Below are 144,179 nucleotides of genomic sequence, written 5' to 3'. Positions count from 1 at the left end.
GGCTAACAACATATTGTAAATGTGCCTATATTTTTGCTTCCGGACAACAAAATAGTAGGGGCAACAAAAGCATTAAAGTATTTTTAAAGATTTTTTATTTTTTATAAAATCTTTCATTGAATATTTTGCCTTGTTCGTCAGTATTCCACCTGGAAACACAAGGGTTAATATATTTAACATGATACATTTTGAAATAAATATACACTTAATCAATGGAGACAGATATAACAACCGAAACATACCTTTATACATAGAAATAGTATAAAAAAGCAAAGTTGTATCGACTTTACATACGCCATTTTGGCACTGAGTCAGGGTCGCTGAACAGACTCAAGATTATCCGTGTACATTCTGTGATGTTGCCTTGTCTTGTTTAAAATATTTACCCATCAAGGAAAAGATATGAATTCGGCTGTTGCACCAGTATTTCATTGCAACGGTGTCTACATATAAAAGTATTGCCTACAGACATTGTAACGCTCCCTTACTGGAGTTGTAAATTTGCCTTGCCGGATTTTATGCCCCTTTTGTTAATGTATCCTACTCGAAATAACCCCTAAAACTGACTCCAATTTTATAAAGTGTTTAAAACCGATTCGGGGTTCTCAAAAAAAAAGCTACAGTGTAAAGATCTAACAGGCATTGGAAATTCTTATGAGTAGCCTGATGAATTTAACTATTCAGTATGAGACTGAATTAGATTTACAAAGTCAGTGGTATGTTCCTGACGCAGGCCGTAGGAAGCATTTTGGGACTGAGGGCACAACCTATGTTATCATAATTATCGAGGGAGACAGCCAAATGTTTTGTAAAATTCCAGTGTTAAATTAAGAAAATGTGTAAAGTTTGGCCAGGATTTGAGGGCACGTGCCCCCTTGCCCCCGCCACCGTTCCTACGTCCCTATGAACCGAAGAGACCCAGGACCGTATGCCCTCTGCAGAAATTGAAACTGAGACTGACAGTAACAAAAATGTTTCATTGTTACCCCTTCTAGTAGGTTTGCAGGTTTGTCGAACAAATTCAAGCCTCAAGAAATTTGCTAATTATCAAAATGTTGAAAATCGGACCTAAAATAGTGGCAAATGAAAAAAAAATGAAAACAAAGAGAAATTTTGGTGAAATTATATGCTTTTTTGCAGTTTGATGGGTCCCATTGATAAAATCCACCCTATGCTTGTTCTAGGTAACTATTTGTATATTTTTTCAAAGTTATTAGAGATCGTCTGAAACTTAAGGTGGTTCGCGGGTTTCCTACAAAAATTTCGAGGTATGAGATATAAGACTGATATTAGGTCTGTATGTACTACATCTCCTGTTTTTCATTTGGAGAAATAATCGTTCCGAGTCCACATTTCCTATGAGAAGCGCCCCCTGGCGCACATGTATTTTTTAAGGGGAATCGCCGCATTTCTGTCATAATAGCATTAAAATGAATGTTATAACATTTTTTCAAACTCAGGCATATAGCTAAATTCCATGTTATTGTTTCCATGTTGATTTTGTAAATTATTTCATTTGGAAAATGTTTAAATAAAGAGATATCCGTAGTAGGGGCGGGGGAAAATAGCGAAAAAAAATCAATGTATTTCATAGCCGTTTAGCCAATATAAAATAAAACAAAACGGTCAAAGTTCTTGATTTTCAAATAAAGTCTTTTTAATCTTTTCTGAACAAGCAAATAAAATAAAAAGGGGGTGGGTGCGGTCTTCAAGGCAGATTTTTTGTAAATTTACTTTTTATTAGTTTGGAAATCTAAATATTGTGACGTTGATACACCAATGACGGCGTTAACGTTGAGTTCATGATGTCTTTCAAACCTAACCTTTAGTCAGTATACAGTACACTCAATACGTGCGTAAATCCAATAGGGGCGATTTAATGTTGGCGCATGTGGTATTGCAAATGGTGACTATGAAATTAAAGTATGAACAAGGAGCTGCGTTCAATAAACGCTTGATGCCCCCGGTGGCATCCTTGACGATACATTTTGCACTTAAGTCCAAAACGAGGTCAAGGTCAAGGTCAAACGTGGGTCAAGTGATGAGGAACGGTCACCTTTTACATCTGTATTAGTATCAATTCATTCTTGTAAGAAGTATTGATGCTAGACGAAACGGACCGATTTGGTTAACCAAGAGATTGCCCATATAAAGCAACTTAAGTCCAAAATGAGGTCAAGGTCAAACTGAGGTCAGGTGATTTCTGAAGATGATGAATGGTCACAGGTTACATCTGCATTAGTATCAAGTCATTCTAGTAAGGGGTATTGATGCTACACGAAACGGTCCCATTTGGTAACCCTCGTACGGACGGACAAACGGACGAACGGACAGGACGATCACTATATGCCTCCCGCATCAGTAGATGCCGGGGGCATAACAAACCAATCTGTGTATATTTTATGCACTTGTACACAAGTCGCGTAATGAGCACTACCTTAATGGAGGGATACATATAAACAGAGGCAAATATTACCCGATACGATATAAGGCAAATCGATGAAGCCGAAACCTCTCCCTATACGCATACATGAGCAGATCAGGAGAGGGGGTCCGAATTCCCTTTCGGGAAGAAAAGGAAGGTTTTAGCATACGCACAGGTGCACGGTGCGTCCACAAATTTTGTCGTTCTTAGAAAGAGACTGAAGGAGAAAAAGAAAAAAACTTCAAGAAGACGAGAGGATATGATGTGTAGGAGTAGAGGGAGAGAGGTGGTACTGCCAACACGGTCCACTTCCACTTCTTTACATCTTAAAAGTTAACATTCTAATCATATAGATTTACTAAAGGTCGGGTTTCACATGATGTACTCCATTATTTAGTTCCTATAAAATAACAAGCTCCTTCCACTGTACCGTAAGGAGATGTAATCGATGCGGGGAGTCTTATAAAGGTTCATTGACATTACGATGACGGTATCTGTGTGCAAACGGGTAGGTATATATCTTCGTTGATTTTCATCAATCGTCAGAGGTATCATCAAAAACGGCGACAGGGTGCATATAATTGAAATTGTATGAACAAAAATAAATTGCATGTATAGGATCCACATGTTTTGTAATTGAGTATTTATAGTTCTACAAGGAAGAGTGGCAAATTCAGTTATCTAAACTTTGAACACAGAAAAATACGCCACGAAACGTCAAAATACATGAATTTCGATAAATTTCTTCAAATTCTATAGTCGTATTAACATGCCATGAATTCCCAGTCCAATACTACAACTTTGTATTTCCCGCAGTAGCATACTATGACAAGTCTATATCTGCATGAAGTTCTCGTGTTGCTATCAGTGTGTAACATTATCGTATTCGCATTAACGGTTAATAAATAGGCTATAGTATTTATTTTAACCATCGGTATTCAAGAAATTACTAGAAGAGTTAAAGACCCAGCACGACCTAGTGACCTACATTTTCCTCCCACATGAACTTTGTGCAAAGTTCTGGTAATACTGCTATAATACAGCTATTCTACAAGATGACAGGTGGACAATTTAGGCCATGTTTTCACAACTTCATCTGCAAACACATTCAGTCATTCTCTTCTCAGTATAGTTTTATAAACGTAGAATAATAACTATCTTACACTGTAGAAACAAAGTGTGGTCTAAACTCACCTTAATACATGAAGTACCATGTATACTACTACATTAATTTAATAATACTTTTAGACATTAAATACATTGGCTTAGCCTTATATATGTCACTGACATATTGTAACTAGACACTTGTTGTTTTCATTTTCTCAATGCAAAAAATGTATAATTACCATCATGGAAATACAAAATATTACAGTTATTTTGTGGTGCGTCTTTAAGGTAACTTGATAAACAGCCACTTCTGACCTTGACGTTCAATAGGGAAAAATACAAGTATATATAACTCTCAAAATATACTAAGTATTTAAAATTGAACCTCAAACCAGAGCTGTCAAACGCCCCCGAAGTTTGCCCAAGAATGCTACAGTTGTCTGCGCAAAATATGCCAGAATAGTTAAGGTATGAATCATTTTGTGACCAGATAAAACAAGTTCTCCAAGGTAACCTCGTCCTAGGCTAGGGGATGGGTCTTGAGCATGACGCACCAACTCATTATAGGGAAGAATTGTGACAAGTAATTTTGACATCCTTTGATGAATGGTAGAGTTATTGACCGGACAAGACACATACAATGTTAATCTTTGACTTCTAAGTGTGACCTAGGCCTTGAAGCTAGGGGTCTTGGTCTTGCGTCTGACAGGTCATCTCAATATAGGGAACGTTTACGCCAAGTAGTTTTGAAATCTCTTCATCGGTGGAAGAGTTATGGAACGAACAAGAAACAGACCATGTTAACCTTTAACCTCTAAATGTGCCCTTGACCTTAGGGTTAGGGGTCTGGTTTTGTGCATGACACGTTATGGGGAATATTTATGCCAAGTAATTTTGAAATCCCTTGATGAATGGCAGAGTTACGAACCGGACATGAAACAGACCCTATTTACCTTTGACCTGACTTCTTAGTGTGACCTTGATCTTCGAGCTAGGGGTCTGGGTCTTGCGCATGACACATTGTCTCATTATGGTAAACATTTATGCCAAGTTGTTTCAAAATCCCTTCATGATGACAGAGTAATATACCGGACACGAAAAAGATCCTATTAACCTTTGACTTCCAAGTATGGCATTGACCTTTGAGCTAGGGATCTGGGTCTTGCGCATGACATATTGTCTGATTATGGTTAACATTTATGTGAATATATTTCAAAATCCCTTCAGAGTTATGGACCGGACACAAAAACAGACCCTGTTAACATCTGAACTCTAAGTGTGACCTTGACCTTGGAGCTAGGGGACTGGGTCTTGCGCATGACACGTTACCTCATTATGATAAACATTTATGGTAAGTAATTTCAAAATTCCTTGATGAATGGCAAAGTTACGAACCGGACACGAAACAGACCCTATTAACGTTTGACTTCTAAGTGTGACCTTGACCTTGTAGCTAGGGGTCTGTGTCTTATGCATGAAACGTCGTCTCATTAAGGTAAATATTTATGCCAAGCTATTTTAAAATCCCTTCATGGATGGCAGAGTTACAGCCCGGACAAGAATTTGCAAAGTTACGGACGGACATTGCGATTTTAATATGCCCACCTTCGGGGTCATAAACACCAAAGCACTTGCTGTAGTGTAAATAAAAAGTTGTTTGCTGAAACATCGTTTAAAGATGCAAGGAAGTTATTAATAAATAAAAAGAAATTTAAAATTATCAAATGTTTTTGTTAGAATTTACGATAGTAGTGAGTACTATAGCGGTTTTGGCATTTTGATCCCAACTTGACCTCTTACCCTTGACCTAAATTGACACATGCTGACCAATTCAAAAAACCTTTAGTTTGATCAATTAAAAGCCCACAGGTTTTGACAAACTACTGCGAAAACCTCTGGTTTTATGGACGTGAGTCTCTGGGAGCTGGAAGCTCACACAAAGTTAAAAAACAACACAGGTTTTCTAACGAAAGCTTTACGTCCGGACTGAAAAACAATTTACAAAATAGTTTTAGCTTCCAGTATTAAGTCAATATTGACTTTAGTCATTAATAATTTAATAATGTTTACCTGTATTCATAGAGTGGTAAAACGTTACTGTTTACTGATCAATATTGGTTTTACAATAAACTACAAGAGATTAAATTTTAACGACATCAGTGTTGTGACACAGGTGTCATTTTATTGCGACACCAGTGCGACACCAATGCGACACCAGTGCGACACCAATGCGACACCAGCGTGACACCAATGCGACACCAGTCCGAAACCAGCGCGACACCAGCGTGACAACAATGCGACACCAGTGCGACACCAATGCGACACCAGTGTGTTAAAAAAACACAGGTTTTGACAAAACCACAACTTTTGTACATTCTTATAAGTTGAAAACTCACCAACTGAAAGAAAAATTAAAGTAAAGTAGAAAACGAATATTAAGAATTAATAACTATAAAATGTACTACTTGTAATATTACTTCCGCATTCTTCATTCATATAATAACTGTCATACCACAGCTAAACAGATCAATACTAAACGTTTAACAGACAAAACGGAGTATTACAAACAAACGAATTAAAAACTATATCGAAAAAAAGAAAAAATGACAAAATGCCCGCTGTGTGACTGCAGGCCGCCGGGTCGGGCAAACGTAACCTTTCACCTCTCCCACTTACCCCGGCGGCCCTTTTAACCAGCTGGCACACTTATTCAAGTGCCTGATACCGGTTCAACTTAGTCACATCTCAGCTACCCCATTTGGCGGACCTTCCCTAGCCACAAACACCATGGAAGGTTTACCTCAAGTAGTGAAATGTATGATTAATAACGTGATCAAGGCTATCACTCACACAGATCCGTACTTCAGTCGGACAAATTTCATAACTTCGGAAGATTAATTTATCTTTAATATTCCAAGTATTAGATTAATTATGTTAATTGTTTATGTTTAAACTTTGAAATTATCGGATAAATTAATTTAAAATAAAAAAACATTGTCAACGTAAGAATATGAAAAAATGTAAATACATCAGAATCAAAGAAACGCTTGAAACGCTTTGCCAGAGGTAAATCGTCTAATTATAAATATCGATATTTACACACGCTTATACACAGGCGTTCATAGCTCGATCGGTAAGACGGATTGAAACAGTTTTTATTGCCGCTGCGGTCCGGGGGTTCGATTCCAGGATCGGGAGGAATTATTTTTAAATGTTTATCATAAACTTTTAAAATAATTTATGATTGTTTTTTTTGTTTTTTTTTTTTCATTTTGTTTTACATTGTTAACTCTCAGTATTTTGTACAATAAATCATACATTGTTATACCATTTTGTAACATTTTAATGAAAAATAAACAATAATAACCACACAATACACTTGTTTTGTCTTGATATTGTATGCTGCTATACTTTACTCCAGGTATATATTTGATTAGTTCTTAAGGCGGAGGAAGTCCAAATGGGTCAAAGGATATTTTATTTACATAACATACCCAGTGTGTTCCGGATTCGACAGAGTTGTCCAAATTTATAATTCCAGACTTCTTCTTTGGTCCTTTTGTTTTTGGTAAATTATTTCTACTAAATACATCCCTAAAGTTTTTAATTTTTATTGTTTTACCAATTGTTCAATTTCAAAGTTAGAAGTAGGTTTGTTTATAAGTTTTATTTCTTTTTACAATAGGAATTCGTCTGTAAGTTCTCCGTTGAGAATCAATCTGTATACCCTGACCCTGTCGGATGCTTGCAGCACCCTTACCACTTAACAAAGATGTAATCAAAGGTATTCCGAGACTCGCAAGAAGACGCAAGAAACCGCCGTCTTGTTTTTGTTTTTGTGTTAATTTAATTACACCAGTTCCCCTTAATTGTTTTCTTTGATTAGGTGTAAGACATGGTGATATCATATTTCTTTTATCATTAGCTACCGAAATCATACCATTTCCAAGTATTTTACTAACACCAGTACTGGCAAGACCGAACAAAGCGCCGACGTCTAACGGTCCTAATATTTTTGGAGCTATTTTTGCAGCTACCGGAAGTACTGTCCGACCAAACAGACCAGCCAAAACTCCTAAAAATCCGCCATTTTGACCTTGACTGGACATCTGTTTTTTGTTGTTGTTTTTTTGTTGTTTTTTTTCTGAAATTGTAATTTCTAATCCCTTCTTATTCCTAATAGAATTTTCAATTTGATTAATCTGTGTTTTTGTTAAAAGTAAAAAAAAGTTTCCACGCAATTGTTCATATTTTAATATAAAAGAATGTGGAATTTTGTTGTTGTAAGCTCTTGCCAAATTTCTTTCTGTCCATCTGTTAAATCTACATTATATTCAATATGATTTGATGCCATTATATATATTATATTTATTTTATTTACACAATAACAAGTTCATTTCTAATAGTATTTATTTCAACTGATTCTTCATACAATACAATTGCGTAAACACGTATATTAGCTGCTGGCGGAATATTTAATTTAGCTGTTAATGTAATATGATTAGGATCTTCTGTAATTTGTTCCTTTTTAAATTCTAAGTTAAAATGAACAAATCCAAACAAATTTTTAAAATTTGACATATATAAAAGACTTCCAGTGGTTTTATTAATTTGTTTAAGAAAATAATTAAGAACATCATCATAAATTCTTGCTATACTTGTATATTCCGTTTCGGGATAAAACAAACACCATTACCAACTTCAAGACGGCAAGATTCCAGCCTGCAATTATCATCTGCTGCATTAATTTTAAATGTATCTAATAAATGTGGATTGTGAATTACTTTTATGAGGTCGTTATAAATAAACAAACACATGTTCGGGTTTTTACACCGGCTGTTATTTTAAAAGTTAAATTATTTTATTGTGTATCTGTTGACTGTGTTGTCATTTCTCGAAGGTATTTTTAACTTGTTGCTTTCGTATATCTTTCAGAAATTAAATTAATTCCATATAAATTAAAAATTAAACGTGGAACCCACAAAATTAATTTAGTTACAATTAACCTATATGCATCAGCAGCATTAGCTCTGTAAATTAATTCATCGTCATTTGTTATTTGTAATGTTATTTGAATTTGGCTTGGGGGTAACATGTTTTGTTCTAAACCCTGAAAAAATGAATAATTATTTAACGGAATTTTAGCATTTACCTCATTACCACCTTGGATTAATGCCTTTCTAGAAGCAAAACCTTTATTATATCCAGCTTGGTCATCCCTACTCTCAGCACTATCGGTATTATCTAAATAAATAAATTCTTTCAGTTGATTCTGCTTAATCCTTAGATAGTTCAACTAATTTTTTTACATTTATTACCTTGTATAAATCATTACAATCATAGACAATTTTCCATTATGTTTAATTATTAGCAGATCAATCATTGAAGCTGCATTATTAATTCAAGCAATTTGATCATCATTACCATAATTATTACCATTAGCAAGTTTATTAACTATAAAACTTACTTCAAAATAACCATTAAACCAATCAAATTATGAACTTCTATCATTAATTGTAAAGTGATATCCACTTTTTTGTTGTTTAACATTATTTCCCAAGACAGAAATTAAAGGTGTATCTAATTGAATAGGAGTCAGTTCGTATCTTTCACAATACTTTTTTGTTCTAAACATATATATATATATCATTTTTTTTATAAATTAATCTGTTAATACGTTTACGTCTTCCAGATCCTGACAATATTTTATTTATTCTTATATCAATATCCTCCTCATTTTTTTTACTACTATTTGTTTTTTGTAATTCCTTAGCAATTAAATTACCAACAGCAGGTTTTTTTAAAGTCATTACGAGCTTGAGCGGGTTTTTTAAAACTTTTAATTTTTTCTGTAATTTTATCAGCAGCTAAATTTCCGACTTCCGTTCCAATCTTTTTTGTTCCACTTTCAAAGGCAGTATTTCCTGCAGTTTCCAGGGCTTTTTTCCAGCACTACCAATTGAAAATGCAACTAAAGATGAAAACAATTTTGTTAAAGTGTCAAAGATACCTGAACCTTGTATAATTTCTTCTCCCGTTTGAGCATCAACATAAATATTCCTTTATTTTTGTTATATACTTTTTTGTACATTATATATTTATATTTCTTTTAAAATCAGTGTAAAACTTGGTTCAACTCCATTAGAATTAATTATTCAATTATTCTACCAAATACATCTGTAATATATATTCTAACTGAATTTATAACATTTCTATTAATTTCAGAGTATACTACTCTGTCTGGCTCTTTTGTTAATGGATAAGCTCTTGTTAAATCTGCAGTACTTAAAGCAAAGATAATATCAGTAAAATTACCATCAACAAGTGAATCACAATAAGATCACAATAAATGTAAATTGTATCCACAGAGTTGGTTCTATTTGGTGTTGTAGTTCCTCATTCAGTTTTGTTTACAAAATGTTTTTCAAATCCAAAGAATGTATGAAAATTTGACATTCTTAAATCTAGCATAAAATTATCTTGAATTGAAATTAAGATTTTAAAACTACTTAAATCAAATTCCAATTTATTTGGGCAATGTCTGATTTATCAAATTCAAAATCACCATTGGTTATTAGTGTTTTCCTGATATAATTATTGATGTCCGTATAACTGTAAGAACCGTTTGTAAATATAATATCTTTCCAATCTTTACCATTATTATAACGAATTATTTTATTATCATATTCATCACTAATATTATGCCAAGAATAAGTCATAGTGTTAATACTATCCAAACCAAAGCATAAGTTTTATTTTAATCTAAAATTAAGGAACGGCTTAATCTGACTGTAAAATCGCTTGGAGTATTTTTATTATCTTTTTTAACAGCTTTAGAACTTAAAATAGAAAAAGTAAAAACTTCATAGGTCGCTCAACACGACAAAAACGAAAATGTTGCAGGCTCGGTTTCATTAAGCCTGTCCATGGACGGTAGTGGAAATGCATGATACCGTCCACGCCCTCTAGCCCCGGGTTGAGCAGAACTTAATACTATTTATGTTCCATTTATATTTAAGAAAAATATTTTTATATAACATTTCATGTTGTTCTGGTAACAATTTATTCATTTTTAATAGTTCATCAATTATGTTAATACCTTCATTTTTTAGTTCTTCATTATTATTTCCAGCATCAATTGAACAACAAATAAGTTCTAAGTCAATAACCAATTCTTTTGGATTGCATGGACAAACGTCATAACCTTGACCCCTAATTACTTTTTTAAATTTCATAGATCTTTTATTGATAGTTAATCCTGATTGATTTTTTTTTGTTACTTCTTTAAATATTTTCCTAGAAAGTATTGAATGTTTTTTATTATTGTTATATCTTTTATTAATCAAATCAATTAAATCATTATCTACCTTAACGTTAATTACTTCTTTTCCATTTCTTTGATCCTTAGCAATCAATTTGTTTTGACCGTAAAATTTATTAAGATCAATCAATAAATTACCATATTGTCCATTTAGTGAAGGTATATGGATTGTGATATCTTATTGCCTTTCCCTTTTTTGATATAATAATTTGTTTGAGCGAATCTTTATAATTCATCAAATTATTTGCTTCACCTCTTAAATCTTTTATTATTATTTTATCAGCTTTTGTAATTGTTTTCTTATTTTCTTTTCCAGTAGCTTTACTGTCTAGTTTTTTTCTATCTTTTTCTGCTTTTGCTATAATGCCTTTTATTTTTTCTTCAGTCTTTTTCCCGTTATGTAATAAATTAGAAACTTCTTGCGGTATGGGATATTTATTTTTATCTAATCTGTCTTCCGTAGACGTCAAATCCCTTGCGGGAACGTAGGCATTTTGCGCGTCAAAATCGGTTTTGAAAGGCATTCAACGAAATTAAACAGCACAACGGATATAAGCACGGCAGGTGGAGCGGCTATCAAAGATGTGTCTAAACGACTTCAAGATATGGATTTGACAAAATACGCTAACGTGTTTATATAAATATATTGGCAGAAATGACGTTGCCCGCGGGAAAAATGCTGCGACATTAGGCGATGAAATGAAGGACATTGCCAATAAACTTGTACGCAAGAACTGTAAAGTGCACCTGTGTACGTTATGTCCTAGAAAAGATGCTGACGTTGCCGCCTTTAATAATGTTCTTCAACAAGTATGCGATGAAACTGGAGCTTACCTTGTACAGTGTTTCACATCTTTCAACTATATGAACCGGAAAACTGTCACCCATTATTATACACCTGACGGAATTAATCTGAACAACCGAGGTTCAAGTACGCTACTTATGTGTTTGAATGAATGGATTTCTGTTATAAAGAGTCGTTCACCGGATCAAGATACTAATAGAAGTCCACCAGCGGAACATTTCTCTGGTCAGTCATTTCGGCAGAATCGGCGAAAGTCTCCAAGGAGCTTACCATTTAATTCGAGAGCAGAATATAATAGAGACAGAAACAACGGACGGTCATATCGAGATATGACACGGTCTTGTCAAAACTGTGGTTTAACAAATCATTTTACCAACAACTGTAGAAAACACCCAATTTCAGACAACTACGGGACAAAATGTACGACAGAAGGGACTTTATGAGAACATGATCAGCGACTCTAATACTCGATCACAGTGGTGGATTGAAACAATATTCCAAACACTATGTTCTGTACTTTTAGATTGGTAGACCGATATCTTTGAACAATATTTTTAAACAGTGTAATCTACAATGACTGACTGAAAAATCATAATAGAAAACTCAAATTTATTTTTACCTTCAAAACATTTACATGAACAAACAATAATTTTAGCAACATACAAGATTGCAATAAGTATGTCAAATCCTTAGACATAACAACCAAGAACTAGAAATAGAATGACATTAACAAGAAAATATATTTTGCTGACACTAAATTATTAGTGACAGGTGAGCTAAAAATCAGACAAACATATGACTCACTTGCACAGTGGTATCTTTAACTAACAAAAACATGAAATATTTTTGCTGACACTAAATTATCCAATATAGGACCATAACTGTAATGTTAATGAATTGGGATAAAGTCATTAACACAGTCCTCTTCACAAATAGAGCCAACTCCACCTCAAAGTCATCAATACAATTGTTTCCTCACTTGACTTCTTGAATCTGAAATTTTAAATAACAGAACCGGTCATTAACATAGCATGCCCACTTTGCCAAAAAGCACATAAATTTGGTAAATCTTAATCAACTGTCCATTAGACTTTTGTTCACACATATGTATTGACCAAAAAGGTACTACTAGCAGACAGACCATATTTTCTATGTCAGAGCTTACTTTGAGCAATATTTATTACTCAAGATCAGTATTCATTTGAACCAAAATAATTATCTTATTTCTTTAAGGCTTCAATTAACTCTCTGAAAACCCGCATTTTTTCTTTATGCGTTCTTTTAGACTCTTCAATTCTTTCTTTTTTCCATTCTTTCACTCTTCTCTATAAACCCCTCCAAGAAATGTATAACTTTGTCCGACCCAGCTGGTTCTCAACTTCTTAGGTTCTCACCCTCAACGTTTCTTCAACTTTCCTCTTACTGCTATTGTCATTTCCTTTACCTGAGCTGAAAGTGAATGCTGGCTGTGTCCGTGTGACTGTCCATTAATATATCATCAAGCTCCTCGAACTCGTAATCTTTCCTGGCTGCCCCAGACTCCTTCTTAGCATCTTTGCATTTACGATATGACGACAATAGGTTTTTCATCTTCCTTCAACTTGAGATGCTTGGAATTCTGTTTCGCAAGTTCATTTATCTCGGCAGTTATCTGTTCCTATACTGTTTTCTTTCTCACCTGGGGATTGTTCATTATGTTAATGTTTTTTTGTACAATTCAATCAGCAGTAATGTTCTTGGACGGTACCATGTATGATCTGAAAATAGGCAGAAATGGAATTTCAGAAATATTTCAGCGAATATCTCAAGCTTGCAAAATTTTAGCTTCAAGTTATAGTAATTACACCTTGAACGTATTGTGTCTTAACACTCAAACTTGGTGTGACAACATAAAACTTTTTCGCTGTATAATCTTTAAAAATGACTGTGCTATGAGGTCAGGTATGAAATCCTGTTTGTGCCACTTTTGTCTGTCGCCCATTTGAAAATGTCATAATCTGATAGCTATATACTTGTATATACTTGTATATGTGTTCAGAGAAGGGCGACAACGTGATAGCTATCACATTGTTACATTTTCAAATATATACATACATACATACATACATACATATACATACATATAACAACCTTGTTTTCAGAAACCTGCAGCATAAAAAATGGTATGATTCAGCATGTTGAACTCAATAAGTTTACCTTGATTACTGTTCTGCACATTGTTGTTATCATCCAACCTTTATATTCTGAAACCAGGCAGATCTGAAGCCTTCGTCTGCAATTGAACAAAATATCTGTTGTTTTTATTAAAATCTTTATCAAAATTCAAATACTACTAAAAAACATAAACATTGACTGCTGTAATTTTAAGCAAGTCTGCAAATGATTCATTCAGAATTTGGTACCTAAAGGCCAGTGCCACGTACTTGCGGCCACAATACATTTTACAAAGTTCAGTTTAAATGATCCAATTTCAACCCATATAGTCAGAGCTGACCTTTATTTACACAGAAACATTGCATTTCCTGTGTCATTTACAAATATGTATTTTGGAATATGTGAATAAGTTCAAGACACATGCTGAATGCTTAGAACTTAATTTTCAGTATGTGTAAAAGATAATTATTTTTTTAAATATGTATTCTGTTTCATGTAGTAATACTGACACCACTCTGCAATTTCATGAAGGTTTCTTCGTCAACATGAACTGTATACCATCCTCCCCCTGTCTGTCCACCTTTACCAAATAACCACTGTCTGAACAACCCTGCAAAAATGTAATAAATATTTAACAAAGATTTTATACATGCTGATCAATAAATAAAATGGCACAGATAAACCTGCAAAATGCCAAACAATTACCAGAATTAAAGAGAACCGAGGGGAGTCAATTGCCGTCACCGGGATCGAACCCGGGACCTTTCGTATTGCAAGCGGACATCAAACCGCGTCGCAAAAGGGTTAACCCAACAGCAAGGCTGTTAGGAATGCCTCTTATAGGCCAGGAATGTATAATCTCTCAAATTTCTACGTTCCTGTATAGGCCAATCACTACAGAATGACAAGTGGAAAGCAGATACTGTAGCAGAGGTATAATACGGCGCTTATACTTCCTTGCCTACAAGCTAGCTTTTGTGGCGACGAGGTAAGTGTCCGCTTAGCATATCAGGATCCTGGTTCGAATCCCGTCAGAGCAAAGGTTTTTTTCACAAAGAGCCCGGTTACAATACAGCCAAGGTCTTTTACGGGACTACATTCTCTTGAATTTAGATTTACAACAGCTAATATATCGTCTTTCAACCCCTTACTGGTATTCTGTAAGAATTAATTACGGATAATTTAGGCAAGGTCTGGCAATCAGAGCGGGGGCGAATTCAATTGTGTACGAATATCTAAGTTTTTCACACGCCTATCAATATCGTACACTTATATTATACTAGATAAAATTAAGGTATTTTATTACATTATCCAGTCAAATTCTAGTGAAATTGTAATTAAACTGTACAAATCGAAATTTCATATTTAGTACAGAACGCTTGCAACTCACCTCAGCCATTTTGTTGAGTTACTCTGCGACACCTTCCATAGCATTCTACTTGGCGAGCAGAATGCTGAGGGTGGGCCAACCGGAGGCCTTCCGGTAATCGTACAGGCTTGGAACAGAGTTAAAGACCCTTCTCTACCAGGAAGTTAAATCGTTTTTGTCAGGTCAAGAACGGTTTGAAAGTCATTCCAAGTTTGACGGCAAGGTTTTCATCTACAAGCTTATGAAGGCAATCAGACCTCTTCTTTTAACAACTAAGAATACTTGTTTCAACCTGACTAGATACTGAAACTTCAGTGGCAAAATTAACCTATTGTCTGTACATCTGTTAAGCCAAATCGGTCAAGTAATGCATGGTCAAACATTTGCAGCATTTTATTTGCTTTTTATCATATCTTACTGTCAGTGTAATGCAGCAAAGTACTGGATTTTTCATTTTTACCAATGCCCTCTGTGATGTATGTGTTAAGAGTACTTGGCTGCCATTGGACTGAGAGAAACCATGTGTTTAAAGCTCCATCTCGGTGGGTAAGGCCGATAATACCACCACTTGTTCTCTGTAACTTCTAGACAATTATTTATCCAGCTGGCTTACGGAAGGTCGGTGGTTCTACCAGGTGCCCGCTCGTGATGAAATAATGCACGGAGGGCACTGGGTCTCCTCCACCTTATTTAAAGCTGGAAAGTCACGTATAGCTTGCGAAGTGTTATGGGGTATATTCATTTTTTATATAAGGGTTAGAAGTTATTTCTATGTAAGGGTAGTTCATTCTATCATTCCGCACCGAATCTAATTGACAATACATTTATTTTTACACATTTAAGGCTACAATAGCGTAAGCTCACATTTGTTTATCTTATAACATCAGTAGATTCCTTTGTGATACATTTGTAAGCTTGCTCTACTCGGTTCTATCACCAACCAGTCACTCGGAAATCTACAGGTGTTGTAACAGGAAAACAAACATGCTTTGCTCCTATATTCACAGTCATAAAGATCATACTAATAACATTCGATTTACTTTCAAATTCACTGACAAATATTAAGCCTTTTTTGAAGTTATGACATCTATAGAACAAACATAAACAAATAGTTACAAAATTGTAGATAGTGGAAACACTTGAAGAGCGGTTACCAGTTCTTATAATAGCCTAATGTTAACGTGCAAAGAAATATTTTTTTGCCTGATTCAAAAATATGAAAAGTACCATTTCCATGTTAATGGAATGAAAAAATATATAAAAAATTAAACACACAAAAAAAACATAACATTTGCGGTTATCTAATATTAATATTTACACTATGATACATAGGTAGTATTTCTAAACGCCCACACATTCAAGAAATTGCTATAGCACAAGCGTAAACCACTGGAACAGAGTTTTGATTGACAGCATAGATCATTTTAGATAAAGCTTGCACATCTCACAAACAGACTTAATCAAACCGAGTTTGCTATTTTTACGTCCTTGAGTTCTATGCTTCCGAAGGAAACTTTAGATCTGTCAACAGTTAGTACAGTCAAAATATGTTTGCTAGAGCTCGACGGGACAAGCAAAATGTGTTCAAGATATTAGTAGTAGAAGCAAACGTGAAATATACATTATATAGACCTGACACTGAGTTTGACCCAAAATTAGTAATTGGATAATCCGAATTCGAGCAAACGAAGTTTGACTGTACTAGTCTTTATAAAATACGCGCCATAGATTTCTTTCTACCTGTACTGTTCATACAGACAATCATACAGGTAACCAACCAGCCTTTATGGAAAATTGTTAGCCTGAAAACGGAAGTTTTAGAAACATGAGAAAGATAACTTCCATAAATGAACAAACTATCAGAACGTACGAAAATTTAAGCTTATTCTATAGAAATAACCTTAGTCGTTTTGAATTTTGCCAGTCTCAAATGCAATAAATCTATTTGAAGTAATTTATTTTACTTCTCAGATTCATGATTATCACCAAAAAATGACAAGTTTGTATTAGAATGTAGCAAAAATGGCGAAAATCTGAAGTTAATAACAAAAATGCACTTATTGACCTTTGACCTTGTGCAGTGACCTTTCTATGACCCTTAGAAGGCGACAGCCCCCCTGAAAAGTTTCCATTTTTTATAAAGTTAACAATGAATGTGGCTGTCGGGCATTAACAAAAAATGCCATCAAAGGCAATTTCTAGGCCTCTTTTTTGGATATATAGGCAGACTAATACAAATTTATCTGAGAAAATGCAATTAGAATCAGAACTCACACTTGAAAAGGCAGTTCAAATGGCTAGACAAAGTGAAATCGTAAAACGACAGGTCAAAGATCAGCACGATAAAGAGCGAGGGTCAGCGGACGAGGTCAGCCGCGGAGCCAGACCAAAACAATCTTTGGGAGAATATCGGGCGCCGAAGCAAAATCCAACAAAAAAGAAACAACGTAGGACTCCGATGCCTAAAGGACAAAATCAATGTACTAGGTGTAACCGGACGCATATTCAGGGAAAATGCCCTGCAAAAGGGAAAAACTGTCTCAAATGTGGAAAGATGGATCATTTCTGTGTGTGCTGCAGAACTAAAACACTAAATGAACTCGCAGAAAAAAGTGATTATCTGGGAACAATAGAAACAGGAGATGGTCAATGGAGAGCCAAACTAAAGGTGAGACATTTGTTAGTCTGTTTTAAGATAGACACTGGGGCTGATGTTACGGTGATACCTGAAACTGTATACTTATCTCTAGGAAGTCCAAAATTAAAGAAAACAAACAAAAACCTATTTGGCCCTGGAAATAAGAAATTGAATGTCTTAGATTCTTTTACCGAAACGTTATCAAGCCAAAACAAGTACTCAGTAGAAGAAATATATGTTGTGCGTGGCATTGATCGTAGTCTATTGGGTAGACCGGCAAATATCGGTTTAAATTTGGTCAAGCTTAACATTGATGAAGTTACTTCTGTAGATTCTGTTAAGCGCACCCATCCTAGATTGTTTAGGGAGCTAAGACAGTTAGATGGAGAATACCGTATTTCCCTTAATGAAGGGGCGAAACCGTTTGCTCTAGCAGTACCGCGGCGTGTACCTATTCCATTGCTTCCAAAAGTAAAAGCTGAACTTGAAAGAATGGAAAAGTCGGGCGTCATTTTCAATGTTTCATGTCTACATTGTTAAGTCTTAGGAAAGAGATGCTTGACTGTTGTCCATCTATTTTAGATTGAAGTTGTTTGATTGATTTGTCATAGATGACATTGCATTGTGGCTTCATTCGCAGTAAAGAGTTAAAAGAAAGTTTTAGGAGATCTTCTACCTCTGTGCTGTGGAATGGAAGGTTCTCAGCATCTTTCCTGTTGATGAAAGCTGTCATTCTCAGGGAGTCCCGTATTTTCTTTCTTTCAAGGGTAGAGGAGATATTTTTCCTGCAGTATATGTCCTTGGAAGTACAGGTCCTGGCAAAATGTCCATACTGGTGACATTTAAAACACGTTGCATTCATGGCCACACACATATGTCTGCGATGAACAAGTCCACATTTATCACATTTTGAATTTGTAACCATTGTCACTTTTTGTGGGGGAATTTCCAGATCTTCTCACTTGGCAAATTAAAGTTCCACACACAGTTCAAAAACTGTAACCTGAGGCACCAGGAAAGTTAGACAAGCTAAAAGTTTGACATTGGAGAATAGGCAAAAACTGCACTGAAACTCAAATGTATGTTGATTTAGTACTTAAAAGTTTGCCAGCCACAGACAAAAGACTGCAGGAAATAAGGTCAAAGCAAATGTCAGACTATGTCTGTCAAAAATTAATTGAATTTACTCAAAATGGGTGGCCGGAATCAGAGTCATGTGAAATTTCAAAATTATATTGGAAATTTCAAGGTGAAATTACTGTAAACAATGGGTTGTTAATGAGAAATGACAGGCTTATTATTCCATCTGAATTGAAAACAGATATTTTGGCTAGGTTACATGAGGCCCACCAAGGGATCAATAAATGTAGATCAAGGGCAAAAGAATCTGTTTGGTGGCTAGGAATAAGCAAAGACATTGAAAATCTTGTTAAAGGGTGTGATACTTGCGCTTAAATGCAAAACGAAAAAAGAGAGCCATTGATTGCTACACCTTTTCCAGACAGGTGTTGGTCTAAGTTAGGTTCAGATTTGTTTCAATGGCGCGGTTGCACATATTTGCTGGTGATAGATTATTATTCTCGCTACATTGAAATAGTTAAACTCAGTTCACTGTCGTCTGCGACTGTTGTTGCGCATCTTAAATCAATCTTGTCACGTCATGGACTATGCGACACTATAGTCACAGACGGAGGTCCGCAATATGCTTCGGATACTTTCAACAAGTTTTGTGCTGATTACGGTATCGAGCACATAACCTCAAGTCCGAGGTACCCTATGGGTAATTCAGAAGCTGAACGTGCTGTACAGACTGTCAAACGTCTGCTGAACGCGTGTGATGATCCGTATCTCGCTTTGTTAACATATCGGGCTACTCCGTTGCAAAATGGGCTTTCGCCAAGTCAATTGTTATTCGGGCGTCAGATTAAAACTACACTCCCTCAAGCGCCACAAAAGCTTGATCCGAAACCGGTAAATTCTAGAGAGATACAGCAGAAAGAAAAGAATTACCGTAATTACTCAAAAGGAAATTAAGACAGGTCTAGACGCGCTCAGTACCTTCCTCCACTGAAGCAAGGGGATGGGGTATTTGTGAAAGACATGAATATTGAGGGTAAAATAATAAAAGAAGATTCACGACCAAGATCATTTGTTGTAAAAACTCCTAAAAGTATTATTTCAAGAAATCGTAGACATTTAGTTAAACTGAACAAAACAGTAAGCTTTGATAAAGAAATTGATATCCCATTCCAGTCACCAGTGTCTAACGAACAATCAGACTCGCAACTGTCTCCTAATCAAAACACATCAAATGCTAAAAGTTCAAACAGTGTTGTTACAAGGTCTGGGAGAATTTCCAAACCGCCAGATCGTTTAAACTTGTAATTGTTTTAGGCAGTTTACAATTATTGATTTAATTTAGCTTAGGTTAGTATTAAGAAGCTGTGTGCGGGAATGAGATGTACAATGGAACACCACTGTGACTTTCCGTATTTTTATTGTTTGCTGAATTTCAGACAACAGTAGCACTGTTTATTCTATTGGAACACCAATAACAATAATAATTTAACTTAGAAATTTCCAACGTGGACAACCACTGATCTGATGGAACACCATCGAGTTTAAAAACAAAACTACTTATTACAGGTGACAAACATTGAATATAAATGCAACATTAACAATGAATATTCACAAGATGTAACATCATTGGATAACAAAAATAGGTAAACTGATTGGTCAGTTTAAGTGACAGTATATTGGCAGCTTGAGCCTATAACTCTTAAGGCTATAGATAAATCAAAACAGCATAATTTATGACAATGTATCTAATTCAAAAGTAATTCTAGGGTAGGTGACAATTTAATGTGTCTCTTTGAAACAATAATGTTTTGTCCAGCTTATACAATATTAGTTGACATAATGGTCTTACCATGTAAGAATAAAAATTAGTTTATTTGTCCAGACAATTTTGTTTGTGATAAATGTCACCTCAAACCTTAGATAGTATCAGTTAAAATAGTAAGCAACAATTAGTTATGTCACAAGGTATGAAAATTGTATAATTCTTGTTAAGGCCTGTATTGTATATGGTAGAGTTGGCATGGAAATGAAAATAAACATAGCAATGAAAATATCTGGAGTATGTACTGCAAAGTCTAAAGCGTTTTAAGCACAAAATGCATTTTAAACATTTACTACAAAATATTATTTTTGGTAACTAAATATGTCTGATTTTCAAAATACTGTTATATACTAAATAATGTTGATTAATATTATTCCTCCTTTGGGGATTCCTTAACCTAAAATATTTAAGAAGGAAGACTGTCAAAATATCAGTTGATAAACAATAATAGCTTGGGTTTACATAGAATATATTCTGAAAGAAAATGTGTAAGTCTAACAATAGAAAATACCTGGTTAATTATATATTATCAGTTAGAAGAAATTGGGTGAAATTTTGCTGCGTAATAACTCTCCCCTGCTAATTTAAGTTTGGACCCCAAACTTGTTACATATTTATTTGAATGTACAGGAAAAAATTGCTTTACTTATTATCTTAAATCACTATTTAAAATTCACTGTTCTAAATTTCCTACACAACAATGTGAAATGTCCTGATTTTTTGCAAATGTGGCACTTAATTCCCTTTGCATTACAATAGTCTCTTGGATGGTAACATGCACTCCCACATTTCTTGCAGTGAAACTTTATGACATCAGCCGGTTTCCCATGCCACATTTCTGAATATTGGGATGATAGCTCTTTCAACTGCTTTGTGGCTGACATAAAAACTGGGTCCAGTTTTTCAATCACATTTTCATAACTTGTTTCATTTGTTTCAGTATCTTCTTTTTCCAGTAATGTGATGTTCTGGGACAGTGTCCTGTTAAAATTTTCAAGTTCATCAATTTTTTGTTTTAAAACCTCAGTTTCTTGCTCCAGATTGGATGTTAAGAATTGTTGTTCACTAAGTTGACTATGAAGAAGGAAAGCTTCATTTCTAGCATATGCAGCAGAATCTCTTTCAGCCCGTAGTTTTTTGTTGGACTTCTCAACTTCTTCAAGCAGGAGGTTTGCATATGTCCGTTTATGACTAAGTTCAGATTTTGTTTGTTTGTTTTCTCTTTTTAAGTTTTCAGTTTGTTTTAATGCTTCTTGAACTGTATGTTTCATGTCTACATTGTTAAGTCTTAGGAAAGAGATGCATGACTGTTGTCCATCTATTTTAGATTGAAGTTGTTTGATTGATTTGTCATAGATGACATTGCATTATGGCTTCATTCGCAGTAAAGAGTTAAAAGAAAGTTTTAGGAGATCTTCTACCTCTGTGCTGTGGAATGGAAGGTTCTCAGCATCTTTCCTGTTGATGAAAGCTGTCATTCTCAGGGAGTCCCGTATTTTCTTTCTTTCAAGGGTAGAGGAGATATTTTTCCTGCAGTATATGTCCTTGGAAGTACAGGTCCTGGCAAAATGTCCATACTGGTGACATTTAAAACACGTTGCATTCATGGCCACACACATATGTCTGCGATGAACAAGTCCACATTTATCAAATTTTGAATTTGTAACCATTGTCACTTTTTGTGGGGGAATTTCCAGATCTCTCACTTGGCAAATTAAAGTTCCACACACAGTTCAAAAACTGTAACCTGAGGCACCAGGAAAGTTAGACAAGGTAAAAAAGTGGTCTACCGCGAATTCTTCCACCAATTATTAAGAAGCTGTGTGCGGGAATGAGATGTACAATGGAACACCACTGTGACTTTCCGTATTTTTATTGTTTGCTGAATTTCAGACAACAGTAGCACTGTTTATTCTATTGGAACACCAATAACAATAATAATTTAACTTAGAAATTTCCAACGTGGACAACCACTGATCTGATGGAACACCATCGAGTTTAAAAACAAAACTACTTATTACAGGTGACAAACATTGAATATAAATGCAACATTAACAATGAATATTCACAAGATGTAACATCATTGGATAACAAAAATAGGTAAACTGATTGGTCAGTTTAAGTGACAGTATATTGGCAGCTTGAGCCTATAACTCTTAAGGCTATAGATAAATCAAAACAGCATAATTTATGACAATGTATCTAATTCAAAAGTAATTCTAGGGTAGGTGACAATTTAATGTGTCTCTTTGGAACAATAATGTTTTGTCCAGCTTATACAATATTAGTTGACATAATGGTCTTACCATGTAAGAATAAAAATTAGTTTATTTGTCCAGACAATTTTGTTTGTGATAAATGTCACCTCAAACCTTAGATAGTATCAGTTAAAATAGTAAGCAACAATTAGTTATGTCACAAGGTATGAAAATTGTATAATTCTTGTCAAGGCCTGTATTGTATATGGTAGAGTTGGCATGGAAATGAAAATAAACATAGCAATGAAAATATCTGGAGTATGTACTGCAAAGTCTAAAGCGTTTTAAGCACAAAATGCATTTTAAACATTTACTACAAAATATTATTTTTGGTAACTAAATATGTCTGATTTTCAAAATACTGTTATATACTAAATAATGTTGATTAATATTATTCCTCCTTTGGGGATTCCTTAACCTAAAATATTTAAGAAGGAAGACTGTCAAAATATCAGTTGATAAACAATAATAGCTTGGGTTTACATAGAATATATTCTGAAAGAAAATGTGTAAGTCTGTAACACCACCACTGGTTGCATAGATTGAGAAAGTCAGCAGTTTTTTTTTCACACTCGGTTTTATTTACAAGGTTATACAGACGTCAACTATACTAACAGTCAATTCAGGTATAAATACATCAGCTTTTTAAATAGTATTTTCCCGCGTCAAACTTTTAATTAATTTTTATTCTTAAGTCCAAAAGTTCTATAACATAATAGTCAGTTCTAAAACTTCCACAGTTATTTTTAACCCGCTCTTAAACCCGAGCCCAAAATTCGAACTTAACCGAGCTGATCTGAACCGATCCGAACTGCCAATTATCCGATCCCATTTTTGTAAAACATTTCTAACTTCCTGATTCTTAACTCAGTCCTCTCTTTTCTTGACTCAGTCCTCCTCTCTCCATTCTCCTATCTTCTCTTAATTCTCTGAGTATTTATACCTTTTTCACGAACTACAACGCAATAACATGTTTACAAGTATTTCAAAATGTTCGGAGCAATTTCAAAACATGTCAATCAAAACGTCCATTATGTACTCATATAATAGTAAACAACAGATGTAGAATCAATCACCATTGTGTATTTTGGTAAATAAATGACTGTTACCGAAACAAACAAAATAATTAGGGTCAAATCTAATAGATAAAACATTCAACGGTGATTCATTTTGTATAAATTGTAAACAACAACAATATGCTGAACAGGTAAACAAAGTAATTAACATTTCTGGCTAATTAATGAAAATTCCATCGAAAACAAAAATAAAGTAATTAAGGCTGACCAAATCAATTTCTTTTGAGAATTTCGCAATATCTGATCGGTAATAATAGCAAACAAAGTCATTTAGGCCAAAACGTAATGGATAAAACACTCCGATGTTACGAAATTTGCTTGAGTAGTAAATACCAACAATGACCTACGCATGTAAACAGAATGCGTATCATTTGTAAGAATTATCAGGATTATCTACCAAAATCAATAACAGATAAAATAAACACAATGATTAATTAACTGAAAACTGACCTGCGAGCTATCATTGTGTTACAAGTCTAACAATAGAAAATACCTGGTTAATTACATATTATCAGTTAGAAGAAATTGGGTGAAATTTTGCTGCGTAATATTAGCAATAACAGTGGAATGTACGATGTGACATTTCAATTATGTTTTACCATGATGTTACAGACAAACCTCGAGTTAAAGATCGACAGTAACTTTCAGACTTTGGAAAAGGGGTGTTGTGTAACTGGATTATATACATACCAAGGGACACAACAACGCTGTATCAGCAACACTATTAGGACATTGAGTTATTGTTACTGTGTTATATAATAGGCATGTTTCATTGTCAAGTATTGAGTATTGTAGTTGCACTTGTATCATGCAGATTAAAATGTATTAACCTTTAAGAGTGTTATTGGTTTATCCTGACAAGTAAATGACATAACATGAACAAGTTTTACTTTTTGCCAGGCATTTCAGAAGGACATGGTATTTTAGACAAAATCAACTAAGACCATATCATTCTGCTATTCTGTAAAGCAGCATACTTATACAGCATGATTCAAACCCATTATCTTATGACCAATATATAAATTATTAAACTCACCTCTACAAATTTCCCTCGGATGACTGGTTGCCATCATCTGAGACCGGCCAGGAAAGCCTGTTCTAATTTTGTTGTCAACTCTGTCCCACTTGGGCCTTCGTCCCTGAAAAGTATACAAAATACCGTTCAAATCTATACAATCTTGAGAATGAGGGCATTTACATATATTAAAATCATACCAAAAACTTTATGTCAAAGAATAACAAGAGCTTGTCAAACACGAAATGCCCCCCTTGATGCAATCAGTAATTGCACAAGGAACAGAAATTGTATGCTCACTGTAAACAGAAGTTCTACCATTCTGGTTTAATCTGACCTTGACCTTTAACCTATTAACCTAACAAGAGATTACAGATTGATCTTGGAGCCATCCACTGAGCCATTTTTGAATGTTCCAAATTTCAAGACTAGCTCAAGGTCAAAATCAAGGTAAAATTTCATTTAGGTACAAAACAATGTGTATGTGGTCCAAATTTGAAAGCTGTGGCTTGAGAAATGTGAAAGCAGGTCACTAGATCAATTTCAAGGTAAAGTTAATTTTGGTAGACAGAACTATGCATGTGCTTCAAATTTGGAGGCTGTAGCTTGAGAAATGTGAAAGTAGGTAATAGATAAAAATCAATGTAAAATTTCAATTCAGAACACAAAAATATGCATGCAGTCAAAATTTGAAGCCTGTACCTTCACAAATGTGAAAGTAGGTCACTAGGTCAATCTCAAGATCAAAGTTCATTTCGGTACACAAAACTATGCATGTGGTTCAAATTTGAAGGCTGTAGCTTGAGAAATGTGAAAGTAGGTCACTAGGTCAAAATCAAGGTAAAATTTTATTTCGGAACACAAAACTATGCAAGTGGTCCAAATTTGAAGCCTATACCTTCAGAAATATGAAAGTAGGTCACTAGGTCAATCTCAAGATCAAAGTTCATTTCAGTACACAATACTACGCTTGTGGTTCAAATTTGAAGGCTGTAGCTTGAGAAATGTAAAAGTAGGTCACTAGGTCAAAATCAAGGTCAAATTTTATTTTGGAACAAAAACTATGCATGTGGTCCAAATTTGAAGCCTGTACCTTCAAAAATGTGAAAGTAGGTCACTAGGTCAATAACAAGGTCAAAGTTTTTTTCAGTACACAAAACCTATGCATGTGGTCCAAATTTGAAGGCTGTAGGTACAGAAATGTGAAAGTTAGTAGGTCTCTAGGATTTGATGGCTGTAGGTACAGAAATGTGAAAGTAGGTCACTAGGTCAAGATCAAGTTCAACTCATGTCACGGTTCATCTTGCCACTCAAAACTATACATGTGGTCCAAATTTGAATGATGTAAGTTATGGACATGAAGATTCTAAGTTTTTCCCTATATAAGTCTATATGAACCATTTGACCTCTGAGGCAGGGTCATATTTGACCCAAGAGGGATAACTTGAACAAACTTGGTAGAGAACCTCTAAATGATGCTACATTACAAATGCCAAGCTTAGACTTTGTATGAAATGTGACAAGAAGATATTCAACGTTTTTCCCTATAAGAGTATATGTAAACCATGTGACTCACCCAGGGCGGAGCCATATTGACCAGGGGAAAAATTTCCAAATAATCTTAGTAGAGGAACACTAGATGATGATCCATAGACAAAAATTCAAAGCCTTCAAGGCCCTGTGGTTTGGACAAAGGTTTTTCAAAGTTTTTCTCCTAATATACTTCTATATAAACCATGTGACCCTAGGCCTATGGGCCATATTAGACCCTAAATAAGGGGAAATAATTCCAGAACAAACCCTGGTAGAAACCACAATGATTTTGCTACATACCAAATATCAAAGCCCTAGGCCCTATGGTTTGGACAAGAGATCAAAAACCATTTATTGTTCCTGCCAATGTGACCCTGACCTTTGATGCCAAATGACCTCAAAATCAATAGGTGGTCATCTGCTGGTCAAGGCCAACCTAACTATTCAATTTCGCTGACACTCAGTCAGGGCCCAAGCGTTCTGAGATATGCCTGGAAACCATTTTACTGTTCCTGTCACTTTGCCCTTGAACCTTTGCCATACAGACCTCAAAATCATAGTGGGTCACCTGCTGGACATGACAACCTCCCAATCAACTTTCGTGACCCTAAGGCCAAAGCTTACTTTAGTTATCATCCGGAAACTGTTTTACAGATCAGGGTCACTGTGACCTTGACCTTTAATATACTGACCTCAAAATCAAATAGGGGTCATCAGCTGGTCTTAACAACCTCCCTATCAACTATCAAGATCTAGGCCCAAGAGTTCTTTGATTATCATACCTTAAACCGTTTTAATATTCAGGGTCACTGCGTCCCTGACCTTGACAAACAGACCTCAAAAATCAATAGGGTCATCTGCTGTGTGATGACCCACCCCACCCTATTCAACATTCATGATCCATGCCCAAGCGAACATGATTTAATACCATCCGGAAACGGATAGGTCTACATTCCGACCGTGGCGACCCGACCGACCGACAATTGCAAAACAATATACCCCTCCTTTTTGCAAAGGGGGGCAAAATAGAAAAGTGAACGTATGTACCTCCCACAAATGCTTACAAAAACAACTAAGGCATTTTGATTAAACAATAATAACATGAACTAGAAATCAACATACAATTACATATAACACAAATAAAAATGTAAAGTAAAACGAGATAGCTATATTTAGTCTTTAACAGTATCATAATAAAAACTATTTAAGAAAAATTATAACAGCAAAAGTGTGCTTTAACACTATTTAAGCACGATGCGCAGTTGTACGTCAGCGTAATAATTGCACGAGGGCACAGCCCGAGTGAAATTATTTGTACAATGTAAAAACCCAAGTGATATAAATAGTTTTAAACACTCTTTGCTAAAATTATTTCAAATCTAATATGGGCCATAAATAGGACTGGATGGCTTACTCCGTTACACGGATCATATTCCGATTAGTAAGTGAAATCGGATTCAAATTATGCAACCGGTAATCAGCCCTCAAACCAATAAACATCACGAAACGTATCTTATCTTTATACATTTCATATGACCAGCCATAAAACCTGCATTATATTCCGCTAAAACACATCAATCAACATAAACAAAAGTCCTCTGATTTGCCTGTCATGATAAATTCAGTAAAATGAAATCACACCAAAAAACGACTTATTAATTATCACACTACTTTGCAAACGATAAGTCCGAAAGTTCCTAATGTAGTCGGCTGCTGGAAAATCCCTCTGATACCGACATCAGGAAAGAAAAAGCATTTTCAATATGGGCCGATTAACCGGTTTGAGATCATTTCATACAAATGATTATCCATTTTCAAACTACGAAATCGTACCCAGCCCTACTCCTTAATCTAAAACATTAGATAAAATATAGAAGCGCTCTTTCTGCGTCATAACAAAAACTTGACGTAACTGCATGTTTAACATGACGTCATTTAGCGCAAGAGTGTTTTTAACAGATACCAAGCAGACACAATAAATACTATGTGACTCCATATATTACACATCAGTCAATAGTGTGCGCTACTGACCCATCTTCAGTAAAACACAAAATTCAAGAAGTCAAAACTTAAATAAAAAAAGTTATATAAATTTACTTCTGATGTCATGTTATAAAACAAATATTGACTGACCATAACAGTCAATAGACAAAAGTTAATGCATGACCGGAGGCAATAGCTTTTGACTGTTAAATGGCAAGCCATTCATAAATGCCAAAATACATACAAAGAATACCAAATCCATAACAAAAAAGTCCTCTATGTTAATATATATGTTGTACCGGACTTAGTGCTCTCACACAAACCATTCAAAAACTAGAGTTTGTCACCGCGAATGACAAATCTATACCCCCATCAATATGGCCTTGTCACGGAACAAGCCAGTGTCAAACTGAACCTTGCTTGACCTTTGACCTACAGCCCTCCAAAATCATAAGGTCATCCTGCTGGATCATGATCAACCTCCCTATGAAGTTTTCCATGATCCTCGCCAAGCTTCTCAAGTTATTGTTCTGACAAGGTTTAAATGTTCAGGGTCACACTGACAATTGAGCTATTGGAACTCTAAATCAATACAGGTCATCTGCTGGACATGATCAACCTCCCATTAAGTTTCGTGTCCTATGTCCAAAGCGTTCTGAAGTTATTGTCCAAAAACCGTTTTAAATGTTCCAAGTCACTGTGACCATTAACCTGTGACCTAACAGACCACAAAACATTAGGAGTCATCTGCTGTACCAAAACCAACCTTACTATCAATTTTCAATCCATGATCCTAGGCCCAAGCGTTTCCTCAAAGTTAACATCTAGTGGAACCCATTTAACTGTTTTGTGTTTATTATGACCTGACCTTTGATCTACTACCACAAATTCAAACCTGACCTGTAATTTACCATGTAACACCCAGTGACAAAATTTTATGATCCTAACCAAAGTGCTCTCAAGTTATCATCATGGAAACTGTTTACTATTACGAGTCACTGTTCCATAGAGACCTTTGACCGAGCAAAGTTAAAACTTACCTTATTTCATGATGTTACACCTGTTTACAAAAACTAATGATCCTACCCCAAGCGATTTCAGTTATCAACCGGAAACATTTAACATTTCCGAGTCACTGATGACCTTGACCTTGTGAACCTAAGGACCTCAAGTCCGAACTTGACAATGATTTCATGATTATACACTTGCGTACCAAAAATTTAACCCTAGGCCAAGCATTCTCAAGTTACCAATTCCGAAACCATTCACTGTTCCGAGTCACTATGAACCTTGAACCTTTGCCCTACAGACCCCCAAGACTAACTTGACCCTGTATTTCATGATGGTTTACACCTGTGTACCAAATATATGATCATATGCCCAAGCATTCTCCTCAATATCATCCGGAACGTTCACCTGTTTCAAGTTCACTGTGACCTGACCTTTGACCTGTTGACACACAAAAAGCGAACTTGACCTTATTTTCTGATGTTAACATCTGTGTACCAAAAATTATTCATATCGGGTCAAGCCTTTCAAAAATATCATCCTGGAAACCACAAAAACCTACGAACCGACCCGCCAAGCTCACTCCTACATAACCCCCCAAAACTTCGTTTTGGGGTGGTGGGGAAATAAAAACAAGGCTGAGAGAAAAACAGAACTCATTAGTCCTTTTGTAAACTGAAAAGTGCATGTGAAGGAAAGATGTGTTTCTAAAGAAATATTTATATACCTGTAGAGAAGAATGACACTATTTAGACATTTGAGCAATTATTTCCTGATCATCACTGGGAATCATTTCTCTATATCATCCCCATCAAGTTTTAACCATTAGACTTGTGGCCTTTTTCTCTGACAGATGGCAAACTGATACAAAGCAAAAGAACCCCTATAAACATACCAAAATACATAAAAAAGATAAAAATCACCAGTACTTACCATAGTTTTCTGTTTGTGTTTTAGCACTTCTATTCATAGTAATTCAGTCACATGAATGTGGTCTTAATATCACAGTTTCTCTAACAAGGTTTTAACAAGATTTAAATTTCCCCTAAAAATGGAGGCAGTGGGACAACTTCACCATTCCCTCTTGTACACAAATAATATACCAAATAAGGTAAGCATGAGATACCTTATTTTAGACGCCCATCTTCAACCATTTTTGTTATAGCCATCTGAGTTATCCCCTCAATGTGCTCGCTCACGATCTGACCTAAGAAATTTCTTCCTCATTTCCATTGCATGACAACAACCCCATTCTTCACTAGGTCAAGGCAGAGGTATCAGAAGTTCCTCACAACTTTAAATATACATATCATCTGACTTAAATCGTCGGTTTCTGTTTCAGTTTATATTTTCAATGAAATATGGCTCTTTATATCTGAATAGAACAGTATTTGCTTGAAAATTCTTAATAATTTGGTTAAGTTTTACATATCCAAGGGAGTTCATATCAAAAATTAATCCCATACAACTGAAAAAATGGCTTGTCAAATACTCCTATCAAATCCATACTTTCTGTATAGGTGCATAACCATTAGGTATAACAATGTACGATATGAATACCAAAAACAATATAACTTTCATTAACAATATCTATTTAGCTTTTACATACATTTTTAAATTGTTAAAAGAACAGTAATAAAAAAAATCCCCCCCCTTTCATGAATACCATACATAACATGGAGCAACACAAGGTAATACTAGAAGATGATTTGTAGAATAGCGCATGTCTCCCCTAATGCACAATGGTATAGGCAAGAGGTCAATAATGTCAGGAGCAAAAAGTCAACTAGACAGTGTCTAAGGACACAGGGGTTTAGGCCCCCCCCCCCACCCACAGGTACATTTGTCACAAATAGGGGACATCAATCAAATGTTTGCAGTCTTAATGGGGTATAGCCTCACAAAAAAAAAAACAGTATGATATGGATTCATTATTTCTATAGCCCTAGACTTCAGAGCATCACAAACCAAAAATCCACTATTTTTGCTATTTCATGGGCCAAAATCTGTACAAAACGCTAAAATTCTCAAGAAGAATGCCAAATGTCAAAGTCCACATCATGATAAAGACACAAGCAAGTTTTTCATGAATTTTACAAAAACTAAAACATTTTGAGCTAGGCACATACTAGGTGAAAATGTGCATTTTTTATACATATATTCAGGGCCAAAATAAAAAAATAGATGGTGTTAACCAGCCAAAAAAAAAAAAGAGGTGCCAGTTCATACTTGATAATAACACATGCAAGGTTTCATCAATTTATATGAAATACTTTATTAGGCTAGTTGCGTCACAAGGTGAAAAATTGCATTTTTGACTATTTCAGGGGCCATAACTCTAAAAAAAATAGGTGGGCAGACCCAAATGCAAAATAAGAGGTGTGCAAGTTCGTATAGATAAGAACCTCAATGGCAAGTTTTAATAATCATATCAAATACTTTTTGCGCTAGCGTGTCACAAGTGAAAATTTGCATTTCTGACTATACAGGGCCTAACTCAAAAAATAGGGACGGACACCAGATGTAAAATAAGAGGCTGCGCAAGTTCATATCATGGATAAAGACCTCATGCAAGTTTCAACAATTTATATGAAAATACCTTAGAGCTAGGCTGTCACAAGGTTAAAAAGTGCATTTTTGACTATTTTCCGGGGCCAAACTCCTAAACAAGAGGGCCATGATTGACCTATAACGCTCACGCATTATATCAATGTGCCCTTTAAGACAAGAAGGTCCTCAGAAAAAATATCTAATCCAAATGGAGAGAACAACAAATGGGAAGAAAAATAACCCAAAGCGGAAGAAAAAAAATCTACACGGTATAGAAAAGACAAAATACACCTAAAAAATTGGAGTATTCCCATCCCAAGTAGTCCCACAAAAAGTGGTCTCTCGGTTATTCCCTATGTGCCCATAATAATAAAGTTACTCACAATACTATAAAAAGTATAAAGTAAAATGGAAGTATTAAAAAAAATATAATTTGTAAGTCACAAAAGAAGGATCTACAATTAATAAGTTGGCATAATTGAAATTTCAGAACCGTATCTCATTATTACGGAATCTAACCCATCTTTAAATTGAAATAAAGGGGAGGTAATTTGACATAACATCAGTCCCAAGTTATCACCTCCTGAATTGCTCATTCCAACTATAACAATAATGAAATTACAAAAAAGTCCTATAAATACTTACTGAAATAAATCCATTTTGATTACAATCATTGGGAGTAAAATCAGATATAACAATACACAGGACCATACGACTGGATCCTTGATTTGTCATCGAAATCCAAGAATTATTATTTTGAAGATATTTTGGAAGTTTAGAATCAATAAAACCAAAAATGAAGTCTCTAAAAATGGCTGCAAAAGCCAAAAATAAGCCAATTTAGGACCTTTAAGAGGGCCATAAAACTTGAACCATGATGGAATCTGCCCAGGGGTCAAAGGAAGCAAGATCTTGTGGTGTATAATCACATCAAAATGAAAGCTGCTATTGTAACGATAAGTTCAAATAGCTAATTAATGGTGCCCATTTCAGTGTACAAAACTCTGGACCCCATTATGGGATCGGCCGTTTCAAGAAAGGAACAGAGATCATATGGTGACACAAGTTTTGTGCAGTTAGATTAATTCAAATCATAAATTAAGCTGTTATTGTGTGGTGGCAGACAAGGTTCAAATAGCTAATTCCAGGCCCATTTACGGGGGCCATAAGACTCTGGAACCCATAATGGAATTCGCCGGTTCAAGTAAGGAACCAAGATCATATGGAGAAACACGTTGTGTGCAAGGTTTATTTTTAAATTAAAATCATTAATGAAGCTAGCTATTGTGGCAGCCAAGGACAAAATAGCTAATTCTGGGCCATTTCAGGGCCATAACTCATGGAACCACATAATGGAATCTCGCCAGTTCAAGAAAGGAACAAGATCTTATCTGTAACAAAGTTGTGAGCCAGTTTGGTAAAAACCAAATCATAAATAAAGGCTGCATATGGCAGAGCAATATACACAAAGCAAAGACATATATTACCTTAGACCACCTAGTGTGACCAGACCTTGAAGCGAGTCATCCAAAACAGCGTTCTTCTTCCCTCTGCACGTCATCCTCTTGTGTTGAACATTTGAGCCAAGTTTCTTTTGAAATCAATTATAAGCCGTTCAAGAGTTACAGAGCGGACAGACGAAACACACTCCTATACCTTTCACACCCAAGTGTGGACCTTGACCTTGAAGCAAGTCAACCGAAACAAGCGCTCTGCACGTCGTCTTAGTGTGGTGAACATTTATGCCAAGTTTTACTTTGAAATCCTTTAAGCAGTTTCAAGAATTACAAAGCGGACACGCAAAACACACTCCAATGACCCTTTGACCCATTTTGTATCTAAGTGTGAAACCTTTACCTTGAAATGACACATCCAAAACATGCCGCTCTGCACATCATTTGGTGTAGTGAACATTTTGTGTAAAGATTCTTTGGAAATCCATCAAAGGGTTCAAGAGTTACAGAGCGACGAAACGAAATTGCTAACGACCTACAGACAGAACAGACATTAACCGGCGTCATAACATAATACGACCATCGGGCATTCATAAACTACACTAACAATTCCCATTATTAAAATGTGATATTAATGTTTCATCTAACTTTTCCTTTGATGGCCACAATATGCCTAAACATAAGAGCAAACTTGAGGGAAGTTCAACCAAGGGTGCTAATGATAAAGTTTGGTTCATCAAGTTCATGAGAATCTGGTCATTAATAAAGATCTTCTATTTCAGCTCTGGCAATTGAGAGGAGGGTGCTCCTGCATCAACATTTTTACTAGAACATCTCATGTAACTACTGGGCAAATTATAAAATGGTTTACCCGCTAGTGGTTTTTGCATGACAATTTATTTCTAAAACTTATCGACTTAAGCATATATCTTAAACATGGGTAACTGACAACGGACTAACGTTTCATTCACATGCTTATTTATATGCAAATATATCCAACAAGTGGAAACCAATAGGAGGGCCTTGTTGAAAGCCCATTGAACAATGTGTTTGATATGAATGAGTAAACAACATAACAACAAACAAAATACAGACAAGAAGGACCATGATGGTCCTGAATCGCTCACCCTCTTCCCACAGACCCCATTGATAAACATTCAGGACCAACTGTCCATACAGACCCATGAAAACTATTGCCTCAAGAGAGGTCACAACGTTTATTCAATTATTTGACCTAACTGACCTACTTTTATGAGGCACTGACCCACTTTCGAACTTGACTAGATTCATCAAGATTAACATTCAGACCAACTTCGTAAAGATCCCACAAAAAATGTGACCTCTAGAGATGTCACAAGGAAAAGATTTACGCAAGACGAACGCACTGACGTCGACGACGTTGCGCGCATCACAAAGAAGCTCACCTTGTCACTTCGTGACAGGAGAGCTAAAAACTACATGAAATAAGATATGGTAAAACCACAATAAATAAATGGAATTAAATTATTATAACAGAAAAAAATCATACACAATGTATTTCCCGACTGTGCAGGATATCCCATCAAGAATTGCCAAAAATGTGATAGAAGTATGGAAATAAATACTGAATATGGATTTTGTATGTCCCAGTTCGAGGCATGCTCTTTAAAGTATGAGGTACTTGAATTTTGAGCATGGCCTTTAACATAAGAGGACACAAGAATAAAGCGGACCACAAATTACATTATTTCCCAACCACTGACTAGACATTCAAAACAAAACTGTATTACTGTCAGTATAAAATGAGATATAAATACATAAACAATGGAAGTATGATGTACTGAGTCAGCACTTTCAGCTATTTAATGCGATATATTGGTGGACCAGTGTTTGAGAAAGTAAAATCCTTTTTTATCATCAAAGTAATGATATCTCTTACATTTTAACAGTTTTAAAATACACACAATATTTTCTTGCAAAAATTTCATGAATTTGCAAAATAACAGAAAAGACTAGAAGGTGCTATAACACCACAACATCGATCTTTTATTTTTTCAGTCATATTCATATTTAACACCACAGACAAAACCAGATAATTGAAACCTGATTGTCCAGATTTATTAATTGGACTTTTTTGAAAATTGTCATAGAGGATGGACATAAATACCGGAGACTATACAATAAGTTTGTTTGTTTGTTTATGTGTATTAACGGCCATTTTTAAACAACAGTATTTCAGTCAAAGTACCGGCGGGCAGTTAACCTAACCAGTGTTCCAGGATTTCTGAACCAGGACAAACTCTGTTCTCCCCTGCAAGTAACTGCCAACTTCCCCACATGAATATATCAGAGAGGAGTGACTAATGATATCAGACACAAAGTTCGATATATATCAAATAACACGATAACAAACGCCCCTGCCCGAGGATCGAAACTTGGCGACCTCGGCAGATCCCGAAGACCAACGCACATACCTACAGAGCTAAGCGGTGTGCCGAGACTATACAAAGACTTTACATGGACCTACCTACTAACGTTATAAAATAAAATCTACGTCCATGTCCTTTCACAAAAAGTACTTCAATTCATCATCACGAGTTATACATAAAAGTCAACTGACCCGAAGCTATTTTCCCAGGACAATGATGCCTCGAACCAAAATTTCAGGTGAAACAGTAAAAATCTTTCAAAAATAAATTAATATCAGTTCTCCACGGTACATACTGTAGCTTTATTATTTTCTGATTATTTTTTCGTTCATTTTTCAGGCACCCGTCCAATGTAAAATCGATATAAAAAGAGGAGCCCATGATGTCCTGAATCGCTCACAGCACCTCTATCCCACATGACCCAATTTGAGTATCACGTTGTCTTTTCTATTATTAGACATAGTGGCCCTTAGTTCTTGAGCTCCATGTGACCCAGTTTTGAATGGCCTAGAAAATATCAAGATAAAAAAATTCTGACCAATAATTCAAGAAGATCCAATGTGAAAATATGGTCTCTAGAGAGGTCACAAGTTATACTATTATTTGAACCTATTGACCCTATTTTTTGAAGGTACGTACTCCCTTGAAAGCGAACTTTATCTAGATAACATCAAGGTGAACATACTCACATAATTTTCATGAAGATCCATGAAAAATATGTCCACAAAGTAGGTCACAAAGTTTTTTTCTATTTTATATACCTACGAGCTATTTTGTGTGTACCACAACAGACCCAGTTTCGAACTTGGACCAAGATATCATCAAGAAAACAATCAGACCAACTTTCATAACAGATCCCATGAAAAAATATGGTCTTTAGAGAGGTCACAAGTTATTTCTATTATTTGACCACCTGTACCTAGTTATTGAGGCACGTGACCCATTTCGTGAACTTGACCTCGAAAATCAACAAGTGAACATTCTGATCAATTTTCATGAATATCTTGTGAAATAAAGTGTGCCTCAAGAGAGTGTCCAGGTTTTTACTATTTTAGACCGCTACTGACCTATTTTTTGTCGACCGCACAAGACCCTGTTTACGAACACTGACACAAGATATCATCAAGATTAGAACATTCAGACCAACTTTCATACAGATCCATAACAAATAAGCCTTTAGAGAGGTCACACGGATTTTTCTATTATTTGACTACTGAACCTAAGATATTTGAAGGCACGAGACCCACTTTCAAACTTACCTATGAAAATCATCACGATGAACATTCAGACCAACTTTCAAAACAGATCCCATGAAAAATATAGACCTTTAGATAGGTTCACAAGGTTTTATCTAATATTTGACCTACTTGACCTAGTAAATATAGCTGCATGTTACCCAGTTACAAACTTGACCTAGATAACATCAAGGGACCTTCTGACCAAATTTCACGAAGATCTCATGAACTCAATGCCTCTAGAGAGGTCACAGAGGTTTTTCCATTTTTAGATCCTACTGACCTAGTTTTTGAGGGCACGTGACCCATTTTCCAAAATTTGCCCAAAAAATTCATCAAATAAACTTCAGACCAATTTTAACAGCCCCATTAAAAATAGGGCCTTTTAGTAGGTCCAAGGTTTTTTCTATATTTGACCTACTGACCTATTTTTGACGGAGTCCATTTCAAACTTGCCAGATTCATCAATGAACATTCTGACCAATTTTCAGAAGATTTTGTGAAATTTAGGCCTTAGAGAGGTCAAAAGGGTTTTTTCTATTTTTGACCTTTGACATTTTTTATGGCCGTGGCCCGTTGAACAGCCTAGAAAAAAAGTGAACATTTGACCAATTTTCTAAAACCAACAAAAAAGACCTCTAGAGTGTCACAAGGAAAAGTTTACGCATGGACGACGGATGACGGACCCTGCGTTATCACAAAAGCTCACCTTGTCACTATGTGACAGGTGAGCTAAAAAGAGATCTGCCAAATAAAAACAAGAGCACTGCAATGCAGAGCAATATACACAAAGCAAAGTCATATATGACCTCTGACCCTTAAGTGTGACCTTGACCTTGAAGCGAGTCATCCGAAACATGGCGCTCTGCACATCGTCTCAGTGTGGTGAACATTTCTGCCAAGTTTCTTTGAAATACTTCCAGCAGTTCAAGAGTTTCAGAGCGGACACAAAACAAACTGATATGACTTTTGACCCCTAAGTGTGACCTTGACCTTGAAGCAAGTCGTCTGGAACATGCGCTCTGCACGTCATCTTGGTGTGGTGGACATTTGTGAATCCTTCAAGGGGTTCAAGAGTTACAGAGCGGACACTAAACAAACTGATATGACCTTTGACTCCTAAGTGTGACCTTGACCTTGAAGCGAGACATCCAAAACATGCGCTCTGCACAACGTCTCGGTGTGGTGAACATTTGTGTCAAGTTTCCTTGAAATCCTTCAGAGCGGACACGAAACTGCTAACGGACAGACGGACATCAGCGTCATAACATAACACGTCCCTTCGGGCGTATAAAAACAAAGGTTGCCTAAAAAGAAAAAGAAAGGTCACGCCAACGCCAGGGCGAGTAGAATATGCCCCCTATTCTCCGAATAGTGGAGCTAAAAATCACAAACATTAGGAAAATCAGGCATTATTTTAACCGAGATCAAACTGTGAACAACAAAACTGACACGAGGTGACAAGCTAATTGCCGATAATTACTGGCTATTTGACCGTAACAAATAAGCTGTCACAACTTTTGTTATCGATTTGAATTGAGAAGCTCATGACATTTTGAACGATACCATTCTGAAATATTGTAACAGTTGCTTTCTATTTATTCAAAATATTAAATTAAACAAGAGGGCCATGAAGGCCCTGTATCGCTCACCTGACCTACTGATTTAAAGATCATCAAGATTAACATTCTGACGAAGTTTCATTAAGATATGGTCATAAATGTGGCCTCTAGAGTGTTAACTAATTTTTCCTTTGTTTTGACCCGATGACCTAGTTTTTGACCCCACATGACCCAGATTCGAAATGGACCTAAAGATCATCAAGATTAACATTCTGACCAAGTTTCATGAAAATAAAATCATAAATTTGGCCTCTAGAATGTTAAAAAGCTTTTCCCTTGATTTGACCTGGTGACCTAGTTTTAGAATCCACCTGACCCAGATTTAAAATTGACCTACAGATCATCAAGTTTAACATTCTGACCAAGTTTCATTAAGATATGGTCATAAATGTGACCTCTAGAGTGTCAACTAGCTTTTCCTTTGATTTGGCCTGGTGACCTAGATTTTGACCCTACATGACCCAGATTCAAACTGGACCTAAAGATCATCAAGATTAACATTCTGACAAAGTTTCATGAAGATACACTCATAAATGTGGCCTCTAAAGTGTTAAAAAGCTTTTCCTTTGATTTGACCTGGTGACTTAGTTTTTGACCCAAGATGACCCAATGTCAAACTCGTCCAAGATTTTATTGAGGGTAACATTCTGACCAAGTTTCATTAAGATTGGGCCAAAACTGTGACCTCTAGTGTTAACAAGCTTTTACTTTGATTTGACCTGGTGACCTGTTTTTGAACTTAGATGACCCAATATCGAACTCGTCCAAGATTTTATTGAGGGTAACATTCTGACAAAGTTTCATTAAGATTGGGCCAAAATTGTGACCTCTAGAGTGTTAACAGTTAAAATGTTGACGACGATGACAGACGGATGACTGACGACAGACAACGGACATAGGGCGGTCACAAAAGCTCACCTTGAGCACTTCGTGCTCAGGTGAGCTAAACAAGAGGACCACGATGGCCCTATATCGCTCACCTGAGTTTAATTGCTTTCTTGAAAAAAATTCTTTGCTAAAGCTAAACAAGTAACCCCATGGGGTGGGGCCAATTTGAACCCGGGGGTCATGATTTGAACAAATATTGTAGAAGTCTACTAGGCAATGCTACATGTCAAATATCTAAGATCTAGGCCTTCTGGTTTATTTTTAGAAAATTTTTGAAGATTTTCCTATGTAAAATCAAGTGACCCCTGGGGAGGGGTCAATTTTGACCCCGGGGGTCATGATTTGAACAAAGTTTGTAAAAGTCTACTAGGCAATGCTACATGTGAAATATCTAAGCTCTATGCCTTCTGGTTTATTTCTAGAAATTTTTTGAAGATTTTCCTACATAAAACCAAGTGACCCCTGGGGTGGGGTCAATTTTAACCCCGCGGGTCATGATTTGAACAAATTTTGTAGAGGTCCACTAGGCAATGCTACATATGAAATATCTAAGCTCTAGGCCTTCTGGTTTATTTTGAAGATTTTTCTATGTAAAATCAAGTAACCCCATGGGGCGGGGTCAATTTGACCCCGGGGTGTCAAGATTTGAACAAATTTTGTAGAAGTCTACTAGGCAATGCTGCATGTCAAATATCTAAGAACTAGGCCTTCTGGTTTATTTTTAGAAAATTTTTGAAGATTTTCCTACGTAAAATCAAGTAACCCCTGGGGTGGGGTCATGATTTGAACAAATTTTGTAGAGGTCCACTAGGCAATGCTACATGTCAAATATCTAAGCTCTAGGCCTTCTGGTTTATTTTTAGAAATTTTTTGAAGATTTTCCTATGTAAAATCAAGTGCCCCTGGGGTGGGGTCATGATTTGAACAAATTTTGTAGAGGTCCACTAGGCAATGCTACATATGAAATATCTAAGCTCTAGGCCTTCTGGTTTACTTTTTAGAAAAATTTTGAAGATTTTCCTATGGAAAATCAAGTGACCCCTGGGGCGAGGTCAATTTTGACCCTGGGGTCATGATTTGAACAATTTTAATAGAGGTCCATTAGGCAATGCTACATGTCAAATATGTAAGCTCTAGGGCTTCTGGTTTTTGAGAAGAAGATTTTTTAAGATTTTCCTATGTAAAATCAAGTGACTCCTGTGGCGGGGTCAATTTTGACCCCGGGGTCATGATTTGAACAAAATTGGTAGAGGTCCACTAGGCAATGCTTCACACCAAATATCTAAGCTCTAGGGCTTCTGGTTTTTGAGAAGAAGATTTTTAAAATTTTTCCTTTTGGTTGCCATGGCAACCAGAGTTCTGCATGGAATATTCAATTCTTTGAACAATTTTGAAAGGGGGCCACCCAAGGATCATTCCTGTGAAGTTTGGTTTAATTCTGCCTAGTGGTTTTCAAGAAGATTTTTTTAGAAATCGTTGACGCACTACGCACGACGGACATCAAGCGGTCACAATAGCTCACCTTGTCACCTCGTGACAGGTGAGCTAAAAACAACAAATATAACAATATTTTACTAGTTTTATTTTCGAGAAAACTAAGTTGGTTCATCAAGAACGCAGGTCAATCCGGTTTCTTAATAAAATGTTGAATTGTTGATAAATGTAATATGAAAGTAAAAAAGAAAGTCTACAAGTTTGTTTTTAATTTATTTTGTTTTTGCCGTTTGTCTTGACATGTACTCAGGGGTTTGATTTATGTATAAATAGCTGTCATTTTGAATAAATAAGGCTTGATTTTGTGAGTTTAAAATGAAATAAATCTCATGTTGATGAAAAGGACCCTTCAGCTGAAATCCTAGGAGTCTGTATGTACACTTCTGCTTATTTCAAGAGTCCAAATCCCAAGTCCGGGTCAAATGGAACTCCTGCGTACAGTTGTTTTAAAAATAAAAAATAAAATTCTCCCCCTTCTCACCACCCCCCCACCACACCTCCCCTTTTGAACAAAATTTGGATGATAATCTAGGAATTAATTTATTATGGCCTAAAATCAAGAATTTACCTAGGCTAGCCTCTGTAGTGCTTCTGGCTGTAGATGCTCCCTAGCCATTTTAGTAAGCAGTTTCATAAAAGTTGTGATTAGTCTGTCTACATGGCACTGGTTGTGTATACATGCTGCTTTCAGTATCATCAGTGTACTATTAACAACTGGGATGTTGATCCATTTGTTGCCCTGGAAATAGCAGATGTTCTACTTCAAAGGCTTTGCTTGAAAGTGAAAGTATGAACCGTTTCATTGAATAATGCTCAAGCTGAAATAAATGCTGTTTACAAATGTGAAAAACTTGTACATAGCCTTTTTCATTGTGTACATAGCCTTTTTCATTGTGTATATAGCCTTTCATCATTGTATACATATTAGCCTTTTATTATTTTGTGTATAGACTTTTATCATTGAGTGTATAGTGTAATAGCCTTCATACCAGGCTTATAACAAATACAGAGATCCTAATGAAACATTCAAAAAGGGAAAACTTATCTATACTTAATTTATTATTCCTATAGTCCTTAGTTGCTGATAGATTCATCCATATACATAGCACTGACAAAAGAATACTAAAGAATACTGAAAACTGAAGCAGTGTTTATACACCCTTTTTCTTAAACAAGAGGGCCAAGATGGCCCTAGGTCGCTCACCTAAGAAACACACCATAACAGTGTAAAACATGTTTGACCTAGTGATTTCATGGAAAAATTGGTCTCTTGCGATACAACAAGCATTTTCTTAGATATGACTTAGTTTTTGACCCTAGATGACCCATGTTCAAACTCGACCTAGATTTTATCAAGGCAATCATTCTGACCAAAATTCATGAAGATCAATTGAAAAATACAGCCTCTATCACATACACAAGTTTTTTCTTTGATTTGACCAAGTGACCTACAGTCGAGACTGCCGTAATGACCCCCTGAATTTAGCGACTCCCTGTCATATGCGACCCTATTTTATGCTCCGGACGCAATTTACTATTAAAAGAGTCTGAATTAAGCAACCCCCTGCCTTACGCGACAAGCGACTGTGAAATCGGGCTCCCGAATCGATATTTAGACCGTTTTCAGCGACTTTGAGACGCTCCCTCGCAAGATTTTACAAGATAGAGTTACTGTTCTTTATCTCGCGTGAAGTTGTTTGAGACGAGAACTTATTTGTTTACAAAAAAATGGCTGATGAAAAACATAAAAAAGAACTGTTTAGACATTAGAACAGCGTGTTAAGGTACTTGAATTGCTCGATTAGGGAAAACCAGCGTATAAAGTCGCTGAAGAATTCGGAGTCGGTGCATAAATTAACTTTATTCCTGGTGAAACAAAAATATGGCGGTATTTAACAGGAAACGACGAAGTAAACACAGACTAAAGATGCAGTCAATAATCGAATAAATGTCAATGAACAATTAGTACACAAAAATATAAATATCATAAACCTCAGTGTGTAAATAGTTCAAACGGAACATTTATATTTTACTGCTCCCCTTTATTTTCTTGCCAGATCATGAGCTTAAATTTGTTTTATCAACATCATATGAATGATGCCAATTATTTTAAATTTATATTTTATCAATATGCAATTAAAGAAATATTATTTAATCATTTTCCACTCCTACCTTAAAAGAGGCCAATATATAAGTATCCGATATTCATGTACTTTAATTGGAAAAATATATGAAACCAGCGTCATCCTGTTAAGTGAGACTGTTTTAAGAGACTCCCTGTCATATGTGACCTTTTTCGCTGCTTCCCAAAGTCGGTCTCTTAAAACAGTCTCGACTGTAGTTTTTGACCTCAGATGACCCATATTCAAATTCGACCTAGATTTCATTAAGGCAATCATCCTGACCAAATTTCATAAAAATCAATTGAAAAAAACAGTCTCTATCGCATACACAAGATTTTTTCTTTAATTTGACCTAGTGACCTAGTTTTTGACCTCAGATAACCCATATTCAAACTCGACCTAGATTTCATCAAGGCAATCACTCTGACCAAATTTCATGAAGATCAATTGAAAACTACATCCTCTATTGCATACACCACAATGTTTTTCTTCGATTTGACCTAGTGACCTAGTTTTTGACCCCAGATGACCCATTTTCAAACTCGGCCTAGATTTTATCAAGGTAATCATTCTGGCTAAATTTCATGAAGATCAGTTGAAAAATACAGCCTCTATCGCATACACAAGGTTTTTCCTTGATTTGACCTAGTGACCTAGTTTTTGACCCGAGATGACCCATTTTCGAACTCAGCCTAGATTTCATCAAGGTTATCATTCTGACCAATATTCATGAAGATCAATTGAAAAATGCAGCCTCTATTGCATACACAAGGTTTTTCTTTGATTTGACCTAGTGACCTAGTTTTTGACCCGAGATGACCCATTTTCGAATTCGGCCTAGCTTTCATCAAGGTTATCATTCTGACCAATATTCATGAAGATTAATTGAAAAATACAGCCTCTATCGCATACACAAGCTAAATGTTGACAGATGACCGATGACAGACAGACGACAGACGCCGGACATCGAGTGATCAGAAAAACACACCTGAGCATTGCTCAGGTGAGCTAAAAACAGAAAGCGGAAAAGCAAGATACAAACTTGCCATTATTGATGAGTCCCTCATAGACCAGCTTGCTAACACATGCACACAGACATTCTAGTTCCTCGTATTTTGATGCCATTAGAGCTGACTGGTTCTGTTGGGAAAAAGCTCATCAGTCGTGGTTACAGACTGTGTACTCATTGTAACCTTGGTGTTTGGACAGTTCATACAGGCAGCTATCCCTTATCGTAGAGGTTTAAAGCTGGCCAGTAACTGATGTTTTTCCTGTAATGGACAAACGTCATAACTGTTACTTTTATTACTTCAGAAACTCAGCGGCTTATGAATACTTACAAATCATCTATCATATACTGGGAAATCATCTAATATTGTGGGTAATAATTTTGATGCTAAAAACTGCTGTTTCATTGTGGTATGAATTTATGGTTTTCCACTTACCAAGACAAGAGGGTCATGATGACCCTGGATTGCTCACCTGATTAATATGAGCTTCATGTTTCAAATGTCAAACTGATGCTAAAATATTAAGAAAGTAGGTCAGTAGGTCACATTCATGGTCAGAAAAAAATTCTAGAGTAAGGCACCTGTGATGGATTGACTGTGTGGCAGAAGTGTTTTTAGTTTAAATCCATACAGTAATTACCAAGATAAAGTGAAAGTGTATCACATCTAAACTGAAATTCTAAGTAAAAATGCAGCATAACCATAAGAAGTAGTGTCAAAGTTATAGATCTTGTGTTACACAATGTTGGTGATGAAGATACAAACTTATTTAAGTTTGGATCATATCCATTCAGTTATAAAGTGTGAAATGCATCAAAACTTTAACCTGAAATTGTAAGTAAAATGGGGCATAATGTATTAAATATTTGAGTTATGGACCTTGCGTCATAATGATTCATTAACAAGACAAGTATTTTAAATTTAAATCTAATCCATTCAGCAATAACTGAGATAGACTAAATGTGTAGTTTCAACCAAGTAGGTGTATTAGTTTTAGATATTATAATTTCCATGCAAACATTTAACCTGTTGTTTTTTTAACTTTCCTGAAATATAATTCAGAGTTATAGAACATGCATGTTTTTCCATGTTTTATCACTCAATAACTTTCAATTCATTATCTGTAATGACTTATGGAGGGAGCAATTTGTATGCAAAACTTCAACCTAGATTTATTAAGTCCAGGAAGGGGAATATTTCTTTTGAAATTCATATAAGAGTTATGGGACTTGATGCTGTAACCTAGGGAAAGTTCACATGGAAGCTCTAGGGTAGAGTAGAGACCAACTCTATACTCGATAACCCACTTGAGCGGTATAAATTAGTACACCAATCGTACCTTCCCTGTTCAAGAGCTGAAACACCACGGCGAGGTAGGGTACTGGTACCTTGCTTTTCATCACAGCGCTCAATGTGCCGGGGAAAAACAGTTTTACATATTTCCAGGGCTCAATTTTTGATTGGTTGGTTACTTTACTGGTGGGAGTAAGTATCACTTACACAACAGCCTACCCTTCCCTAGAGCTTCCATGTGAACTTACCCCTAGTGTTTATTACACGGGCAAAATGTCGAGCCCGCCAGCTGTCAAAAGGACTGGGAGTTGCACATGACACTCCCTGTCTCATTGAGGCAAACATTTATGCCAAACAAAAAAAGAGATTGCAAAAAAATTACAATATAAATTATTTAAAGTAACAACAACAGGGACGTAAATCTTAAAAAAAAAAAAATTCTAAGTCCACACAAAAATCCTCACCAGTAGAGATAGGTCAAAATTCACTTGAAAATTGGATGTAACATGCATGTTGTACTACAGAAAAGTGGTCTTGATTTTTCCCTATGACCAGTAATAAACAAGAGCACCGCCTTGCGGGTGCTGACGCTCATCTGATTTTTTTTGTATAATAGAAATATTGTCCTACCCATGATTTTCTAAGTCTAAAAAGGGCCATCATTCTTGCAAAAAGCAGGATAGACTTATGTTTCTTGATGTACAGTGTCCACTTATGATGGTGAAAAACTGTTGCAAGTTTTAAAGCAATAGCTTTGATAGTTTATAAGAAAAGTTGACTTAAACATAATACTCAACCAAGAAAATGATTTTCTAAGTCCAAAAGGGGCAATAATTATTGCAAAAAGCAGGATGGAGTTATGTTGCTTGCTGTACCGGGTCAGCTTATGATGGTGAACAAGTGTTGCAAGTTTCAAAGCAATAGCTTTGATAGTTTAAGAGAAAAAGTTGACCTAAACATAAAACTTAACCAAGAAATCTGATATTTTCTAAGTCCAAAAGGGGCCATAAATCTTGTAAAAAGCAGGATGGAGTTATGTTTCTTGCTGTACAGAGTCAGCTTATGATGGTGAACAAGTGTTGCAAGTTTTAAAGCAATAGCTTTGATAGTTTAGGATAAAAGCTGACCTAAACATAAAACTTAACCAAGAAAACTGATTTTCTAAGTCCAAAAGGGGCAATAATTCTTGCAAAAAGCAAGATGGAGTTATGTTTCTTGATGTACAGGGTCAACTTATGATGGTGAACAAGTGTTGCAAGTTTTAAAGCAATAGCTTTGATAGTTTAGGATAAAAGCTGACCTAAACATAAAACTTAACCAAGAAAACTGATTTTCTAAGTCCAAAAGGGGCATTAATTCTTGCAAAAAGCAAGATGGAGTTATGTTTCTTGATGTACAGGGTCTGCTTATGATGGTGAACAAGTATTCCAAGTTTCAAAGCAACAGCTTTGATAGTTTAGGAGAAAAGTTGACCTAAACATAAAACTTAACCAAGAAATCTGATATTTTCTAAGTACAAAAGGGGCCATAAATCTTGCAAAAATCAAGATGGAGTTATGTTTCTTGCTATACAGGGTCAGCTTATGATGGTGAACAAGTATTCTAAGTTTCAAAGCAATAGCTTCGATAGTTTAGGAGAAAAGCTGACCTAAACATAAAACTTAACCAGGCAACGCCGACGCAGACGCCGACAACCGCTCAAGTGATGACAATAACTCATCATTTTTTTTCAAAAAATCAGATGAGCTAAAAAAGTTATGAATATAAGCTATTTATAGTAACGACAAAGGGAAGTAATTCTAGGATCTTGCGCATGACACTCCGTCTCATGGTGATGAACAGTTGTGCCAAGTTACATCAAAATCCCTCTATGCTTCAAAAAGAAATGCTCCAGACAAAGTCATTCTTATATCTGACTTTTGACCTCTAAGTGTGACCTTGACCTTAGACCTAGGAACCTGGTTCTTGCGCATGACACTCCATCTCAGGGTGGTGAACATTTGTGCCATGTGACGTCAAAATCCCTCTATGCATGAAGAAGAAATGCTCTGGACAAAGTTGTCATTCTTGTATCCTTTGACCTCTAAATGTGACCTTGACCTTAGACCTAGTGACTGGTTCTTGCTCATGACACTCCGTCTCATGATGGTGAACAATTGTGCCAAGTTACATCAAAATCCCTCCATGCATGAAGAAGAAATGCTCCGGACAAAGTCATTGTTGAATTTGACCTTTGACCTGTAATTGTGACCTTGACCTTTGAGATAGGAACTGGAGTTTGCGCAAGACACTCCGTCTCACTGAGGTTAACATTCATGCCAAATATAAACAAGATTGCTCCATGCATGTCAAAGTCATGGTCCGGACAAACAAATCCGGACGGACGCACATACACCGAACAGCCATTTGGACAACTATGTCTTCGCATCCGCAATCGGGCTCGCCAAAAATGAGTGTAAAGTTTTAACATAGTATCCGCAATGGTTAAAACCACTGCACTTACTCTGACCAACTTTTACTAAACTTTATATGTTACAGAGGTGCATAACTCTAGAAACACTGCAGGTAGTCACACTAATGTCCAGTAACACTATGAGCAAGTTGTTTTGTATTGAAGAAGATACTGGACTTTATATAAACTTAACCTATATTTCTTAGTTAAAATAGGCATAATTCTGTAAATATTGCAGAGTTACACAGACTGTCACACTAATGGACATTATCAATATTAGCAAGTACCTTAAATTTCAGTTAAATATCTTAAGCACTGAAGAAGATATTGAACTAAATGAACACAAGAGGGCCATGAAGGCCCTGTATCGCTCACCTGACCTACTGACCTAAAGATCATCAAGATTAACATTCTGACAAAGTTTCATTAAGATATGTTCATAAATGTGGCCTATACAGTGTAAACTAGCTTTTCCTTTGATTTGACCTGGTGACCTAGATTTTGACCCGACATGACCCAGATTCAAACTGGGATATTGAGATCATCAAGATTACCATTCTGACCAAGTTTCATGAAGATACAGTCACAAATGTGGCCTCTACAGAGTTAACAAGCTTTTCCTTTGATTTGACCCGGAGACCTACTTTTTGACCCAACCTGACCCAGATTTGAACTTGACCTACAGATCATCAAGATTAATACTCTGACCAAGTTTCCTTAAGATATGGTCATAAATGTGGCCTATACAGTGTAAACTAGCTTTTCCTTTGATTTGACCTGGTGACCTAGTTTTTGACCCTACATGACCCAGATTCAAACTGGACCTTGGGATCATCAAGATTACCATTCTGACCAAGTTTCATGAAGATAAAGACAAAATGTGGCCTCTACAGTGTTAACAAGCTTTTCCTTTCATTTGATCCGGTGACCTAGTTTTTGACCCAACATGACCCAGGTTCGAACTTGACCTAAAGATCATCAAGATTAACATTTTGACTAAGTCTCATGAAGATACAGTCATAAATGTGGCCTCTAGAGTGTTAACAAGCTTTTCCTTTGATTTCACCTAGTGACCTAGTTTTTGACCCCACATGACTCAGATTTGTATATGACCTATAGAGCCTCAAGATTACCATTCTGACCAAGCTTCATTAAGTTATGGTCATAAATGTGGCCTCTACAATGTAAACTAGCTTTTCCTTTGATTTGACCTGGTGACCTAGTTTTTGATCCTACATGACCCAGATTCAAACTGGACCTTAAGAGCATCAAGATCATTAACATTCTGACCAAGTATCATGAAGATACAGTCATAAATGTGGCCTCTACAGTGTTAACAAGCTTTGACTTTGATTTGACCTGGTGACCTAGTTTTTGACCCAAGATGACCCAATATCGAACTCATCCAAGACTTTATTGAGGGTAACATTCTGACCAAGTTTCATTATGATTGGACCCAAATTGTGACCTCTAGTGTTAACAAGCTTTTTCTTTGATTTGACCTGGTGACCTGGTTTTTGAACCCAAATGATCCAATATCAAACTCGTCTAAGATTTTATTGAGGGTTACATTCTGACCAAGTTTCATTAAGATTGGGCCAAAATTGTGACCCCCAGAGTGTTAACAAGCTTTTCCTTTGATTTGACCTGGTGACCTAGTTTTTGACCCCAGATGACCCAATATCAAACTCGTCCAAGATTTTATTGAGGGTAATATTCTGACCAAGTTTCATTAAGATTGGCTCAAAATTGTGACCTCTAGAGCGTTAACAGTCAAATTGTTGACGACGACGATGGACACAGGGCGATCACAAAAGCTCACCTTTGAGCACGAAGTACTCAGGTGAACTAAAAACTTAACCAGCACTGATGTTGATGCAAAGGCACTGTGCAACAACCCTACTTATTCTTTGAACAATGAAGTTAAAAGCACAGTAAAGGGGTAAGTTCACTAATGGTCAAAAGGACCATAGACATTTTCCTATTCATTTTTTGATATATTCGACTAAATTTTACAAGTCTGTTAACAAAAAGGATGACTTTGTAGACATTTCTCATTCTCATTTCTACTGAAATATGAAATCATTTTTACGTTTTAAACATCTTTCCTCCCACTGATGCAACAAAATATTTCACCTGCCTTTGTAAATAGTTATTATAAATGTATGCTGGAACAAGAGCACCGCCTTGCGGGTGCTGACGCTCATCTGATTTTTTTTGTATAATAGAAATATTGTCCTACCCATGATTTTCTAAGTCTAAAAAGGGCCATCACTCTTGCAAAAAGCAGGATAGAGTTATGTTTCTTGAGGTACAGTGTCCACTTATGATGGTGAAAAACTGTTGCAAGTTTTAAAGCAATAGCTTTGATAGTTTATGAGAAAAGTTGACTTAAACATAGTATTCAACCAAGAAAATGATTTTTCTAAGTCCAAAAGGGGCAATAATTATTGCAAAAAGCAGGATGGAGTTATGTTGCTTGCTGTACAGGGTCAGCTTATGATGGTGAACAAGAGTTGCAAGTTTTAAAGCAATAGCTTTGATAGTTTAAGAGAAAAAGTTGACCTAAACATAAAACTTAACCAAGAAATCTGATATTTTCTAAGTCCAAAAGGGGCCATAAATCTTGCAAAAAGCAGGATGGAGTTATGTTTTTTGCTGTACAGGGTCAGCTTATGATGGTGAACAAGTGTTTGCAAGTTTTAAAGGAATAGCTTTGATAGTTTAGGATAAAAGCTGACCTAAACATAAAACTTAACCAAGAAAACTGATTTTCTAAGTCCAAAAGGGGCAATAATTCTTGCAAAAAGCAAGATGGAGTTATGTTTCTTGATGTACAGGTTCTGCTTATGTGGTGAAAAGTATTCCAAGTTTCAAAGCAAAAGCTTGATAGTTTAGGAGAAAAGTTGACCTAAACATAAAACTTAACCAAGAAATCTGATATTTTCTAAGTACAAAAGGGGCCATAAATCTTGCAAAAAGCAAGATGGAGTTATGTTTCTTGCTATACAGGGTCAGCTTATGATGGTGAACAAGTATTCCAAGTTTCAAAGCAATAGCTTTGATAGTTTAGGAGAAAAGCTGACCTAAACATAAAACTTAACCAGGCAACGCCGACGCCGACGCCGACGCCGACAACCGCTCAAGTGATGACAATAACTCATCATTTTTTTTCAAAAAATCAGATGAGCTAAAAATGGTACTTGGTCACAGGGGGAAAAGTGATAACAAGATGACCATGATGGTCCTGAATCGCTCAACTCTTCCCACATGATCCAGTTTTGAGTATGACGTTATTTTTTCTATTATTTGTCATAGTGACCTAGTTTTTGAGCTCATGTGACCCAGTTTTGAACTTGACCTAGATATCATCAAAATAAAAATTCTGACCAATTTTCATGAAGATCCATTGAAAAATATGGTCTCTAGAGAGGTCACAAGGTTTTTCTATTATTTGACCTACTGACCTAGTTTTTTAAGGCACGTGACCCAGTTTCAAACTTGACCTAGATATCATCAAGGTGAACATTCTGACCAACTTTCATGAAGATCCATTCAAGGGTATGGCCTCTTGAGAGGTCACAAGGTTTTTCTATTTCAAGACCTACTGACCTAGTTTTTGATCGCAGTTGACAAATCCCATGAAAAATATGGCCTCTAGAGAGGTCACAACGTTTTTTCATTATTTGACCTACTGACCTACTTTTTGATGGCACGTGACCCACTTTCGAACTTGACCTAGATATCATCAAGATGAACATTCTGACTAATTTTTATGGAGATTCATTCACAAGTATGGCCTCTAGAAAGGTCACAAGGTTTTTCTATTTTTAGACCTACTGACCTAGTTTTTGACCGCACATGACCCTGTTTCGAACTTGACCTAGATATCATCAAGATAAACATTCAGACCAACTTTCATGAAGATCCATTGAAAAATATGGCCTTTAGAGAGGTCACAATGTTTTTCTATTATTTGACCTACTGACCTAGTTTTTGATGGCATGTGACCCACTTTCAAACAGAACCTAGATATCATCAAGATGAACATTCAGACCAACTTGCATACAGATCCCATGGCAAATATGGCCTCTAGAGAGGTCACAAGGTTTTTCTATTATTTGACCTACTGACCTAGTTTTTGATAGCACGTGACCCGCTTTCAAACTTGACTTAGATATCATCAAGGTGAACATTCTGACTAATTTTCATGAAGATTTCATGAAATATATGGCTTCTAGAGAGGTCACAAGGTTTTTCTATTTTTAGACCTACTGACCTAGTTTCTGACCGCACCTGACCCAGTTTCAAACTTGACCTAGATATCATCAAGATAAACATTCAGACCAACTTTCATACAGATCCCATGAAAAATATGGCCCTTAGAGAGGTCACAAGGTTTTTCTATTATTTGACCTACTGACCTAGTTTTTGAAGGCACATGACCCAGTTTCAAACTTGACCTAGATATCATCAAGGTGAACGTTCTGACCAATCTTCATGAAGATCTTTTGAAATGTATGGCCTCTAGAAAGGTCACAAGGTTTTTCTATTTTTAGATCTACTGACCTAGTTTTTGACCGCAAGTGACCCAGTTTAGAACTTAACCTAGATATTATCAAGATGAACATTCAGACCAACTTTCATACAGATCCCATGAAAAATATGGCCTTTAGAGAGGTCACAATGTTTTTCTATTATTTGACCTACTGACCTAGTTTTTGCAGGCACGTGACCCACTTTCGAACTTGACCTAGATATCATCAAGGTGAACATTCTGACTAACTTTCATGAAGATCTTTGAAATATATGGCCTCTAGAGAGGTCACAAGGTTTTTCTATTTTTAGACATACTGACCTAGTTTTTGAAGGCACGTGACCCAGTTTCGAACTTGACCTAGATATCATCTAGGTGAACATTCTGACCAATTTTCATGAAGATCCATTGAAAATTATGGCCTCTAGAGAGGTCACAAGGTTTTTCTATTTTTAGACCTACTGACCTAGTTTTTGATGGCATGTGACCCAGTTTCGAACTTGACCTAGAATTCACCAAGATGAACATTCTGACCCATTTTCATAAAGATCCCATGAAAAATGTGACCTCTAGAGATGTCACAAGGAAAAGTTTACGCACAGACGACGGACAATGCGCGATCACAAAAGCTCACCTTGTCACTTCGTGACAGGTGAGCTAAAAATGGAAATAAACTACATACAGGGTGTCAGCAAATGAATTTTGCATAAAATATTTTGACACTTATTGCTTATGTTTCTTAAACCTTACATATATACAGATTTATTCGTTTTTGTCAATATTTTAAACATAGAAAACATTATAATAAACTAGAGCTATCACTAAAGGTGCACTGACACAGTACATTGCAATTTGACGCACACAAGATTGCATAATTATGTGGACTGTATGTATATAGACTGTATGTATACAGTATAGTGACATAACTCTGCAATTTTTGTTGTAGAAAGAACCTAACATGCCCCATGCACAACTACTGTTGTTACTGATCACTTGTGTGAAGTTTCATTAAACTGTGTCAAGGGGATAAGGAGAGATGGTGCGCACAAGATTGTGTCTATGTATATAGTATAGTAACAAACAAGAGGGCCAAGATGGCCCTAGGTCGCTCACCTGAGAAACACACCACAACAGTGTAAACATGTTTGACCTAGTGATTTCATGGAAAAAAATATTCTGACCAATTATCATTAAAATTGGAGCAAAAATCTTGAGTATAAATAAATTGGACCAAAATTGTGACCTCTAGAGAGTTAACAGTGAGCTAAAAACAAGAAAGTAGGTCAGTAGGTCACATTCCACATGACCCAGATTCGAACTTGACCTACAGATGATCAAGGTTAACATTCTGACCAAGTTTCATGAAGATAAAGTCATTAATACTGCCTCTATAGTGCTAACTAGCTTTTCCTTTGATTTGACCTGGTGACATAGTTTTTGACCCCACCTAACCCAGATTTGAACTTGACCTAAAGATTAAAGATTAACATTCTGACGAAGTTTCATTAAGATAAGGTCATAAATGTGGCCTCCAGTGTTAACTAGCTATTCCTTTGATTTGACCTGGTGACCGAGTTCTTGAACCCACCTGACCCAGATTCAAACTAGAAAATGCTTTTGTAAAAAAGCGCATGTCTCCCCCAATGCAAAGTCCTATAGGCAAGAAGTCAATAGGGGTCAGGAGCGAAAGTCAAAGAGACACTGATGGTTGGCTGCAATAGGGATCATCTACTTGGCATGTCCAGTCATCCCGCTAAATTTCAACACTCTTGGCCTAGTGGTTCTCAAGTCACTGTTCAGGCTCCTGTGACCTTGACCTTTGATCAGATGACCTCAAAATAAATAGGGGTCATCTACTCTGCATGTCCAATCATCCTATTAAGTTTCAACATTGTAGGTGAAGTGGTTCTCAAGTTATTTCCAAAAAATGACTTTACATGAACAGGCCACTGTGACCTTGACCTTTAATAGACTGACCCGAAAAACAATAGGGGTTATTTACTCTGCAGGAACAATCATCCTATGAAGTTTCAACATTCTGGGTCGAGAGGTTCTCAAGTTATTGATTTGAAATGGTTTTCCATGTTCAGGCCCCTGTGGCCTTGACCTTTAACAGAGTGACTTTAAAATTGTTAGGGGTCATCTACTCTGCATGACCAATCATCCTATGAAGTTTCATCATTCTTGGTCAAGTGGTTCTCAAGTTACTGACCGGAAATGGTTTTCAATGTTCAGGCCCCTGTGACCTTGACCTTTCACAGAGTGACCCCAATATCGTTAAGGGTCATCTACTCTGCATGACCAATCATCCTATTAAGTTTCAACATTCTGGGTCAAGTGGTTCTCAAGTTACTGACCGGAAATGGTTTTCAATGTTCAGGCACCTGTAACCTTGACCTTTGACAGAGTGACCCCAAAATCAATAGGGGTCATCTACTCTTCATGACCAATCTTCCTATGAAGTTTCAACATTCTGGGTCAAGTGGTTCTCTAGTTATTGATCGGAAATGGTTTTCAATGTTCAGGCCCCTGTGACCTTGACCTTTGACGGAGTGACCCCAAAATCAATAGGGGTCATCTACTCTTCATGAACAATCATCCTATGAAGTTTCAACATTCTGGGTCAAGTGGTTCTCTAGTTATTGATCGGAAATGGTTTTCAATGTTCAGGCCCCTGTGACCTTGACCTCTGACAGAGTGACCCCAAAATCAATAGGGGTCATCTACTCTTCATGACCAATCATCCTATGAAGTTTCAACATTCTGGGTCAAGTGGTTCTCTGGTTATTGATCGGAAATGGTTTTCAATGTTCAGGCCCCTGTGACCTTGACCTTTGACGGAGTGACCCCAAGATCAATAGGGGTCATCTACTCTTCATGACCAATCACCCTATGAAGTTTCAACATTCTGGGTCAAGTGGTTCCCTAGTTATTGATCGGAAATGGTTTTCAATGTTCAGGCCCCTGTGACCTTGACCTTTGACGGAGTGACCCCAAAAACAATAGGGGTCGTATACTCCAGCAGCCCTACAACCCTATAAAGTTTGAAGGTTCTAGGTCAAATGGTTCTCCAGTTATTGCTCGGAAATGAAGTGTGACGTACGGACGGACGGACGGAAGGACGGACAGACGGACAGGGCAAAAACAATATGTCTCCTAGGGGAGACATAACTAGCCCTTACCATTACCAAGATTAACATTCTGACCAAGTTTCATGAAGATACAGTCACAAATGTGGCCTCTAGAGTCTTTTCCTTTGATTTGACCTGGTGACCAATTCTTTTACCCTATCTAACCTAGATGTAACCTTGACCTACAGATCATCAATATTAACATTCTAAGTTTCATATAGATATTGTCAACATGAGTTGTCACAGGAGACAGTGCGCTCAACCATTTCAATGCTGGATAGTGAAACTGGGCACATCTGAGGAATGGAGCTGTCACTCCAATGGAGGATGAAGATATTGCACAACAGCTTGAGTCTGTGTCAAAAATATTAAGTTATAAGAGAGATAAAGATCAAGTGTATCAAAACTCTAAATAAGTATAATTCTAAGCAAAAAGGGGGCATAATTTATAAAATATTGGTGCAAGAGTTATACACCTAGTGTCATATGATGTGGGTGATGATGTGGAACAACTACTTTCAAGTTTGAATCAAATCCATTTAGTAATTACTAAGATATAGTGAAAAGATCTTTAACCGAGATCAAACTGTGAACAACAAAATTGACACGAGGTGACATGCTAATTGCCGATAATTACTGGCCTTTTGATCATAATAAAAAGAAGATTACACCTTTGGTTATCAGTTTTAATTGAGAAGCTCATGTCATTTTGTCTTTCTTGTGGTGAAATCACGCGAAACTTAGCAATCAACTGTTTCTCAAAAATTGGGTACCTTCGGCGATTATCCCCTAAAAAATTGGTCTTGGAAGAAACATGGCCGCTGGAAGGGGTCATATACGCTGGTTGGGAGGCAATATCGGTGGCCGTTGACCGCGGTTGGGAGGTGGCCGCTGAATAAAGTGATGAAATAGAGGAAAATCTGTCTGGGGCATCATAAAATGACCACTGAACGGAGGTGACCGCTGATCAGTGGTGACGGTTAGTACAGGATAGACTGTACTGTGAAATCAATTATATTCTTGGCCATGAAATTTCGCAGTTTTGGCTTTCATGAATTTGTTTGCTGGTTTGTTTTGGCTTTAACACCATGTTCCAACAGTATTTCAGTTACGTAACGGCGGGCAGTTAACCCAACTAGATTCTGTACCAGTACAAACCTGTTCTCTTCAATTGCCAACTTCCCCACAAGACTCTAAGGCAGAGGGCAAATGATTTCAAACACAATGTCTTTTATTAAATCATCATAGAGAACATACATCTTGGCCAGGGCTTGAACTTACGACCCGCAATCCGTATGTCTGTGCTCTGCCTATTGAGCTAAGTGGGCAGGCTGCCATGAAATTCAAATGGAACATTTATTGATTTATCATGATGTGATTTCATTGACTGAAACAAACAAGTGAATAAAGTATTGCCATGCAATACAAAGTCCTCTACTGGAAGGCACCTAATTTTCTCTACTGCAGTGTAACATAATGAACTGATATCTTCAATAATGTATCAACAATATTGTACTATATACAGTGGAACCTCCCTAATCCGAACCCCTCTAATCCAAAAACCTCTCTAAACTGAACAAATTATTTGATCCCATTTCTTCTTATTCATTCTCCATTGCAAAAGTGCCCTTGTAATCCGAAACCTCTCTACTCCGAAAACCGAACAAACTTTTGAGATTTTTATATCTAATTACATTAAAATTTACCCTTCTAATCCGAACCTTAGTCAACGTTTCTGATGTGAATCTTGCTAACTTTTGACATTTTTAAGTCTGTTTACAATTTTAACTATTACTCTTCATAATTTTTAAGACATTAGACATACGTGCAATAAGTATTGCCAATGTAATAGATCCTTATCAATTTGTTTACCTTCCTCACATATTTTTGTGCAATCTGTTCATTTTGCAAATTGATTCACTGAAAGTGGTACTAAATCGGATCATTACAATAACCGAACAAGTAAAATATTCACCTTTTTGCTACCTTCTAGGAATGTAGGAGTGGTGAAAAAAATGTTTACAAGAGATATTGAGAAGTTGAATTAACATGACATTTACATTACACTAAAGCAATCTACATGTTGCTTATAATTTAATCATCTTTTTTTTATTCTGTTCACAAAAGGATGAATCTACTCATCATGTGTAACAAATAGCATAATATTTCGTTCTAAAATAGAAACCTTTCTAATCCGAAAACCCCTCTAATCCGAACTATTTTTCTGGTCTGAGCATGTTCGGATTAGACAGGTTCCACTGTATACAATATGTTATAATCAAAACACTTGGATTAAAATTTGTATACACAAAACCCTATAGTTGTTTTCATATAGCATTTTTTTTGGCCAATTATAGAAATGGTATCATATTAGTTATTTATATTAAAAAAAAAAAAAAAAATTCTATAAAGTCTAAACAAAAGTCGTTACCAGGTAAAGGTAGGTCAAAATACACCTAAAAATTGGATGTAACATGTATGTTGTACCACATAAAACTGGTCTTGATTTTTCCCTATGGCCTGTAATAAGTAAGTTACAATATAAGCTATCTATAGTAAAACAAAGGGACAAAATTCTAAAAAACAGGAGTGCCTCATGGTGGTGAACATTTGAGCCAAGTTACATCCAAATCCCTCCATGCATGAAGAAGTGTTCCAGACAAAGTCATTCTTGTATCTGACCTTTGGCTTCTATGTGTGACCTTGACCTTCTACCTAGGGACCAGGTTCTTGTGCATGACACTCCATCTCATAGTGGTGAACATTTGTGCCAAGCAATTTTCAAATCCTCTTTTGCATGTCAAAATTAAACATGAGACAGGAAAAATGTCCCATTGACATTTGATCTCCAAGTATTACCTGACCTTTAAGCAGGGTTCTGGGTGTTGCACATGACACATTGTCTCATCATGGGGAACATTTATGCCAAGTAATATTAAAATCCCTTGATATATGACAGAGTTCTGGACAGGACAGGAAATAAACCCTTTTGACCTTCTATTGTGACCTTGACCTTTGAGCTAGGGGTCCTGGCTTTGTGCATGACATGTTGTCTCTTCATGGGAAACATTTGTGCCAAGTAATTTTAAAATATCTTCATGGATGGCAGAGTTATGGACCAGACAAAAAACAGACCCTGTTCATGCCATGTTAACATTTGACTGCCAAAGGTGACCTTGACCTTTGAGCTAGGGGTCTGAAAGTTGTGCATGACACATCGTCTTAGTATGAGGTACATTTGTGCCAAGTAATATTAAAATCCCTTCATGGTTGGCAGAGTTATGGACCGGACAGGAAAAAAGCCCTGTTGATTTCTGACCTCAAATTGTGACCTTGACCTATAAGTTAGGGGTCCAGGTTTTGCGCATGACATGTCATCTTATTATGGGGAACATTTGTGCCAAGTAATTTTAAAATATCTTCATGGATGGCAAAGTTATGGACCGGACACGAAACAGATCCTGTTCATGCCATGTTAACATTTGACTGTCAAGTGTGACCGTGACCTCTAAGCTAGGGGTCTGAAATTGTGCATGACACATCGTCTTATTATGAGGTATATCTGTGCCAAGTAATATTAAAATCCCTACATGGATGGCAGAGTTATGGACCGGACAGGGAAAAAGCCCTGTTGACCTTTGACCTCAAATTGTGACCCTGACCTTAAGTTAGGGGTCCGGTTTTTGCGCAGGACACATTGTCTCATCATGGAGAACAATTGTGCCAAGTAATATTAAAATATCTTCATGGATGGCAGAGTTATGGACCGGACACGAAACAGATCGCCATGTTAACATCTGACTGCCAAGTGTGACCTTGACCTTTGAGCTAGGGGTCTGAAAGTTGTGCATGACACATCGTCTTATTATGAGGTACATCTGTGCCAAGTAATATTAAAATCCCTTCATGGATAGCAGAGTTGTGGACCGGACAGGAAAAAAGCCCTGTTGACCTTCGACCTCAAATTGTGACCTTGACCTTTAAGCTAGGGGTCCAGGTTTTGTGCATGACACGTCTTCTCATCATGGGGAACATTTGTGCCAAGTAATATTAAAATCCCTTCATGGATGACAGAGTTATGGACTGGACACGAAATTGCCGACGGACAGAAGGACGGACGGAATGACGGATGGACTGAATGACAGAGGGACGGAAAAGCGAATTCCTATAGTCCCTGAAACTGGTTTTCAACCAGTAGGGGACTAATTAGTGCCAAACAAATATTTTAAATAATTTCACAGTATTTCATGCAATCAAACAAGACAGAACAAAATTTCCCAAACAGAAAAGCTTTAGTCATTTTTAACCTATATCATACTGGACACAATTGATTCTGCAGTCGGATCACAATCTGCACTGTTTGCCATTTAGTCAGTATCTTTTTGGTAAGCACCCCTTTTGACAGTTAATGGTACTATTCAAATTAAAAAATAGACAAGTTCATTATAGAAATTCAGCAGGGTAAAGGTTAACTTACCAGTATAGTTAGAAGGAAGCACAATAACTCTAAGGCTGTACATATGTTGTTGAAATCTGGCTGCTGACTTTCTACAGTTTATCAAACCAAGCCATACATCCTGTCTCAAGGCCATTTTCAAAAGTGCCACACATCTCGACAGCACCTCTCCCAGTAAGCCTGCTACCTCACTCACCTGAATAAGATATTACTGCTTAAAACAAATAGCTACATGAGTTATCTTCAATATTAAATCAGAAATTAAATATTAAATACAATGTATATCATACTTGAGAGCAATTTCCATATCAGCAGTATTTTATCGTTGGATTACTTTGTTGGGTCTTATGCCACATCAACAAAGGTTTAAGTCATAAGGCGGTATTCCAGGATTTGATGGTGGAGAAAAACATAAGGTATCAGTCCACCTATTATTACAGGCACAGGTGAGCACCCGGGTAGATCCACCAGATGGCTTCCAAAAATGAAAAATTCTTCACCCCAAGCAATGTATTGAACTAGGGGGCAAATAATCAGCGGCCTTAAACACTTGAACATGGGGGCCGCATACAATATTTGATATTCCATATCTAAATATCCTTGTAATCTTGTGCAGTACAAATGAAGTTCTAAATTATTTGTGATATATTTTGAATAAGAAAAAATGCAACGAATAATAGGGCCATGATGGCCCTATATCGCTCACCTGAGTTGCTTGCTTGAACAGTTAAAATTTCTACTAAATAAATACAGGTAGGCAATAAGTATATGTGTTTGTGTTTTGTTTTGTTATTTTCCCCCCAGATGGGGCCAGTTTTAACCCAAGGGGATAATCTGAGCAATCTTGGTAAAGGACTACTACACAATGCTACATACCAAATATCAAAGCTCTAGGCCATGTGGTTTTGTACAAGATTTTCAAAGTTTTCCCTCTATAAGTCTATATAAACCATGTGACCCCCAAGGACCCATATCTGACCCTAGGGGGAAAATTTAAACAATCTTGGTAGAGGACCATTAGATGATGCTACATACAAAGTATCAAAGCCCTAGGCCCTGTGGTTTAGTACAAGAAGATTTTCAAAGTTTTTCCCTATACAAGTCAATATAAACCATTGACCCCAAAAGCTGGGCCATATTTGACCCTAGTGATATAATTTGAACAGTCTTTGTAGATGCCCACTAGATGATGCTATATACCAAATATCAAAGCCCTAGGCCCTGCAGTTTTGGACAAGAAGATTTTCAAAGTTTTTCCCTATTTAAGTCTATATAAACCATGTGACCCCAAGGGCAGGGCCATATTTGACCCTAGGGATATAACTTGAATAATCCTGGTAGAGGACCACTAGATGCTGTTACATACCAAATATCAAAGCCCTAGGACCTGTTGTTTTGGACAAGAAGATTTTCAAAGATTTTCCTTTATAAGTCTATGTAAACCATGTGACCCCAAGGGCGGGGCCATATTTGACTTGATTTAAAATCTTGGTAGAGGACCACTGGATGATGCTACATACCAAATATCAAAGCTCTAGGGCCTGTGGTTTTGGACTAGAAGATTTTTAAAGTTTTTCCTTTCAGTTGCCATGGCAACCAGAGTTCGGTATGGAATTTATTCTTTGAAATGTTTTAAAAGAAGATCATCCAAGGAGCATCCCTGTGAAGTTTCATCAAAACTGGCCTTGTGGATTAGGAGGAGATGTTGTTTAAAGGCAAGAGTGGATGGTTGGCTAGACACTGGACAGTGAGCGATCACAAAAGCTCACCTTGAGCACTTTGTTCTATGGTGACTTAAAAATATAAGTAATCTTGAGCGAGATGCTTTACTTTACTGACAACTGCTTTTTCAAGATTCTGATTTGTCAATTAATCTTAAATTCTTATCCCAATATAAAGTATTCTTTACCCGCTATTTTTGCAAGCAAAACATTTTAAATTTTCCAACAAATTATACATCAAGAACACTATAGTTTATACAGGTAATATATCATAAACTATGTTAACTGGCAGGCTAACTTCAGGTAATATATCATAAACTATGTTACCTGGCAGGCTAACTTCAGGTAATATATCATAAACTATCTTACCTGGCAGGCTACCCTTCAGGTAATATATCATAAACTAAGTTAACTATCATAAACTATCTTACCTGGCAGGCTAACTTCAGGTAATATATCATAAACTATGTTAACTGGCAGGCTAACTTCAGGTAATATATCATAAACTATGTTAACTGGCAGGCTTACTTCAGGTAATATATCATAACTATGTTACCTGGCAGGCTACCCTTCAGGTAATATATCACAAACTATGTTACCTGGCAGGCTAACTTCAGGTAATATATCACAAACTATGTTACCTGGCAGGCTACCTTTAGGTAATATATCACAAACTATGTTACCTGGCAGGCTACCTTTCAGGTAATATATCACAAACTATGTTACCTGGCAGGCTACAAACTATGTTACCTGGCAGGCTACCTTTCAGGTAATATATCACAAACTATGTTACCTGGCAGGCTACCTTCAGGTAATATATCACAAACTATGTTACCTGGCAGGCTACCTTTCAGGTAATATATCACAAAATATGTTACCTGGCAGGCTACCTTTAGGTAATATATCACAAACTATGTTACCTGGCAGGCTACCTTTCAGGTAATATATCACAAACTTTGTTACCTGGCAGGCTACCTTTCAGGTAATATATCACAAAATATGTTACCTGGCAGGCTAACTTCAGGTAATATATCATAAACTATCTTACCTGGCAGGCTACCCTTCAGGTAATATATCATAAACTAAGTTAACTATCATAAACTATCTTACCTGGCAGGCTAACTTCAGGTAATATATCATAAACTATGTTAACTGGCAGGCTAACTTCAGGTAATATATCATAAACTATGTTAACTGGCAGGCTTACTTCAGGTAATATATCATAACTATGTTACCTGGCAGGCTACCCTTCAGGTAATATATCACAAACTATGTTACCTGGCAGGCTAACTTCAGGTAATATATCACAAACTATGTTACCTGGCAGGCTACCTTTAGGTAATATATCACAAACTATGTTACCTGGCAGGCTACCTTTCAGGTAATATATCACAAACTATGTTACCTGGCAGGCTACAAACTATGTTACCTGGCAGGCTACCTTTCAGGTAATATATCACAAACTATGTTACCTGGCAGGCTACCTTCAGGTAATATATCACAAACTATGTTACCTGGCAGGCTACCTTTCAGGTAATATATCACAAAATATGTTACCTGGCAGGCTAACTTCAGGTAATATATCACAAACTTTGTTACCTGGCAGGCTACCTTTCAGGTAATATATCACAAAATATGTTACCTGGCAGGCTAACTTCAGGTAATATATCACAAACTATGTTACCTGGCATCCTACCTCACAAACTATGTTACCTGGCAGGCTACCTTCAGGTAATATATCACAAACTATGTTACCTGGCAGGCTACCTTCAGGTAATATATCACAAACTAAGTTACCTGGCAGAGGTAATATATCACAAACTATGTTACCTGGCAGGCTACCTTCAGGTAATATATATCACAAACTATGTTACCTGGCAGGCTACCTTCAGCAGGAAATTCACAACTCCATCACAGTACTGTTCCTATATAGGTTTACCACTCTCTGTCCACTTTATGGCTGGACCTGGGCTTCCTACAACACCAGAAGAGTATCAAGCCTTTTTCACCTCGCCTGGTGGGTCAACTGAGCCAGCCCTCTTCATAGACCCTGGAGTGGCATCACCTGATCCCTGTAACACATTCAAGAAAAATTTAATACCTCATGTAAAAAACACTTAAAGTTTACAGATATAGTTTTACATATTCAACAAGAGGAACATGATGACCCTGGATTGCTCACCTGAGTAATATGAGCTACATGTTTCAAATATCAAACTGATGCTAAAATATTAAGAAAATAGTTTAGTGGGTCATATTCATGGTCACTGAAAGTCAGTTTTAACATCGGTGTGTTAAATTCTACATGTCAACCAAATTTAAAGGCTCTATCTTAAAACAAGAGGGCCATGATGGCCCTATATCGCTCACCTGAGTGAAAGAGAACATATGCAATACTTAATCAGATCTGTGTTAATGCTAATAATAACTGTGCTCAGTGATAATCCAGAGGGTGACTGTTCATAACAAACAGGATATCATTTCTATGGCAAGCAAAATTTTAAACATTGCAGACCTTTTTGACTCGAATATGACAAACTTCATTTATCAATTTATATTTTTTTATTTATTGACAATTTAACATTTTAAACTTATCAACACATTCACAGATGACACTAAACTTTCAGAGTCATACATGCTTGTGGTGAAATATATTTGTTAGTCATAAATACTTATATGTTCATTGTAGTGTATGAAGAGGGCAACCTAATAATAATTTGAAGCCTAAACCATTTGCAATATTGTATATAGAGAAAAAATTACAATAACTTTACACATTGCAAAGCCATGAACAACACATTCACTTTAGTAGTTAGTAACTATAAAAGGTTTAAGTAAGGTACAGTTAACACTGAAACTATGTAGTACTATGTATGTACAAGAGGGAAATGTGAATCATAAGAAAAATTGGAAAAAGATGTGCTGTTGCAAATATTGCAAAATACTTGTTCCAATTTAAAATGAGTACAAAATAAGTTATCTTTTTATTCATATTATCTATAATATTAATACATATAGCTTGATCAGTAATAAATTCATGACTTTTTATAAGCTACCACACAGCTTTATCAGAGCTGCAGCATACTTTCATTATGACTAGCAGCAATAATTTCATGACATTTGATATCCCTACATACAGCTTCATTATACAGCTTCATCAGAGCTGCACCATACAGCTTATTGTGATTAGCAGCAATAAATTCATGACTTTTCATGAGCTACCATCATATTTAATACAGAACACTCTCAGGGTTCTTGAACACTGCCAAACTCTTCAGCAAAGCATGTGCCAAGATTTAACCTGTTTGCTTAATGTAATATTTGTAGACTGAAGCTTTCAGTTAAAACCAGTGTTGTAAATTGTGTTCACATTTTTTAACAACCATGCACAAAACTTAAATATGGTATTGAGTAAATTGCAAATGGTATGTCATATTTCAGAAACACTTATAGTCACAATGTTATAGTGTTTCAAAGTCCAAACTGGAAGACAACTCTTTTGCAATAATTGCAAGAAAAAACACAAATAAACAGTACATTACACAACCTAATTTTAATTTCAGATGCCTCCTACTATTACTTGATTTTTCCACACAATCTTCTGAAAAAATGGCAATGCAAACTGGAAATAAAAGTTTCTATCAAATATTATTTTAACTGCAGCATTAATTCAAAGTAAATAAACTACAAACAACATAATGCTTGAGTACAACTTCATAACATTCAAAATAACACCACATTTACATAAAATGTTGATGAAGTTGGTCACTTTAATTTTGTACAGATTTCAAGTAATATTTATTCTGAATGCTGAATTAGCAGCAGAAAAAAATCTATGCATTTCCCCTAGTATTTAGTGAGATAAAATAACAAAAGATGGAAAATTTCATTGAAACAGGATATAAAAATAAAAGTAACTTGCCACCTTCCTAGATCAAAAAAGGAAATAACTGGAACAGGTAGTGTTAATAGTTATTGATATAACGAAACTTTATGGCAATCCAAAAAGCTTTTACTGTTACATTTATCTAGTACTGTTATCATAACATTAACACAGTATTACAGAATTAACAAACATTTCTTATAGTAATTAATATTATATAAGTGGCCACTGCAATGACAGTAAATCCATAGAAATGATTTTAATAACAATATCTTTAATATAGACAACATGTTGCAACTACCAGTATTCTGTCTTTCCATATTTATCACAAGCAAATAAAAATATACAATATGTTGAAAAAATATCTTGCTGAAAATATGTCTGCTTAACAGTAACATGACTGTCTGACAATCAGACATGAGCAACTAACTTTCAATTTCTAACCAATATAAGGTTAAATACAAATCTGCAATTGACATGTCACCAACTGTGGAATAAAATAACAGTAGAATCATGGTTGCCTTAAGCCTGTGCTTGGGGGCATGAAGGGTGTTGCACATTTCATTACCTCTCATGAACAGACTCAATCAAACCGAGTCTACTATGTTGCTTGGTTGCGGTCTTTCCTCCAAACACATTTTTTGCACAGATTTTATTATGTAATGAATCAACTTAAAAACTTACAAGAAACAAGAGCTGTCCAATGTCAGCTTGCTCCACTTATTGAATCCCTGCCATCTAATACTAGCTTAAATTGCATACAAAAGCTCTTGCAACATTTTTCAAGTTGAAAAAGGCGCATAATTTTGCTAAAATGTAAGCTAGAGTTATGCAACTTGTCATGTGAGGTCATCCCATGATGCTAAAGATGTGTCAAGAATCTGAAAACATCTGGTCAAGTAATTCCGAAGAAACATGCCCATATCTATGATAAAAAGGGGCATAATTTTGACAAAATTTTGTATGAGCTACAGTAATGTACTTGTCTCATGATGCCAAAGGTATGTGTGAAGTCTGAAGGTATTTGGACTAGTAGGTTTTTGGGAAATCTGCTTACATGCCAAACTTTAACTTGATACTATAAGTTAAAAAGGGTCATAATTTTCAAAAAATAAAAGCTAAAGTTATGTAACTAAGCACAGTGAATGCAATATTATTATATGTCTTTGGAACTTGTTCTGAAAACAGTATCTTTTATAATAAAACAGACATTAGAACACAAACTCTTATCCATTCTAAAATTACTGTAAGACACCTATAACAATGAATGCGTTTAAGGTACAGCTCAAACAAAAATAACATTCACAGCTTCATTACACTTGCACTTAGTAAGTTAACAATGACAATTAAAAATAATCTATAGAAAAATTAATTACTGCTCATAAGATATTACTAAAGAAAATTCCAATGTTCTTTCATGTACCATTAATAATTCAGCTTAGAATTTAGTTTGTAGAATAGTGTGCAATAGTTTAGTATTAATATATATTCAAAAACAGATAGTTTGTTTGATGAACATCACTGGTTTAAAATTGTTAGCATTACATACTTTTTAAAAGGTATAAACAAACTTTTCATAAAGGATTTAACTACAAATACATGTAGTACAATAATAAAGTTGCATGAGAAAATAAAGAAATGGCAGAAGTCAGATGACATGAACTGTTTACTATTACTATAATGTATAATAAAACTAAGACACAATGACTTTTGTATCTGGTATTTCATATGAAAAGTAGTAACTAAATACACAAAAGTCAGTAATTCCTACCAAGTTTCCAAATACAAAAGAATGTAATTACATAACAAGCATGCATTTTACTGTAATAATAACCTTTACTATGCTATATGCAACAACTGCTATCATTTCAAATATGTTTAAAACTTAAAGCCCTGCTCCGCTGCTATTCAAATTCTATTGTGTGTATGCAACCCATGATTACAATAGGTAACAGTTAACGGCCATGCGCCACACTTTAGCATGCAAAACCACAGGTAATTTATATAGAATTGTATATAAAATAGATACTATTTTGACAGGCGTCATTGTTCATAGTCAGGATTTTCATGCTTTTTCAGTGACAATTTAAGGTTAAAATGTAGGACTGGAGCAGGTCTTTAAATATTACATCAAAGCTGTTTCACATTTAACACAAATACAACAGCAATAAAAATTCATCTACAACTTAAAAAATGGAAAACTTTGTTAAAATGTTTATAATAAGACCAAAGACACATACTTATATTGCAAATAGAATGTAACAAGTGGCCACCCTGAAACAAAGTTAAACCACTATGAATGCCAACCTCTATATGGAGAGGTTGGCATTCCTCATACCAGGAGGATGAAATTGTTAAGAAGTGATTTTAATTCAGTTTTGTGACTAGTTCCAATGATAATGCAAAACCTTTTATGTATAAAAGTAAACAAGTTTGTGATCTGACCAGTAAGTTTCTACAGTTCCAACACTGCCACTGCAATTTGCAAATACCAGATCTATTGTTGACCCGTGATCGGTTGTTGGTTCATGCATCATTTGTTGGCAACATAATCTTTCGTTCATAAATTGTTTTAGACTGTCATTTTGTGAAACATCTATATTGAAATCTCCCATGATAACTAACGGTTTATCCGAGTCCAGGTGCTTAAAAAGCTGTTTTTCAATAGTTGAAGCAAGACTAAGACAAGAAGGACCTGGTGATTTGTACAGAATTACAATTTGCATTTGCATTAGCACATGTTTTACATCTATGACTATCCACTCAAAATTCGTTGTACTATAGCAATGGCATTTAGAAACTGTGACATCATTTTTAACATACAAGGCTAAACCATGAGATGGTCTCATGTTATGTTTTGTTTGGTTTTGGTCATTTCTAATTAGCTGAAACCCATTAATTGAATAGTCTGAATTTTCATCTCTTTGGACTAATCTTGTTTCAGCAACTCCAATCACATGTGCTGACAAGATATTCTGCTCTACAGCTACATCTTCAAAATGTCTGTGCAATGATCTACAATTGTTATAGACTATTTTAAAATGTTCATCAGAATTGACTGTGTCAAGTGGGACATAACAGAGTTGAATATTTGCTTCAGAACAAAGTCTTTCCATTTCTACTTCTACACGCTCATCCAAAGATAATGCCTGTTCATTGAAGTTCAAAATATGGAGATTTTTAATAGACCTCACTCTGCTTAAGGCTACATAATGGATATGTGGATTTTTTCTTAGTTTACGTTGTGACAAATCTATAACAACTTGGTCTAGAGTGGTTCCCTGAGCTCTGTGAACAGTTCTACCTGCAGACGGTTGTAATGGAAACTGTATTCTCTGAATTGCATTTTGTCTCAGTGGAAATGTTCGCTCTATGTCAAATATGGGAGTCCAACTGTCATCAATTAAGTGATGATAAAAGCCTCTACTGTGATATTTTTTTCGTCTTTCATTGCCTATTCGTGGGTCATCAAACTTTACCCATATAATACTGGGTCTATTTGTTTCAGCTTGCTTGTACTCTATATCTTTAACTACACAAGAGGCACCATTAGTTAGCCCATCTTCTGTGTCAATATTAACAGTCAAGTCGTATAACATGCCAACCACTACTGTCAAAGAGTAGTGCAAACCCATCGTACTACAGGCATCTCTTGGTAATCTTTTCAAAATATCATTTTGTCTATCCTGTGATATGTTTGCTCCTACTTACTGAGTCATGACAAGAATTTCAACTTTTTGAGAATTAATGTTATTGATGATTTTGTCATTAAATGCTTGCATAAAGCAATTTTCTGCAAATATATGGGGTGCATTCTGTGGGTATGTTACTGAGTTTGGATCAACCTGACATTGTTGGATCTGTTCTTTGTCATGGTCTGTCATTTTATTGTGTCGTAACCTGTTTAACAGCTCTGCAAATTTATTGTCATTCTTTTGTCGCATGATCTCAGTCAACTCAAACATAGAAAAGTGATCTTGCCACAAGTTAGATGCTAAAGCAGATGCATCATGTGTAAGGTCTTGAAATATCCAAGATCCTGCCACTGGCTTTAACTGGTACAAGTCACCTACAGCTATGATGCTTTTTCCACCAAAAGGTATTCTTGTGCCTGTCAGTTCTTGAAGTCTTTGGTCAATAAACTTTAGCATTGAATTGCTAACCATTGATATCTCATCTATAATGACAACTGAAAGGTTTCTATACTTTGACCTAAAGGTGTTGAGCTTGTCACAATTTAAAGTTTGTTCCTTTTGCTTGAATTTTTGAAGGAAAGCTGTTGATATTGTTGAACCATTGATGTTATAAGCTGCTTTACCAGTATACGCACACAACAGTACTCTTTTCTCATCTGCATTTTCACCTTCTCTGAGATTAAAATACCTGTACAAGGTCTGATACAAAGCCTTTATTACTACACTTTTACCAACACCTGCTCCTCCAGTCAAAAAAGCATACAATGGCGCATCTTTTGTTTTTACCCAATGTATAACATGGTTGAAGAAGTGTCTTTGTTTTGTATTCAAACATCTCAGAAGTTCTCTGTAGTGTTCATCTGGCAACACATTTTCATTTACATCAATAGTAGCAGATGAAGTACAGCTTCCTAGTTCAATACCAATGTCATATTCTCTCTGCTCAATAGCTCTATCAGGATTAAAATAAACAAATGTTTCAGATTCAACTGACTCTTCCTCAGCTGTTTCTGCTTCAACTTGTTGTGTTTCTGGCACTATTTCATCATACGCATCAAAGTCATTTTCTGCAGCTTCCCGTGCCATTTCTAGCTCCTCAACATGGTGTTCATACAGTTTGCACTTGCTGTCAATTTGATGCTTTTTTGCTTCATAATGCTCCTTGTATGTTTCATAATTGGCTATCAAATCTGTCGTTTCATTTCTCCATGACAGAAACAAAAGAAGTTTTTCTCGAAAATGATTATCTTCATCTGATTTGAGATTAAATCGAACATAACGTATAACTTTGTGGTTTTGTCTCTTTCTAATTTTGATACCATTTTTCAGTACCAAGAGAGTTTGGTCATCACTGAATACTTCATGTTCAACCATGTTATCATCGTCATTCACATCTTGGTCAGCAGGAGGAGTATCATCATCATTTGGATAGACAATTTCTAACTGTGATACATAATCAGCAAGACACCAGTTTTCGAGGCATTTTGGTCTTCTTGAATACCTTTTGATGATATTGTCAGCTACAATATCTGTTGAAGAATCTGGCAACTCGTCCAGTACACTTTTTGTCTTGAGAACCTGTATTCGCTGATTTGGTTGTGAAGTGTTAATAAACACTAACATCTCTTGTACTCCTAGTCAAAGACATTTGAAGTACTAAGTAAGCTGCTTCTTGGGCACTAACCTCAACACTATTTGAAAATACATTTCCAATGTGTCTAACCTGTCTCTTTATATCAAAATTTCCATTTCTGGCCTCCTTTGCAGCAGCATGTAATAATGTACTCATTCCCCGTTGTGATTTACTAATATAAGATACAATGTACATTGCACAAGCATATGGGTCTAATACAAATTGAATATCAATGTTTGCTTTCCAGGCTCTTAAGACTGCCTCGTTGTACAAGTTTACACGAATATCTTTAGGTGTCCTTTCTAGAAATACTTTAGATGCTTTCAAAGAACTTCGTATGCACTTAATATAGTCTTCCTCTGTCATTTCCAAAAAATCAGTTAAAAACTGTTCATATGACATATCTAATCCATCTTTTTCAGAATTCATTTTCTCTTGTATCTTTTTGTACATTTTCTTGTACTTGTCAACATCTGACTCAAGTGGCTCTAGAACCATTGTCCGATTTAATGGGTGGAAGTGGGTAACCAAATCGACAAATTTTATCTTCCTTTTTGTGACAGGTCCTTGAATGTTTATGAATTTGTAATTGAATTAAATCTTGTAAATGTACTTCATCTGAACAGCATTTCAAATACTGGTCAACATATGCAGTTATTTCTTCATTGGAACAACTGTTATATTTAGGAGCATCTTCCACCCAAACTATCATATGAATATGTGGAGAACCTCTCTGTTGAAATTCAACTCGATAGAAATAGTCTGTCATACAACCAAGGCAATTGTGAGAACTTTTCAGAACAATTTTTATAAATTGCTGAACCCTATTCTCAAAATATCGAGAACATGTTACAGGGTCTTTTTGAATCAGCTTTATTTTCTGTTCCCATGTCAAATTGTTTATCTGCTCTTCAGAATATTCAGTGCCATCATTAAGATTTGATAACATATTCAATAAATCTGTCCATCTTGTATCTGCAGATGAAAGTGACATGAACCAAGTTGGCAAACCAAGCTGTCGTATCATTGCAAAAATATCTTTTTTTCTTTGTTTCTAAATATGACGGAGAATTTCTAAGCTGTTTGAAAATGTAATATCCTTCATCTTTTTGTACCATGTCTTTCATGTAGTCTGAATTTCTAGCCTGAACTGCTGTCAATTTTTTCTTCTCAAAATTACCTCTTCTAACAGCAAGATTAACTTTGTCATTTAGTTGCTTCATCTGAATTTTTTTCAATTTAAAAAATATATTTGGTACACTATTGGCTGCTCGTCTATCACTGCTTCTCAGTTCCCATTTAGCAATATCACTATAGCTGACAGGGATTAATCTTTCTGCATTGTCAGTTCTCCTTTGTCCACAAAATATGGTAGGGAAACATAAAAATTCTGAATCTGTATCTTGATATATACTAAGAGGTCGCTGACCTTCTCCTGGAGCAAAGGTAAATGTGTTGTTTCTATTCTCAAGATCTGCATCATCAAGAAGAGTGTCTATGTTTCCTACATTTTCTTGTGGGTTTTCTTCTGCATCTGAATCATAAATGGAATTTTCTAGACTTTCACCTTGAAAAGTAGAAATAAAATTTTTGTCTTTTTTTGTAAAACTGTCAGGTGTTGTCGTATCAGATGAAAAAAAATTCTTGCACTGTATCTTCACAGTCTTTTGTTACATGTGCAGCCCATTCTTCATCTATTAGCACTGTTGAGTTTTTGTAGAAGTCACTATTTTCTTAAGCCAGTGCAATGCTACTAAAACCCGTAATGGTCGCACATTCTCTGAAAACGCACAGGATTTGTATGACAATTTCTTTTTCAATTTAACAGCTACTGTTATATTTTCATCAAATGGTCTTGGAAGTGCATTCACAACAGGTTGAATATCAACAGGAACATTGACAACATTCCCTTTCACAGAATACTGACGACCTCTTGGCAACTCTCTGACCTGCATGAATGGTATACGTAAAGAAATTAATCTTTCTTCCAATGGATACAAATGAAGCTCATTTGGTTTTTCAGGCCAGCTCATACCATTCTTTACAGATAACTTTGGAACTTTTTTGTTCAAAAGACTGGTTTTACAAGTTGTACATATCCATTCTAAACCATCAATAGACAATGTCCCAGTCAAAAACTGTGAATCAATAACACCTTTAACGTTGCTAATATTGCAAACACTTTGCTTAAACCAGGTCTGCTTACAGCAAGTGCAGACAAACTGAGGTCCAACTTTTATGCTTTCATGAAATAGTGAGATGCAACTGTCAATGTCTCTTCCTTGCTTCGTTCGTTTAGCAGCAATGTTCTCAGTTTGCCTAAAATCAGGCTTCTTTCGCTTTTCAGCTTTTCTGGTCTTATCATTAAGTAAGTATCTTTCTTTTGTCCTAGCATGTGAACGAGATATTAGTTTTGTTATCCTTTCTCTTTCTAACACATAAGGTTTCATTCGAGCACTTCTTTTTGAGGTTCTTTGAACAAGGATTTCCTTACTTCTAAACTCTTCATCAGCTCTTGCTTTTCGTTTTGAAGTTTTCTGCATTTCTTTTTCTTTACCTTTGAACTCTATGTTGGCTCTAGCTTTTTGTTTTGAACTTTTCTGCATTTCTTTTTCTTTACCTTTGAAGTCTATGTTGGCTCTAGCTTTTTGTTTTGAACTTTTCTGCATTTCTTTTTCTTTACCTTTGAAGTCTATGTTGGCTCTAGCTTTTTGTTTTGAATCTTTCTGCATTGCTTTTTCCTTATTTTTGAACTCTACATCAACTCTAGCCTTTCTTCTTGATTCTCTTTCTTTGTTTGCATAATCTACATCAGCTCTTGCTTTTTGTTTTGAACTTTTCTGTATTTTGTTTTCTTTACTTCTGAAATCTATGTTAGCTCTAGCTTTTTGTTTTGAACTTTTCTGCATTTCTTTTTCTTTACCTTTGAAGTCTATGTTGGCTCTAGCTTTTCGTTTTGAATCTTTCTGCATTGCTTTTTCCTTATTTTTGAACTCTACATCAACTCTAGCCTTTCTTCTTGATTCTCTTTCTTTGTTTGCATAATCTACATCAGCTCTTGCTTTTTGTTTTGAACTTTTCTGTATTTTGTTTTCTTTACTTCTGAAATCTATGTTAGCTCTAGCTTTTTGTTTTGAACTTTTCTGCATTTCTTTTTCTTTACCTTTGAAGTCTATGTTGGCTCTAGCTTTTCGTTTTGAATCTTTCTGCATTGCTTTTTCCTTATTTTTGAACTCTACATCAACTCTAGCCTTTCTTCTTGATTCTCTTTCTTTCTTTGCATAATCTACATCAGCTCTTGCTTTTTGTTTTGAACTTTTCTGTATTTTGTTTTCTTTACTTCTGAAATCTATGTTAGCTCTAGCTTTTTGTTTTGAACTTTTCTGCATTTCTTTTTCCTTTTCTTTAAACTCAGGATTAGTTCGTTTACCTTGTTTAAATTTCTTAAAGTACTCTTTTCTATCTTTCTTTTTATGTCTTACAACAATCCAATCTTCTTGTTCCCCCAAGTTCTGCATAAGACTGCTTTTTTGCTTACTCATTTTATGACCTCTTCTTATCTCTTGATCTTCAAAGTATTTTGCTAATAGATCTGAGGCATTACTACTTTCACCACCTGAGACAGCTAACTGCAATGGCAATATTTCATATTGACAAGACAGATCAATCCTCATGCTGCTATACATAGCATACATAAAGGTAACAAGATCATCTAGGCAGATAAATGAGATCAACATACATTTACCATCAGGACTAGACAACCCATCTTTACCATGTGAATGAGAATCAAAAAGCCAGAACAAGTCATCTTTGACAAAAACTGCTGAACAAATTGCTCCAATCATCACCAAAGCATGTGTAACATTTTGAAATGCTGTATGTAAAGACTGGTGTAAAGAAGGTAAAGCAGAACTGCCAAACTGTTCAACAGCAACTCCTGATATAATGTCTGCCTTTTCAACACAAACAAGCCTTGATAGAACGTTTACTTTATCTGGAATTTCGTCAAGACTCAACAATCTGTGTCTAAATTTTCCAAGACCTTTCAAGGTGTTTAAAACATGTTTATATATCTGATCACCTGTATTAAGCACATCATCTAATAATTCTCTTGATGAAAAATTAGAATACTTTGCATAAATTAAAGCACACAATGAGTTAATAGTACATTGACTTCCTCTTGAATCAATAGAAAATCTGACATCACCTTGATGGTAGGAACCAAATATTACTGACCTACTACTTTCATTCATAGATTTAACAGGATAAGCATAATACATAGCTTTATTTTTATTCACTGATGCAACATTTTCTACGGTCATAATGACACGATCTTGTAAAATTTTATGCACATTTTCAACTCTATTCAGTGAACAAATTTCAGGCTCAGTACAAGTCTCATTATCAATCTGAATTTCAGGCTCAGTACAAGTCTCATTATCAATCTGAATTTCAGGCTCATTATCAATCTCAATATCAATCTGAATTTCAGGCTCAGTACAAGTCTCATTATCAATCTGAATTTCAGGCTAAGTACAAGTCTCATTATCAATCTGAATTTCAGGCTCATTATCAATCTCAATATCAATCAAAAATCCCAGCTCATTATCAATGCACTCAGATGGTCCTTTATCAAATAAAGGACTAATGGGGCGGGCTCCACCCCCATCTGAGTTAATCAGGCGCCCATTTTCTGCATCATTCCTCTGAATCACTGCCTTCCTTGCCTGTGCTCTTCTCCAGTTCTTCCCTCTAGGCATCTCCTACTAGTATATCACTACAAAATCCACACTTCACTATAAAATCCACACTATATCTACACTATTATTATGTCACACACTATTGATCCACAAGTTTTTCACTCGTCACTATCAATAATACAAATATTTATAGTTTATAGTTTGTTGGAATATAATTCTTGATATAATTCATGTAAACCTAGAAAAAAAGAAAATATGGTATTTAATGGAATCATAACAAAATAAAACTAAATATAATTGCAAAAACAAATAAACTTCTGATTGATTAACATCTGCATTTATACTATTTTAAATATCTAATTAATTATCATTATCATTTCTATTCTTTAATCTTCTAAAATATTTATAAACAGTTAAAGTAGTATCTGAAAAGGAAATAATAGCAGACACCGTGATCAGCCAGGCAGTTAAATTCCAGGAAGAGGTTTTCTCATACATGGGTGACAGTAATAGCCCTTTAATTGTGATACATTTTTTAAAAATTACAAAGTTGTAAAATAAAAGAAACAAAAACTTATTGCTTCAAATTCTCAGTCATAAAAAGAAAAAAAGCGAATATCAATTATAGTATCAACAGGTCACCCATGGCACTTCACCTGGTACACCTACGAAATCTCAAGTACGCATAATTTGATATTATAGAACTCCTTGTATAACTGCATGCATCTGAAAAATAAAAATAGAAGAAATAAAATACAATGTCAATGTGTTCAAGCAAATTCAATGAATTGGTATCCCCCATCGAATGGGTGTGTGGTGAGGAATGGCAAAGAAATATATCTGGCAAAGGAATGAAAATTTTTTTTGGGGAGGTGGCAGGGGTTGGGTGTGTGTGATTGGGGATGGGTTCAAAACTTTGCATGTTGATAATAAAAATTGATGGAAAATAAAAAATGAAAAAAAAAAAAGTGTGTGTGGTGGTGGTGGGGGGGGGGGGTGCATGATCGGGGGGGTTGGGGTGACTGGGTGGAGTGAGGTGGGGGGGGGCAGGATACAACTTTGCATGTTGATAAATATTCAAGGAAGATTTAAGGTTTAAAAAAAGAGGAAGAAAAATGGAAAACTTGGGACCCCTAGGGCAGGGCCTCTTTTCACCCCAGGGGCATAATTTGAACAATCTAGGTAGAGGACCATAAGGCAATGCTACGTACCAAATATCAAAGGCCTAGGTCTTGTGATTTCAGACAAGAAGATTTTTAAAGTTTCTTCCTATATAAGTCTATGTAAAACTTGGGACACCCTGGGTGGGGCCTCTTTTCAACTCAGGGGCATAATTTGAACAATCTTGGTAGAGGACCACTAGGCAACGCAACATACCAAATATCAAAAGCCTAGGCCGTGCAGTTTCAGACAAGAAGATTTTTAAAATTTCTTCCTATATAAGACTATGTAAAACTTGGGACCCCCGGGGCAGGGCCTCTTTTCACCCCAGGGACATAATTTGAACATTCTTGGTAGAGGACCACAAGGCAATGCTACATACTAAATATCAAAGGCCTAGGTCTTGTGGTTTCAGACAAGAAGATTTTTAAAAAAAAATTCCTATATGTCTATGTAAAATTTGGGACCCCTGGGGCGGGGCCTCTTTTCACCTCAGGGGCATAATTTGAACAATCTTCATAGAGAACCATTAGATGATGTTACAGGCCAAATATAGAGGCTCTACGCCTTGCGGTTTTGGACAAGAAAATTTTCAAAGTTTTTCCTTTTGGTTGCCATGGCAACCAGAATTCTGTATGGAATTCAATTCTTTGAATAATTTTTAAAGAAGACCATCCAAGGAACATCCCTGTGAAGTTTCATCAAAATTGGCCTGTTGGTTTAGGAGGAGATGTTGTTTAAAGGAAAGTGTGGACGGACGTACAACGGACGGACGTACAACGGACGGACGGACGGCCGGACGCCGGACGGTGAGCGATCACAATACCTCACCCTGAGCACTTTGTGCTCAGGTGAGCTAACAAGAGGGCCAAGATGGCCTTAAGTCGCTCAACTGTGTAAACACACCTTAACAGTGGAAACATGTTTTACATGATTTCGTTGAGACAAATATCTGACCAATTCTCATTAAGATTGGACCAAAAAACCTGGCCTCTTGAGTGTAAACAAGCGTTTTCTTTGATTTGACCTAGTTACCTATTTTATCCCCCACATCACCCATGAACATTCTGACAAAGTTTCAGGAAGATTGATGAAAAAAGTGGCCTCTAGAGTGTTTACAAGCTTTTCCTATGATTTGACCTAGTGGCCTAGTTTTTGACCCAACATGACCTGCCCAAGAATTCACTTGAACAAACATTCAGACCAAATTTCATGAAGATAGAATAAACAAGGAGCTGCATTCAATAAACGCTTGATGCCCCCAGTGGCATCCTTGTCGATAGATTTTGCACCTAAGTCCAAAATGAGGTCAAGGTCAAGGTCAAACTGAGGTCAGGTGATGTTTGAAGATGAGGAATGGTCACAGGTTACATCTGTATTAGTACCAATTCATTCTTGTAAGGAGTATTGATGCTAGACAAAACGGTCCCATTTGGTTAACCAAGAGATGGCCCATATAAAGCAACCTAAGTCCAAAATGAGGTCAAAGTCAAGGTCAAACTGAGGTCAGGTGATGTGTGAAGATGAGGAATGGTCACAGGTTACATGTGCATCAGTACCAATTCATTCTTGTAAGGAGTATTGATGCTAGACGAAACGGTCCAATTTGGTTAACCAAAAGATGGCCCATATAAAGCAACCTAAGTCCAAAATGAGGTCAAGGTTAAACTGAGGTCAGGTGATGTCTGAAGATGAGGAATGGTCACAGGTTACATCAACATTAGTATCAAGTCATTCTAGTAAGGGGTATTGATGCTAGACGAAACGGTCCCATTTGGTTAACCTTGTACAAACGGATGAATGGACGGACAGACAGGACAATTATTATTATTATTATTATTATTATTATACCCAACTTATATAGCACTCTTTTCATACAAAATATGTACGTTCAAAACCTATAATCACCATATGCCTCCCGCATCAGCAGATGCTGGGGGCATAAAAAAGTGCTCCCTAGGATGTAAACAACCTTATTCTTTGATTTGACCTGGCAACCTAGTTTTTGACCCCACATGACCTCTGTAAGTCTATGTTAAACTTGGTACCCCCATGGCAGGGCCTCTTTTCACTCCAGGGGCTTAATTTGAACAATTTTAGTAGAGGAACACTGGGAAGTGTAACATACCAAATATCAAAAGCCTATGCCTTGCAGTTGCAGGCAAGAAGTTTTTCCTATATATGTAAAACTAGAGAACTCCTAGGAAGGGCCTTTTTTTACCCCAGGGCAATAATTTGAACAATCTTGGTAGAGGACCAAAAGGCAATGCTTCATACTAAATATCAAAGGTCCAGGTCTTGTGGTTTCAGACAAGAAGACTTTCAAAGTTTTTTTCCTTTACAAGTCTATGTAAAATTTGGGAGCCCCTGGAGTGTGGCCTCTTTTCACCCCTGGTGCACAATTTGAACAATCTTCGTAGAGAACCATTAGATGATGTCACATGCCAAATATCAAGGCTCTAAGCCTTGCAGTTTTGGACAAGAAGATTTTTAAAGTTTTTCCACCAGGCAATGTTCAGAGCTCTCCACAAGCCCCGGCGGCCGGCGATTTCGCCGGCTACTGACGGATGTACCGCCGGCTACTTTTCTTAAACTGAACAAAAAAATGAACTTCAAAATGTAAAAAAATAACCGGAAATTAATTGTTGAATGAAATCATCATAAACAAACCGCTACCATTACGGGCCTACCATTACTTTATACATGTGTATTCCAACAGTCAAACTACGTTATGTTTGTATGCTGAAGTCATATGGTTGTTGGTTTCCCAAGTCAGTTAATTGCGCAGGATCTTAGCGCATCTATTTTTAATCAGTCTCACCACGTGACGAGCACTGACGAATAGTTTAGCAATATGAGCCGGCACCTGTGGGTTTTCCCGCTTTCTTTATTTATCCGATCCAATGCATCCGTATGCAATCTTTGCAAAATTAAATAGCAAACCTGTACTGTAAGTAACTAAGAAAAATTGATTAATTAATTTTTAGTCTTGTTAATTTCCATTCAGCCTGTTCTGACCGCTTGTAGCGTTATTTTAACTGGCACAATGCACTGAGAAAAATGTTTCGTACACCGTTGCTCGCTGCTGTGCGTAAACGGTTTGCATGTGGACTTTGAAGTAAGATTTTTCTGAAAGATTACTTACTTTCCAAAAAGACGGTCAATCATTAATAAAGAAATATTTTTGAAACAAAAAATACGGACCTGGAAGCAGTAGATCTACACGTCAAAATGCTCATGATCGCCTTTCTAATGGCTCATTGTTACAGGGGAAAAAATCAGAATTACCTTTTTTGGCATTTTTTTTTTCCTCAGAATAAATTATCACTGTAATAAATTTAAGTGTATATGGCTCATGGCCTAGATATATATAATCCACCTATGTGCCAAGGCTGTGAATAATGACTGTGATGCTGAACCGTTTTTGACAGATTTTTTGACGATATATAATAACACTGGTTTAGAGTGAGGGTATGACTGTGATTTTTTATGTGATGTCACAAATACATTTTTAAGAGGAATTATGTTTTTATGTCTTTTTTTGTATAAAAAAAATATAGGTAGACAAAGCAAAGAAACAAGAGGGTTATGATGACCCTGGATCGCTCACCTGAGTAATATGAGCTACATGTTTCAAATGTCAAACAGATGATAGAATATTAAGAGTCAGTAGGTCACATTCATGATCAAAGAAATTCAGTTTCACGATTTGTGTGCAAACTGTGTATGTCATCAAAATTTCAAGGCTGTATGTTAAAAAACAAGAAAGTAGGTCAGTTGGTCAAGGTCACAGTCAAGTGACATCATATTACTTAGGGTCAATAGGTAATTATAATTAAACAGTCTTGGAAATTGGATCAGATGATTTTTTATGTATTTTCCCTATATAACTCACATAATAACTAAGTGACCCCAGGGCGGGGCCATATCTGACTTGATTTAAAATCTTGGTAGAGGACCACTGGATGATGCTACATACCAAATATCAAAGCCCTAGGCCCTGTGGTTTTGGACGAGAAGATTTTTAAAGTTTTTCCTTTCGGTTGCCATGGCAACCAGAGTTCTGCATGGAATTCAATTCTTTGAATAATTTTGAAAGGGGACCACCCAAGGATCATTCCTGTGAAGTTTGATGTAATTCTGCCCAATGGTTTTCAAGAAGAAGATGTTTTTACAAACTGTTGACGGACGCACGACGGATGACTGACGACGGACACTGAGCGGTCACAAAAGCTAAAAACACCCAAAAATACACCAGATTTCACCATTTTAAACCTTCAATTTCAAAATTTTCCGGGAGAGAACCCAGACCCCACCCCCCTCACATTCCGCTGGCTACTTTTCTTTCATCACTGACTACTTCAAACTTTAGGGACAGCCCTGAATGTTACATACCAAATATCAAATGCCTAGGCCTTGAACTTTCAGACAAAAAAGGATCTTTAATTTTTTTCCTATATAAGTCTATGTTAAACTTGGTACCCCCCAGGGCAGGGCTGTTTTCACCCTAGGGACATAATTTGAACAACTTTGGTAGAGAAACACTAGGAAAGGCAACATACTTAATCAAAAGCCTAGGCCTTGCAGTTTCAGGCATACAAAAAGATTTTTAAAGTTTTTTTTTCCTATATAAGTCTATATGTAAAACATGAGACCCCCCGGGGCAGGGCCTCTTTTCACCCCAGGTGCATAATCTGAACAATTTTGGTAGAGGACCACAAGGCAATGCTAGATACAAAATATCAAAGGCCTAGGTCATGTGGTTTTAGACAAGAAGATTATTAAAGTTTTTTACTATGTAAGTCTATGTAAAACTTGTGACCCCCGGGGCGGGGCCTCTTTTCACCTCAGGAGCAATTTGAACAATCTTGATAGAAAACCACAAGATGATGTCACAAGCCAAATATCAAGGCTCTACACCTTGCGGTTTTGGACAAGAAGATGTTTAAAGTTTTTCCTTTCAGTTGCCATGGCAACCAGAGTTCTACATGGAATTAAATTCTTTGAACAATTTTGAAAGGGGACCACCCAAGGATCATTCTTGTGAAGTTTGGTGTAATTCTGCCCAGTGGTTTTCAAGAAGAAGATATTTTTAGAAAAATGTTGACGGACGCACGGCTGAAGACGGACAACAGACATTGAGCGGTCACAAAAGCTAAAAATGTTGACGGACACACAACTGACGACATACGACAGACATTGAGAGACCACAAAAGCTCACCATGAGCCTTTGGCTCAGGTAAACTAAAAAAAACCCCAACTGTTTCCAGTTTCAGTAGGTCATATTTTTATTTTCTTTTGAACTGAAATGGCTTAAGACATCCAGTGGATTCTAGATATTTGATACCAGCATATTCTCCAATATGTGACTAAAACATTTTCAGTGTTTAGAAGACTGCATCCTTAATCTTTCTACAACTGAAATGAAATCACCAGCTATTACTCTGAACAACAGAATTAATTGAAAGAAATTTAAAGAAACCATTACAGTCAAAAGACAGGTAACATCAAATATGCAGTAAGTTTTAACCCCTATATATTCATATAGCTTAATAAAGGAAATAGGCCAAACAGCAAAAAAGTCCTACTGACCTTTGATCTTAAAGTGTGACCTTGACCTTTAAGCTAGGGTTCTGGGAGTTGTGCAAGACATGTCATCTCATCATGGGGAACATTTATGCAAAGAAATATTGTAAACCATTGATGTAAGACAGAGTTCTGGACCGGACAGGAAAAAACTCTATTGACCTTTGACCTCCAAATTTGACCTTGATCTTTGAGTTAGGGGTTCGAGTTATAGCCCATGACATGTCGTCTCATCATGGGGAACATTTGTGCCAAGTAATATTAAAATCCCTTTATGAATGGCAGAGTAATTGACTGGACAGGAAAAAGCCCAGTTGACCTTTGACCCCACCAAATGTGACCTTGACCTTTGAGCCAAGGGTCAGTGATTTGTGCATGACATGTTGACTCATCATGGGAAACATTTTGCCAAGTGATATTAAAATCCCTCAATGAATGACAGAGTTATGGACCGGACATAAAACAGATCCTGTTCATGCAAAGTTTAAATTTGACTGCAAATTGTGACCTTGACCTTTGAGCTAGTGATCTATAAGTTGTGCATGACACGTCGTCTTATTATGAGGGACAATTGTGCCAAGTAATATTAAAATCCCTTCCTCGATGGCAGAGTTGTGGAATGGACAGGAACAAAAAACCCTGTTGACCTCAGATTGTGACCATGACCTTTGAGTCAAGGCTCCGGGATTTGTGCAGGACATGTCGACTCATCATGGGAAACATTTGTGCCAAGTGATATTAAAATCCCTCAACGAATGACAGAGTTATGGACCGGACACAAAACAGATCCTGTTCATGCCATGTTAAAATTTGACTGCAAAGTGTGACCTTGACCTTTGAGCTAGGGTTCTTAAAGTTGAGCATGACACGTCGTCTCATCATGGGGAACATTTGTGCTAAGTAAGATTGAAATCCCTTCAAGGATGACAGAGTTATGAACCAGACACAAAATTACGTATGGATGGACGCAAGGACAGACAGAAAAGCGCATTCCTTTAGTCCCCAAAACTGGTTTTCATCCAGTAGGGGTCTAACAAGTGACCTCAGGGCAGGCCCTCTTTTCACATCAGGGTCATATTTGAATAATCTTGTTACAGAACCACTAGGCAATGCTACATGCCAAATAACTTTCAAAAAAAAAGATTTTTTAAGTTTTTTCCTACATAAGTCTATGCAAAACTTTTGACCCCTGGATGGGGCCTTTTTTCATCTCAGGGGTATATTTTGTATTATCTTGCTAGAGTACCTCCAGGCAATGCAAAATACCAAATATCAAAAGCCTAGGTTTTGCAGTTTCAGACAAGAAGATTTTTAAAGTTTTTACCTATATAAGTCTATGTAAAACTTGGGACCCCAGGGGCATAATTTGAACAATTTTCATAAATGACCATTAGATGATGTCACATGCCAAATATCAAAGCTCTAAGCTTTGCAGTTTTGGACAAGAAGATTTTTAAAGTTTTTCCTTATGGTTGCCATGGCAACCAGAGTTCTGTGAGGAATTAAATTCTTTGAAAGAGGATCAGCCAAGGAATACCCTTGTGAAGTTTCATCAAAATTGGCTAGGTGGTTTAGGAGATGTTGTTTAAATGAAAGTGTGGACAGACGGACGTCGGAAGGTGAGCGATCACAATAGCTCACCTTTAGCAAAACAAGAGGACCATGATGGTCCTGAATCGCTCAACTCTTCCCACATGATCCAGTTTTGAGTATGATGTCGTTTTTTCTATTATTTGACATAGTGATCTAGTTTTTGAGCTCATGTGACCCAGTTTTGAACTTGACCTAGATATTATCAAGATAAAAATTCTGACCAATTTTCATGAAGATCCATTGAAAAATATGGTCTCTAGAGAGGTCACAAGGTTTTTCTATTATTTGACCTATTGACCTAGTTTTTTAAGGCACGTGACCCAGTTTCAAACTTGACCTAGATATAATCAAGGCAAACATTTTGACCAATTTTCATGAAGATCCATTTAAGGGTATGGCCTCTAGAGAGGTCACAAGGTTTTTCTATTTCAAGACCTACTGACCTAGTTTTTGATCGCAGCTGACCCAGTTTCAAACCTGACCTAGATATCATCAAGATAAACATTCAGACCAACATTCATACAGATCTGGCCTCCAGAGAGGTCACAACGTTTTTTCATTATTTGACCTACTGACCTACCTTTTAATGGCACGTGACCCACTTTCGAACTTGACCTAGATATATTATCAAGATGAACATTCAGACCAACTTTCATACAGATCCCATGGAAAATGTGGCCTCTAGAGAGGTCACAAGGTTTTTCTATTATTTGACCTACTGACCTAGTTTTTGAAGGCACATGACCCAGTTTCAAACCTGACCTAGATATCATCAAGGTGAACATTCTGACCAATTTTCATGAAGATTTCATGAAATATATGGCCTCTAGAGAGATCACAAGGTTTTTCTATTTTTATACCTACTGACCTAGTTTTTGACCGCACGTGACCCAGTTTCAAACTTGAACTAGATATCATCAAGATGAATATTCAGACCAACTTTCATACAGATCCCATGAAAAATATGACCTTTAGAGAGGTCACAAGGTTTTTCTATTATTTGACCTACTGACCTAGTTTTTGAAGGCACGTGACCCAGTTTCAAACTTGACCTAGATATCATCAAGGTAAACGTTCTGACCAGTCTTCATGAAGATCTTGTGAAATATATGGCCTCTAGAGAGGTAACAAGGTTTTTCTATTTTAAGACCTCCTGACCTAGTTTTTGACGGCACGTGACCCAGTTTCGAACTTGACCTAGATATTATTAAGGTGAACATTCTGACCAATATTCATGAAGATTTTGTTAAATATATGGCCTCTAGAGAGGTCATAAGGTTTTTATATTTTTAGACCTACTGACCTAGTTTTTGACCGCACTTGACCCAGTTTTGAACTTGACCTAGATATCATCAAGGTGAACATTCTGACTAATTTTCATGAAGATCCATTGAAAATTTTGGCCTCTAGAGAGGTCACAAGGTTTTTCTATTTTTAGACCTACTGACCTAGTTTTTGACGGCACATGACCCAGTTTCCAACCTGACCTAGAATTTACCAAGAAGAACATTCTGACCCATTTTCATAAAGATCCCATGAAAAATGTGACCTCTAGAGATGTCACAAGGAAAAGTTTACGGACGCACGGACAACGGACACCGCGCAGTCACAAAAGCTCACCTTGTCACTTTGTGACAGATGAGCTAAAAAATGGAGAATGCTGAAATCGCCTACAGAGAAGACATCATTTGCCAGCAATAAAATCAACAGGAACACTTTATTTAAACAAGAGGACCATGATGGTCCTGAATCGCTCACCTCTTCCCACATGACCCAGTTTTGAGTATGACGTCATTTTTTTCTATTATTTGACATAGTGACCTAGTTTTTGAGCTCATGTGACCTGATTCTGAACTTGACCTAGATATTATCAAGATAAAATTTCTGACAAATTTTCATGAAGATCCATTGAAAAATATGGTCTCTAGAGAGGTCACAAGGTCTTTCTATTATTTGACCTATTGACCTAGTTTTCGAAGGTATGTGACCCTGTTTTGAACTTGACCTAGATATCATCAAGGTGAACATTCTCACTAATTTTCATGAAGATCTCATGAAAGATATGGCCTCTAGAGAGGTCTATTTTTATACCTACTGGCCTAGTTTGACCGCACGTGACCCAGTTTCGAAACTGACCTAGATATCATCAAGGTGAACATTCAGATCAATTTTCATGAAGATCCATTGAAAAATATGGCCTCTAGAGAGGTCAAAAGATTTTAATAATTTTAAGACCTACCAACCTAGTTTTTGACCGCAGTTGACCCAGTTTTAAACTTGATCTAGATATCATTAAGATGAGCATTCACACCAATTTTCATACAGATCCCATGAAAAGTATGGCCTCTAGAGAGGTCACAGGGTTTTTTTATTATTTGACCTACTGACCTAGTTTTTTAAGGCACATGACCCAGTTTCAAACTTGACCTAGATATCATCAAGATGAACATTCTGACTAATTTTCATGAAGATCCGTTCAAGGGTATGGCCTCTAGAGAGGTCACAAGGTTTTTCTATTTCAAGACCTACTGACCTAGTTTTTGAGCGCAGCTGACCCAGTTTCAAACTTGACCTATATACAGTGTAACTTCTGTAAACCGAACGACCTCCGGACCAGCTTAAAAGTTCGGTTTTTGGAAGTTTCTGGAATTCAGAAGTTTTAAAGTTTGTAGGCAAAGTGGAAGTGGTGCACAAGAGTTATGTTTTCTTACACGTAGGATGAAGGAGATTTTTATCCTTTTTAATTTTACAATTTCATATTAATTAATTAATTAATTAGATAATTAATTAATTATTTACAAACATTAAGGATAATAAATACATAAATAACAAATATAAAAAGAAACAACAGAACTTTAATAATAGCATTTACGCAAACATTTTCCATTTACATTTTACCATCTTTGGAGTCCCGAGTTCATCAACATTAAATTTTAATTAATGTTGATAATGCATAGTTCAATCGATGTAACTGATCATTTAAAAGTTAAAACATTATCTTTCTTTCGTTAAAACATTAGGAAAGGTTTTAATACATAAGATATTTACTGGTAATTCATCAAGTTTTCATAAATTAAATACAAATGAAAATAATCGCTAATTACTTCCTTACTTTTGCATCAAATGATCATTGTGATTATATAGCGTGTCAAAATAAACGCGCTCCACTAATGAATAAACAAAAGAACATGTTGATAGCGTTTTCTGGATTATCAGGTGACAATTTTAATCCAGGACATAGTTTGCTGTTCGGTTTTCAGAAGTCAATTTTAGTGTTAAAATATAAACGGTGCTTCCAAAATCGTCCGGTTTTCAGAATTCGGAAGTTCCGGGTCAGGGGTGTAAAATTCCACTCGCCCGCTCGCATTGGCGAGTTAAAGTCTGGATAGGACGAGTGGATCTCGCTGTATACTCGACCGATCGGGCGAGTGGTTTTTACGTCGTAGCTTTAATGAACTTCAAAAATTACAACTTGAAAAACGTCAACAATCTTTGAGATAGTTCAGTTGCTACTTTGACTGGAATTTACCCGCGAATCGTAAAGATATCAAAACGTCATGCCGGTAATTTTCCATTCCGAGTGCACGTGCGACCTATCGTAATATCAAATTTACATTTCCGTTACTTTTGTTTATCGACAAGTACACAAAAAATGCGCGTAGTGCATTCATTTTTTAACATTATCGCTTCAGTTTTTCAACACCACTTGAGAAGTAATACAATTTGAATTCTATTAAGATTTCAATAAAATATCGACGGAAATGTAAGCAAATTTGTATGAAAACGGTCGAATTTTCATATAATCATTTGTTAAATTTCAAACAGCGCGATCTTAATTACTGATTTCTTTCTAAGAGAAAACAAGTGAATGAAGTATTGCCATGCAATACAAAGTCCCCTACTGGAAGGCACCTAATTTTCTCTACTGCAGTATAACATAATGAACTGATATCTGTCAATGATGTATAAACAATATTGTACTATATATACAATATGTTATAACAAAACACTTGAATTAAAATTTATATATATAAAAACCTATAGTTGTTTTCATATTGATTTTTTTTGGCTGATTATAAAAATGTTATCATGTAAATTAATCTTTCAAAAAAAAAAAAAAAAAAAAAAAATCTATATAATATAGGTCCACAAGAAACTCTTTACCAGGTAGAGATAGGTCAAAATACACCTAAAAATTGGATGTAACATGCATGCTGTACCACAGAAAAGTGGTCTCGATTTTTCTCTATCGCCAGTAATAAAAAAGTTACAATAAAATCTATTTATAGTAACAACAAAGGGACGTAATTCTAAAAACAAGGGTGCCTCATTGTGGTGAACATTTGGTCCAAGTTACATCAAAATCCCTCCATGCATGAAGAAGAAATGTTCCGTACAAAGTCATTCTTGAATTTGACCTTTGACCTCTAAATATGACCTTGACCTTAGACCTAGGGACCTGGTTCTTGCGCATGACATGTTGTCTCATCCAGGGGAATATTTGTGCCAACTGATATCTAAATCCTGCTTTGCATGACAAAGTTATAGACCGGACAGGAAAATCCTCTTGACCTTTGATCTCAAAGTGTGACCTTGACCTTTAAGCTAGGGTACTGGGTGTTGTGCATGACACGTCGTCTCATCATGGGAAACATTTATGCCAAGTAATATTGTAATCCCTTGATGGATGACAGTGTTCTGGATCGGACAGGGAAAAAACCTTATTGACCTTTGACCCCCAATTGTGACCTTGACCTTTGAGCTAGGGGTCTGGGATTTGCACATGACACGTCGTCTCATCATGGGGAACACTTGTGCTAAGTGATATTAAAATTCCTTAATGAATGTCAGAGTTATGGACCGGACACGAAACAGACCCTGTTCATGCTATGTTAACATCTGACTGCTAAGTGTGACCTTGACCTTTGAGCTAGGGGTTTGAAAGTTGTGCATGACACATCGTCTTATTATGAGGTACATTTGTGCCAAGTAATATTAAAATCCCTTCATAGATGGGAGAGTTATGGACCGGACAGGAAAAAAGCCTTGTTGACCTTTGACCTCAAATTGTGACCTTGACCTTTAAGCTAGGTGTCTAGGTTTTGCACATGACACGTCGTCTTCTCATGGGGAACATTTGTGCCAAGTAATATTAAAATCTCTTCATGGATGGGAGAGTTATGGACCGGACAGGAAAAAAGCTTTGTTGACCTTTGACCTCCAACTGTGACCTTGACCTTTGAGCTAGGGGTCCGGGTTTTGCGCATGACACGTCGTCTCATCATGGGGAACATTTATGCCAAGTAATATTAAAATCCCTTCATGGATGGGAGAGTTATGGACCGGACAGGAAAAAAGCCCTGTTGACCTTTGACCTCCAATTGTGACCTTGACCTTTGAGCTAGGGGTCCGGGTTTTGCGCATGACACGTCGTCTCATCATGGGGAACATTTGTGCCAAGTAATATTAAAATCCCTTCATGGATGACAGAGTTATGGACCGGACACGAAATTGCGGACGGACGGACGGACAGACGGACGGACGGACAGACGGAATGACGGAAAAGCGCATTCCTATAGTCCCCGAAACTGGTTTTCAACCAGTAGGGGACTAATAAGTCATACATAGGCCTACAATGGGTAAAAAATTCAGACTTTTGACCAGAAAGAACAAAAAACAGAATTAAAAAATCTTAAATAATGAAAAAGCGGCAGTAATTTAAATACACTGAGTAAAACGATTTTTTTGGTAAAAAGGTTTCTGTTAGTGCGGTGGAATAGGGTACGTGACCTCGTGGACGTACATAGAAATGTGGTTTTAAAATAAAACAAAATGATGTTGTTGCGGTTTTTAATAAGTTTTAAATGAATTTTTGTACATGTATTTTTTTTTTTATAAAATATTCTTCTCAAACGATAATGTAAATTCCTTGAGGGCAAATAGGTCACATGGCGCGAAAACTGTAATATGACGTAATGCCATGACAATCTCGTGCAACAATACCGCTTTGATCTCCACTTCAGATGTCATGATACCGACACTTCTTTTAGCTCTTTGAGAGGATGTTAACTGATGGTGAAAACAGGCCAATTACTTAGTTTATCAACAGAATAATTACCGATGATCTTCTACTTTTTTTTTTCGCTTTCAAGATGGGTAGGTGGATGATGATTATTGTGTCCATATTTTTAAGACATATTTTTCGGGAAATAAGTCTTGAGAAAATGAAAATAACTGATGTTTAATACTTTCCTGACACTTTGGGGAACTACGGTAGGAGTTAGACTGTGATTATTTTTACTATCGATGCAGTTATTATATGGAGAGCAACTTGATGGTGGAGATGACAAAATTAGTGAAAGAAAAATGTCTGGTGTGAAAAGGAAATTTAAGAGTAACAAAAATGAATAATCAAAAAGGAAACGTAGTGTACGAGCTATGTGTTTGTTTGAAATTTGCTTGTTGTACATAATACTCCTTCCATAAAACGTGACAGTATTAAAAATGTCAATTATTAGGGCGAGTGACTGTCCACTAAGGGCGAGTAGACTTTACTGGCTACTAGTCCTGCAGGGCGAGTGGTGTGAAAAAGAATTTTACACCCCTGCGGGTTTAAGAGGTTAAAAATATATAGAAATAAGAACAGAAAAAAGCGGGACCTTGAATTTCGTACGGTTTTCGAAGGTTTCCGGTTTTCAGAAGGTCCGTTTTTCAGAAGTTACACTGTATCATCAAGATAAACATTCAGACCAACTTTCATACAGATCCCATGAAAAATATGGCCTCTAGAGAGGTCACAACGTTTTTTCATTATTTGACCTACTGACCTACTTTTTGAAGGCACGTGACCCAGTTTCGAACTTAACCTAGATATCATCAAGGTGAACATTCTGACTAATTTTTATTGAGATCCATTCACAAGTATGGCCTCTAGCGAGGTCACAAGGTTTTTCTATTTTTATACCTACTGACCTAGTTTTTGACCGCACATGACCCTGTTTCAAAATAGACCTAGCTATCATCAAGATGAACATTCAGACCAACTTTCATACAGATCCCATGAAAAATATGGCCTCTAGAGAGGTTACAAGGTTTTTCTATTATTTGACCTACTGACCTAGTTTTTGGCGGCACATGACCCACTTTCGAACTTGACCTAGATATCATCAAGGTGAACATTCTGACCAATTTTCATGAAGATCTCATAAAATATATGGCCTCTAGAGAGGTCACAAGGTTTTTCTATTTTTAGACCTACTGACCTAGTTTTTGATGGCACGTGACCCAGTTTCAAATCTGACCTAGATATCATCAAGGTGAACGTTCTGATCTATTTTCATGAAGATTTTGTGGAATATATGGCCTCTAGAGAGGTCACAAGGTTTTTCTATTTTTAGACCTACTGACCTAGTTTTTGATGGCACGTGACCCAGTTTCGAACTTGACCTAAATATCATCAAGATGAACAATCTGACGAAATTTCATAAAGATCCCACAAAAAATGTGACCTCTAGAGTGGTCACAAGCAAAAGTTTACGGACGGATGTACGCACGGATGACGGACGCTGCGTGATCACAAAAGCTCACCTTGTCACTATGTGACAGGTGAGCTAAAAACAACTTCGTTAAATGGCTAGGAACGACTTGTTCATAAACATAAAAACTTACATCAGCTGGATCACTGTCCTCCTTAATTCTCTGTATTTCCCACTTGATTATCACCTCTGCCAAACCTACTGCCAGCTTACGATGTTCTATTGTTGCCTAAAATAACAACAAATTCCTATGTATTTCTCAGTAACTACTACAGAATCCTCCTCACAAGAACTGTCATCATGTCACAGGCCTTGACACTAACTTTTTTCAGTACAATACAATTTTAGTTTATCTGGTAACTTGTTCACTATAATTTAGAGGAAGGCCACAGATACTCCCTGGTTTTACCACAAGGGCACTTTGGAAGAATCCACTATAATTGTAGGGGAAGGCCACAGATACTCCCTGGGTACCACCAGGTGGCACTTTGGAAGAATCCAATATCATTACACCTTTACTACAGGTCTAAAGCTGTTGGGTTCAAAGTCACAATGGTACAGTTTAGGCCATATGGTGATTTTCCAGCTTTTAATGCTGAAGAAAAACCCCAGTGTCCCTCTAGACATTGTGTCAAGCATGGGCAGGCACTTGGGTAGAACCATCAACCTTTTGTAATCCAGCTGGATGGCTTCCTCACACTTAGAATTCTACACCCTAGGCCAGATCTCAAATCCACATCAGCCTAGTTAAGTGATTCAAAGTCAGAGATCTTAGCCACTTAGTCAAAGAAGCCCAGCTATACTTCCTAAAGCCAGTTAAGACGATGTATGAAAGAATACACTTACACTGTGTGTAAAGCCCAGTCTCTGCATGGACTTCACCATGTGCTGTATAAGATGATGTCTGACGGGGTAATACACCTTGAAATGTCCGACTACAAGCTGTAGGATAGGCACCAGCTGGACAACAGAATGACCATCTTCTACTATAATCCTCTTAGTCCAAAGAGTGAACATTCCCTGAAAATTTTAACATGACCTGGTCAAAAAATTTCATTACAGTATTATACTTGATATCTTAATACAACTTTTGCAGGCTCTAAAATACTACTTACACTCAGTCACTTGAATTGTAGCTTCTGCCTGAAACAACTTTTATTGATTTTTTACTTAAGAAATAATAAGTTCCCAATCATGGTTTATCGTAGAATAACCCGTGTTTTGAGTTCTTGTGTGTAAGAATATATCACGAAGGCTGTAGTTCTTGATGAGGTCATGAACTGACCAAAGTTTTATAAAATTCCTTTAAGGGATTTAGGAGATACAGAGAGGCTTAAAACTTTGACCTAGAGTTCTGACCTTGACCTTGAGCCAACAAGAATGACTCATAACTTCTGCACATTGTCTAGTTTTTGACCCCACATGACCCAGATTCGAACTTGACCTAAAAATCATCAAGATTAACATTCTGACTAAGTTTCATGAAGATATATTCATAATTGTGGCCTCTAGAGTGTTAACAAGCTTTTCCTTTGAAATGACCTAGTGACCTAGTTTTTGACCCAACATAACCCAGATTTGAACTTGACCTATAGATAATCAAGATTAACATTTGACCAAGTTTCATGAAGATACAGTCACAAATGTGGCCTTTACAGTGTTAACAAGTTTTTTCTTTGATTTGACCTGGTGACCTAGTTTTTGACCCCAGATGACCCAACATCAAACTCGTCCAAGACTTTATTAAGGGTAACATTCTGACCAAGTTTTATTAAGATATGGCCTAAATTGTGACATCTATAGAGTGTTAACAAGCCTTTCTGTTGACTTGACCTGGTGACCTATTTTTTGACCCCAGATAACCTAATATCGAACTCATCCAAGATTTCATTGAGGGTAACATTCTGACCAAGTTTCATTAAGATTGGGCCAGATATGTGACCTCTAGAGTGTTAACAAGCTTTTCCTTTGATTTGACCTGGTGACCTAGTTTTTGATCCCACATGACCCAGGTTCGAACTTCACTGAAAAATCACTTAGATTAACATTCTGACCAAGTTTCATGAAGATACAGTCATAAATGTGGCCTCTAGAGTGTTAACAAGATTTTCCTTTGAATTAACCTAGTGACCTAGTTTTTAACCCCACCTGACCCAGATTTGAACTTGACCTATAGATAATCAAGCTTAACATTCTGACCAAGTTTCATTAAGATATGGTCATAAATGTGGCCTCTACAGTGTAAACTAGCTTTTCCTTTGATTTGACCCTGTGACCTAGTTTTTGACCCCACATGACCCAGATTCGAACTTGACCTAAAAATCATCAAGATTAACATTCTGTCTAAGTTTCATGAAGATACAGTCATAAATGTGGCCTCTAGAGTGTTAACAAGCTTTTCCTTTGAAATGACCTAGTGACCTAGTTTTTGACCCCACATGACCCAGATTTGAACTTGACCTATAGATAATCAAGATTTACATTCTGGCCAAACTTCATGAAGATACAGTCATGAATGTGGCCTCTACAGTGTTAACAAGCTTTTCCTTTGATTTGACCTGGTGACCTAGTTTTTGATCCCACATGACCCAGGTTCGAACTTCACTGAAAAATCACTTAGATTAACATTCTGACCAAGTTTCATGAAGATACAGTCATAAATGTGGCCTCTAGAGTGTTAACAAGATTTTCCTTTGAATTGACCTAGTGACCTAGTTTTTAACCCCACCTGACCCAGATTTGAACTTGACCTATAGATAATCAAGCTTAACATTCTGGCCAAGTTTCATTAAGATATGGTCATAAATGTGGCCTCTACAGTGTAAACTCGCTTTTCCTTTGATTTGACCCTGTGACCTAGTTTTTGACCCCACATGACCCAGATTCGAACTTGACCTAAAAATCATCAAGATTAACATTCTGTCTAAGTTTCATGAAGATACAGTCATAAATGTGGCCTCTAGAGTGTTAACAAGCTTTTCCTTTGAAATGACCTAGTGACCTAGTTTTTGACCCCACATGACCCAGATTTGAACTTGACCTATAGATAATCAAGATTTACATTCTGGCCAAACTTCATGAAGATACAGTCATGAATGTGGCCTCTACAGTGTTAACACGTTTTTTCTTTGATTTGACCTGGTGACCTAGTTTTTGACCCGGATGACCCAGATATGAATATGACCTAAAAATCATCAAGATTAACATTCTGACTAAGTTTCATGAAGATACAGTCATAAATGTGGCCTCTAGAGTGTTAACAAGCTTTTCCTTTGAAATGACCTAGTGACCTAGTTTTTTTAACCCACCTGACCCAGATTTGAATCTGACCTATAGAAAATCAAGATTAACATTCTGACCAAGTTTCATGAAGATACAATCATAAATGTGGCCTCTACAGTGTTAACAAATTTTTTCTTTGATTTGACCTGGTGACCTAGTTTTTGAACCCAGATGACCCAATATCGAACTCGTTTAAGATTTTATTGAGGGTAACATTCTGACCAAGTTTCATAAAGATTTGGCCAAAATTGTGACCCCCAGAGTGTTAACAAGCTTTTCCTTTGATTTGACCTGGTGACGTAGTTTTTGATCCCAGATGACCCAATATCGAACTCATCCAAGATTTTATTGAGGGTAACATTCTGACTAAGTTTCATTAAGATTGGGCCCAAACTGTGACCCCCAGAGTGTTAACAAGCTTTTCCTTTGATTTGACCTGGTGACCTAGTTTTTGACCCCACATGACCCAGATTCGAACTTGACCTACAGATTATCAAAACAAACATTCTGACTAATTCTCATGAGTTTCAAACTTAAACTGTGGTCTCTAGAGTGTTGAAAAGATTTTCCTTTGGTCTGGCTTAGTGACCTAGTTTTTGACCCGACATGACCAAGATACAAACTTGACCTAGAAATGATTATGACAAACATGCAGACCCAGTTTCATAAGGATTGCGTTACAACTGTGGCCTCTAAAGCGTTCACAAGCTTTTCTTTTGATTTGACCAGGTGACCTAGTTTTTGACCCCACATGACCCAGATTCAAACTTGACCTAGAAATCATCAAGCTAAACTTTCGAAGTTTCATAAATATTGAGACACAACTGTGGCCTCTAGTGTTCACAAGCTTTTCCTTTGATTTGACCAGGTGACCTTGATTTTGATCCAACATGACCCAGTTTCGAACATACCTAGAGATCATCAAGACTAACATTCCGACCAAGTTTCATAAAGATTGGGTCACAAATGTGGTCTCTAGAGTGTTCACAAGGTTTTCCATTGATCTGACGTACTGACCTAGTTTTTGATTCAACATGACCCAGATTCAAACTTGACCTATAGATCATCAAGACTAACGTTCTGACCAAGTTTCATAAAGATTGGGGCACAAATGTAGTCTCTAGAGTGTTCAGAAGCTATTCCTTTCATCTGATTTACTGACCTAGTTTTGACCCCACATGACCCAGTTTCAAATCTGACCTAGAAATCATCAAGACTATTATTCTGACCAAGTTTCATAAAGACTGGGTCACAAATGTGGTCTCTAGAGTGTCCACAAGCTTTTCCTTTGATCTGACCTACTGGCCTAGATTCTGACTCCAAATGGCCCTGTTTCAAACTTGACCTAGAGATCATCAGGACTAACAATCTGACCCAGTTTCATAAAATTGAGTCAAAAATGTGGTCTCTAGAGTGTTCACAATGTTTCCCTTTGATCTGACCTACTGACCTAGTTTTTGACCCCACATGACCAAGTTTTGAACTTGACCTAGAGATCATCAGGACTAACATTCTGACCAAGTCTCATAAAGATTGGGTCAACTAGAGCTATCACTAAAGGTGATGAATGTACCCCCCCCCCCCCCCCACATGCACTGACACAGTACATTGCAATTTTACGCACACAAGATTGCAGAATTATTGGACTTGTTGTAATGTACCCTACCCTAGGTATTCTATAAGAACCATGGTCATGAACGGGAAAATATACTAACCCATTTCAATCGCGTATTTCATACCTAAAACACGCAGGTCAGTAAATGTGTACTACTGATATTAAACAAGCGATAATTTATCTTCAATTGTGCACCAGTCACCTTGTCTCAATATTCCATATTGCAGAGATGCTCCGTATATTTTATGCTTTAGTCAACGTTACAAAAAAAACTTGCGTGAACTTCCCTAATGAACATCCGGTCTAGAGGTCACGACAGTGTGCACATGTTAAGCGAAATGTAAACAAACAAAAACAGAATGCAATATATTCACAGTTTTACGATAAGACTCGAAATGATGAATGAAATTCATCTTGTATATGGTTTTGAATTTGAAATCATACATAGTTATACATCTATTCTGTTTATTTAATTCATTTTGCACATTTATCCTGCATATAAACATTTTAGCGTACACGTGTAGTAAAATGACGACTGACATACATTTTCACATCAGCCAATCAGAGTGTGTCTATAATCTAGAACGGAACTTCACCAGGGAAGTTCAAGCAAGTTTTTTGTGTACCTGTGAAAAAACTGTAAACTACACGTTGTTTTTCTAAGATAAGAACTATTGAAAAAATGTGACCGGTACACAACGGAAGATAAATTACCACTTGTTTAATATCAATAGTACACATTTACTGAACTGCGTGTTTTAGATATGAAATACGCGATTGAAATGGGTTAGTATATTTTCCCGTTCACGACCATGGTTCTTATAGAATACCTAGGGGTAGGGTATAACATGTACAGGGGCATTTCTTTCTGATCTGGCGCCAGTGTGGGAGCCCTGTGTCCCTTTTAGGTGCAACCAGAGTTAAAAATAGAAAAACATTAGAAGAAGTTCTTTTCATGGCCTGCAGAATGGATTTTCATCAAACTACTTCAGTACCATCATTGTAATATCCTCTGTTAAGGTATTTGACCCCTAATAGTAATGTTTAAAAAATGGCATTTGCTTGGTATATTCTTAAAGTTGACCATGTTTCGAACTGTGTTGCAAATTTTAAACAACTTTTACCTTGCTGTGTTTTTAGCTCACCTGAGCAATGCTCAGGTGAGTTTTTCTGATCGCTCGATGTCCGGCGTCCGTCGTCCGTCGTCTGTCGTCTGTCGTCCGTCGTCTGTCAACATTTAGCTTGTGTATGCGATAGAGGCTGTATTTTTCAATTAATCTTCATGAATATTGGTCAGAATGATAACCTTGATGAAATCTAGGCCGAGTTCGAAAATGGGTCATCTCGGGTCAAAAACTAGGTCACTAGGTCAAATCAAAGAAAAACCTTGTGTATGCGATAGAGGCTGTATTTTTCATTTAATCTTCATGAATATTGGTCAGAATGATAACTTTGATGAAATCTAGGCCGAGTTCGAAAATGGGTCATCTCGGGTCAAAAACTAGGTCACTAGGTCAAATCAAAGAAAAACCTTGTGTATGCGATAGAGGTGGTATTTTTCAATTAATCTTCATGAATATTGGTCAGAATGATAACCTTGATGAAATCTAAGCCGAGTTCGAAAATGGGTCATCTCGGGTCAAAAACTAGGTCACTAGGTCAAATCAAAGAAAAACCTTGTGTATGCAATAGAGGCTGTATTTTTCAATTCTTCTTCATGAATATTGGTCAGAATGATAACCTTGATGAAATCTAGGCCGAGTTCGAAAATGGGTCATCTCGGGTCAAAAACTAGGTCACTAGGTCAAATCAAAGAAAAACCTTGTGTATGCGATAGAGGTGGTATTTTTCAATTAATCTTCATGAATATTGGTCAGAATGATAACCTTGATGAAATCTAAGCCGAGTTCGAAAATGGGTCATCTCGGGTCCAAAACTAGGTCACTAGGTCAAATCAAAGAAAAACCTTGTGTATGCAATAGAGGCTGTATTTTTCAATTCTTCTTCATGAATATTGGTCAGAATGATAACCTTGATGAAATCTAGGCCGAGTTCGAAAATGGGTCATCTCGGGTCAAAAACTAGGTCACTAGGTCAAATCAAAGAAAAACCTTGTGTATGCGATAGAGGCTGTATTTTTCAATTGATCTTCATGAATTTTGGTCAGAATGATTGCCTTGATGAAATCTAGGCCGAGTTCGAAAATGGGTCATCTCGGGTCAAAAACTAGGTCACTAGTTCAAATCAAAGAAAAACCTTGTGTATGCGATAGAGGCGGTATTTTTCAATTGATCTTCATGAATTTTGGTCAGAATGATTGCCTTGATGAAATTTAGGCCGAGTTCGAAAATGGGTCATCTGGGGTCAAAAACTAGGTCACTAGGTCGTATCACGTAAAAACCTTGTGTATGCGATAGAGGCTGTATTTTTCAATTGATCTTCATGAATTTTGGTCAGAATGATTGCCTTGATGAAATTTAGACCAAGTTCGAAAATGGGTCATCTGGGTTCAAAAACTAGGTCACTAGGTCAAATCAAAGAAAAACCTTGTGTATGCAATAGAGGCTGTATTTTTCAACTGATCTTCATGAAATTTAGCCAGAATGATTACCTTGATAAAATCTAGGCTGATTTCGAAAATGGGTCATCTGGGGTCAAAAACTAGGTCACTAGGTCAAATCGAAGAAAAACATTGTGTATGCAATAGAGGATGTATTTTTCAATTGATCTTCATGAAATTTGGTCAGAGTGATTGCCTTGATGAAAACTAGGTCGGTTTTGAATATGGATTATCTGAGGTCAAAAGCTAGGTCACTAGGTCAAATTAAAGAAAAATCATGTGTATGCGATAGAGACTGTTTTTTTCAGTTGATATTTATGAAATTTGGTCAGGTTGATTGCCTTAATGAAATCTAGGTTGAATTTGAATATGGGTCATCTGAGGTCAAAAACTAGGTCAATTGGTCAAATCAAAGAAAAAACTTCTGTATGTGATAGAGGCTGTATTTTTCAGTTGATCTTCATGAATTTTGGTCAGAATGATTGCCTTGATAAAATCTAGGTCGAGTTTGAACATGGGTCATCTAGGGTCAAAAACTAGGTCATATCTAAGAAAATGCTTGTTTTATCGCAAGAGACCAATTTTTTTGTCCAATCTTAATGAAAATTGGTCAGAATATTTGTTTCCATGAAATCACTAGGTCAAACATGTTTTACACTGTTATGGAGTGTTTCTTAGGTGAGCGACCTAGGGCCATCTTGGCCCTCTTGTTTTTGTAAATTTTGTATAATTTATGGAATTTCCCCAAGCTGAAGTAGAGACAAATTTCAATGTGATGGCCACTATCTAAAACGTTTGCAGAGAATTCATTACAGCATTAATTTTGATAGAAGAAACATCAGACTATTGTTAAACAATTATAAAACACAAAATAAAACTGTAAATATCTTTTGTTTTTCTAGGGTGCATCAAGTAAACAGATTTAATTAGACAGAATTCTAACTCCAACATTGAAAAATTAAGGTTGAGTCCTGTGGGTCTGTTTTGAATTTTGCTCACTTCATTCAAAAATGACCTTGGGGCAGAAGTAAAACCTACCTGCATTTCTTCCACAATATGTAATCTAAAGAAAGAAGGCAAAATAGAGAACTTTTACCGCATGTAACTCAGTATTTTTAAAGATGTCTAACTCTAACTCTCCTGATTCAGAGGTAAATTCACTTTGAACAGCAAGAAATCGCTTATAAAATGAAAATTTTCCACTTTTGTACAATACATCCATAATTAGTCTTGAAAGAAGTAAAAACTTACTAGAAAAAAGGAAAATATGGAAAAAAAAAATTTGGTCCCAGTGGGGCTTGAACCTACGCCCCCTTGAAAACTGCAGTCAAAGTAAGTTTATGGTCAATCTCCAAGCAGAGTTGTCGTTCGTTCCTCACCATAATGTAACCGGTGTGCAAGAGAGTGGTTTATGGTAGGAATTGAATACTCTTCAAAAAGGAGGTACTCTATAACGGGTCCAATACCTTAAAGGCATACAGACACTAAATAGCCTGAGCACCTGTGAAAAAATGGTAGTCGCATAATGGCGGATTCAAATAGTTCTCAGTACCTTTTGCTTTAAGAAGGATTTTTCCTTGAAATCATTGCTATCTATTGATTGAAATCATATTGCATGCCTATACTTGACATATTGGTAGCATTTGCATGTTGAAAAAATACTCCAAATTGATATAACATGTGAAATTTATTCATACACCCCTACCCTAAATTGTGATTGTCATTTCAGTGTAAAAATTCCGGTGTGTCCGCTTGACCAGAAATATTTTTCTTGCATCAAACATGACCCCTACTTTTCTTTGGATATTTTTACAGTTTAAATGTTGCTGTACAAGAAAATGTAAGTTAAAGAAATTTAAAATGGGTCTAGGTGTGTATTGCAGCATTGTGAAAATTTGTTATTTTATATAGAATATATAGTGCTGGCTGTCTAGTGTGTTATAACCTATAAGAATTGTCACCCGGTAGAATTACTATAATTTTCAGTTGTCTGCAAATAAAAAATATTTTGTAAACATGGCACACCAACCAAGACAATTGATGTTTTATAGAATAAAGCAAAAAATTCATGATAATTCTATACCGGTGGGGGAAAAAGGGTGTTGGAAATGGCTTGGTTATACGACAGTAAATAAAAATCCTAGCTATGCAAAAATAACCACAAAACTGCCTGGAGAAACTGTCAGAAAACAATATTATGTGCACAGACTTATGTGTCAGGCCACTAGAAATATTTAAAAAATACCTGAAGGCCTACACGTGTCGCATATATGCCACTTTTCTTTATTTGTAAACCTGGAACATTTGAGCATTGAACCCCAGTTTATAAATAATGAAAGGCAGAATGAAAGGCAGAAATGTGGGGACCAATGCTCAGGCCATAAGTTTAGGGAGTTTTCTTTCAAGGACTGTATTCTATGGTATACAGTAGTTTACTATTTTTGTATAATATTTTTGATAAATATAGCACTATTATATACACAACTTATACAAGGCTTATTTACATTTGTGCGGTAAATGTAACTTGTTATATGTGTGCAGTGCCGGCTCAGCTGGCCACAAGGCAGCAAAATAATTTTACTTATAACCATCTTTATTTCATGTTAATATCACACTCTATGCATAAGCATAATCTTTTAGGTGTGGGGTGCTAGAAAAGTCAGGTTTGGGGTCAGTGAGACCCTTTGAATAGTGTAAATCTGTATGTAATTTGAACCTATACTGGCATGATGCAAAACGGCTGCGTCTTTCTCGCGATATGTACCTGGTAGTTTTACGCAACTTGTCGTAGTACTCTGTTCTTAAAAGGTGTCTGATAACAGAAGAGCCATGTGACAGTTTTACACCATTTACCCTAGCTTTAAGGATAACAGTGTCAGCAAGCCCATGATTTAGTCTTAGAATCTGGCCATGGATACAGCCATGGCAGTTGCGGAGAAATGTTACATTTTTGGGCAAGCATGCATTATAGGATCTGTTCACTGCTTCACATTTCTGTGTAGATGTTGAAAATTTAGTTTTTTCTATGCTTCCTGGACCAAGGAGAATTTCAATACATTTTCTGAGTAAAGTCTCATCATCATCAGTCATTTTAAGCCTGACATTATCTGGCATATAGTGTTTTGCTTTTCTGTAGTTGCCAGAACAAACCAAGCTGTATTTAGAACATGAGGTACCACAGTAACCTTTGAAACATAGTACTATTGCTGAAATTATATTAGGCATTTTGTGTTTCATTACTTTCAAATTGCTTTTGTACTTCTTATGTGCACTTGATAGCTCAAAAACACACCTAGATTTAATAGATAGAGCAAATCTGTTTTTTAGATTAGACTTCTGTTCAGGTTAGAGACCACCAATTGTTTTCCCATAGACTTACATTGTAACATTATGGCATGTACGGCCTTCCATACATCGAAACATGTATATCTAAGTACAAGTTTTTCAAGAACTATCTTAGTTCTACGAAAATATCGGACGAAAAACATATGAATGGTGATACTTTATTTAAGTAATTTTCGTGTGAATGAGATGACCCCCTCTTTACATCATTGACATGGCGGGAGAAATTCGTTTGATAAAACTTCTTTTAAATACACAAAATGTAGCAAATTTTGTCAAAATGTATAATAAAATACTGTAAATGCAGTGAAAAAATATCAGTTTTGAAAAAATAATCACTTCCTGGGTTTGTTTACATGACAGACCAATCAGAACTCACAGACGTTACCTTATTCCCAGGTATACACTTACCTCATTCCTTTTGAATTGGTGGTCTCTGACCTTTACCACGGAACATTTTGTCACTAAATGGTGCCTGGTTAATTTGCCTTTTTAGAGAATTTGCTAGGTGCCTCACATCTTTCAAGTGCACAGTTTTAGTTCCTTGACCTTTGTCTACACCTGAATGACCTTTAGAATCTCCATCACCTGTGTGGTGTGAAATCTGAAGATCTTTAGTAATATCCTTAGATACCATTTCATTCCATTTGGCTTCATCACCAGTGGATTGGGCCTCATCTAAATTTACTGTACAGTGGCCTGGATGATTGTAGTGTTATTTCTAGAGCGACGCGGCGGGGCGCCCGCCTTGCCCATTTTTACTGCGGCCACGCTGCCCTTAAAATGTGCCCTCTTGCCTTTGATCTTCTGCTAAATCCCGCCAATTTCCCTGTTGACATGCCTCGACGATTTTTTTCATCAGCAAATTACGTCACGGTGAGTGCACACAGGTAATGAGAATCAATGAAGTGTTAAAACTAATTGATCAAGAGAATGGATCCTGTGTAATGTCAAAAAGGCGTTCGTAAGCGGCCAGCTGATTACTGAGCACGTGAAAAGTGCCCTAGATTCCTTTGTGCAAAATTTAAATTAGACCGTTGTTTAGTATAATAACAAATATATATCAATTCAGATTGATTCTACTGTAATTTCAACTAGAAAATGCACAAATTTTAATGAATATCGGAACTAAAAATAAATTTAGAATGTCCGTTCATGAGTCTTATTACTCCTGATGTTGTATGCAATTTTTCTATAAATAAAGCTGACTGTCGGTGTATTTTTTATGATGAGAAACATCAAAATTTGAGGCACTATCTCTGGTTTACCCTAGTGGTTCATGTAAACTGAATAAAAACTACTTTCAGACAACATTCCTAAAGTGTACCAGTATCCGGATAGTATATTTTGGATATGCATTCTAGTAAACTTTAACCTGACTGTGATAGCACTTTACTGTTAATAAAATATTGATGAAAGACCTGATCAACATAAAATGACTTTTGATAATTATTAGTTTACAATGTCGGGCTTGAAACAGGCATTTTACTACATGTATATTGTTCACAACATGATCTTGGTTTCAAGATTAAGCTTATATTAAAGCCCTCCACTATTTCATATGAATAAGTTGACATTCTTGGTGACATTTTTTAAGAGAAAGGCTTGAATGGTTTAACCTAAAGTATAAAGTAAGTAAAAGGCCTTTGTAAACTATGTTACTGGCTTTGGGAAGATGTACCACTTTATTCTGTGACATTTCTTTTAAGTGTGCAATAAAGATAAATGGAATATATATTAACTGAACTACTGCTATGGTAACTTTCACGTCTAAAAGAGCACCCTGCCCTTTCTGAGCTCTAGAAATAATAACACTAGATTGGGACACTTTACATTTTTATATCCTTGATTTCTTAACTTAGAAGCAGCTGTACATGTTTTAACACCAAAAATGCACCAATAATTGACTTTCTATGTGTATTATTTTCACAAATAGTTGTTGCAACAATGGTGCCAGCTTGAAAGGGCGTACTTTCGGAGTTAAACAAGGGGTTAACAATTTTATTATAGCAGGAGTCCCCTTCGGTTAGGACTTCTGAGCTATTTGAATTACCACATTTCACATTTTCCTGTTTAAGTGACTGTCTTACTTCATGCATATTCTGTTTGTTAAGGTTTTCAATGTTTTCACCTCCTTTATTTGACAATCTTTGCATACCAGTAACACAGGGTGGAATTATCTCAGCATGGGCCAGTAAGCTAGCTGCACCTGTATTACCTATTGGGTTTGTCATTACACCTAACTGGAAGCTAACATTGATTTTAGCAGCTTTTCTACCCCTTCCTTGTTTTTCAACCTCATCATAAAGCTTATAATATTTACTAGTATAGCTACATTTTGAGCATTTAAGCCGCTCTTCCCAAGCTAATCCCCATTTACGAGAAGATTCAGCATCAATATTCATATTGCCATCACATATGTTTTCTCCAGTGCAATGCCGTTTTATTTCAGAGTTAAACATTTCCTTTAGCAGCTTAGGACAGTACAGTTTGTGAGTTAACAGATCAGGGTGAGCCTCAGTGTTTCCTGGTGTTCTGTACTCATCCACCAACTTAGGACAGCTGTTTAGTGATCACAGAGGTGCGACAGTCGTTTCAGAGCCATTTACATCATTTAGTTTAAGTAAACCTTCGTTATCATTAACCCTTGACTCAAAAGTCTCTTTTGTAAGTCTAACCTACTTTTTAGCTCGACTATTCGAAGAATAAGTAGAGCTATCCTACTCACCACGGCGTCGGCGTCACACCCTGGTTAAGTTTTTCGTACCAGTCCACATTTTGACAAAGTCTTTTGAGATAAAGCTTTGAAACTTTCAACACTTGTTTACCATCACCATGTCCAGTTGTATACCATCACCATGTCCAGTTGTAGGCAAGAGTACATAACTCCATCAAGCATTTTGGCTGAATTATGGCCCCTTCTGACTTAGAAATCTTGGTTAAGTTTTTCGTACCAGTTTATATTTTGTGTAAAGTGTTTGACATATGGCTTTGAAACTTTTATATCTTGTTCAGTATTATAGTCTCTATCAATATGCAAGAGTACATAACTCTGTCATCTTTTTTGGCTGAATTATGGCCCTTTTTGAACTTGGAAATTGGTTCTGTTTTCGTATATGTCCATGTTTTGTCAAGACTATTTGACATGGCTTTTAAACTTTAAACACTTGTTTTTCATTATGATTTCCATCTGTAGGCAAGAGTACATAACTCTGACAACTATTTTGGCTGAATTCTGGCCCTTTTTGGACTTAAAAATTTTTGTCAAAACTATTTGAACTGTGGCTTTGAAACTTTTAACACTAGTATATCAACATGATTTCCATCTGTAGGCAAGTGTACACAGCTCTGTCAACTATTTTGACTGAATTATGACCCTTTTGGACTTGGAAATTAGTTAAATTTTTCATACAAGTCTATATTTTGCCTAACATATAACTTAACATATTTGCCGTCATGGTCACACATTGCCATTTAGTGCAAGACTAATCGAAATCCACAAATACAGGAACATTTTTTGTTTAATCCATTTTTTTTGTCTGAAAATCTATGGAAATATTTTTACCCCATTCTTCAATCAATTCTTCGAATAGTCGAGCGCGCTGTCATCCGACAGCTCTTGTTTGCAGTAACACTTGTCTGACTAAGTAAAGAAATGTTAGTTTTACCTTCATGAATTACCCCCTTTTTTAAATCCGACAAGTCTGTTATGACTTTTTTGGAAAAATTTCCTTGGCATCTCACTTGAAGAGCTGCTTATTTCTTAACAAAATGATTATTTACACTAAACCTGTTTTTTCTCTATTTTATTTTCTAAATTATATGTGTTAGTAACAAGACATGCAGAAACGTAACTAACATTTCAGGAGGATTCCTGTGTATGACAGTACTGAACCTGAGGAATTTCACACATTTTTGAGCAGAGACCAGGTGTGCAGTATCAACACCTTTTTAGTTACATTTTGACATGAATAGTTGGAGAGAACTTGAATACCATGGTCATGAGATATGACTTTACCTATAGAATGCAAAAGGATGCAGTATTGTTGCATTTGTGATGAAAAAAAAAGACAATTTTCCCATTTTTTTACTGAAAAATAAGCTTTTTTCTAACAAAATTTTTTTTCACTAAGCACTAATTTTGTTCTATGTTTTATCACAGTTGCATGATTAGAAGGTTTCTTTTAGTGTAGTTGTCTATTCCGCATTTGCTGGTGGTATATTTCATGTAATATCTTACGGGTTTTTTGAAAAAACAGCGTTTAATGACTATATGTGATTCAGCCCAATTTTACGGCTTAAACTGCAGTCTTTGGACAAAATGATGGCTGTACAAAAATAGTGATTTTGAGAAAACTACTGGTTCGTTTGGGCTGAAACTTGTATTATAAGCTGAGTATAGACGAAACTTCACATAGACAGCAAAAAAAGCTGAAAAAAATAATCATACTTCCTTATAGGCATACAGACACGAAATAGCCTGAGCACCTGTGAAAAAATGGTAGTCGCATAATGGCGGATTCAAATAGTTTCCAGTTCTTTTTGCTGTAAGAAGGATTTTTCCTTGAAATCATTGCTATCTATTGGTTGAAATCATATTGCATGCCTATACTTGACCTACTGGTAGCATTTGCATGTTGAAAAAAGACTCCAGACTGATATAACATGTGAAATTTATTCATACACCCCTACCCTAAATTGTGATTGTCATTTCAGTGTAAAAATTCCGGTGTGTCCGTTTGACCAGAAATATTTTTCTTGCATCAAACATGACCCCTACTTTTCTTTGGATATTTTTACAGTATAAATGTTATTCTACAAGAAAATGTAAGTTAAAGAAATTTAAAATGGGTCTAGGTGTGTACTGCAGCATTGTGAAAATTTGTTATTTTATATAGAATATAATTATAGTGCTGGCTATTTAGTGTGTTATAACCTAAATATATTTCAGTCTGGACACTTGACTCCTTTGAGTGTCTGTTGGAGCTCAGAAAATCAAAATATTTAACTGTGTACTTCCTCAAGAACCTGCTGAGTGTATTTTCATTAAACTTAGTTTGTAACATCATAATAAGGTTCTCTTTCAAATTTGTTCAAATTTTTTTGGGGGATGCAAGTTCAAAAAATAGAAATACATTTAAACAACTTCTTTTTGTGAACCACTTGATATGTCCTCATCAAACTGTACATAGCAATATTAAAAGTTCCTCTCTTTATCTTGTACATATGAGGGCGCTTAGCCCTTTTTATGGAAATTAGAGCTAAAGATAGAAAATTAGAGTTAAAGATAGAAATAATTCTATACAACTTCTTTTCATGATGTGCTTATTGGACCTTCATCAAACTTAGGCTGTAGCATTCTTATAAAGTCCTATTTAATTTTTTCAAAAAGGGATATTTAGCATCTTAAATGGGACACTAGAATTAAAAATAGAAATGTCTGTATATGACTATTCCTTGAACTGCTTGAACTGGAGAGCTTTAGTAAACTTGGATCAGTAGCATTTTTGTATGGTCCTCCTTCATGTTTGTTCAAATAGGGGTACTTGAACCTGTTTTATGTTTTTATACTAAACACATTTGTTACCAAAATGGATCAAAGTGTCATTCATATATTCAAGATCATATAGTTTAGGTCAGGTGAGTTACTGAGGCCCGTATGGCTGTTTTGTTTTGTGTAATTTCCTGTTTTCTGTATTGCTGATCAGCAATTCTTAAGTCACTTGTTTCAGTTGGTCCAATGCTGCTGTCAGTTTCAGAAAGAACAAACTTGAAAACAAAGAAAGCAATTCTCTGAACATTAATTGTTTTTAACACAGAGTCACATCACACACTTTGAACAACTGCCACAATACACAGTTCTGATATAACACACTGAGATAAGTGGAGCTTCATAACCCTTGAAATATTCCCAACTTTACAGCCAATAAAATTTCATATATAATTGATGTAGACTTGCATTTATAGGAAACACATTGAAATTGTAAATATTGTCTTATATTCTTGGCATTAATAAACTAACTTTCTGTACATCATATGAGGAAATTTTCTTTTGTAGAGAAATATATGAGGCAGAGCTATCAGCAGTATGCCAGAGACACAGCAAGAAGTACACATTGTTTTGCACAGATTTGTGTTCCACATGTATGGCCTTAATGGAATTGTCATAGTATAAGGTAAGAATACCAGGTATGTACCCACTGAAAAAAAATTGTGTAAACTAATCAATATGGCCCTTGTCTCTTGTGATGCAAGTGATGATGGGGAACAACTATTATAAGAGATGAAATGAAATTTCAAGAAAAAGGTAACAACTAATTTTAAAACTGCTTGACTGTATTTTGTGCTATCCTAGTCTCTCTTGCATCGACTTCCACGTCAGCAGTTGTTAAAGTTTTCTTGCAATTCCATTTCATCTCTGTTATTACTTGATTGCTTTGCTTCAGACTTATAATAGTTGTTCCCCATCGTCATTCACATCACGAGAAAAGGGCCATAACTCTCGCACCAATAATACATGAATGAATTATGCCATCATTTTATTAATTTTAATTAAAAAAATTTGAGCATTTTCTTCATATTTCTATTATTACTAAATAAAATTTGATTCAGACTCCACATAGTTGTTTCACGTCATCACCCACATCATATGGCACAAGAATATAAGTACCTTTTTGGTACTGAAAAATTCTGGTCAATGTTTTGATGCACTTTACCTTGGTTATATGACTATTAAATGGATTTGACTCAAATAGTTGTCCAGTATCATTCTTCACACTGGGGGTATTAATCAATACAGTGATAGCTCTAAGTTCAGGTATGCCCTGTTTTGCTATCAAGCTTGGAAATAGTCATGCTTGCTGTCTCCTCTTACAGCTCTTGCCTTTTCTGGGTTTGACAAAGAATTGGGGCACAACCGTCCCTAGTTTTCTCCACTTACTAGTTTTATCTTGTCAGAAATTTCATTCATACACTATTTTGTTTCCTCTGCTTTATTGCTTCACTGAGTTTCATCAGATATGCCCAATTACTTCAGTGATAGCTCTAGTTTCATTAGATATGCCCAATTTCACTTTTTAGCATCAAATTCATCAAGCATGCTGTCTCTGCATTATTGGTTTCATATAGTGTCATAGCAGGTTTAATGTTAGAGGTTATTCAGCGCAATAATAATAGCACGAGGCTCTAAGGGTCAGTGCATTCGACTTGTGTCCACATGTGAAACTGGTATATGATATTGACACACATGACATAGGTTGAATTCTGTCCAGTTTATTACAATCATATTGTATGTTAATGTAGTAAAGCAACACACTGAAAACAAAGGTTAAAAGACAGTCAATATATGGTCAAACATAGTAGAAGCAGTACACAATTCATAATGCACAGGTTCCTGTAAGTAGGGTATATTCACATTTTGAACATAGCAACATAGTGGCCAAATAACCTTATTTCTCCTATAAGGTATATAACACTTATAACACATATAGTTACACATAGCACATAGCACATCATGTTACTTACCATCTATGGGATGAACGATCCAGAACTGTACAATTTCACACTTCATTCAAACCAGTGACTGTTACTTGATACTGCAAAGTTTAATGTTAGTAGTGAATTAAGAAATAATTTATAGCAAAACAGTGCTTTATCGCTATTTAAATAATTTCACGAGGGCGCAATTATTTAGGACGACGTATAACCGCCCGAGTGTATAAATAGTGATAAAGCACTGTTTTGCTATAAATTATTTCAATTCTAATATGTTCTTTATTGTAAACTTTATATCAAATATGATGGAACTGTTTCTTCGTGCAAGCATGGTGCCAATAGTAGGTATTTGTTAAAACACGCCAGGACCAGAAACGGTAATACGTCTTGCGGCAGAATTCAGTTAGAGCGAAAATTATTGCGAATTATTCTGCAATGCTAATAACTAATTCAGTATGTGTATAAATTAATCAAAACATTTGTGCAATGTGACATTTCGTTTAAAACATGTTATTAAGTAAAATATTTCATGAGATTTGAAATGGCTATTTCTTGATGCGTACATGGCGCTAAATATCACGTTGACGTGACGTCAACATAACATCTTTCTGATGATTAAAGCATTGTTAGCCATATTAGAATAAAATAGAGAGATGTGATTGGAGAAATACAAGTGTCATTCTGAAACTCACTTTTCATCAATCCTGAAATTCACAATTATTAAGTTACTAAACTCAAAGTGAAACTAATACAAAGATTTAATTCCTTGTACTATAAGCTGAGTAATAAACTACAACAGGACAAATACAAACCATTGGAAATACAATTTCTGGGCCACAGGAAAAAATGTATCTTAACAACAAATACTAAACGTTTTTTTTCCAAAGCATGGCCAACAGGTAACTTTTGACAGTTTAGAGATACAAGGTTGACGGAATTGTCTCCCTTACCAAATCTAAGACTGTAATAAAAACTGACCCAGTTACATTAAATTTGCATGATAGTCTTACAAAATATTTAACAAAATGTGAGATTTTTTTTTCATTTAAATTCATTTTCTAGTAAGAACTCTAAACCTAGAGATTACCCGCATAAATTTGCCTTTGAAGCCACCTGTACTCAGCAACCACTTGCCTTATAGCAGCCAGTCAGCTAACTTACTAACTTGACATTTTGTTCTAACTTGACTTCAGCAGCCGTCTTCCATAAACAGTCACATTGTGCCACTCCTTTGGCTGACTGCTTAATTAAGTTTTTCCTCCTTTTAATAGACAGGAACTGATTTTATAAAAAAATAGGAAATTGATTCTCTGATTGAAGGGAAGTAACTCAATTAAAAAATTTCTTTCTAATCTTATTATGGTAATCTTGCAATTTCCTTTCCACAAATATCGCATTGAAATATAAAATAATGTTTTAATGAACTATAAGTGTTTGTGTGTCTGTTTTGATTATTTGGATTTTTTTTTTTTTTTTTTTTTGAAGTGATGCTGCATATAAAGTTGTGAGATATAAGGACTTGAGTTGCAAATGCATAAAATAAGAGACTAAATAAAAAAATCAGGATTTTAGTTCTGTGGTCTTAAACTAGGTTTTAAATTTAGGTAGAATGAGATTAAACATGCTTGTTGCTTTTCTAGAAATCCCAGACACTCCAAGCGTGCTCGATAGCCACATGAATTAGGTAAATATATGAATGATGATGAGTTAACTGTTTGTTTGGTATTGTTAATGTTAACACTGCTTTCAACAGTATTCCATTCATATATAAACTATAAGATTCTTTCACTGTTTGTAGGTGCAGATGGGAATATCCAGTAATGGTTGCACTGATGGTATTTTTCCTGACTTGGCTTGTACCTACTGTTTGTTGGTTTTAATACGTGCACCAGTACTGTATTCAAAAAGTTGATTTACTGTCAGAGAATCCCTTTTAAGTTTTATAAATAATGTTAAAATCTTAGTTTTGGTATATTATTCAAATATAAGGTAATGGAAGTGCTATGACCAGTGACTGGTTTTGCAAAAGAACCACTAAATTATTTTTGGCTGTTGAGCATGTACTGGGTTTTGCTCTTTGAAATATATGTTAATGACATGTCAGCAGTGGTAAAAAAACAAACTGTTACTTTATTACCCAATTCACATTACACGTTTTTGTCGAGCCCGCTTGCGGAAGAGAAGACATAGTTGTCCAAATGGCTGTTCGGTGTATGTGCGTGAGTGCATGCGTGCGTCCGTCCGGATTTGTTTGTCCGGACCATAACTTTGACATGCATGGAGCAATCTTGTTTATATTTGGCATGAATGTTAACCTCAGTGAGACGGAGTGTCATGCGCAAACCCCAGTTCCTATCTCAAAGGTCAAGGTCACACTTAGAGGTCAAAGGTCAAATTCAATAATGACTTTGTCCGGAGCATTTCTTCTTCATGCATGGAGGGATTTTGATGTAACTTGGCACAATTGTTCACTATCATAAGACGGAGTGTCATGCGCAAGAATCAGGTCCCTAGGTATAAGGTCAAGGTCACACTTAGAGGTCAAAGGATACAAGAATGACAACTTTGTCCGGAGCATTTCTTCTTCATGCATGGAACTTTGATGTAACTTGGAACAAATGTTCACCACCATGAGACGGAGTGTCATGTGCAAAAACCAGGTCCTTAGGTCAAAGGTCAAGGTCACACTTAGAGGTCAAATGTCAGAAGTCAGATACAAGAATGACTTTGTCCGGAGCATTTCTTCTTCATGCATAGAGAGATTTTGATGTTACTTGGCACAATTATTCACCATCATTAGATGGAGTGTCATGCGCAAGAACCTAGAATTACTTCCCTTTGTTGTTACTATAAATAGCTTATATTGTAACTTTTTTTTATTACTGGTCATAGGGAAAAATCAAGACCACTTTTCTGCAGTACAACATGCATGTTACATCCAATTTTGAGGTGTTTTTTTTACCTATCTCTACTGTTAAGGATTTTTGTGTATTGACTTCAAATTTTTGTTGGTTTTTTTTGTTTTTGTTTTTTTAGATTTACTTCCCATTGTTGTTACTACAAATAACTTGTATTGTAACTTTTTGCAATCTTTTTTTTATTTGGCATAAATATTTGCCTCAATGAGGCAGAGTGTCGTGTGCAACTCCCAGTCCTTTAGACAGCTGACGGGCTCGACATGTTGCCCGTGGGCATCTAGTTTGTTAAATCTATCTATCTAGCTATCTATCTGTCTATCTATTTAGCTATCTGTCTCTCTCTCTCTCTCAAAAATGGGCCCTTTAGGGCCACTACAGTTAAGGTATTAGACCCGTAATAGAGTACCTCCTTTTTGAAGAGTATTCAATTCCTACAATAAACCTACTTTGACCGAAATTTTTCAGGGGGCGTAGGTTCAAGCCCCGCTGGGACCATTTTTTCCCTTATTTTCCATTTTTCCTAGTAAGCTTTTACTTTTTTCAAGACTTATTATTGATTTATTATACAAAAGTGGAAATATTTCATTTGGTAAGCAACTTTTTGCTGTTCAAAGTGAATTTACCTTTGAAACAGAAGTGGGTGGAGTTAGACCTTTAAAAACACTGAGTTACATGTGGTCAAAGTTCTCTATTTTGCCTTTACTCTTTAGATTACATATTGTTGAAGAAATGTAGGTAGGTTTTACATCTGCTCCAAGATTATTTTTGAATGAAGTTAACAAAATTTAAAACAGTCCTACAGGGCTGGACCATAATTTTTCAATGTTGGAGTTAGAATTCTTTCTCGTTAAATCCGTTTACTTGAGGCACCCTAGACAAAATGATATTGACAGTTTTATTTTATGGTTTTTTTTATTGTTTACCAATAGTTTGGTGTTTCTTTTATTAAATTTAATGGTGTAATGAGTTCTCTGCAATTTGTCTCTACGTGAACTTGAGGTAATACCATAAATTATACAAAATTTGTAAAAAAAATGGCACAGTAAAAGTTGTTTAAAATTTGCAACTCAATAGAAAAAACACAGTCAACTTTAAGAATATATGTAGCAAATACCATTTTCAAACATTACTATTAGGGGTCCAATACCTTAAAATAGAAATACCATTAAATGAATTCTCCTCATGATTATGCATTTTTATACATGACAGTAAAATATAGAAGAAAAAATTAAATAACTTTTGTTTTAATGAACAACTTAAAAGATTTTCACCAAACCTAGTTATAATCAAAGTCAGATGGTTAAGGTTTTCTTCAGGTGAGCGACTTTGGCCCAGTTGGGCCTCTTGTTCAAAATTACTTTCAATAGTCCAGCATATGGGCATAGACAATTCTGTTAAAGATACTTAAAGTTACTTGTTTTGACTGCTCTAATTTGGGATTCTGCTGTGGTTGTGTAAAGAAATAAACAAGTAGATCAAATAGATAATCCCGGTCCAGACAGTGGAAATTTCTGAGATGCTCTTGAGTGTCTCCTACCTAACTTAGAGGCCTGTACTTGTACTTCCCAGGAAAGACTGCTTCGCGTGTATAGGTGCTATACACCGGGCACGTTAAAGAACCTGATCTGTCTATTCACAAAGAGCTAGGCTAAGTTAGCCGGACAAGATTGTATCTATAAAAAGATTTCTCTTTATCTGTTCTGGGGGCTTAATCTCACTCTGTCCCTCTGGTCAGATCGCTCTGTGTCTGTGAGGATGAATTTCGCGCCCTGTGTGGCTGTGTTTGTTAAATGTAAAGCACCTTTGAACGCGTTTATCATGAAAAGGGCACTATATAAATCTGGTATTATAATAATAATAATAATAACAAATATTTTGAATTGGCAATGTTTTTGTCAAGATAATGTCCCAACATTTATTGTGGTCATTTTGTATTAACTTTGACGACATTTTAGGCGTCATTAGTGGCATAATACAACTACAAATGGCTAATTTCAGGCATTGGTGGCTGAAATCATGACATTGTGCTTACATTAGCAATTTTGACTATGTTATAATTTCTTTCTGACTCCATTCAGATAAATCTTATATTGAATTGTTCAACTTTTATTTTAGATCTGTATGGAGAGGACCACACTGGTTGTGATCATGAAGACCTGTGCAGGGATGATAATGATGTTCAGGAGGGTATGATCTTGAGCAGAATTTGTTTCAGTTTTTGTTTTAACAAGCATTGGTATAATTTTTATGCTTCCGAAGGAGTGGGGTGGGGGCATATAGTCACCACCTTGTCCGTCCATTGGTCTGTCACACTTTTTGTCCAGAGGATTGAAGGTACCAAGTTGTAGGTTTATACAATGATAGAATTCATTGAGAGGAAGTGCAGTGTTAAGGAACCATAACTGTGTGTGATCCATATTTTTAGCTCATCTGAGCCAAAGGCTCAGGGTGAGCTGTTGTGATCGCTCACCGTCCGGCGTCTGTTTGTCCACACTTTCCTTTAAACAACATCTCCTCCTAAACCATCAGGCCAATTTTGATGAAATTTCACAGGGATGTTCCTTGGATGGTCTTCTTTAAAAATTGTTCAAAGAATTGAATTCCATTAGAACTCTGGTTACCATGGCAACCGAAAGGAAAAACTTTAAGAATCTTTTTGTCCAAAACCATAGTACATAGGGCTTTTATATATGGTATGTAGCATCATCTAGTGGTCCTCTAGCAAGATTGTTCAAATTATTCCCCTAGGGTCAAATGTGGCCCCGCCCTGGGGGTCACATGGTTTACATAGACTTATATAGGGAAAACTTTGAAAATCTTCTTGTCAAAAACCACAAGGCATAGAGCCTCAATATTTGGCATGTGACATCATCTAATGGTCCTGTATAACGATTGTTCAAATTGTGCCCCTGGGGTGAAAAGAGGCCCTGTCCCGGGGTCCCAAGTTATACATAGACTTATATAGGAAAAAACCTAAAAAATCTTCTGTCTAAAACCAAAAGACCTAGGCCTTTGATATTTGGTTTATAGCATTGCCTTTTGGTTCCCTACTAAATTTTTTCAAATGATGCCCCTGGGGTGAAAAGAGGCCCTGCCCCAGGGGTCTCAAGTTTTACATAGACTTAAATAGGATTTTTTTTAAAAATCTTCTTGTCTGAAACCACAAGACTTAGACCTTTGATGTTTGGTATATAGCATTGCCTTGTGGTTCTCTACCAAGAGTGTTCAAATTATGCCCCTGGGGTGAAAAGAGGCTCCGCCCCGGGGGTCCCAAGTATTACATACACTTATATAGGAAAAAACTTCAAAAATCTTCTTGTCTAAAACTGCAAGGCTTATAGGCTTTTGATTTTTGGTATGTTGCATTGCCTAGTGGTCCTTTACCAAGATTGTTCAAATTATGCCTCTGGGGTAAAAAGAGGCCCTGCCCTGGGGGTCCCAAGTTTTACATAGACTTACATAGGAAAGAACTTCTAAAAATCTTCTAGACTGAAAGTTCAAGGCCTAGGCTTTTGATATTCAGTATGTAGCATTGCTTAGTGGCTGAGACTTTAACAAATTGTTCAAATTATGCCACAACTCCTGCTGACCACATTTCTTGACTGAAAAGCCTCTTATGCTACAGTAATTTCAGGAAGCAACCATAGATGTTACAGATTGCCTTGTTAAAAAAGTGATCCTATATTAAGTTTGTCCATGCTGTTCTGATTTGTAAGACTGTCGTGACTAGTAGAAACTCTTTTGTAATATGTTGAAGTTGGGACAAAAATGTTGCTCATGCTGTTTCAAAGTTCATTAATTCAGCACTTGCCTAGTCAAGTTAATTGAAACTAGTCTATATCTAACTATTGTCATTTTTAAAACTTGAACCTATATTACCTAAAGGTAAATAAGGGAGAAGATTAGTAAGTCATTTAAATAGGTATTGGTACTTCAGTGCTCATTTTATTTTAATCATTTGTATACACAGTCAACTTTTCATTACAGTATCAGATGAAGGCAGTATTCATGTATCAAAAGCAGATACCACTACCTCAAGTACAAAGTTATGGTAGGTATTGTTTTGTTGAATTAAATAGAATGTGTTCAAGTTATATAAATTTAACAAAAAAAGGGGCTTAAGGGCGTTTTGTGATTCAAATTTCTTATACTGCAGTGATAACATGAAAAATTGGTACCAGTAATTATCTTGCCTAGCACATTACATAACATTAAAACGGAATCTGGACTCTTATCTCATACTTGCGTGACAATGGATTTCATCAGGACAGAGATGTCGAATGGGATTTATATTTGTTATTTATACATTTTAGAACTTGTTTCACAGTTGATCTAAAATAAATTTGTATTAACTAAACTAATAATGCAACTTTTAAGGAGTAAAACCTATATTACAGGAGATTGTGTATGATAACTTTGATAAACAGTTGATTGATATTACCTTCTCAAACAGTGTTTATGGTTCAGATTTAGGAGTCATTGTGCCTGTCTGTTGGTTTTTATTATTGCCGATCCTGCTTGCGGTGAGCTTGTTACTGTAAAATCATTAAATTTCATTGGAATGAAATTTCGTGGTTTTGGTCAAAATGGCAATTTCGTGGGGATATGAATTCATGGATTTAAACTTTTAAACATAAAATGAATGTGAATTTTACTTGTTTGTTAGGATTAAATTTCGTGGATTGACTCAACCATGAAATCCACGAAAATTAGTCCCCCACGAATATTAATGATTTCACAGTATTTATGTAGTTGCCTTAATACCAGTTCTGTGTGTGTGTACAATCCATCCAGATTTGTTACGTTAAGACAATAGCTTCCTTAAACAATGAAGAAGAAATAATTTTATTTGGCAGAAATGTGTGCCTCAGTGAAAAAATACTTTGCACACACTCCAGGTCCTGATCTTAATGGTCAAGGTTACACTTTGCCTTTGGGCCAAAGATCAATTTAGAGCTTGTCTGTGCCATAACCTTGACGTTGTGGAACAGTCTTTGGCACCAATGTTCGCTATGATGATATGGTATGTTTCATGATCTATGTCAGTAGCTCAAAGGTTAAGGTCATACTTAAAGATCAAAGGTAAAAAGACTATAGGTATAATACATTTTGTCAGGATTTAGACACACACTTAACATTGACATTTTAGCAATGGACAGGAGTATTGCACAGTATGCACTGTATAGCATTACATAACCCTGTTCTCTTCAACTCAGTTGTCAATTAGTGGGGTCAACGTGCTGCCTTTGGACATCTAGTCTGCCTCATAGGTAGAGCTATTGAAGTCAATCGTTGGCATCAGCTTGTGGAAATGAATTGAAACACACACTTATTCACTGTGATAAATTCACACTGCACAGGTTCCATAACTATAGTTTGCTTTTTAGTTCACCTGAGCCAAAGGCTCATGGTGAGCTTTTGTGATCGCTCAATGTCCGTTGTGCGTCGTGTGTCGGTCAACAATTCCTAAAAAAATCTTCTTCTTGAAAACCACTTGACAGAATTACACCAAACTTCACAGGAATGATCCTTGGACGGCCCCCTTTCAAAATTATTCAAATAATTTAATTCCAAGTAGAACTCTGGTTGCCATGGCAACCAAAAGGAAAAACTTAAAAAATCTTTTTGTCCAAAACCACAGGGCCTAGGGCTTTGATATTTGGTATGTAGCATTATATAGTGGTTCTCTACCAAGATTGTTCAACTTATTCCCCTAGGGTCAAATATGGCCCCGCCCCAGGGGTCACATGGTTTGTATAGACTTATATAGGAAAAAACTTTAAAAATCTTCTTGTCTGAAACCACAAGACCTAGACCTTTGATATTTGGTATGTAGCATTGCCTTATGGTTGTCTACTAAAATTGTTCAAAAGAGGCCCTGCCCCGGGGGTACCAATTTTTACATAGACTTATATAGGAAAAACTTTAAAAACCTTTTTGTTTGAAACTGCAATTCCTAGGATTTTGATATTTGATATGTAGCATTGCCTAGCACGGCTAATAACTTAACATACCATGATGTTACTGTATGTATATAATTACATTAATTGCTTGTAGAATTATGCAATTACCAGTGAATTTTCACAATATTGTTCAAATGTAAAAAACTTAACATACCAGATGATGTTGCTGTATGTATATTTTTACATGTAAATTACTTTCTTGTAAAATTATGTATTTACTAGTTATACAATTGTTAAACAAATGACACACATGTACATATTTGTACCCTTTTCCATTAAAGGGAACCATGCAGTACCTAAAGATATCAAACGATATTATCTATTTTTAGCTCACCTGTCACAAAGTGACAAGGTGAGCTTTTGTGATCGTGCGGTGTCCGTCGTCCGTCCGTGCGTCCGTCCGTGCGTCCGTCCGTAAACTTTTGCTTGTGACCACTCTAGAGGTCACATTTTTCATGGGATCTTTATGAAAGTTGGTCAGAATGTTCATCTTGATGATATCTAGGTCAAGTTCGAAACTGGGTCACGTGCCATCAAAAACTAGGTCAGTAGGTCTAAAAATAGAAAAACCTTGTGACCTCTCTAGAGGCCATATATTTCACAAGATCTTCATGAAAATTCGTCAGAATGTTCACCTTGATGATATCTAGGTCAAGTTCGAAAGTAGGTCACGTGCCATCAAAAACTAGGTCAGAAGGTCAAATAATAGAAAAACCTTGTGACCTTTCTAGAGGCCATATTTTTCATGGGATCTGTATGAAAGTTGGTCAGAATGTTCATCTTGATGATATCTAGGTCAAGTTCGAAACTGGGTCACATGCCATCAAAAACTAGGTCAGTAGGTCTAAAAATAGAAAAACCTTGTGACCTCTCTAGAGGCCATATATTTCACAAGATCTTCATGAAAATTGGTCAGAATGTTCACCTTGATGATATCTAGGTCAAGTTCGAAACTGGGTCACGTGCCATCAACAAGTAGGTCAGTAGGTCTAAAAATAGAAAAAACCTTGTGACCTCTCTAGAGGCCATATATTTCACAAGATCTTCATGGAAATTAATCAGAATGTTCACCTTGATGATATCTAGGTCAAGTTCGAAAGTGGGTCACGTGCCTTCAAAAACTAGGTCAGTAGGTCTAAAAATAGAAAAACCTTGTGACCTCTCTAGAGGCCATATATTTCACAAGATCTTCATGGAAATTAATCAGAATGTTCACCTTGATGATATCTAGGTCAAGTTCGAAAGTGGGTCACGTGCCTTCAAAAACTAGGTCAGTAGGTCTAAAAATAGAAAAACCTTGTGACCTCTCTAGAGGCCATATATTTCACAAGATCTTCATGAAAATTGGTCAGAACGTTCACCTTGATAATATCTAGGTCAAGTTCGAAACTGGATCACGTGCCATCAAAAACTAGGTCAGTAGGTCAAATAATAGAAAAACCTTGTGACCTCTCTAAAGGCCATATTTTTCATGGGATCTGTATGAAAGTTGGTCTGAATGTTCATCTTGATGATATCTAAATCAAGTTCGAAACTGGGTCATGTGCGGTCAAAAACTAGGTCAGTAGGTCTAAAAATAGAAAAAAATAGTGACCTCTCTAGAGGCCATATATTTCATGAGATCTTCATGAAAATTGGTCAGAATGTTCACCTTGATGATATCTAGGTCAAGTTCGAAAGTAGGTCACGTGCCATCAAAAACTAGGTCAGTAGGTCAAATAATAGAAAAACCTTGTGACCTTTCTAGAGGCCATATTTTTCATGGGATCTGTATGAAAGTTGGTCTGAATGTTCATCTTGATGATATCTAGGTGAAGTTCGAAACTGGGTCACGTGCCATCAAAAACTAGGTCAGTAGGTCAAATAATAGAAAAACATTGTGACCTCTCTAAAGGCCATATTTTTCATGGGATCTGTATGAAAATTGGTCTGAATGTTCACCTTGATGATATCTAGGTCAAGTTTGAAACAGGGTCATGTGCAGTCAAAAACTAGGTCAGTAGGTCTAAAAATAGAAAAACCTTGTGACCTCTCTAGAGGCCATACTTGTGAATGGATCTCCATAAAAATTGGTCAGAATGTTCACCTTGATAATGTCTAGGTCAAGTTTGAAACTGGGTCACGTGCCTTAAAAAACTAGGTCAGTAGGTCAAATAATAAAAATACCTTGTGGCCTCTCTAGAGGCCATACTTTTCATGGGATCTGTATGAAAATTGGTCTGAATGTTCATCATGATGATATCTAGTTCAAGTTTGAAACTGGGTCAACTGCGGTCAAAAACTAGGTCAGTAGTTCTAAAATTATTAAAATCTTTCGACCTTTCTAGAGGCCATATTTTTCAATGGATCTTCATGAAAATTGATCTGAATGTTCACCTCGATGATATCTAGGTCATTTTCGAAACTGGGTCACATGCAGTCAAAAACTAGGCCAGTAGGTATAAAAATAGAAAAACCTTGTGACCTCTCTAGAGGCCATATTTTTCATGAGATCTTCATGAAAATTAGTGAGAATGTTCACCTTGACGATATCTAGGCAAAGTTCAAAACAGGGTCACGTACCTTCGAAAACTAGGTCAATAGGTCATATAATAGAAAAACCTTGTGACCGCTCTAGAGACCATATTTTTCAATGGATCTTCATGAAAATTGGTCAGAATTTTTATTTTGATAATATTTAGGTCAAGTTCAAAACTGGGTCACATGAGCTCAAAAACTAGGTCACTATGTCAAATAATAGAAAAAACAATGTCATACTCAAAACTGGGTCATGTGGGAAGAGGTGAGCGATTCAGGACCATCATGGTCCTCTTGTATGAATATATACACACTTTACCAACTACATTTTGTGTTATGATTAGTAAGTATGCCTTTCTGTTTCGTTTCATTTAAGGCTATTGGTTAAAATTTCACAACGGTTGAATTAAAACACAGATATATACAGAACTTTCAAATATCTTTTTTCGACCACGGTAAAATTATAAATAAACACTTAAAATTGTACTACAAATTACCTGCAGTTTAAAAAAGTTTAATATTATAGAAAATATGGTTATTAAGTTACAATTCATAAACAGTTCACAGATCATACTTAAAGATGGTAAGGATATGACTATGAAGTGAAATTATGTGTATATGTTTGATATTACATTGTTTGAAACCGACTTGTAAAATTTACACTGCTCTGTACATTAGCATAATAATACTTGTGTAAACATTATGTTGTTTTGGGCCGGTGGCCTATATATCAATAAAGAAATTGTCATTGTCATTGTCATTGCCTAGTGGTCCTTCACAAAGATTATTCAAATTATGCCCCTTAGGTGAATAGAGGCCCCACCCAGAGGGTCCCAGGTTTTACATAGACTTACATAGGAAAAAACCTGTAAAAATCTTCTTGCCTGAAACTGAAAGGCCAAGGCATTTGATATTTGGTATGTTGCTTGCCTAGTGGTCTTCTACCATAATTGTTCAAATTATGCCCCTGGGGTGAAAAGAGGCCCTGTCCGTGGGCCCCAAGTTTTACATTTCATAGGGGAAAAAAATCTTGTCTGAAAGTTCAAGGCGCAAGCCTTTGATATTTGGTATGTAGCATTGCTTATTGGTTCTCTAACAAAATTGTTCAAACTATGCCCCTGTGGTGAAAAGAGGCCCCGCCCGGGGGTCACTTGTGTATGAGTTATACAGGAAAATATACTTCAAAAATTAGCTGATCATATTTCCTAGACTGTTTAATTATAATTACCTGATGACCCCAAGTAATTAGGGGTCACTTGACTGTGACCTTGACCTTCTGACCTACATTTTTGTTTCTTGAGATACAGCCTTGAAATTTGGATGACATATACAGTTTTGCACACCAATCTTAACAGCATAGAAATTTGGACCATGTCGAAAACTTTCGATAAAGATTTCAATACTAATCTTTAATGTTCTTAGCCATGACCTACTGACCTTCTTGTTTTTGAAGCTACAGCAAAAAGATTTGGACCACATGTATTGTGTTTGATACAGATTTCAATGCTCATCTTAAATAGTCTTAATCAGGTGAGTGATGTAGGGCCATCATGGCCCTCTTGTTTATAAAACTATGCCCCTTTTTCAACTTAGGAATTTTTGGTTGTTTTTTATGTGAGCTGGTATCAAAGTACCCACTAATGGGAATGGATTAAAACTTCACACATTTGTCCACTGTGATGGCTTGAAATGCATTGAACAGGATCCATATCTCTGATTTTCATTTTTACAAAATAATGCCCCTTTTACAAAACACATGGCTTAAAGTTAAATAAAATACGTCAAGACCAGCTGGTGACATCACAGTTGATTTCATGAAAATCTAATTGAAATTTTTGTTATGTGCCTTTTCCCTTCAGAATTCCAGTTTCTGAGCCATCTTGTCCGCAAAGTAGGTTTCGTTATGTCTCCCACCACACAGTGGTGTGGGAGACATACTCATTTACTCCAGTCTGTATGTCTGTCTGTCTGTCTGTCACAGAGCTTGTCCGCACTCTAAGTCGAATATTTCTCTTCCGATCTTCACCAAACTTGAACAAAATGTGTTTGACCACAAGACCTCGCCCAAGTTCGATAACTAGCCATATCGGCCAAGACACTTCAGAATTATGGCCCTTGACATTAATTAATGAATCACTTAGACTCATAAAAATGCTGACATTTTCATTCTCAAACATGCACCAAAAACCATTCATCTTGTCCGCACTCTAAATCAAACATTTCTTATCCGATCTTCACCAAAACTTGAACAAAATGTGTTTGCCAATAAGACCTTGGCCAAGATTGATAACTAGTCAAATCGGCCCAGGCACTTAGGAATTATGGCCCTTGAATTACCAAAAATCAGCCTTTTTACACTTGACTGCACTTTAAGTCAAATATTTCTCATCCGAACTTCACCAAACTGGAACAAAATGTGTGTGACCATAAGTCCTTTCCCAGGTTCGATAACTAGCAAAATTGGCATAGGCACTTCAGAATTATGGCCCTTGAATTACTGAAAATCAGCCATTTTACTCTTCAGAGGTATATTTGTTGTGACTAAACAGTAAAAAAAGACTGACTTAGTGTTTAGATGATAAGGCAGTTGTGGGAGACATGCGCTTTTCTCAAAAGCAGCTCTAGTGTTTGAAATGTTTCTGTGGTATAGAATTTGATTTGCAATGAGAATGTCTTGAATAAATTTCTAGCATGACCCTAAGTTACAAGATTTTAAGGGAACATTTTGGCTAAATTAAAAATTTGGTTAGATTAAGCTGTCGCCCCAGTATTGAAGTACTTCCAGGTTGTTGTATTCTAGGAAGCAGTTCTTCGAAATTGTGAAGTCTCCGTTTTGAAGCCATCACTGTTTTGACTGGTTAAATTTCAAATGTATTTATTGACATTGTGTAAATTTTATGTCATTTCTGATGCGTCTAACAGTTGTTTTGTCTGTTTTTTGCAGGACCACATTCCCGTGCGGAAGGATTAAAAAAGTACTCCCGACCAGATGGCCTTGACAAATGTCTATGAAGACAGTGATAGGACAGCAAAGACAATAAAATGATACTGGGCAGACACCAGAAGGAACAACTAGCGAATACAAATATTAGGATATATGGACATTGTATTTGGATCTTTTTAGCTTGTCTAATTTTTGAAAAAATCTACGAGATATTGTTGTTACTTGATCGCCGGCGTCAATGTCAGAGTTGGTTATAATTTTTGTTTAGGTCCACCTTTTCACAAAAATTATAAGAGCTGCAGCTTTGAAACTTTTGCGAAACAGAATAGTGAATCAAAGATCACATTCTTTCTATATTAAGCGGTAACAATTAACAACCTGAATATTGTTAATCTTACACTTCAGTAACATCTTTTCAAATGTCTCGTATCTTATGATGACATAATATAAATTCAAGGAAAATCATCAGTATTTATTTTTTGACTGATAAAGTAATACAATGTCATATATCATAAATTGAATAAGTTTTTGTCTATAGAAAGACGAAAATGGTTATAATTATTAGCGTAGGTTTTACAAAATAACTTACAAACCACAACTTGCAAATCAAGATTAGTCTTCATAGGAGGTCCTTCCCCTCAAATACTTCCACACAGGGGTACTGTAAATGGTGGGAGACATGTTTTTAGCTCACCTTAGCTCAGGGTGAGCTATTGTGGTCACTCACTGTCCAGTGTCCGGCTGTCAGTCCACACTCCTTTAAACAACATCTCCTAAACCACTCGGCCAATTTTGATGAAACTTCACAGGGATGTTCCTTGGATGGTTTTCTTAAAAAAAATTTCAAATAATTGAATTCCATACAAAACTCTGGTTGCCATAGTAACCAAAAGATAAAACGTTAGACAGAAATCTTCTTGTCCAAAACCACTGGTCCTAGGGCTTTGATATTTGGTATGTAGCATCATCTAGTGGTCCTCTACCAAGATTGTTCAAATTATCCCCCTAGGGTCAAATATGGCCCCGTTCTGGGGGTCACAAGGGTTCTATAGACTTATATAGGGAAAAACTTTGAAAATCTTCTTGTCCAAAACCACATTGCCTAGGGCTTTGATATTTTGTATGTAACATTATCTAATGGACCTCTACCAAGATTGTTCGAAAGGAAAAACCTTTTAATATTTTCTTGTTGAAGTTACAGGATAGAAATTATAATTTTTGATACAGATTTCAATACTCATCTTGAATAGTCTTAATCCTGACCTACTGACGAACTTTCTTGTTTTTTGAAGATACAGCATAGAAATTTGGACCACATGTATAACTTCTGATACAGATTTCAATACTTTTTAATATTGTTAACCCTGAGCGACTGTCAGACCTACTTTCTTGTTTTTAAAGCTACAGCAAAGAGATTTGGACCACCTGTATAATTTTTTAACAGATTTCAGTAGTTATCTTGAATAATCTTTACCATGACCTACTTTCCTAGTTTTTAGGCCGACTATTCGAAGAATAAGTAGAGCTATCCTACTCACCACGGCGTCGATGTCAGTGTCTGCGTCACATCTTGGTTAAGTTTTTCATACCAGTCCACATTTTGACAAAGTCTTTTGAGATAAAGCTTTGAAACTTTCAACACTGAGTTATGGCCCCTTTCAACTTAGAAATCTTGGTTAGGTTTTTCGTACCAGTTCTGAGTTTGTGTAAAGTATTTGACATATGGCTTTGAAACTTTTATCACTTGTTTATTATAACAGTCTCTATCTGTAGGCAGGAGTACATAGCACTGTCAACTATTTTGGCTGAATAATGGCCCTTCTTTGGACTTGGAAATTGGTACAATTTTTGTACAAGTCCATGTTTTGTCAAAACTATTTGACCTGTGGCTTTGAAAGTTTGAACAATTGTTTATCATCATGATTTCTGTCTGTAGGCAAGAGTACATTACTCTGTCAAAGATGTTGGCTGAATTATGGCCCTTTTTGGACTTGGAAATTGGTTCAGTTTTCATACAAATCCATGCTTTGTCAAAACTATTTGACATGTGGCTTTGAAACTTTGAACACTTGCTTATCATCATGATTTCCGTCTGTAGACAAGTGTACATAACTCTGTCAAGTATTTTGGTTGAACTATGGCCCTTTTTGGACTTGGAAATCAGTTAAGCTTTTCTTACCCGTTCGTATTTTTCCTAACCTGTTTGTCATATGGCTTTGAAACTTTGACCACTTGTTTACCTTCTTAGTCTACTTACCTAGGACAAGGACTTTACCTCAGTTATGGCCCTTTTTTGGACATAGAAATAAGTTAAGTTTCACATACTGTTCGATATTTTGTCTATTAACTCTATAGTTGTCGTGTTAACTATATAGGGTACCATAAATCTGGCAATTTCTGCATCATAACTTTTGATATATTTGACCTAGAACTCTGAAACTTAAACAAAATTTAGATCACCATAATGTGGTTGTGTACACACAATTTCGTTCGGATTTATTTGTAAATTAAGAGTTATTGCCCTTTAATTGTATAAAAATCCACATACTTGTACATAACAAACTTACCATTTGGTAGAATTTCATTAAATTTCTTTCCATGAACATTTATTGTAAACATGTGAAGTTGTGTACCCACACCTGGTCACACCCTTACCTTGATCACACCCCTCCCCCCCCCCCCCCCCCCCCCCCACACACACAAAAAAAATTAGATTTTTTTTCAAACAAACTTCATATACATTTTCACCACTATGAGGTTATGGGGCCCATCAAGTTTCAGTCAGATTGCCCAAGTAACACCAGAGTTATGGCTCTTAGAAGTTTCTAGTGTTAACTATATAGGGTACTATAGATCTATAGATATGGCAATTTCTGCATCATAACTTTTGATATATTTGACCTTGAACTTTGAAACTTGAACAGAATTTAGAGCACTATAATGTGGTTGTGCACACACAATTTCATATGGATTTATTTTGCAACTTCAGAGTTATTGCCCTTTAATTGTCTAAAAATCCACATATTTGTACATTTGGCAGAATTTCATTCTTTTCTATGAACATTTATTATAAACATGTGAAGTTGCGCACCCACACCTGGTCACCCACTTGCCTTGGTCACAGCCTCTTATCCTCCCCCCACCCCCCCCCCCCACCCCCGCAAAAAAATTTTTTTTTAAATTTCATTCCTTATTTTAGATTTTTTTCAAACGTTCCATGAATATTTATGTATATATATAGATATATATGTATATATTTATTTTTTAGGGGGTGGGGTGGGGCTGCGGGGGAACGGGTGAGGAAACAAAATTTCACATGTTGATTATAAATATTGATGGAAAATTAAAAATTAAAAAAAAATAAAAAATGGATGAAGTGGGGTGGGGGCAGAGGATGCATGATCAGTGGTGGGCATGACTGGGTGGTGGAGCGAGGTAGGGGAATGGTACAACTTGCATGTTATATTTCCATTCCTTTTCTTTTTTTAAAAAAATGTTCAAACCTTCAACATGTTAAGTTGTGACTACACAAACCTTGCCCTCAGCCATGTTCAAGATATCTTACTTGATTGTGTTCTCTTAAGGACATCTGTTCTTTTATGTACAAATGTACATGTTAAACAGCAACACCTGGTGCCAAACCTCTCAAAGACAATATTTCATTCCAGTTAAACTTCAAGCTCACATTTCTATTAACCATTTAATTTTAAAAGCTAAGCTTATTACAGTAAGCATATCCCATTCAAAATAAATTCTTTAGTCAGGATCAAAGTATCGTACATTTATTATGTACTCTTTAATTAAACATTAGTTTTCTTTTAAATTGATTTTGACTAAAGAAATTATTTGCTTCTTATTAACATCCTTAACTTTTTGCCGGATATATTTTTTTGCCATTCCTCACCACAAATCCTTTCGGCGGGGGATACCAATTCATCGAATTTGCTTGTTAACACTAGAGGCCACATTTGTGACCCAATCTTTATGACACTTGTTTGTATAGATGATCTTTAGGTTAAGTTTGAAACTGGGTCATGTGGGGTCAAATATTAGGTCAGTAAGCCTGATCAAAGGAAAATCTTGTTAACGCTTAGAGTCCACAGTTTAAGCTTGAAACTCATGAGAATTTGTCAGAATGTTTGTTGTGATGACCTCTTGGTCAGATTCAGATCTGGGTCATGTGGGGTCAAAAAAAACTGGGTCACATGGTCAAATCAAAGGAAAAGCTTGTTAACACTCTAGAGGCCGCAGTTAAAATCTAATCTTTATGAAACTTAGTCAGAATGTTTGTCAGATGATCTCAAGGTCAGGTTTGAAACTGGGTCATATGGGATCAAAAACTAGGTCAATAGGCCAGATCAGAGGAAAATCTTGTTAACACTCTTAGTTGGAAACTCATGAGAATTGATCAGAATGTTTGTCTTGATGACCTCTAGGTCAGATTTGAATCTGGGTCATTTGGGGTCAAAAACTAGGTCACACGGTCAAATCAAAGGAAAAGCTTGTTAACACTCTAGAGGCCACAGTTGTAATCCAATCTTTATGAACCTTGGTCAAAATGTTTGCCTTTATGATCAATAGGTCAAGTTTGTAACTGGGTCATGTGGAGTCAAAAACTAGGTCAGTAGGCCAGGTCAATCTGGTGAGCTATATAGGGCCATCGTGGCCCTCTTGTTTATGCATTGGTGTCTTCAAATAACTTTGCATAAGTATTCACCATTACAAGACATTATGTCAATTGCAAAGGTCAAGGTCGAGGGCACCCATATTGTTTATACATGAAATTACCTCCCTTTTATATGATAAAGTACAATACAGGCGTTTTATTAGCTCACCTGAGGCTCAGTGTGAGCTTTTATGACTTGATGTCCGTCCTGCATCTGTCAACTATTTATTTCTTGTCTGCATGATAGTGGTTCCATTTATGATTTGATTTTAACCAAACTTGCATGCATCATAAGATTTTGGTTCCTTTCTTTAACCAGCTATATCCAACCATGAGTTCCAGAGTTATAGCCTCTGAAAGGGCAAAAATAGCTTGTTGCCATATTTAACCTTTAGCCTGCTGGCGGCGAGTTGTTTTGCCTTTGCGTGAACACCCCTTCAATTAATAAATGGTATTGCCCAAATTGAATGATGGACCAGTCCATTTTAGGAATTTAGCAGTCTAAGGGTTAAGACCCTATCTTATGAAACTTGGTCAGAATGTTTATCTTGATGATTCCTAGGCTAAGCTTGAAACTTGGTCATGTGGAGTCAAAGTCTAGGCCACCCGCTCAAATCAAAGGAAAAGTTTGTTTAAACTCTATAGAGGCCATATTTAAGACCCTGTCTTCATGAAACTTGGTCAGAATGTTTATAATGATGATTCCAAGACCAAGTTTGAACCTTGGTGATGTGGATTCAAAATTTAGGTCCCATGCTCAAATAAAAGGAAAAGCTTATTAACACTCTAGAGGCCACATTTATGACCCTATCTTTATGAAACCTGGTCAGAATGTTTTATCTTGATGATCTCTATGAAGTATTTGAATCTGGGCCATGTGGGATAAAAAACAAGGTCACATGCTGAAATCACATTAAAAGCTTTTTAACACTGTAGAGGCCTCATTTATGATCCTATCTTCATGAAACCTGGTCAGAACGTTTTATCTTGATGATCTCTACCGACTTTCAGACCCCTAGATTAAAGGTCAAGGTCACACTTGGCATTCAAATGTTTTCATGGTATGAACAGGGCCTGTTTCCTGTCTGGTCCAGAATTTTTGTCATCCATCAAGGGATTGAAATTTTACTTGGCATAAGTGTTCCCCATAATCAGACAATGTTTCATGTTTAACACAAAGAACCCTAGCTCAAAGGTCAAGGTCACACTTTGGTATCAAAGATCAATAGTTTTTTTTCCTTTCTGGTTCATAACTTTATCAAGCAAAATAGGATTTGAATATAACTTGGCACAAATACCCGGACCCCTGGCTCAAAGGTCAAGGTCACACTTCAAGGACAAAAGTCGATAGATTTCATTCCTGTCTGATCCATATCTTTTGTCATCCATTAAGGGATTTTAATGATACTTGGCACAAATTACCTCATAATAAGGAGACATGTCTTAGACAACATCCAACCCCTATTTGAAAGGTCAAGGTCACACTTGGAGGTCAAATGTCAATAGTTTTTTTTTCCTTTCCCATCCATAACTCTGTCATTCAATAAGGGATTTTAATACTACTTGACACAAAAGTTCCCCATGACAAGACAATGTGTCATGCATAATATGCAGACCCATAGCTCTGAGGTCAAGGTCACACTTTAAGGTCAAAAGTCAACTTGATCTTGTCCTGCCCAGTCTGTAAAATATTTTGATATAAGCTCAAGTGTCAATTAATTAATTGCAGAATTGTTGCTTGTCACACTCAAAATGGCACACCCGTTGAGTTTTATCTCAAGAATGGCTGACAAATGCTCACGGTCATTTTTGTTCATTTGCAGGTAAAGAATTCCATGTGTTGGTAGAAACTTACAATGAAACCACCAATCACCAATACTCCCTAGACCAGAGCAAACTATTGAGTGAGTTAGGCAGAAGCTGCAGTTCCCAGCATAATGTGCTGTAGAGTAGCTGCTCTAATTGCTGGTAAGCAATTTACTTCTTCTGTCAACTCATTGCCATTGATACGAAGTTTTTCTGTGATAGCACTAATTCTGGCCTCAGGGGTTTATTTTTACTAAGAAAGTGACGGTTCCCTTCAGAAAATGTTTCCAAAAAAAGTCAATTTTCCCTAATCTATCTCCAATTTTTATGTTTCAGGGATTAAATTTAGCGTTTGCTAATTCGCGAAATTCGAGTTAGAATAAAAAAATTGGAGTTGGAAATCATGGCACTAGAATATTTTCGGGATCACATTTGAAAATCGACGAATTCACTCAAAATGTCCTTTGCTCTTTAAAAGCTCCTGTGGGGTAGTTATTTTACCGATAATCATGTGACCACTTGTATATGCTTGTTGCTGTTGTGCAAATGTAAGGTAGCAGGGTACACTTAGATTCGCAAGTTTTGGGCTTGGTCAGGCTTACATGTAGCGAGCCGCAATATTTCACTTTCCTAATGAGCAGAATCATGGTGGCCATTTTATAAATTGTGTGCATGTTTTGTGCTTTTAATTAATGACAAGATCAGGACTCTCATACAAGAATACAGAAAGTTATCAAAACGAAAGTTTTAAACCATCCGTTGAAAATAACATGCCAAAATCATCAATTTTGCACTTTTTAGCTCGACTATACGAAGTATAAGGACAGCTATCCTACTCGCCCCGGCGTCGGCGTCTTTCCGCGTCCCCACCTTGGTTAAAGTTTTTTAACACTTTCTCTTTTTTCAACTTATCTCTGTAATTACTTGATGGATTTGATTCAAACTTCAAATACTTATTCCTCATCATCATCCACATCATCTGACATAAGGGCCATAACTCTGGCACCAATATTTCATGAATTATCCCCCCTTTTCACTTGGATTTTCAGGTTAAAGTTTTGATGCACTTTCACTTTATCTCTATTATTACTGAATGGATTTGATTCAAACTTAAAATAGTTGTTCAACATCATCACCCACATCATATGACACAAGGTGCATAACTCTGGCACCATTTTTTCACGAATTATTCCCCCTTTTTACTTAGAATTTTAGGTTAAGCTTAGTTTTGGTGCACTTTCACTCTACCTCTGTTATTACTGAATGGATCTGATTCAAACTTAAAATAGTTGTTCAGCATCATCACCCACATCATATGACACAAGATGCATAACTCTGGCACAATTTTTCATGAATTATTTCCCTTTTTACTTAGAATTTCAGGTTAAAGTTTTATGCACTTTTACTCTATCTCTGTTATTACGGAATGGATCTGATTCAAACTTAAACAATTGTTCAACATCATTACCCACATCATATGACACAAGACGCATAACTCTGGCACAATTTTTCATGAATTATTTCCCCTTTTTACTTAGAATTTTAGGTAAAAGTTTTGATGCACTTTCACTCTGTCTCTGTTATTACTGAATGGATTTGATTCAAACTTAAAATAGTTGTTCAACATCATCACCCACACCATATGACGCAAGGTGCATAACTCTGGCACCAATTTTTCATTAATTATTCCCCCTTTTTACTTAGAATTTTAGGTAAAAGTTTTGATGCACTTTCACTCTGTCTCTGTTATTACTGAATGGATTTGATTCAAACTTAAAATAGTTGTTCAACATCATCACCCACACTATATGACACAAGCTGCATAACTCTGGCACCAATATTTAATGAATTATGCCCCTTTTTGCTTAGGATATACTTATATAGTGTTTTGATACATTTTATCTTTACCTCTCTTATTACTTTAAGTTGATATTTTCGACATAGACTCAGGCTATTGTGCAATATCTTCATCCACAATTGGAGTCATTATACACTCCAGTTACAGCTCTAGTTTCCTCAGATGTGCCCAGTTTCACTATCCAGCATCGAAATAGTCGAGCGCGCTGTCTCCTGTGACAGCTCTTGTTTAACAGCCAGCAATGATCCTGTTGCAGGAACAATGTCAAATTTTATTGCATTTCTCAATTTAACAGTCCCTTCTGAACTACAGGATATTAATGGAATGGGGGCCCATCCATCTTGTTTTTTGACAAAATAGCAAATATGTTCCCGAGTATCAATCAACAAGCATGGAACCCTTCTATGATTTGAATTTCCCGTGCCAAGGTGACTCATCGATTCATACAAATCTATCAGCAGTTAGTTTTACAACTGACATCAGAATTTTACATGTATCGGCTGTTTAAATTTTCTAAAGAATTAACAATCATTATCTCTCACTTTAATTTACAGATGTCCAAAATCTTGAAGTTCTAATTATAACAAATATTGACGGGGGCCAAAATTTGAAGTGTACCCTGCTACCTAATTATTGGATATCTAAGTAAGCTTCTTGACATATTATTTGTTTTCGTTTTGCTTGGTGATAAGGAGTTTCTTTGGGCGAAAAAGGCCCATGGAGGCCTAAAATGCTAGAGACACCACAGGCAATGACCTGAAAGAAATTAGTAAAAGTCCAAAGAATCATCGAGTACTTTGGTTCATACTTTCGAAACCAGAAAGTCCCGGCCTGTTGAAACCATGAAAAAGTTGGAAGTGGAGCTGAACATTTAAATTTTATATGAAAAGCAAACAACAACAAGCAACTCAATAAATTTAGCACATAAAACAGCCTTTAGATAATTGCAAGTGGAACCCAGTGTTGCTAGTGGGAAAAAAGTTAAATTTGATCCCTGAAATATTGAATATGACAATAATGGCTGTATGCTGAAGGGCAGATGCAAGTAGCATATTGATCGCTTCTCCTTTGCAGTCCCGGAGTCTTTTGTAGTTTTCCATTTTATTTGAAAGGAGATCTCAGGCAATGCACTTGAATAGAAATTTTGAGCCTAGTCCATATTTCTCTTCCCTGGGTAGTGAAATATTCAAGTTTTTTCACTTTCCAGAACTATGTTGTTGATAGACATTGTTCATAATGTAGATCAGTTGATCCAAATCCATAATGGTTTTAATTCAATTTTCAGATCCGGTTGTTGTAGCCAAAGCTCAGGTTTCTTGCAGCAGCCCTTATCCACCTGGTCTTCATTTACATTTGAACTACATCCAGGATTTGTCACAGCTCTAGAAGGAAGAAGGTAAGCTGGTGATTTCTTATGTCTTGGCTTGAAATGTCCTCCAGCTGGACGTCTCTTTAAGTTTTCCCTTTGACATGTTGAATTCTATACACTTAATGTAAATATTTGAGGCAATAGTATAACTAGTAGTAGTTTTTGTACCATCATTAACACATTTGTTCTTTGCTGTTTTTGTAGTGATAATATAATTATGCTAATTCAGCTATCAGAAAATCTGCTTGTAATGCATCAGTAAGAGGTGATAAGTCACAGTTAATCACTTTTGATCTTAACTTATATTATAAGTAAACAGTATGGTATATAGGTATGATTTCCTTTCAGAAAATAGTTGTAATAATCATAATTGGTCTTTCTTTTGAAATTTTGTTCTTTAAGTCTTTGAAATATCAGTTTTACTATATCATTTTAATTGGGGGGGGGGGGGGGGGGGGGGGGGGGGGTTACAAAAAATTTCCTATTTCTTGTAATAATTTCTTATTTGATGTACCATTTTACAAAAAAAGAATAAGGCATACTGTTGCATAAAAGATCCTTCAAGACCAGTTGGGGACATCAAACTTTATTTCATGAAAATCCATCAGAAATTTTCAAAGATGTGAACATTTTTCTAACGTGCCTACTGGTACTGATGATAAACTCGGATATGAGGTTTTTTACCTGTAACTTTTTTATTTCTGCAAATTGTTATCAATGGTTGGTATCAAAATAAAACTTAACATTTGCTGAAAACTTTACATAATTAAAAATTATATTTAGTAAGCAAACTCACATGATGTGAGGTCCTGAAAGGGGTATGTAAAATGGGAACTGTATGAACGTTGACTGATGATAAATTCGACCACTTTGTCATTTACAAAATTTTCCTCATAGTATTATATTGAAACTTTCCCAAAAATGCTGCAACAGTCATTCCAGATCAAATAATGAAAAGTGACCCAGTGTCAGGCCTTTGTGTTGACAGTGAGCTTGCATAAAAAGAACACCCTATTCCCCAGTAATTTTGGATAAATATTTTGTTATACAGATAAATGTAAGTCATTTATTTATACAGAATATTTACTTATTTTGTTTTTGTTTACACCATTTGGTGTTGTAAGTGGTTGCTATTAGATGGTGTGTTCAGTTATATGAATAACCAATTGCAATTGAATAAGGTGGGCGACTTTATCATCTGTCTTGGTTTATCATCAGTACCAGTATTTTTAACTTGAAATACCAGTTTCCCAGCCAATTTTCCTGCAAAGCAGGTCTCATGTTTATCGTGATACTGCAGTACAGAATTTGGTTTGCAGTGAGAATGCCTTGTTTAACATTTCTCATAATACCCTAATTTACAAGAATATGTGTGCAAATTTTGGTTAATTTAAAATTTAGTAAGATTTGGCGTCACCTCTGTATTGAAGTACATCCGTGTCGTTGTATCCTAGGAAGTAGTTCTTTGAAATTTTGAAGTTCCCAATTTGAAGCAATCTTTACGTTGAATGGTTAAATTTCAAATGTATTTATTGACACTGTACAATTTTGGTCTTTTCTTATATCTTTCACTCTTATTCTGTCTGTGTTTTTCAGGACTACATATCTGTGGAAGAATCAGGAAACTACTCCAGACTTGTTGCCTTGACAGACGTTTATTGGAAATTTGAACAGTGACTGAATACATTGATGTGTAGCCAAAAAAAAAAATTCATTGTTGATGAAAGTGTTTCTGTGGCAAGATTGACTGGGTCAATGTTAAGCTTTAGAAATACAGAGCTGACAATGCTGTAATTTTCTCCATGTCCAAAAGTGCTTCATCAACAGCAAAGAAAGAGAAAGTGTACCGGGCCAACACCATAAGGAAACAATCTTGTTTGGTTTCTGTGTCTGTGGTTGAAAGGGACTACCTCGCAGAAGGATGTTTTACATTAATATTCTTATAGTGGATTTTGATTACACTTGAAAGGAATGTGTATGTTCAAGAAACAATGATTAGTTAGAAATGTTGTTTGATTTCCTGTCTGTCATAAAAGTAAAAATTAGTTGTTTACAAACAATGATGCACAGTAACTGACATGATAAACTGTATTGATATAAGTATTATGATTAAGTACATTATATTAAATTCATATATTCTTTGGAAATTAAAGGATGTGTTAATCTCTAAAATTTCCATTGTTCTGTTGCTGACTGTTATAGGAATGGTCTCCGTCCATCCATCCTTCCGCCTGTCTGTCCGTAACACTTTCCTGTCCACTCCATACCTCCTAAACCCCTTGAAGGATTTTCATGAAACTTGGGTCAAATGATCACCTCATCTAGATGATGTGCAGAACTCATGAGTCAGCCATGTTGGCTCAAGGTCAAGGTCACAACACTGGGTCAAAGGTTTGAGCCTTCCATTTTGTGATCACTCTGTATCTCCTAAACCCCGTGAAGGATTTTCATTAAACTTGGGTCAAATGATTACCACAGTAAAAACTCATGATTCAGCTATGTCAACTCAAGGTCACGGTCACAACTCGAGGTCAAAGGTTTGAGCTCTGTATCTCATAAACCCCTTGAAGGATTTTCATGAAACTTTGGTAAAAGTCACCTCATCAAGATGATGTGCAGAACACATGAGACAGTCATGTCAGTTGTTATATATGTGATATTCACATCTATATTTTTTACATGTACATTTTGTATATTTTCTAGAATTTTGGGTGGTCTCAAACTTAAGATTAGGAGCCAAAGTATTGCATTCGAGTGAGCAAAACTTGTATTGTCTATCTATAACCTTACATATTGCGCTCAGCCCGTTTGTCATTAGAACCTTGTTACCAAATCTCTCCATTCAGTTTATAATTAGTTCTTCAAAGTCTCTTATTTTCCATGTTGATTGACATGTATCATTAACACCTTACTGTAAAATCTTTTGAATCAATATGTTTGTTTCTTTTGGCGTGGTCACACTACACGTAGTTAATCGTAGTAAGGAATGATCGTAGTTGATCGTAATTGATCGAACTAAGCGTAGTTACACGTAGATAATCGTAGTCAAACGTAGTAATGATCGTAGTTCGAACTTATGATTTGTCCGTAGTAAACAAATAATTTTTCGACATGTTCAAAATCTGACTACGATTAACTACGATGTTTTGACCCTACTGTGCCCGTAGTTTGAACGTAGTTGATCTTAGTTAAACGTACTTGATCGTACTTAACAGTAGTGTGTATCGTTTTTGATCGTAGTACAAGAAAAACGCATCGACAGTATGGTTCAACTACGATCAACTAGGGCTCCACTACGGCTAAACTAAACTATGGCTCCACTACGGCTAAACGCTTTTCCGTAGCTCAGCGTAGTTGATCGTAATTTGTCGCAGTTGTTCGTACTTGGATCGTAGTATATACGTAGTGTAACGTAGTAACTCGTGGTAAGGCGTAGTGATACCCTAGTTAACCCTACCCTATTTACTCGTAGTTGAACGTAGTTGTTCGTACTTACACTTGCTTCAAAGTACGACAAACTACGTTTAAAATTGACTACGACCAACTACGTGCGTGAACGTAAATGTGACCATTGCTTTTGATATGTCATTGAATGCTGCCTTTGTAATTGCTTAAACAATTATATTTCTGTACCTCTGTATTTCTGTATCAGTTTTGCTAGAATCTTTAGACCTGACAACATCTTAAATTTTATTCTGGATATATTATTCTAATAAACATCAAAAACCATAAACTGACTTTTCGCTATTCCCCAACAACAAAACAACGTATGTATTACACAGTTCAAGGTCAAGGTCACAGCTCAAGGTCAAAGGTTTACCCTTTCACTATCCATAACATTGATGGGATGGGGGATTTAGCTGTCTTTCAGACTGCCAAGTAAAGATTTGAAAATATGAACAATTACTTGCTAGTATGTATGTAAACATACAATTAACTTGTATTTGTGTATAAACAGAACACTGTGTTAGGTAATAACACATGATATATGCACAGTATAAATGTGTACTAACACTACAAATACTTGTACCCCTGTTTTGGAAAAACTGGATGTATTATGTGATGGTGCCTCCATCCGTCATCCATAATAATTTGTGCCTGGAGCATAACTTGAAAAGCATTTATTGACTTGTAACTTGGCATATTGGTAGGTTGCAATGAGACGATAAACTGAGCATAAAAGGGTTTGTAGATCTAAGGGCAAGGATACACATTGAGGTCAGAGGTCAAATCTGACATGCAATTTTATGTCTTGAGCATAACTTCAAAGCATTAAGTTATTAGTCCCCTACTGGTTGAAAACCAGTTTCGGGGACTATAGGAATGCGCTTTGCCGTTATTCCGTCCGTCCGCAACTTCGTGTCAGGTCCATAACTTATTTATCCATGAAGGGATTTTAATATTACTTGGCACAAATGTTCCCCATGATGAGACGACGTGTCGTGCGCAAAACCCGGACCCCTAGCTTAAAGGTCAAGGTCACAATTGGAGGACAAAGGTCAACAAGGCTTTTTTCCTGTCCGGTCCATAACTCTCCCATCCATGAAGGGATTTTAATATCACTTGGCACAATTGTACCTCATAATAAGATGATGTGTCATGCACATCTTTGAGACCCCTAGCTCAAAGGCCAAGGTCACACTTAGCAGTCAAATGTTAACATGGCATGAACAGGGTTGGTTTCGTGTCCGGTCCATAACTCTTTCATCCATGTATTGTTCAAATTGTACCCATGGCTTGAAAAGAGGCCCTGCCCTGGGGGTCCCAAGTTTTATATAGACTTATATAGAAATAGCTTTAAAAATTTTCTTGTCTGAAACCATACGACCTAGGCTTTTGGTATTTGGTATGATGAATTGTCTAGTAGTCCTCTACCAAAATTGTTCAAATTATGCCCCAGGGGTTAAAAGAGGCCCTGCCCTGGGGTCAGTTATTATGTGAGTTATATAGGAAAAAAAGACTTAAAAATCATCTGATCCTATTTCCAAAACTGTTTAATTATAATTACCTGATGACTCCAAGTAATATGATGTCACTTGACCGTGACCTTGACCTACTGACCTACTTTCTTGTTTTTAGCTCTGCTCAGGTGAGTTTTTGTGATCGCTCAATGTCCGGCGTCTGCCTGTCGTCTGTCTGTCGTCAGTCAACATTTAGCTTGTGTATGCGATAGAGGCTGTATTTTTCAACTGATCTTCATGAAATTTGGTCAGAATGATTACCTTGATGAAATCTAGGACGAGTTCGAAAATGGGTCATCTGGGGTCAAAAACTAGGTCATTAGGTCAAATCAAAGAAAAACCTTATGTATGCGATAGAGGCTGTATTTTTCAATTAATCTCCATTAATTTTGGTCAGAATGATAACCTTGATGAAATCTAGGCCAAGTTTGAAAATGGGTCATCTGGGGTCAAAAACTAGGTCACTAGGTCAAATCGAAGAAAAACCTTGTGTATGCGATAGAGGCTGTATTATTCAATTAAGCTTCATGAATTTTGGTCAGAATGCTTACCTTGATGAAATCTAGGCCAAGTTTAAATATGGGTCATCTGGGGTCAGAAAGTAGGTCACTAGGTCAAATCAAATAAAAACCTTGTGTGTGCGATAGAGGCTGTATTTTTCAACTGATCTTCATGAAATTTAGTCAGAATGATTACCTTGATGAAATCTAGGCCTAGTTTGAAAATGGGTCATCTTGGGTCAAAAACTAGGTCACTAGGTCAAATCAAAGAAAAATCTTGTGTATGCGATAGAGGCTGTATTTTTCAATTAATCTTCATGAATTTTAGTCAGAATGATTGTCTTGATGAAATTTAGGTCAAGTTCGAATATGGGTCATCTGGGGTCAAAAACTAGGTCACTATGTCAAATCAAAGGAAAAGTTTGAATATGCGATAGAGGCTGTATTTTTCAATTGATCTTCCTAATATTAAGGCAAAATGATAACCTTAATGAAGTCTATGCCGAATTTGAAAATGGGTCATCTTGGGTCAAAAAGTAGGTCACTAGGTCAAATCAAAGAAAAACCTTGTGTATGCGATAGAGGCTGTATTTGTCAATTGATTTTCATGAAATTTGGTCAGAATGATAGCCTTGATGAAATCTAGGTCAAGTTTGATTATGGGTCATCTGGGATCAAAAACTAGGTCACTAGGTCAAATCAAAGAAAATACTAAATTTTTTCCATGAAATCACTAGGTCAAACATGTTTACTCTGTTTAATATGTTGTGTTATGGTGTGTTTCTCAGGTGAGCGACCTAGGGCCATCTTGGCCCTCTTGTTTAAGATACAGCCTTGAAATTTTGACAACATACACAGTTTTGCACACAAATCGTAAAACTGAATTTCATTGACCATGAATGTGACCTACCTACTGACTTTCATAATATTTTATCATCAGTTTGACATTTGAAACATGTAGCTCATATTACTCAGGTGAGCGATCCAGGGTCATCATGACCCTCTTGTTTAGTAGTGGTACACATTTATACCGTGTTTATCTTTGCATGTATACAGTACTGATATCGAAGCAGTTTCCGTCATAAAATGAAGGTTTTTAAATATCTGTTTTCTTGAACGTTTCAGTTCCATAAAATGCTCCCAAAGAAAATACCTTAGCTCTTCTGCTTTACGGAAACATAAATATCATTATTGTCTAGCGCATGTGATAAAACACAGAGGGGCTCCAAAAGGGGTGAATAAATAGAGCTGAATTTGTTGACTACAGAAACAGTTTCCGTCATCAATTTGTGTTAGCTCATCTGAGCACAAAGTGCTCAAGGTGAGCTTTTATGATCGCCCTGTGTCAGTCTTTCATCGTCGTCAAGAATTTGACTGTTAACACTCTAGAGGTCACAATTTTGGCCCAATCTTCATGAAACTTGCTCAGAATGTTACCCTCAATACAATCTTGGACGAGTTCGATATTGGGTCATCCGGGGTGAAAAACTAGGTCACCAGGTCAAATCAAGGGAAAAGCTTGTTAACACTCTAGAAGTCACAATGTTGACCCAATCTTAATGAAACTTGGTCAGAATGTTACCCTCAATAAAATCTTGGACGAGTTTGATTGGATCTTCTTAGGTAAAAATCTAGGTCACCAGGTCAAATCAAAGGAAAAGCTTGTTAACTCTGTAGAGGCCACATTTATGACCTTATCTTCATGAAATTTGGTCAGAATGTTAATCTTGATGATCTCAAGGTCCAGTTTGAATCTTGGTCGTGTAGGGTCAAAAACTAGGTCACCAGGTCAAATCAAAGGAAAAGCTAGTTAACACTCCAGAGGCCAAATTTATGATCTTATTTTAATGAAACATGGTCAGAATGTTAATCTTGATGATATATAGGTCAAGATCAAATCTGGGTCAGATGGGATCAAAAACTAGGTCACTGGGTCAAATTAAAGGAAAAGCTTGTTAACACTCATGAGGCCACATTTAAGACTGTACCTTCATGAAACTTTGTCAGAATGTTAATCTTGGTGATCTTTAGGTCAAATTCGAATCTGGGTCTTATGGGGTCAAAAACTAGGTTACCAGGTCAAATCAAAGGAAAAGCTAGTTAACACTCGAGAGGTCACAATTTTGGCCCAATCTTAATGAAACTTGGTCAGAATGTTACCCTCAATAAAATCTTGGACGAGTTTGATATTGGGTCATCTGGGGTCAAGAACTATGTCAAAAGGTCAAATCAAAGGAAAAGCTTGTTAACACTCAAGAGGCCACATTTATGACTGTATCTTCATGAAACTTAGTCAGAATTTTAATCTTGATGATCTCAAGGTCCAGTTTGAATATAGGTCATGTAGGATCAAAAACCAGGCCACCAGGTCAAATCAAAGAAAAAGCTAGTTAACACTCGAGAGGCCACATTCAGTTATGACCATATTTTAATGAAATTTGGTCAGAATGTTAATTTTGATGATTCCTAGGACAGGTGAGCGATACAGGGCCTTCATGGCCCTCTTATTTTAATCTTTCTGGTGAAATTAATTGATACAATTTTAAGAAGTTTGAAGGTTTAAGTGTTAAATTAGGCTTGATGAAAATAGGAGGTAAAAAAAATAAGCAAAATGTAGGACTCGAGCTCGCGATCTCATGCTTGTGAAGCCGATGTCCTACCAAATGAGCTAATCGGCCAGTTACCCTCATGGTGACAATTTATATATCTTATACACATATACTACGTAAGGGATACAACCGTCACTTTTCATAGCACATAGTATGTGACCAGTTACCCTAACCCTTGGATAAGAAAATCTGGCAGGGGTTACCTAATCGTCTATGTTTCATATTGGTTTTTGCTTTCTTAATTGTGAAAAAAAAATTATTGCCGATGCACAAAAATGACTCGTTTTTATCTTTGTTATGTATTTTTTGTAAATCATCTGGTTTCGACTGCCAAAAGGAGGAACTTTGAACTTAATTGGGGTCGAAGTAGTTATTTTTTGCGTATGCACATTAGCTGCACGTGAAATCCCCCATGTGCGGAATGTAAACAAAACAATTATGGAATGAACACTTCGAGTTTTCTTTGGGCATTGAATTCTTCATGTGAGGAAGCCATTCAGCTGGCTTACGGAAGGTCGGTGGTTCTACCCAGGTGCCCGCTCGTGATGAAATAATGCACGGAGGGGCACCTGGGGTCTTCCTTCACCATCAAAGCTGGAAAGTCGCCATATGACCTGAAATGTGTTTGTGCGCCGTTAAACCCAAAAAAAAAACATTGACAGAGCTCTGGATTGCAGGGTCATGGTAGCGTTATGAAAACAATCTCAACTTCATTGTGAAGAACGTTACGAAACGTAAAATGACCCGTTGTCGGATACTACTAGCCGACTGAAATTGCTTCGAAACCAGTATGTGCTATTTAAACCTAAAACATATGACTGTATACACATAAACATGTAAACGTGTTTGGTTTGCTTAAGATTTCAGGTTAAAGTTTTGATGCACTTTCTCTTTATCTCTGTTATTACCAAATGGATTTGATTCAAACTTAGAATAGAGTGATACAAGGGCCATAACTCTTGCACCAATATTTCATGAATTATACTCCTTTTTACTTAGAATTTCAGGTTAATTGTGGTGCACTTTCACTATATCTTTGTCATTATCTAATGAATTTGATTAAATTTTAAATTAATTTTTCCAGATCGTCATCCTCATCATACATGTATGACACAAGGTCAGTAACTCAGTAATTTGATGAGTTTTATCCCCTTTTTACTTTTCATCTACATTTGAGTGATTAAACACTCCAGTGACAGTTACAGTTTCCTCAGATGTGCCCAGTTTCACTATCCAGCATGGAAGTAGTCGAGCACAGTGGCGTGTGAGAAACTCTTGTTTAGTTAAGTAGGTATTAACAGAGAGAATTTTACAGAAGGCCCAAATGATGTTCATTATGTTTGCTTGTCCTCAGAAAATATTTAATATTTTTCTCATTTTTAGCTTGACTATACAAAGTATGGATAGCTGTCCTACCCGACTCGATGTAGGCGTAGTTCTGTGTCTGCACTTTGGTTAAAAATTTGATGCACTTGCTCCTTAACTCTGTAATTACTTGATGGATTTGTTTCAGGCTTGAAATAGTTATTCCTCATCATCACTCACATCGTATGGCACACAATATTTCATGAATTATCCCCCCTTTTTACTTAGAATATCAGGTTTAATTTAAGTTTTGATGCATTTTCGCTCCATCTCAGTTATTACTAAATGGATTTGATTCAAACTGAAAGTAGCTGTTCCACATCATCTCCCATATCATATGACAAAAGTCCATAACTCTGGTAGCAATATTTAATGAATTATTGCCCGCTTTTACAAAGAATTTCAGGATAAAATTTTGATACACTTCCATACTATCTCAGTTATTACTAAATGCATTTGATTCAAACTTAAAATAGTTGTTCAACCTCATCACTTACATCATATCACACAAGGGCCATAACTCTTGCACCAATATTTCATGAATTATGCCGTTTTTAGCTCGACTATTCGAAGAATAGTCTAGCTATTCTACTCACCCTGGCGTCGGCGTCGGCATCACACCTTGGTTAAGTTTTTGCATGCAACTGCATATAGCT

The 144,179-nt window shown here is 36.2% G+C and overlaps 1 protein-coding gene, 1 long non-coding RNA gene and 1 pseudogene across 2 annotated transcripts; 2 read left to right on the top strand and 1 right to left on the bottom strand.

Annotated features, from left to right (window-relative positions):
- The first annotated feature begins 19,274 nt into the window (after window positions 1–19,274).
- Window positions 19,275–19,853, top strand: LOC128555437 (uncharacterized protein K02A2.6-like). Its single transcript, XM_053537712.1, has one exon. It carries the CDS (start codon window positions 19,275–19,277, stop codon window positions 19,851–19,853), a length of 579 nt encoding a protein of 192 aa, XP_053393687.1.
- A 21,960-nt stretch (window positions 19,854–41,813) lies between these two features.
- Window positions 41,814–104,958, bottom strand: LOC123525962 (transformation/transcription domain-associated protein-like; annotated as a pseudogene).
- Window positions 104,959–111,707: 6,749 nt separating this feature from the next.
- LOC123532850 (uncharacterized) lies at window positions 111,708–136,807 on the top strand. The gene is made up of 6 exons (XR_008370065.1): window positions 111,708–111,731; window positions 115,081–115,152; window positions 116,953–117,016; window positions 124,390–131,023; window positions 134,005–134,115; window positions 135,685–136,807. It is a non-coding gene; the product is annotated as an uncharacterized LOC123532850 (long non-coding RNA).
- The last annotated feature ends 7,372 nt before the right edge of the window (window positions 136,808–144,179 follow it).

This window comes from Mercenaria mercenaria, chromosome 3 (assembly GCF_021730395.1).
Source record: "Mercenaria mercenaria strain notata chromosome 3, MADL_Memer_1, whole genome shotgun sequence".
NCBI lineage: Eukaryota > Metazoa > Mollusca > Bivalvia > Venerida > Veneridae > Mercenaria > Mercenaria mercenaria.
Note: the sequence above shows the minus strand (reverse complement) of the source record. Positions and strands in the feature narration are given on the sequence as shown.

Excerpts from the sequence above, each read along its gene's own strand:
- LOC128555437 (XM_053537712.1), top strand. The coding sequence starts at position 19,275 with ATGCAAAACGAAAAAAGAGAGCCATTGATTGCTACACCTTTTCCAGAC.